The 144,179-nt window shown below is 45.1% G+C and overlaps 2 protein-coding genes and 1 pseudogene across 3 annotated transcripts; all 3 read right to left on the minus strand.

Moving 5' to 3' along the window:
- LOC124976289 (signal-regulatory protein beta-1-like) overlaps positions 1-12,806 on the minus strand; it is a 16,990-nt pseudogene extending 4,184 nt beyond the window's left edge.
- A 39,057-nt stretch (positions 12,807-51,863) lies between these two features.
- LOC124976991 (signal-regulatory protein beta-1-like) lies at positions 51,864-70,688 on the minus strand. The gene is made up of 4 exons (XM_047540147.1): positions 70,616-70,688; positions 58,290-58,643; positions 52,886-52,999; positions 51,864-52,282 (listed from the first exon to the last, which is right to left on the minus strand). Exons 1-4 carry the CDS (start codon positions 70,686-70,688, stop codon positions 52,179-52,181), a joined length of 645 nt encoding a protein of 214 aa, XP_047396103.1. The 3' UTR covers positions 51,864-52,178.
- Positions 70,689-84,964: 14,276 nt separating this feature from the next.
- Positions 84,965-100,683, minus strand: LOC124977184 (signal-regulatory protein beta-1-like). Of its 2 annotated transcripts, XM_047540537.1 has the most exons (7): positions 100,524-100,683; positions 99,831-100,142; positions 98,622-98,942; positions 95,263-95,577; positions 91,902-92,228; positions 90,743-90,852; positions 87,002-87,135 (listed from the first exon to the last, which is right to left on the minus strand). In XM_047540537.1, exons 1-6 carry the CDS (start codon positions 100,585-100,587, stop codon positions 90,746-90,748), a joined length of 1,446 nt encoding a protein of 481 aa, XP_047396493.1. In that variant the 5' UTR covers positions 100,588-100,683; the 3' UTR covers positions 87,002-87,135; positions 90,743-90,745. The 2 variants fall into 2 exon arrangements, with proteins under 2 accessions (XP_047396492.1, XP_047396493.1); XM_047540536.1 differs by lacking the exon at positions 90,743-90,852 and having other exon boundaries at positions 84,965-87,135.
- Positions 100,684-144,179: the final 43,496 nt, after the last annotated feature.

A 144,179-nucleotide genomic window follows, 5' to 3' on the forward strand; every position in this document is an offset into this window, starting at 1 on the left:
AGTTTAGATATTAAGGAAATAAACATTGTATTAACTCATCGACGTAGTTAGATATTCTTAAAATAATTGTGATTAGGTAGGGATAATCTGTAAGGTTACTGTTTTCTCATAATTTTTCTGTTCCTTGTTAAAAACAATTTCTGCCTATGCTTTGGAAACTTCTTTAATATTAACCACAAGACTGCCATTATAGCCTGAAGAAAATGTATATAAACCCAGCCTTCCCCAGAATAAAGTGGGATTGATTGCACCAGAACTAGAGTCTGTGTCTTTCAATCTCCATCCATCGCCGACGCTGTCTCCCCGCACCCCGTTTACCTGTGTGGAACCCATGGACTCCTGCTAGGGCTGGACCCCGGGAGCTGCACTAATTTGCAACCCCACCAGCAATGTATGAGTGTACCTTTTTCCCCACATCCTCGCCAACACCTATTGTTGCTTGTATTCTTGATAATCGCCATTCTAATTGGGGTGAGAAGGAAGCTTAGGGTAGTTTTGATTTGCATTTCTCTTATTACTAGAGATGTTGAACATTTTTCATGTCTGATGATTGCTTGTAGATCTTCCTCTGTGAAGGGTCTGTTCATTTCCTTAGCCCAATTGTTGATTGGATTATTTGTATTACTGGTGTAGAGTTTTTTGAGTTCTTTGTATATTCTGGAAATTAGTGCTTTATCTGAAGTATGCATGGCAAAGATTTTCTTCAACTCTGTAGGTTCTCTCTTCACATTGCTGATAGTTTCCTTTGTTGAGAAAAAATTTTTAGTTTGAATCTATCCCAGTTATTGATTCTTGCTTTTATTTCTTGTGCTATGGGAGTCCTGTTAAGGAAGTCTGATCCTAAGCTGACATGTTGAAGATTTGGACCTTCTTTTTCTTGTATACGATGAAGGGTCTCTGGTCTGATTTCAAGGTCCTTGATCCATTTTGAGTTGAGTTTTGTGCAGGGTGAGAGATAGGGGTTTAGTTTCATTCTGCTGCATATGGATTTCCAGTTTTCCCAGCACCATTTGTTGAAAAGGATATCTTTTCTCCATTGCATATTTTTGGCACCTTTGCCTAGTATGGGAAAATTGTATTTATTTGGGTTTGTGCCTGTGTCCTCTATTCTGTACCATTGATCTACCTGTCTATATTGGTACCAATACCATTCCATTTTTGTTACTATTACTTGTAGTATAGTTGAAGTTCTGGTATTGCAATACCCCCTGTTTCATTCTTCCTGCTAAGGATTGCTTTAGCTATTCTGGGTTTCCTATTCCTCCAGATGAATTTCATGATTGCTCTATTTCTGTACGGTACATCATTGGGATTTTTATTGGAATTGCATTGAATCTGTATAGCACTTTTGGTAGTATGGCCATTATGACAATATTAATTCTGCCTATCCAAGAACATGGGAGATCTTTCCATCTTCTAAGGTCTTCCTCAATTTCTTTCTTCAATGTTTTGTAGTTTTCATTGTACATATCTTTTACCTCTTTGGTTAGATTGATTCCCAAATATTTTTTTTTTGAGGCTATTGCAAATGGAGTTGTTTTCCTCATTTCCCTTTCAGATGTTTCATCGCTTATGTATAAAAATGTTTTAGATTTATGCATGTTGATTTTATAACCTGTTATTTTGCTGAATTCATTGATGAGGTCTAGAAGTTTTCTGGAGGAGTTTTTGGATCCTCTAAATATAGAATCATGTCATCTGCAAATAGTGACAGCTTAAGTTCCTCTTTTCCTATTCGTATCCCTTTAATTTCTTTGGTCTGCCTAATTGCTCGGCTAGAGTTTCGAGGACAATTTTGAATAGAAGTGGTGAAAGAGGACATCCCTGTCTTGTTCCTGTTTTTAAAGGGAATGGTTTCAGTTTTCCTCCATTAAGAATGATGTTTGCCATGGGCTTAGCATAAATAGCCTTTACAATGTTCAGGTATGTTCCTACTATCCCTATTTTTCTAGTGTTTTGAGCATGAAGCGGTGTTGTATTTTGTCAAACACTTTTTCCGCATCAATGGAAATAACCATATGATTCTTATCCTTAAGTCTATTGACATGATGGATTATGTTTATTGATTTATGGATTAAACCATCCTTGCATTCCAGGGATGAACCCCACTTGAATGTTGTGCACAATTTTCTTAATATGCTTTTGGATACGCTTTGCCAGTATTTTGTTAAGGATCTTTGCATCTATATTCATCAAGGATATTGGTCTAAAATTTCTTTCCTTGATGTGTCTTTGCCTGGTTTGGGTATGAGGGTGATATTAGCTTCATAGAATGAGTTTGGTAGGGTACCCTCCTTTTCTATTCCTGGAATACTTTGAGAAGTATTGGAATGAGTTCTTCTTTGAAGGTCTTATAGAACTTGGCTGAGAATCCGTCTGGTCCTGGGCTTTTCTTGGATGGTAGGATTTTAATGGCTTCTTCAATTTCATTGCTTGATATTGATCTGTTTAAATTGTGTATGTCCTCCTGGTTCAGCTTGGGAGGAGCATATGTCTCTAGAAATTTGTCAATGTCTTCGGTAGTTTCTATTTTGTTGGAATACAGATTTTCAAGTAGCGTCTCATTATGTTCTGTATCTCAGTGGTGTCTGTCGTGATATTTCCTTTTGCATCATGTATTTTAGTAATTTGAGTTTCTCTCTCCATCTCTTTGTTAGTGTGGCTAAGGGTTTGTCTATTTTGTGTACTTTCTCAAAGAACCAACTTTTTGTTTTGTCAATTTTTTGAATAGTTTCTTTTGTTTCCATTTCATTGATTTCAGCTCTGATTTTAATTATTTCCTGTCTTCTACTACTTTTGCTGTTATTCTGTTCTTCTTTTTCTAGGGCTTTGAGCTTAATGTTAGGTCATTTAGTTGTTGACTTTTCATTCTTTTCTTAAATGTGCTTCATGCAATGAATTTTCCTCTTGGTACTGCTGTCACAGTGTCCCAGAGATTTTGATATGTAGTATCATCGTTCTCATTGACCTCTAAGAATTTTTTTATCTCCTCCCTGATGTTTTTGTTATTCATGTTTCATTCAATAGCATATTATTTAGTCTCCAGGTGTTGGAGTAATTTTTGTTCTTTATTTTGTCATTGATTTCTACTCTCAGTCCATTATGATATGATAGAACACAAGGCAGTATCTCTATTTTTTGCATTTCCTAAGGGCTGCTTTGTGGCATAACATCTCGTTTATTTTTGAGAAGTTTCCATGTGCTGCTGAGAAGAAAGTGAATCCACTAATTGATGGATGGAATTCTATATATGTCTATTAAGTCTAGGTTATTGATTGTGTTATTGAGTTCTATGGTTTCTTTGTTTGGTTTTATTTGGAAGATCTATCCAGGGGTGACAGCAGTGTTAAAGTCACCCAGAATTATTGTGTTGTGGTCTATTTGATTCCTGAAATTGAGAAGGATTTGTTTGATGTACAGGGATGCACCATTGTTTGGGCATAAATATTTACTATTGTTATGTGTTCCTGATTTATGGTTCCCTTAAGCAGTATGAAATGTCCTTCTTTATCCCTTCTGACTAACATTGGCTTGAAGTCCACTTTATCTGATATAAGAATGGAAACCCCGCTATTTTCATGTGCGTGGTAGGTTTTTTCCCATCCTTTCACCTTTAGTCTGTGGATGTCTTTTTCTATGAGATGAGTGTCTTGCAGGCAGCATATGTTGGGTCTTTCTTTAATCCATTCTGCCAGTCTATGTCTTTTTGATTGATGAGTTTAGACCATTAACGATCAGAATTATTATTGAGTTAAGATTTTATTCCCAGTTATTTGGGCTTATTTTTGGTTTTTAACTTAGCTTGGTTTCTCCTTTGAGTGGATTTTTCTCTAATGTAGTTCCTCTCTTTGCTGACCTCCATTGTTGTTTTTCATTTCCTCCTCATGGAATATTTTCTTGAGAATATTCTGTAGTGCAGATTTTCTATTTGTAAATTCTTTTAATTTTTGTTTATCAGGGAAGGACTTTATTTCATCTTCAAATCTGAAGGTTAGTTTTGCTGGGTATAGGATTCTTGGATGGCAACCATGTTCTTTCAGTGCTTGAAATATGTTGTTCCAAGCCCTTCTAGCTTTTAGAGTCTGGGTTAAGAAGTCTGCCGCTATCTGTATTAGTTTCCCCCTATAGTAATCTGATGCTTTTCTCTTGCAGCCTTCAAAATCCTATCTTTATTTGAATGTTAGGCATTTTCATTATAATGTGCCTTGGTGTGGATCTGTTGTGATTTTGTGCATCTGGTGTTCTGTAAGCCTCTTGTATTTGATTTTCCATTTCATTCTTCAGATTTGGGAAATTTTCTGATATTATTTCATTGAATAGGTTGTTCATTCCTTTGGTTGGTATCTCTGTGCCTTCCTCAATCCCAGTAATTCTTAAATTTGGTCTTTTCATGATGTCCCATAGTTCTTGGAGATTCTGTTCATGATTTCTTACCATCTTCTCTGTTTGGTCAACTTTATTTCAAGATTAAATATTTTGTCCTCATTGTCTGAGGTTCTTTTCCAAGTGGTCTAGTCTTTTGGTGATGCTTACCATTGAGTTTTTTATTTGGTTTATTGTTTCCTTCATTTCAAGGATTTCCATTTGGTTTTTTTTTTTTTTTTTGATAATCTCTATCTCTTTGTTGAAATGATCTTTTGCTTCCTGCAGTTGCTCTTTCAACTGCTTATTGGTATTATCATTCATTGCCTGCATTTGCTCTCTTATCTCATCCTTTGCTTCGTGAATCATCTTAATCATGTATAATCCAAAGTCCTTTTCTGACATTTCCTCTACCATACTGTCATTGGATTGTATTAATATAGAATCTAGATTTGTTTGGATCATTTTCTTCCCTTGTTTTTTCATGTTGTTCATGTATCTTCCCCTGTAGCAGTGAAGATCTGGGGTATTGCAGATTCCCCCCTATAGGCTTATAGTGGCCCTATAGGTTTCCAAAACCCTTTCTTTAAGGGGAGATCAATATTAGCAGAGCCCAATTCAGACACTATGCAATCCTAGACCAAATAGCCTGTAGAGAACATTAACAATATTGTCATAATAAACAGAATGAGTTCAAACATTATCTTCAGTATAAAAAACAGATTTGCAATAACATTTGCAGTTTCTAATGGAAGACAAAGAGGATGTAGAGGGAAGTAGGATGTAGTTATTAGTGGGACAAAAAAAGAATATATAGAAGTTCTAGATAATAGAAAGTGTGAGAGTTAATTAAAAGAAATTGGAAGTTAGCATGCAAAAAGGGAGAAAGAGACTCTGAGGGAACAAGTAAACAAAAGGAAAAGAGAGCAGAAAAGTAAAGAAATAAAAATTAAAAATTTTCAATACAGAGAAAAAAGAAAATCTACACTATAAAATCATATAGTAATAAAAATCCCAGTCTTCAGTAGCCTGATGCATGAGAGGTACCTGACAATGAGCTCAGGTCTCCAGCAGGCGTCTCAGGATGGGATTTGCCAACCTAAAGATCAGAGCTACAGCTTCCAGGATTATCCAAGATGGCTGCTCTGGCTTCCAAATGTGTTGGCAAATGGAGAGCTGCAGCTCAGGGTGTGGACTTGTTCGGTTGGAGGTCCTGGCAGTGGGGTGTGGTTGGTCAGGCAGGGGTCCTAGGGATTGGGTGTGTTTTGTGTGTTTGCAGGATCCTGGAGGTCGGGTGCAATCTATTGTTCTAGGGTCCTGGTGATAGGGCGCAGTCAGTCGGTCTGGGGTCCTGAAGGGAGCAGTCAGTCAATGTGAGGGCCCCGAAGGCAGGGAGTGATCAGTTAGACTGGGATCCTGGAGACGGGGCTCAGTCAGTCGGGCCCGGGGTCCTATGGGGTCCAGCTGTTGTCTTAAAATGGTGGCAGCCACGTGTAACCAAACCTGCAGGTACTGTAACAGTGAACTTCTAGGCAACAGCAGGCAGTGGTTGCTCCACTGGTGGTCAGCGATCAGTTTGCTGACTGTTGTTGGACGATTGGGAGGTGAATCTCACGTGGTGGGTGATGGATAGGTGTAAGGCAGGCAATGGACAGGCAAGAGGCAGGCAAATGGCAGATGATAGGCGCCAGACAGTGAGCAATCTGCACTCAAAATAGCGTCAATATGCTGGCAGACTGCAGGTGGTCACAGTAGACAAATGGGGTAAACAGCGGGGATTGACAAGCAGCAAAAACTGCCTCACCAAGAAACATATCCTCTGCTTGAAACCAGAGTTACGGAGCGTCAAGGAACGCAGCCTCCCTCTAGTCCGCCATCTTGGATCTCCTCAGCTTTGTGTGTCTTGATGTGGAATCTTCCTATGGAAGGTGATTGTGGCTGACGTTTGAGAGAGGTTTTTCATTCACTAATGGGATTCAGGGTATGAATGTGATGGCTTCCTGAACTTGTGGGAGACAGATGAGGAGCAGACAACACTGGATTACTGCTCAGCAGTTCAGGCCAGGATCTTTACTGAGCACCTACTGTGCCCTGCCATTCTCAGGGCAGCAGGAGCCTGTGCTGGACTTGGTCTGGGCTCTGTTCCCCATGCTGGCAGTATGAGCTGTGTGCAAGAGGCCTGCCTGGTCCTCTGCTCCCCAGGGTCAATAGGGCTGGGCAGGTGTGAAGATGCACAGTGTGCTGAGGAACCTCAGCCCTCCTGGGCCGTAGGAAAGAGCATGCCGGCCTCATGAGGAAACACCATGAGCAACCCGTGCTTCCTGACCTGGAACCCTATGTCACCCACAGGGGAGTGCTCCAGGGTGAGTGACACAAGCTCTCACTCCTACCCCGCACTGCCCGTCGAGGGCTAGTTCCATGAGGACACAGGGGCATTTTCAGCAGGCCTAGGAGAAGAGTCCCAACACTCATGGCAGCCTGTCTACCAGGACCTCCAGCTCTCTACAGGAAGCGGAAGGTCCTCTCATACTCCGTCCAGCGTGCTTCTGGAGAACCTAGGGAGTGAGGGAAAGCATACCTGCCCCTCCGGCTCAGGAGCACCTGGTTGATTAGGGGCGGCCACAGGGACCATTATCTCTTGTTTTGGGAGATAGAACCTTAGCCTGCGGCCTGCCACCTGCTGATTTTCCAGAGTATCCAGAAGTGCCACGGTTGGAACTCAGTGTGGCCCCCAGTGCCTGTGACACAGGCGAGAAGAATACACACCGGGAGACGTGCTCTCTGAAGCAGCAGACTTAGTCTGGCTCTGTGATGGCAAGTCCCTCAAACCCTCAGAGCCCTCAGCTGTGGAGCCACAGGGCTGGGCCAGACTGGAAAGGTCAGAGCTGTGGAGCAGGCAGGTGAGGGGTGCAGACTGGCCCCCATTTACCAGCCGTGGAGCCTGGATGAAGGAGCATGGCCTCCAGTCCGGCCTCCCTGACCTGCAGAACGGGTGACAGCAGATCATGACAGGAGCACCCAGTGCAGGTCTTGCTACTTAGCGTGGCTCCCAGAATGGAAGATGTTACCCTGACCTCTTGTCTACATTCCTGGGATGAGGAGTCAGCTGTACTCACCTCGCACAGACAGCTCGGTGCCTGGTCCAGACTGAACCTCCTTGTTTTCATTGCTGGTTTTCTGGTAACTTCACACAGTAGTAGGTGCCGGCATCTGCTGGGGTGACGTTCCTGATGCGGATGGAAAAGTCCCTGTTGTCCCTCAGTGTGGTATCTGAGACGATCTGTGACTCGGGGGAAGTGGCCTTGTCTTGAACTTGTAGATTGTCTCCCGGTCTGGTCCTGACCCCTTAAACCACTCGATGGGCCCCACGGGGTAGCAGGGTGGTCACAGTGCAGTGCAGAGTGGCCGACTCTCCAGCAGCGACAGACACTGACGTCTCAGGCTGAATCACCTGCAGCTCTGGTTCAGCTGCTCCTGGAGGGAGACACAGGGTGGTCCCTGTTCATCCTGGTGGGAGCCTCTTGGTTTATCACGTGTCATCAGCAGTGCCTGTCACTGACAGTGCTCACAGAGTGGCCGTGGGCTCAGCACAGGGTGTTTCCTCACACTGAGCACCACCATGGCCTGCTACCTCCCACTGTGAAGCACCTGCTCCTGAGCCCAGAGCCCTGAGCAAGCTGGAGGGAGGGACTGAGGGCCTGAGCCTCCCCTGACCTCTCAGGTGTCTCCAACTATTTGTTCCTCTTCCCTTTCTGACCACAAGGTGTCTGGCTCTTCATGGACATGACATTGGAGGGTCATGTGGCTCTTGAGACTCCTGAGCTGTGGGGAGTGGTGGGGGAATGAGTGGGACACGCATTGGACTCTGAGTCTCTGGCTCAGCCTCCCTGTTCCACGAGATCCCAGCTCATGATGGGTTCCCTCCCTCAGCCTGGAGAGGTCATGGTGCACATGACAGTGAGCATGCAGCTCAGATAAGAAACGAAACATGCTGAGACTCCAGCAGTATTCCCACAGTATGATCACTTTGTTACAGTTTTCTAATGCTGCTGTGACAAATGACTGCAAGCCTAGTGCCCCAAAACACCAGAAATCCATCATGTTATGTTGGAACATCAGAAGCCCAATGTGCCGCACTGGCGTCCTCCTGGGGTCGTGGGAATGGTGCATGAGGAGGCTCTGTGCCTGGCTCTGCACATCCAGGGGATCCTAAGCTGCTTCCTATTGTTTCCTGTCCCCCTCTTACTCCTACCTCCTGCCTCCCCATCCCACGTCCTCCTGCCTCCTTCTCTTCAGGACCCTAATGATCTACTGGGTCCAACCTGACAAGAGACCAGCACTGTGAAGCAGCTGCCTCAACCACATGCCAGGATAATATGGTCAAGTAGCAAAGGAATATGGATATGTGGTCATCAAATTGAGAACATCAACAGAGAGAGAGAGAGAGAGAGAGAGCGAGAGGAGAGAGAGGAGAGAGAGAGAGAAGAAGGATATAAGGAACTAAAGAGGAATTTGTGTGTTGATAAGACTGTATTAATTCAGATGTACACTGTGGATTCCATGACGGTTTGGACAGACAGCTAAAAATATCACAAAATGTAGAGCAGGAACCGTTCCACATAGCTGAGTCTACAATTCAGAACAACAAAAAAAGAAAAAAATGATTCACATAGCTGAATCTACAATTCAGAACAACAAAAAACAAATGAAAAAAACAAAAGAAAAAATGATCTAAAAAGAACCTAAAGACCATTCAGAATACCAGCAAGTTCATTGACACATATATGAGAACCCCAGAAGAGGAGAAAGAAAAAGAAAGGCAAAAGTTTATTTGAACAAGAAATGTGCTCCACAATCCTGAATGTGATAGGCGTATGAATGTGTGAATTCAAGATGCTCAACACACTCCTGGTATCATCTACTGGAGCAGAGCCACCCTGAGCCACCTTGTACCAACCTGCCAAAGCTGAAGTAAGAGAGACAAAGCTGAAGCAGAAAGTGAGGCATGTTCAGCATATTCAGCAGATCCTCCTATAGGGTTTATCAAGTTCTTAATGATGGAAACCAGAGGCCGAATGATGATTTCTCTAAAGTGCTGAAAGGAGAAAAATAAAATCCAAGAATTCTATTCCTGGCACATCTGTCCTTCCAACCTGAATGAGAAATGAAGATTTTCCAAGATAATCAAAAACCAAGCAGGTCCCTCCTTGGACTTTGAAGTGCTGCTATCTTCAGCAGGCTAAGCATCTCTTCCTTACATTTAAATGTTCACAAATAAAGAATTTAAAAGACACAATTGAGACAACTACTGCTCCACTGCATGATGACCTCAGCCCCTCTCCATTAGTCAAGTTTGCATTGCTGTGATCAAAACACCTGACAAGAACAACTTAGAGGAGGAAAGCTTATTTCAGGCTCTCAGTTTCAAATGTCAGTCACTGTCAGCTGGCACCAAGGAGGGCTTCTGGTGGGCAGCTGCTCAGTCCATGGCAATCAGCACCAGGAACCAGAGAGATGGGGTAAGAGGGAGAGAGAGAAAGAGGGAGCAGTGGATGGAGGGTTAGGGAGAGAGAGAGAGGGAGAGAGAGAGGATGGGAGAGAGGTGGAGTTGGTGGGAAGAGCAAGAGCACATGAGGATCCAGGGACACAATGCTATCCTCAGGGACAGGCCAAGTGACCTGTTTCCTTCAACCTGTGCACACCTGCCTATAGTTACCAACACATTTGAACCCATCTCATTCCCATCTGAATAGAATAGGAATAGACGTTCCCTTGGATTTGACAAAGAGGAAGGGAGACTGACAGAATGAATCGGACATAACCCTCCAATATTCATATAAGAATACATGACCAGAGTAACTCCACAGCATGTACAACCACAAGAATGGGAAGTTATCCTCCATGCATGTATAACATGTCAAATACACTCTACTGTCATGTCTATCTAAAAAGAACAAATAAAAAAATTGAAAATTCCAAACAGACACCACTGATATTTCCTTCTACCAATAAAAACCAAATTCCTCATGGAGTGTCTAGACCACTCACAAAAACCATAAACTGTCCCATGGGTTCAGGCCAACATCTGCCCCTCATGGCCTGTCCACATGTAACAAAAGCAGCAGATGCCTGGCTGACCCCCTTGGCTCTCTAGGACTTAGATGCACTGTGGACACTGATCACCTCAATGGCTCTCCAAGCTACCACAGCATCATCAAGGACAGGACAGAGCACACCCAGACCCCTGGAGTGTCCCACCTGCAGGATGGCATGGCTTCCCCGTGCTTCACTCCTTAAATGAAGCCTGGGTATCCGAGGGGTCACCTCCCTCCTGGCTCCTTGACTGGCTGGAACCCTCAGCATTAACCTAGTGAGCAGTAATGGAGTCTGGGGACTGTAGGAAAGGCACAGCCACCCATCAGGCACCCTGGACTCCATGGGACCTGCCTGCCTTCCACCCTTAACCTGAATCTCCCTTTGAACCATGGGAACCAAGGAAAAACACCCCTTGCCAACGCCCAGGCAGTCTCCTGAGCCCAGGGCAGGTCACCTCTCTGTTCCAAGCCTGGGAGTGGCTCCATTTCCATCATAGTGAGAGGAACACCCTTAACCACAGCAGGGACAGCCACTGTCGTGGCCTTTGCACATGCAGAGTCCCTGTCCTGAAGTCCTTGCTGCCAGAGGACCTCATGGCTACTCCTGCACCTCCCCTTCATCTGTGCTCAGATCCCTTCTCAGGAGGCCCACCCAGACACCCCATTATCAGAACCTCTCTTCCCCAGGTTCTCCAGCTCCCTTATCCAGCTGATGGTTTCTGCTTCACACTGGTCACTGTTCAATGTGTAATATGACCTCTTTGGACTGGGTGTTGACCACCGTACTTGTCCCTAGAATGATCTTAGTTAAACAGAGTCGCTTCTTTTCCTCTTTTATACTCAAAGCACTGCAAGTTCCTGTGACAGTTCCTAGCACACAGTAGGTGTCCAGTAATGTGTGCCTAATGTGTGAATTGCTCAGTGCAAAACCCATTGTATACAGAAGTGTATTTGAAGTGGAGAAATTTGGCAAAAATTGTCACAAGTTGATTTCCCACAGAGAGTACTTTGCTGAACAAGAGCTATTTGCCAAATACAGGCAGGAAGCAGAAGCGCCCTGGAGAAGAACACCACACACCCTCTTCCCCTTCCTCCACCATTCTCTACACCCATTGGCAGAAGCTGCAGAAAGCTCATAAATCAGGCAACACATTCCTCATTTACTAATTTCACATACAAATGAGGACCAGGCGCAGTTTTATTACCTTCCCGAAGACATGAAAAAAAAAAAAAAGATGAAAATTGAAATCCTCTGGGAGTCTCTAGACCCTAATGATAATCATATGATCCTCCAGGGCTCTGAGGGGAAAAACCCGCCCCCCATGGTCTTGTGCTACACACCATTAAAACAGACGTCTCTTCAAAATAGAATCAGGGCCACAATTTCATGAGAAGAGTGGTTGAGCCAGAAGCTCCCATCAGACCCTCTGCATTTCTCCAGAGCCCTGGCACTGCCATTGGTCGACCCCGGGGCTCTTGGTACTTCTATTTTCTCATCTGTAACGTGGGATGGCCAGAGTGCTTTGGGCATCATGATCACATAACATGGGAGCTCTACAGTCTTTCAAGCAAGTCGAACCCCTGGTGAGTGTTCAAGAAATTCCAAGTTTTGCTCAGTATATTTCCTGAAGCCTGGAACCTTCCACTGGCATCTGTGATGGAGATGAGGGTGTGGTCATCATCAAAGCTTGTGTCAGTCATTTTTTCATTACTGCAAGAAATACCTGAGACAAATCCACTTATGAAGAGAAAAGGATGATGACAGCTCAGAGTTTTAGAGGTTTCAGTCCAGCATTGATTGGCCCCATGGTTATTGGGTCTGCGGAAGGCAGGAAATCATGGTGGGGAAGGCAAGATGGAACAAAGCCATGTACCTCAAGGCCAGAGTATGAGAGAAAGAAAGAGAAGGGGGAGTGGACAGAGAGAGAAGAGCTCCCTCCATGGCCCTGAGGAGAATGCCTCACTTCTTGGGTTCCCAGGATTTACCAGGATGTGAACACTGATCCTTTTAAAAAGATTTTTGTGCACTAAAATGTACAATATGCAACTAATTCTTCCTATCGTTTCAAGCCTCAGATGTGATGCCTCTGACCCCAGCTACAGGGGATGCATCCCAAAGACAGTGCCCAGGACCCTTGGCCTGGCATCCACATAATGGCCCTGTCCTGGCACTGCTGGCTGAGCCTGTGTGTGTCATCAGTCTCTGGGCATCCAAGGTCAGAGCTGACCCAGGAAGCAGGACAGAGGATTCTCCCAGACAGTGCTCACTCACCTGCGAGTCCCAGCAGGAGGGTCAGCAGCAGGACACAAGGATGCTGGGACCAGGAGGTAGAAACAGACATCATGGAGCCCAAAGACCTGCTCTGTCCGTGTCTGTGCCAGGGAGATGCCAGACTCTGTGGAGAGAACTGACACCCTGCCTCCCTTGTTGCAAGAGGAAGTGACTATGACGGAGTGACAAGCAATTTCCTTCAAGAGTGTGAAGCAGAAACCAGTGAGCACAGGCAGCAACGGTGAGGAGTTGCTCATGCTGCTCCTCAGGAGGAATTGGAGGAGACCTTGAGGAACAGGACAAGCCTCCTTCCCCTGGGTCTGTGGTGGTCCACTGGGCCCCTGGTGGTTTCCTGGGACTCAATGACTATGTATCTGGGAGTCCCAGGACAAGGAGGATGTTCCTGAGTCTCGTGACCCTGAGACCCATGTGTGGCTGGCTTTGGCCTCATCTGCAGCAGCACTCACGACAGAGCCACTCAGCAGAGGGAGAGGAGGGCTTCTGAGGCTGCTCAGTGTTGGGGGGGCTCTGGTCATTTCCTGCAAGAACCAGCATTACAAATCATTTTTTCCTTCAGAGGATTATAGTTAGTGATAATAGTTGGTTCATCCTGACAAAACCAGACATGCAAGGAATTTGGTTTCAGTTCTGGATCTCCCTTTCCTCACCCCGTACCTCCTACTTCTGCATCTCAACTAGATCTCCTTTTGCACATCTCTGTAATGATTTTTGATTTGGTTGTTTTGATTCATACATACATTTGACATTCCCTCTGCACTTAACAAGATTTTCTAAGAATTTCTTCTGCATTCCCTCCTCTATCCCTCCCCTCTCTGACTCTTGGTCTCCTGTCTATTCCACCAACCTTTCCTGTATCTCCATTATACACAGCCCTCCTCACCTTCTTTCCTGTATTTAACTCTAGGCCTCCACAGGTGAGAGAAAACATTCCAATTTTCACTTTTTGAGTCTGGCTTATTTCACTTAACATGATATTCTCCATTTCCATCCATTTACCAGCAGTTGCCATAACGTCATTCTTCTTGTGCATGAGGAGGATTCCTTCATTTGTAGAAAACAGTTTCTTAATCCATTCATCTATTGTCAGTCTCCTGGTTTGATTCCATAATCTAGATATTGTGCATTGTTCTGCTATAAAACTTTAGGGGCTGCATCTCTGTAGCATACTGATCTTAGATCTTTTGGAAAAATATCAAGGAGTGGGATAGTTGGGTCATGTGGTGGTTCCATTCCTGGTCTTTGTGGATTCTCCTGCTGCCTTCCAGAGTGGCTGACCTCATTTTGTAGTCCCAGCAAAAATATATGAGTGTACATTTCCCCACATGCTTACCAATGCTTATTATTTGTGATCTTGGCATTTTTCCTCTGATTCGAGTGAGATGAAATCTGGGGTGGTTTTGATTTGCATTTCCCTGAGTTTGAGGAGGATGACAATTTTTTCATAGACATATTGACCCTCTGTGTTCCTCTTTTGAGAATTTTCTGTTTCGTTTTCTTGCCCATTGTTAGTTGGGTTATTATTAGGTTATTTTTTGTTTGAGTTTATTAACTTCTTTGCATATACTGAGTACTAATCCCCTGTAGGAGTGACTGGCGATGATCTTGGCCCCCTTTTTTTAAGATCTGTCTTCATTCCTGTAATCATTTCCTTCCTGTGCACAGATTTTAGCTGCTGGCATCCTACTTATTTATTCTTGGTTTTCTCTCTTGCCCTTTGGAGGTTTTATTAGGGAAGTTGTCACCAGCATTTACATGATAGAGTGTTGGCCCTCTGTTTTCTTCTAGTGGTTGTAATCTTTTTGAATTAATTCTTGTGTCTTTGATCCATTTTGATTTGACTTTTGTGCAGGATGACAGATATGGATCTAGTTTCATTTTCCTACAGATAGCTAGCTGCCCAGTTTTCCCAGCACCATTTGGTGAAGAGGCTGTCTTTTTTCCAAAGTGTATTTTCAGCACTCTTGGTCAATATCAGGTAGCTGTGAGTATGTGGGTTTGTCCCATGTCTTCTGTCCTTTTCCATGGGTCTTCATGTCTTTTGTTGTCAATACCATCTTGTTTTCTTACTATAGATCTCTAGCATAATTTCAGATCATAGGATGTCCCCTGCATCATTTTCTCTTTCAGTACCGATTTATCTCTACTGGGATTTGATTCTTGCAAATGAATTTAAGAATTGCTATTAATTCTGTGAAGAATTCTATTGTCATTTGGATGGTGCGTGCATTGAATCTGCATATTGCTTTTGGTAGTATGACCTTTGGATAATGTTATTCTGCCTATGCAAGAACATGGATGTCATTCCCTCTTCTACCGTTTTCTTCCATTTTCCAGTGTCTTCTAGATTTTCAGTATTTTTTAATCAAAATTTGCAAGATAGATTCCAATGTTCCTCTGGATTTGGAAGAGTCTGCAGTAGTATTCCTTTTCATCGCTAATTTGATTGACTTGGTCTTCTCCTCTTTCTTTTGGTTATTTGACTGAGTGTTTTTAATCTTATTTATCTTTTTAAAAGAATTACCTCTTCCTTGCATTGATCCTCTATATCATTTCATTCTCAATTTCATTAATTTTCTACTCTGATCTTAGTTATTCCCTATATTCTACTGTTTTTGGAATTAGATTTTCTTAATTTTCCAAGTCCTTGAGGTGCAGCATAAACTTATTTCTTTGAGAGCTCTTCATTTTTTGAAGGTAGGCACTCGATGCTATAGAAGTTCCTTAGAACTGCTTTCATAGGTGTCCCAGAGATTTAGATATGTTGTATGTGTGCTCTCATTTGCTTGGAAGAGTTCTTGACTTCTACTCTACTCCTCTTTGATCTATTCCAATATTTTAAGAATAGGCCACAGGGATACGAGCTGTGAAGACAGGAGAGGGGACAATGCTGGAAGTGAGATCAGACTGGACACAAGTGGGTCAGAACAGAAGAAACTACCCATGGTTGTGTCATCATGGATCCCATGTGGGGACTTTTTTCTGGAAGACAGAGGAACCTGGTGAAAGAGAAATTACCACATACCCAAGGAGCCTGGTGGTGCCCCGTAGGGTGATGGTGTCAAAGGGGGCTGAGCTTCACCAAGGCAGAAAGGAGAGTTGTTCTGCATCTTCAGTTAATGTGAAGAAGTTCAACAGGATTCAGGCACCTCAGCGTAAGTTTTTACAAAGGAATAAAACACAAACCCTTGGTGTTTCTAATATTTCAAATCACTATGCACAAAGTACACATTTATTATTGTTTACATTCTTTAAATGTTCAAAATGACATTTAACTGATACATTGAGTGTTTTTAATATTTGACAGACACTGTAAAGGTGGAAGAATGATCATTATTTTTTCTTTTCTTTTTTTTTTCTTTCTTTTTATTGTAAACAAAGGGATGCATGTTGTTTCTCTGTTTGTACATGGCGTAAAGGCATACCATTTGTGTAATCATAAATTTACATAGGGTAATGTTGTTTGAATCATTCTGTTATTTTTTCCCTTCCCCCCACCCCTCCCACTCCTCTTTTCCTCTAAACAGTCCTTCCTTCCTCCATTCTGGCCCCCCTCCCTAACCCTAACTCTAACCTAATACTAACCTCCCCACCCCCATTATGTGTCATCATCCACTTATTAGCGATATCATTTGTCCTTTGGTTTTTTTTGAGATTGGCTTATCTCACTAGCTGATATTCTCCAGTTTCACTCATTTGCTGCAAATGCCATAATTTTATCATTCTTTATGGCTGAGTAATATTCCATTGTATATATATACCACATTTTCTTTATCCATTCATCAATTGAAGGACATCTAGGTTGGTTCCACAATCTGGCTATTGTGAACTGAGCAGCTATGAACATTGACGTGGCTGTATCTCTGTAGTATGCTGATTTAAGTCCTTTGGGTATAGGCCAAGGAGTGGGATAGCTGGGTCAAACGGTGGTTCCATTCCAAGTTTTCTAAGGAATCTCCACACTGCTTTTCAGAGTGGCTGCACTAATTTGCAGTCCCACCAGCAATGTATGAGTGTATCTTTTCCCGCACATCCCCTCCAACACCTGTTGTTGCTTGTATCTTGATAATCGCCATTCTTAATTGGGTGTGAGATGGAATCTTAGGGTGGTTTTGATTTGCATTTCTCTTATTACTAGAGATGTTGAACATTTTTCCATATGTTTGTTGATTGCTTGTATATCTTCTTCTGTGAAGTGTCTCTTCATTTCCTTAGCCCATTTGTCGATTGGATTATTTGCATTCTTGGTGTAGAGATTTTTGAGTTCTTTATAGACTCTGGAGATTAGTGCTCTATCTGAAGTATGATTGACAAAGATTTTCTCATACTCTGTAGGCTCTTTCTTCGCATTGCTGATAGTTTCTTTTGCTGAGAGAAAGCTATTATAGTTTGAATCTATCCCAGTTATTGATTCTTGCTTTTATTTCTTGTGCTATGGGAGTCCTGTTAAGGAAGTCTGGTCCTAAGCCGACATGTTGAAGATTTGGACCTTCTTTTTCTTCTATAAGATGAAGGGTCTCTGGGTCTGATTCCGAGGTCCTTAATCCATTTTGAGTTTAGTTTTCGTGCTGGTGAGAGATATGGGTTTAGTTTCATTCTGTTGCATATGGATTTCCAATTCTCCCAGCACCATTTGTTGAAGAGGCTATCTTTTCTCCATTGCATATTTTTGGCACCTTTGTCTAGTATGAGAAAATTGTATTTATTTGGTTTGTGTCCATTTCCTCTATTCTGTACCATTGATCTACCTGTCGATTTTGGTACCAATACCATTCCATTTTTGTTACAATTGCTTTGTAATATAGTTGAAGTTCTGGTATTGCGATACCCCTGCTTCACTCTTCCTGCTAAGGATTGCTTTAGTTATTCTGGGTTTCTTATTCTTCCAGATGAATTTCATGATTGCTTGCTCTTTTTCTGTAAGGTACGTCATTGGGATTTTAATTGGAATTGCATTGAATCTGTATAGCACTTTTTGTAGTATGGCCATTTTGACAATATTAATTCTTCCTATCCAAGAACATGGGAGATCTTTTCCATCTTCTAAGGTTTTCTTTAGTGTTCTGTAGTTCTCATTGTAGATGTCTTTCACCTCTTTTGTGAGATTGATTCCCAAGTATTTTATTTTTTCGAGGCTATTGTGAATGGGGTAGTTTTCTAATTATTCTTTCCAAAGATTCATCACTTATGTATAAAAATGCATTAGATTTATGTGCATTGATCTTATATTTCGCTACTTTTCTGAATTCACTTATGAGTTTCTAAAAGTTTTCTGGTGGAATTTCCTGGTTCCTCTAAGTATATAATCATATCATCAGCAAATAGGGATAGTTTGAGTTCTTCTTTTCCTATTGTATCCCTTTAATTTCTTGCTAGAGTTTCAAGGATGATATTGAATAGAAGTGGTGAAAGAGGGCACTCCCTGCCTTGTTCCAGTTTTTGGGGGGAATGCTTTCAGTTTTTCACCATTTAGAATGATATTAGCCATGGGCTTAGCGTAGATGGCCTTTATAATGTCATGGAATATTCCCAATATCTTCTATTTTTTCTAGTGTTTTGAGCATGAAGGGATGCTGTATTTTATCAAATGCTTTTTCTGCATCTATTGAAATAATCATGTGATTCTTGACTTTAAGCCTATTGATATGGTGATTTACATTTATTGATTTCCTGATGTTGAACCAACCTTGCACCTCTGGGATGAAACCCACTTGGTCGTGGTGCACTATCTTTTTAAAATATTTTTGTATGCGATTTGCTAAAATTTTGTTGAGAATTTTTGCGTCGATGTTCATTAAGGATATTGGTCTGAAATTTTCTTTCCTCGATGTGTCTCTGTCTGGTTTAGGTATCAGGGTGATATTGGCTTCATAGAATGAGTTTGGGAGGGTTCCCTCCTCTTCTATTTTATGGAATACTTTGAGAAGTATTGGAATGAGCTCTTCTTTAAAGGTTTTGTAGAACTCGGCTGAGAACCCATCTGGTCCGGGACTTTTCTTTGTTGGTAGGCTTTTGATGACTTCTTCTATTTCATTACTTGAAATTGGTCTATTTAAATGTGTATGTCCTCCTCGTTCAGTTAGGCAGTTCATATGGTCTCTAGAAACCTGTTGATGTCTTCGAAATTTTCTATTTTGTTGGAGTATAGATTTTCAAAATAGCTTCTAATTATGTTTTGTATTTCAATCATGTCTGCTGTGATATTTCCTTGTCATTCCGATTTTAGTGATTTGGGTTTTCTCTGGTCTTCTCTTTGTAAGTGGGCTAACGGTTTATCAATTTTGTTTATTTTTTCAAAGAACCAACTATTTATTTTGTCAATTTTTTGTATTGTTTCTTTTGTTTCAATTTCGTTGATTTCAGCTCTCAGTTTAACTATTTCCTGTCTTCTACTACTTTTGGTGTTCGTCTGTTCTTTTTCTAGGGCTTTGAGCTGTAGTGTTAGGTCATTTATTCGTTGAGTTTTACTTCTTTTATTGAATGTGCTCCATGAAATAAATCTTCCTCTAAGTACTGCTTTCATAGTGTCCCAGAGATTTTGATATGATGTTTCTTTGTTCTCATTTACCTCTAAGAATTTTTAAATTTCCTTCCTAATATCTTCTGTTATCCATTCATCATATAATAGCATACTTGTTTAATCTCCAGGTGTGGGAGTAATTTCTGTTTTTCACTCTTTCATTTATTTCTAACTTCAATCCATTATGATCTGATAGAATACAAGGTAGTGTCTCTATCTTCTTGTATTTGCTGACATTAGCTTTGTGGCATAATACTATGGTCTATTTTAGAGAAGGATCCATGTGCTGCTGAGAAGAAAGTGTATTCGCTCTTGGTTGGATGGTATATTCTATAAATGTCTGTTAAGTCTAAATTATTGATTGTGTTATTGAGATCTATGGTTTCTTTGTTCAATTTTTGTTTGGAAGATCTGTCCAGTGGTGAGAGAGGGGTGTTAAAGTCACCTAGTATTATTGTGTTATGGTCTATTTGGTTTCTGAAATTGAGAAGGATTTGTTTTACATACATGGATGAGCCACTGTTTGGGGCATAGATATTTATGATTGTTATGTCTTGCTGATTTATGGTTCCCTTAAGCAGTATGAAATGTCCTTCTTTATCCCTTCTGACTAACTTTGGCTTGAAGTCCACATTATCTGAAATGAGGATGGATACTCCGGCTTTTTTGCTGAGTCTATGTGCATGGTATGTTTTTCCCCATCCTTTCACGTTTAGTCTATGGGTATCTCTTTCTATGAGGTGAGTCTCTTGCAGGCAACATATTGTTGGATCTTTCTTTTTAATCCAATCTGCAAGTCTATGTCTTTTGATTGATGAATTCAGGCCATTAACATTCAGGGTTATTATTGAGATATGATTTGTATTCCCGCCATTTGGTTCATTTTTTAAATTTTATTTATTTATTTATTTTTTTTTGACACGACATGGTTCCTCCTTTATTTGACAATTCCTTTAGGATAATTCCTCCCTTTGCTGATTTGCTTCTTTGTTTTTCATCTCTTCCTCATGGAATATTTTGCTGAGAATGTTCTGTAATGCTGGCTTTCTTTTTGTACATTCTTTTTAGCTTTTGTTTATCATGGAATGATTTTATTTCATCGTCAAATTTGAAGGTAAGTTTTGCTGGGTATAAGATTCTTGGTTGGCATCCATTTCTTTCAGAGCTTGAAAAATGTTGTTCCAGGCCCTTCTAGTTTTTAGGGTCTGGATTGAAAATCTGCTGATATCATATTGGTTTCCCCCTGAATGTAATTTGGTTCTTTTCTCTCACAGCCTTTAAAATTCTGTCTTCATTTTGTATGTTAGGTATTTTCATTATAATGTGCCTTGGTGTGGGTCTGTTGTAATTTTGTGTATTTGGAGTCCTATAAGCCTCTTGAACTTGATTTTCCATTTCATTCTTCAGATTTGGGAAATTTTCTGTTATTATTTCATTGAATAGATTGTTCATTCCTTTGGTTTATTTCTCTAAGCCTTCCTCAATCCCAATAATTCTCAAATTTGGCCTTTTCATGATATCCCATAGTTCTTGGAGATTCTGTTCATGATTTCTTACCATCTTCTCTGTTTGTTCAACTTTGTTTTCAAGGATTAAATATTTTGTCTTCAATATCTGAGGTTCTGTCTTCCAGGTGTTCTATCCTATTGGTTATGCTTTCTATGGAGTTCTTAATTTGGTTTATTGTTTCCTTCATTTCAAGGATTTCTGTTTGATTTTCTTTCAATATCTCTAACTCTTTATTGAAATGATCTTTTGCTTTCCTGTATTTGCTCTTTTAACTGTCGATTGGTATGATCATTCAATGCCTGCCTCCTAGATCCTGGGACCCTGCTCTGCTACCTAATTGCCTGGCTATGCGGCCCCTCCTCTGAGCAGCCACCTGGAGCTCCGTACAGTCGCTCCGAGTCCCAGCGACCCGCCGCACGCCTCTTCCTCCGGACAGCCGCACGGTGTTCCGGTGCGGTCACTAGTAGTCCAAGCAACTCACTGTGCGCCTCCTCCTCCTGCCAACCGCCTGTAGCTCTGGGCAGTCACTCCGAGTCCAAGTGACCCACTCTGTTCCTCCTCCTCCTCTGGGCAGCCCCCTTGGGTGTTCAGGAGCAGTCGCTTTGAGTCCAAACAACTCACCACTCACCTCCTCTGATCAGCCGCCTGGAGCTCTGATGCAGTCACTCCGAGTCCAAGCGACCCGCCGCACTCCTCCTCCTCCTCTGGGCAGCCCCCCAGGTGTTCAGGAGCGCTTGCTCCAAGTCCAAACAGCTCGCTGTGCAGCTCCTCCTCTGGCAACCGCCTGTAGCTTTGGTGCAGTCACTCCGAGTCCAAGTGACCCGCCGTGCCCCTCCTCCTCCTCCGAGCAGGCCCCCAGTGTTCAGGAGTGGTCACTCTGAGTCCAAATAGCTCGCCCTGCAGCTCCTCCTCTGGGCAGCCGCACGGAGCCCCAGTGGTTACTCTGAGTCCAAGCGCTGTGCTGAGCAGCCTCCTCTACGATGCTTCCACTTGTCCAAGTTCACTGCTCCAGTGTGGGGAGGGGTGTCTCGTTGGGCAACTCTACTTCACAGAGTTACCTGCGTTCCGGGACTACTGCCCCATCTGGGATGCCTCCCCAATGGGAGAGACTCACCCGGCAGCTTTGAGTTGGTCCCAAGTCACTCAGTATCTCCTGTTTTGAATCCTGAGTCCTGGAGCAACATAAAATGCAGCCACCCTCTAGTCTGCCATCTTGAAAACCCCGATCATTGTTTTTCATAATCACTATGGAGATGGTATTTCAGGGTTTCAGTTTGGAGGGTCATTTTTACAATCTTGCTCTTCCATGGAGATGAATGGCTACCTATATCCAGGACAGTACTGATGTTAGTAAGTGCCAAGGAAGAATATCACTCATTTTTTTTGTCTACATTTGAGTCATAGAACACTTATGTAAAGAGAAATGAGAATAATTATTCTTATTAAACCAGATTGAGTTTCATTTGAGAACTTCAAGATGGCTGGGGAGGAGAGGTAGGCAAGAGAAAGAAGGCAGGATGACCCTTGAGAGTGAGGACATGGGGTGCTTGATGGCCACCCCAAGGCAGTGGAGGAGAGCCATCTTGACATGTTCAAAGGGGCTGGTCATCACATTCTGAGGGAGGGTCATGAGTTGCTGTCCAGAGGCAGGTCCTAGGGCCCCAGCCCAGAAAATGAGTACAGACTCAGTCTTGGGGCATCAAGGACTGGCCAGAGGAGCAGCAGGGACTTGTTGGCTGTGGGTGTCCAGGCAGGGAGGCATTTGGAAGCAGAGTCTACAGAGGCTTCTTGAAGGCTCTTTCTCTCAGGCTGAGCACCAAGGAGCAGGAAGAAGGTGGAAGAGACTGAGGGTCACAGGTAGCAGGGAGTGAGGAAGGATCTATGGGAAGCCTTTCCCCATGCAATAATCTGCTCAACATTCATGACACATTTCCTGAGAGCTATGATGTCCTGGTGTGGCCATCCTGGGGTGCCCATCATGAGTGGACCAACAAGCCCGAGACAGAGCACTGAGCTCAGCCTCTCCTGTATCCTGACTCCCCTTCCCTCTCCCTTCAGATTGGCCACACTGAGTGTCAGAGGGGAGCAGCCCTGAGAAGAATCAACCTAGAGCTTCTCAACATTGCTTGATACCATGGAATCTTGTGAACTGTGGAGGCCTAGCAGTGGACTAACCTGGAGACACACTCAATCTACTGCCCTTCATCACACCCCCTGGATCTGTCATCTCTGGAGCCCTTAGGCCTCAGTGCACACCCATTGCAAACCCTTGACCTACTCATCTCCTGCACACCCCACACACTTCCTAAGAACTGGGGACACCACAGAAGTTGCATGAGAACCTGAGGGTGCCGAGGATTGTGTGCCTGTTCTCCAGACTCTACTGACTCTGCTGCTGTGCCCAGGTGGGCTGGCCTCCCACTGACCCTGCCCCTCTGCAGCAGTCTGTGTCCCACCCTCCCTCCTCAGGACTTATGGTCAGGACTTCTGCTTCCTGTGAATGAGGATGGCAGAGACACTGACTGCCAGTAAAATCTTGGGGTCAAGGAACAGGGCTATGAGACACAACACAAGCGTAGACTTCACTGCTCCTGAGAATCAAGGGACAGGAGGAGCCATTAGAAGGGCTCCCTGGGACACACACCTTGTCCTGGCTGCCCTGGTCAAGTCTGAGGTAGAAGCCAGGGTCAAGAGATTCCATATTCCCACTCACCCAGCCTCAGTTCCCACGGTGTCCTCACTGGGGAACTTGAAAATGTGTGTCCATGCTGTTGTCTAGTCAGTCATGCTGGGTCCCTACTTGATCCTCACCATCCCATGTAGCGACATTATAATCATGTCCTCCTCAGGAAACAGATCTGAAGAATATAAGGGGGTCACAGCTTAGTGGAATCCTAACCCAGACAAGTTCCTCCCTGGAGTCCTATATGGTGATTCCTGAGACCACGGATTTGGACCAAGACAATGATCCAAGGATTCTATTCTTCCAACATGAATGAGAAATGAAGATATTCCCAGAAAAACAAAAAAACAAGCAGGTCACTACCTCTAGAAATGTTCTCCATGAAAGTCTAAAGGAGGCCATGAGGTTGAAATGAAAGGAGGATGTTAGATAATAAAGCCAAGGTGTACCAGGCAAAAAAGATCTATTGTGTCACAAGTGTTCCAAACTTCCTGAAGCCTCAATCCCCACAGCTTAGGTGAACACACCATTCAGTCAACAGGTGTCAATGCAATAGACTGCTCTTGGCCTCGTGTTATTCTGATTATTCTGGGCTCACAGTTTCAGAGGTCAGTCCACTGTCAACTGGCACCAAGGAGGGCTTGTGGTGGACAGCTGCTCAGTCCATCACAATCAGCACCAGGAACCAGAGAGAGAGGAAAAGAGGGAGAGAGAGAAAGAGGGAAGGAAGGGGAGACAGGGAGAAGGAGAGGGAGAGAAAGAGAGAATGGAAGACAGGCAGTTTTATTGGGAAGAGTGAGTGCACACAAGGATCCAGGGACACAATGCCATCCTCAGGGACGGGGCTCCGTGACCTGCTTCCCTCCTGCCTACAGTTTCCACCTAATTCTGATTCCATCTCACTTTCATCAGAATGGCAACCATCAAGAATGCAGACTCTATCTAAATGGTGATGAGGATGTGGGGAAAAGGGAACTCTCACTCACTGTTAGAGAAAATGTCCCTTAGGAAACCCACTATGGAAATCATGGTGGAGGTTCCTCAGGAAACTAAAAATAGAACTGCTGTGTGATCAATTCTACCACTGCTTGGCATTTATCTTAAAGAATTAAAGTCAAGTGTACAGTAGAGAACTGCAGAGGTACCTGCATACCTATTGTTATGGTTCAGACATGAGGTGTCCCTCACAAGCTCATGCAAGGAAGTTTATGGTAAATGATTGGGTGTGAGAGCCTTAGCCTAATCAGTGTCTTAATTCCCTAATAGGGATTAACTCAGTGGTGATGCTAGACAGGTTCGGTGTGGATGGAAGAGATGGGCCCGTGGGTGGAGGCGTGCCTTTGGGGTCTATATTTGTTCAGAGAAGGGAGCTTTCTCTCCCCTCCTCCCTTTCTCTCACTTTCTCTCTGCTTCCTGGTGACCATTTTCTGAGGGGCTTATTCTGCCCCACATTTCTGTTATGAGGAAGGGAGTCTGTGAACTGAGACCTCTGACACTGTGAGCCCTCCTAATTAATCTTTTCCTACTCTAATTACTTTTGTCATGATTTTAGGTCACAGCAGAAAAAAGATAACTAAAACACCCATGTTTATAACGGCACAATAACCAAGCTGTGGAATCACCTAACTGTCCCCCAACAGATGAACGAATAAGAAAATGTGCTCTGTGTACACAATGGAATTTTACTCCACCATAAAGAAAAAGGAAATGACAACATTTTCAGGCATATCATCGTATCAAGCAAATAGGACCAACTCAGAGAGACAAGCATAGTTTTCTTCTGTATGTGGAAGATAGAAGAGGAAACCCAGAGTATCATGAAAGCAGAAGGGAGGAAAGGGAACCAGGGAGGAGGGAAGGAGGGGCAGAGAGGCATGAGGGGACCAGGAAGGGAATTTGGTCATATTACGGTCTATGCATGTGCGACTAGGCCACAAGGAAATCCATTACTGTAAAACTCCTATGTCCTCCCACCACCATGAAAACAAAACAGTAAAGGAGAAAGAGGAAGGAAGCCCCCTGGCCTCGTCCAGGCTGCCTCCAGGCAGAGGAGGTGGGACTCCCTTTGCAGAGCAGTGGTGAGGGAAGGTCCAAGCTAGGTCAGCACCGTGGCCCCTGAAGAGCCTCACAGTCCACACAGGCTTGCAGCCAGTCAGGGAGCAGCCCGGAGTGTCCGCAGTAGCTGTGTCTTGGAAGAGGATCTCAGGTCACCTCCCCACCCACCCCAGAGCCCAGGCTGCTGGAGCTGGTGCCATCGTAAGAAGTGAGGTACCATCTGAGATTGTACTGCTCAAGGGATCAAAACCCACTGTCTGTCCCCACTCTCGTACCCCACAGTTGACAACGTAATACTGGAATGTAATTGGAAATCAATGTAAAATAAAATATAGAAGCTTCACTAACACCTGGAGAATAAATAATACATTATTGAATGACAAATGATATTTTAAAAATCATTTTTACAGACTGCATTTTGATTCATGGTACACAAATGGGATGCAACTGTTCATTTCTATTGTTGTGCACGATGTAGATTCACACCATTCATGTAGTCATACATGTACATAGGGTAATGATCTCTGTGTCAGTCCACTATCTTTATACCCCTGTCCTTTCCTCCCTCTCATTTCTCTCTACATAATCCAAAGTTCCTCCATTCTTCTCTTACCCCCCACACCCCCATTATGTATCATCATCCACTTATCAGGGGAAACATTTGGCCTTTGGTATTTTTGATTGGCTTATTTCACTTAGCATGATATTCTCCAATTCCATCCAATTATCTGCAAATGCCATAATATTATTCTCCTTTATGGCTAAAAAATATTCAATTGTGTATTTGTAGAAGAAATCAGGAATAAAATTTAAAAATACATAGGGGTAAATGAAAATAGTACTACAACATATTAAAATCTCTGGGACACTACAAAGCCGATTCTAAGAGGAACTTCATTGCATTGAGTTCATTGTTTTTTAATTTTTAATTTTATTTGTTTTAATTAATTGTACATGAAAGTAGAATGCATTATACAATTTGATAGCTCCTATATAAATAGAGTGTGATTCTGACTTGTGTGATTATACATATTGCAGGATCACATCAGTACTGCAGTCATACATGTACATGAGGTTGTAATGTTTAAAAGAAGGGAAAGTCACAGAAAATAACCTGATTACTCTCAAAGCCCTAGAAAAAGAAGAAGAAATCGACATCAAAAGCAGTAGGAGATAGCAAATATTTAATATCAGAACTGAGATCAATAAAATTGAAACAAACACACAAAAAAAAGTGAAGCACAAAGTTGGTTCTTTGAAAAAAAATAGAAATGAAATGGATAAACCACTATCCAAGCTAACAAAGACAAAGAGAGAGAGAACACTCGAATAACTAAAAATTGTGATGAAAGAAAATCATCACCATGGACACGATCAAAATACCAAAGATATTCAGAAACTATTTTTTTAATCTTTTTTTTTGTAAACAAATGGGATACATGTTGTTTATGTTGTTTCTCTGTTCGTACATGTCGTAAAGGCATACCATTTGTGTAATCATAAATTTACATAGGGTAATGTTGTTTGATTCATTCTGTTATTTTTTCCCTTCCCCCCACCCCTCCCACTCCTCTTTTCCCTCTATACAGTCCTTTCTTCCTCCATTCTTGCCTCCCTCCTTAACCCTAACACTAACTCTAACCCTAACACTAAGCCCTCCCAACCCCCATTATGTTCATCATCCACTTATTAGCGATATCATTCATCCTTTCGTTTTTTGAGATTGGTTTATCTCACTTAGCACAGAAACTATTTTGAAAATTTATATTCAAATAGAAAATCTTGAAGACAATGGCAAATTTCTAGAGACATATGACCTACTCAAGTTAATCATGAGGACATAGAAAATTTAAAAATATGTAGTTAAGCAAGGAAATTGAAGATGTCATCTAAAGCCTACCAAGAAAGGAAAGTCCAGGACCAGATGGATTTTCAGCCAAGATCTACCAGATCTTCAAAGAAAAACTAACACCAACCCTCCCAAAATTATTCCATGAAATAGAAAAAGAAGGAACCCTTCCAAATTCATTGCATGAAGCTACTACCACCCTGACACCAAAACCAGACAAAGGCACATCAAGGAAAGAAAACTTCAGCCCATATCCCTCAGCAACACAGGTGCAAAATACTTAATAAAATTCTGGTAAATCACATGCAAAAACATATGAAAAACATAGTGAACCACAGTCAAGTGGGGTTCATCTCAGCATTGCAAGTTGATTCAATATATGGAAATCAATATATGTAATTCATCACATCAGTAGACTTAAAGAAGAAACACAGAATTATCTCAATACATGCAGAAAAAGCCTTTGGGAAATTTTAGCATCCATCGATGCTCAAAACACTAGGAAAACTAGGGATAGTAAGAACATACCTCAACATTGCAAAAGCTATAGATGTTAAATCCCAGGGTAACATCATTCTATATAGAGAAAAATGGAGAGCTTTCCCTCTAAAAATGGGGCAAGACAGGGATGTTCTGTTTCACCACTTCTGTTCAACATAGTCCAGGAAATGCTTGCCATGGCAATTAGACAAAAGAAAGAAATTTAAAGGATAGGAATAAGAATAGAATAACTCAAACTATTCCAATTTGTTGATGACATGATTCTACATTCAGAAGACGCCAAAACTCCCCCAGAAAACATCTAGAACTCAAAAATGAATTCAGCAAAGAATAAAGATATAAAATCGACACCCAAAAACCAATTGCTTTCCTATACATCAGTGATGAATCAACTGAAAGAGAAATTAGGAAAACTATCCCATTCATGACAGTCTCAAAAAAGAAAATTGGGAATCAATCTAAAGAAGAGGTGGAAGACCTGTACAATGAAAACTACAGAACACTAAAGAAATAAATTCAACAAGACCCCAGAAAATGGAAAGATCTCTCATGTTCTTGGATAGGCAGAATTAATATTGTCAAAATGACCATACTACCAAAAGTACTATGCAGATTTAAAAAAATTATGAAACAATTCTAATGATGTTCTTCACAAAAATGGAAAAAGCAGTCATGGAATACATTTGGAAGAATAAGAGGCCCAGAATAGACAAAATAATCCAAGCATGAAAAGTGAAGCAGGAGGCATCACAATACCAGAACTTATATTATACTACAGAGCTATAGTAACAAGAAGAGCATGGTATTGGCACCAAAGGAGACAAGCAGACCAATGGTACAGAATAGAAGACACAGAGACAACCCACATAAATACAGATATCTCATACAGGACAAAGGCACCCTGAACATACATTCGAGAAAATATAGCCTCTTCAGCACATGCTGCTGGGAAAACTGGAAATCTACATGCAGGAAAATGAAATTAAGCACCTATTTCTCACACTGCCCAAACCACAACTCAAAGTGGACCAAGAACCTAGGCTTTACACTGGGGCCTTCTGCCTACTAGAAGAACATGTAGGCCCAACTCTCCATCATGTCAGCTTAGGAACCAACTTCCTTAATGACACTTCTAAAACTCAAGAAGTAAAATGAAGAATCAACAAGTGGGATGGTATCAAACTAACAAACTTCTTCACAGCAAGGAAAGGATCAAGAATGTGAACAGAGAGAGCCTATAGGAAGGGAGAAAATATTTGCCGCCTAAATCTCAGATAGAGCAATAATCTACAGGGTATAGAAATAATTCTAGAAATATTAACACCCTCCTATAAAACCCCTGAATAACCTAATAAAAGTGGTCAAAGAAACTGAACAGGCACATCACAGAAGAAAAAATATGAATGGTCATCAAATATAGGAAGAAATCTCCAACATCTCTAGCAATTAGAGAAGTGCAAATTAATGCTATACTCAGATTTCGTCTCACTCCAGTCAGAATAGCAATTATCAAGAATAGAACTAGCAATAAAATGTTGGCAAGGATGTGGGGAAATAGGATCACTCATACATTGCTGGTGGGACTGCAAATTGTTGCAACCACTCTGGAAAGCACTATGGAGATTCCTCAGAAAACTTGGAATGGAACCAGCCTTTGACCCAGCTCTTCGACTCTTTAGCATATACCTAAGGGGCTTAAAATCAGCATAGCACAGTGATGTGAACACATCAATGTTTATAGTAGCTCAATCCACAAAACGAACCAACTTCAGTGCCCTTCAAACATGAGTGAATAAAGAAAATGTGGTATACTGAGATACAGAACATAATGAGAAGCTACTTTGAAAATCTGTATTCCAACAAAATAGAAACTACCGAAGACATTAACAAATTTCTAGAGACATATGCTCCTCCCAAACTGAACCAGGAGGACATACACAATTTAAACAGATCAAGCAATGAAATAGAAGAAGCCATTAAAAATTTACCTTCCAAGAAAAGTCCAGGACCAGACAGATTGTCAGCCGAGTTCTACAAGACCTTCAAAGAAGAACTCATTCCAATACTTCTCAAAGTATTCCAGGAAATAGAAAGGGAGGGTACCCTACCAAACTCATTCTATGAAGTTAATATCACCCTCATACCCAAACCAGGAAAAGACACATCAAGGAAAGAAAATTTTAGACCAATACCCTTGATGAACGTAGATGCAAAGATCCTTAACAAAATATTGGCAAAGCGTATCCAAAAACACATTAAGAAAATTGTGCACCACAATCAAGAGGGGTTCATCCATGGAATGCAAGGATAGTTCAACATTCGTAAATCAATAAACGCAATCCATCATGTCAATAGACTTAAGGATAAGAATCATATGGTTATTTCAATTGACACAGAAAAAGCATTCAACAAAATACAACACCCCTTCATGCTCAAAACACTAGAAAAAATAAGGATAGTAGGAACATACCTGAATATTGTAAAGGCTATTTATACTAAGCCCATGGCCAACATCATTCTGAATGGAGAAAAACTGAAACCATTCCCTTTAAAAATGGGAACAAGACAGGGATGTCCTCTTTCACCAATTCTATTGAACATTGTCCTCGAAACTCTAGCCAGAGCAATTAGACAGACCAAAGAAATTAAAGGGATACAAATAGAAAAGAGGAACTTAAGCTGTCACTATTTGTTGATGACATGATTCTATATTTAGAGGATCCAAAAAACTCCTCCAGAAAACTTCTAGACCTCATAAATGAATTCAGCAAAATACCAGGCTATAAAATCAACACATATAAATCTAAAGCATTTTTATACACAAGCGACGAAACAGCTAAAAGGGAAATGAGGAAAACAACTCCATTTGCAATAGCCTCAAAAGAATAAAATTCTTGGGAATCAATCTAACCAAAGAGGTAAAAGATCTCTACAATGAAAACTACAAAACATTGAAGAAAGAAATTGAGGAAGACCTTAGAAGATGGAAAGATCTCCCATGTTCTTGGACAGGCAGAATTAATATTGTCATAATGGCCATACTACCAAAAGTGCTACACAGATTCAATGCAATTCCAATAAAAATCCCAATGATGTACCTTACAGAAATAGAGCAAGCAATCATGAAATTCATCTGGAAGAATAAGAAAGCCAGAATAGCAATAGCAATCCTTAGCAGGAAGAATGAAACAGGGAGTATTGCAATACCAGAACTTCAACTATACTACAAAGCAATAGTAACAAAAACGGCATGGTATTGGTACCAAAATAGACAGGTAGATCAATGGTACAGAATAGAGGATACAGACACAAACCCAAATAAATACAATTTTCTCATACTAGGCAAAGGTGCCAAAAATATACAATGGAGAAAAGATAGCCTCTTCAACAAATGGTGCTTGGAAAACTGGAAATCCATATGCAACAGGATGAAACTAAACCCCTATCTCTCACCCTGCACAAAAATCAACTAATGATGGATCAAGGACCTTGAAATCAGACCAGAGACCCTGCATCTTATAGAAGAAACAGTAGGTCCAAATCTTCAACTTGTTGGCTTAGGATCAGACTTCCTTAACAGGACTCCCATAGCACAAGAAATAAAAGCAGGAATCAATAACTGAGATAGATTCAAACTAAGTAGCTTTCTCGCAGCAAAGGAAACTATCAGCAATGTGAAGAGAGAACCTACAGAGTGGGAGAAAATCTTTGCCACTCATACTTCAGATAGAGCACTAATTTCCAGAATCTATAAAAAACTCAAAAAACTCTACATGAAGAATACAAATAACCCAATCAATAAATGGGCTAAGGATATGAACAGACGCTTCACAGAAGAAGATCTACAAGCAATCAACAAACATATGAAAAAACGTTCCCCATCTTTAGTAATAAGAGAAATGCAGAGGGGGCCAAGATGGTGGACTAGAGGGCGGCTGCATTTCACGTTGCTCCAGGACGCAAGATTCAAAAGAGGAGATAGTGAGAGACTTGGGACCAACTCAAAGCCGCCGGGTGAGTCTCTCCTGTTGGGGAGGCGTCCCGGATGGGGCGGTAGCCCCGGAACGTAGGGAACTTTGTGAGGTAGAGTTGCTCGGCGAGACGCCCCTCCCCCCGCTGGAGTGGTAAACACGGACAACTGGGATCATCATAGAGGAGGCAGCTCAGCACAGCGCTTGGACTCGGAGCAACCACTGGGGCTCTGGGAGGCTGCCTGAGGAGGGGCTGCGTGGTGAGCTGTTTGGACTCAGAACGACCGCTTCTGAACACCGGGGGGTTGCCCGGAGGAAGAGGAGGAGCACGGCGGGTCGCTTGGTCTGGGAGTTTCTGCATCAGAGCCGTGGGTGGTTGCCAGAGGAGGAGCTGCGTGGTGAGCTGTTTGAACTCAGAGCGAGCGCTCCTGAACACCGGGGGACTGCCCGGAGGAAGAGGAGGAGCGCGGCGGGACGCTTGGTCTAGGAGTGACTGCATCAGAGCCGTGGGTGGTTGCCAGAGGAGGAGCTGCGTGGCGAGCTGTTTGAACTCAGAACAACTGCTCCAGAACACTGGTGGCCTGCCTGGAGGAGGAGAGCGGTGGGACGCTTGGTCTGGGAGTGACTGCATCAGGGCAGCAGGTGGTTGCCAGAGGAGGAGGCGAGTGGTGAGTTGATTGGACTAGAGGCGACCGCTCCTGAACACCGGTGGCCTGCCTGGAGGAGGAGCGTGGTGAGTCGCTTGGTCTCGGAGCCACCGCTCCTGAACACCCGGGGGGCTACCCCGAGGAGGAGGAGGAGGAACGGGGCGGGTCACTTGGACTTGGAGTGACTGCCTAGGGCTACGGGTGGTTGGCGGGAGGAGGAGACCCGAAGTGAGTTGTTTGGACTCCTAGTGACTGCGTTGGAGACCGGGCGGCTGTCCGGAGGAGGAGGTGTGTGGCGGGTCTCTGGGTCTCAGAGCTATTGTGCAGGGCTCCAGGTGGTGGCTCAGGGGAGGGGCTGCATAGCCAGGCTATTGGTGCAGAGCAGGGTCCCAGGAGCTAGGTGGCTTCTTGCTGGAGGAGCCGCACAGAGACGCGCCTAAGGGCGGAGCAAAGTTTCCAGGGTGGCGGGCAGATTCTCTGGGAGAGGCAGCCTAAGGATACTCGCCTGCGAAGGGTGAGGCTCCCAGGCCCAGGACGTAGGTCCGGGCCCCTGGGATCGTTGCAGAGGAAGACAGCCCAGCCCAGGTGGTAGTTGTAGATTGAGGGGAACCTCTAGGAGGGCACCTGACCAGCGAGACGTCCCCACCGAGTGAGTCTTCCCGGCCGGGGGAGGTTTTCCCACAGGGACGGTAAAACCAGAGACACAGGCACAAACAAGCCTTGCCTCAGCCCGCAGTCTAGTTCCCCATTGGATGACCATTGGTCAACAAGTGGAGGCACCTCTACCCACTAGCAGGGAATATACGCCACCTGAGGATCACCACCCCTAGAGAGGCAGCTTCTTCATGGAGCTCTGCATTATCAACCTCCTCCAAGACTTCAGGCTACTGAAGGATAAGAGGGGATATACTAGCAATCTTCAGGGACATTATAAGTTGATAGAGGAAATCTGCAATATCTTAATGACCCACTGATTCCTGAACAATATGAGAAAACAAGGGAAGAAAATGCCCCAAACAAATCTAGATGTTACATCAATAAAATCCAACGACAGCATGGCAGAAGAAATGACAGAAAGGGAGTTCAGAATGTACATAATTAAAATGATTAGGGAAGCAAACGATGAGATGAAAGAGCAAATGCAGGCATTGAACGATCGCACCAATCGACAGTTAATAGAGCAAATTCAGGAAGCAAAAGATCATTTCAATAAAGAGTTAGAGATATTGAAAAAAAACCAAACAGAAATCCTTGAAATGAAGGAAACAATAAACCAAATTAAGAACTCCATAGAAAGCATAACCAATAGGATAGAACACCTGGAAGACAGAACTTCAGATATTGAAGACAAAATATTTAACCTCGAAAACAAAGTTGAACAAACAGAGAAGATGGTGAGAAATCATGAACAGAATCTCCAAGAACTATGGGATATCATGAAAAGGCCAAATTTGAGAATTATTGGGATTGAGGAAGGCTTAGAGAAACAAACCAAAGGAATGAACAATCTATTTGAAGAAATAATATCAGAAAATTTCCCAAATCTGAAGAATGAAATGGAAAATCAAGTCCAAGAGGCTTATAGGACTCCAAATACACAAAATTACAACAGACCCACACCAAGGCACATTATAATGAAAATACCTAACATACAAAATAAAGACAGAATTTTAAAGGCTGTGAGAGAAAAGAACCAAATTACATTCAGGGGGAAGCCAATACGGATATCAGCAGATTTTTCAATCCAGACCCTAAAAGCTAGAAGGGCCTGGAACAACATTTTTCAAGCTCTGAAAGAAAATGGATGCCAACCAAGAATCTTATACCCAGCAAAACTTACCTTCAAATTTGACGATGAAATAAAATCATTCCATGATAAACAAAAGCTAAAAGAATTTACAAAAAGAAAGCCAGCATTACAGAACATTCTCAGCAAAATATTTCATAAGGAAGAGACAAAAAACAAAGAAGCAAATCAGCAAAGGGAGGAATTATTCTAAAGGAACTGTCAAATAAAGGAGGAACCAAGATGTGTCAAAAATTTTAAATATGAACCAAATGACTGGGAATACAAATCATATCTCAATAATAACCCTGAATGTTAATGGCCTGAATTCATCAATCAAAAGACATAGACTGGCAGATTGGATTAAAAGGAAAGATCCAACAATATGTTGCCTGCAAGAGACTCACCTCATAGAAAGAGATACCCATAGACTAAAGGTGAAAGGATGGGGAAAAACATACCATGCACATGGACTCAGCAAAAAAGCTGGAGTATCCATCCTCATTTCAGATAATGTGGACTTCAAGCCAATGTTAGTCAGAAGGGATAAAGAAGGACATTTCATACTGCTTAAGGGAACCATAAATCAGCAAGATATAACAATCATAAACATCTATGCCCCAAACAGTGGCTCATCCATGTATGTTAAACAAATCCTTCTCAATTTTAGAAACCAAATAGACCATAACACAATAATACTAGGTGATTTTAACACGCCTCTTTCACCACTGGACAGATCTTCCAAACAAAAATTGAACAAAGAAACCATAGATCTCAATAACACAATCAATAATTTAGACTTAACAGACATTTATAGAATATACCATCCAACCAAGAGCGAACACACTTTCTTCTCAGCAGCACATGGATCCTTCTCTAAAATAGACCATGTATTATGCCACAAAGCTAATGTCAGCAAATACAAGAAGATAGAGACACTACCTTGTATTCTATCAGATCATAATGGATTGAAGTTACAAATTAATGAAAGAGTAAGAAACAGAAACTACTCCAACACCTGGAGATTAAACAATATGCTACTATATGATGAATGGATAACAGAAGATATTAGGAAGGAAATTTAAAAATTCTTAGAGGTAAATGAGAACAAAGAAACATCATATCAAAATCTCTGGGACACTATGAAAGCAGTACTTAGAGGAAGATTTATTTCATGGAGCGCATTTAATAAAAGAAGTAAAACTCAAAAAATAAATGACCTAACACTACAGCTCAAAGCCCTAGAAAAAGAAGAACAAACCAACACCAAAAGTAGTAGAAGACAGGAAATAGTTAAACTGAGAGCTGAAATCAACGAAATTGAAACCAAAGAAACAATACAAAAAATTGACAAAATAAATAGTTGGTTCTTCGAAAAAATAAACAAAATTGATAAACCTTTAGCCACACTAACAAAGAGAAGATGAGAGAAAACCCAAATCACTAAAATTCGGAATGAAGAAGGAAATATCACAACAGACCCGATTGAAATACAAAACATAATTAGAAGCTATTTTGAAAATCTATACTCCAACAAAATAGAAAATTTCGAAGACATCAACAGGTTTCTAGAGACATATGAATTGCCTAAACTGAACGAGGAGGACATACACAATTTAAATAGACCAATTTCAAGTAATGAAATAGAAGAAGTCATCAAAAGCCTACCAACAAAGAAAAGTCCGGGACCAGATGGGTTCTCAGCCGAGTTCTACAAAACTTTTAAAGAAGAGCTCATTCCAATACTTCTCAAAGTATTCCAGAAAATAGAAGAGGAGGGAACTCTCCCAAACTCATTCTATGAAGCCAATATTACCCTGATTCCTAAACCAGACAGAGACACATCGAGGAAAGAAAATTTCAGACCAATATCCTTAATGAACATCGACGCAAAAATTCTAAACAAAATTTTAGCAAATCACATACAAAAACATATTAAAAAGATAGTGCACCATGATCAAGTGGGTTTCATCCCAGGGATGCAAGGTTGGTTCAACATCAGGAAATCAATAAATGTCATTCACCATATCAATAGACTTAAAGTCAAGAATCACATGATTATTTCGATAGATGCAGAAAAAGCATTTGATAAAATACAGCACCCCTTCATGCTCAAAACACTAGAAAAAATAGGATAGTGGGAACATTCCTTAACATTGTAAAGGCCATCTACGCTAAACCCATGGCTAATATCATTCTAAATGGTGAAAAACTGAAAGCATTCCCTCTAAAAACTGGAACAAGGCAGGGATGCCCTCTTTCACCACTTCTATTCAATATCGTCCTTGAAACTCTAGCCAGAGCAATTAGACAGAACAAAGAAATTAAAGGGATACGAATAGGAAAAGAAGAACTCAAACTATCCCTATTTGCTGATGATATGATGGTATACTTAGAGGAACCAGGAAATTCCACCAGAAAACTTTTAGATCTCATAAGTGAGTTCAGTAAAGTAGCGGGATATAAGATCAATGCACATAAATCTAAGGCATTTTTATACATAAGCGATGAATCTTCAGAAAGAGAAATTAGGAAAACTACCCCATTCACAATAGCTTCGAAAAAAATAAAGTATTTGGGAATCAATCTCACAAAAGAGGTTAAAGACCTCTACAATGAGAACTACAGAATACTAAAGAAAGAAATTCAAGAAAACCTTAGAAGATGGAAAGATCTCCCATGTTCTTGGATAGGAAGAATTAATATTGTCAAAATGGCCATACTACCAAAAGTGCTATACAGATTCAATGCAATTCCAATTAAAATCCCAATGATGTACCTTACAGAAATAGAGCAAGAAATTATGAAATTCATCTGGAAGAATAAAAAACCCTGAATAGCTAAAGCAATCCTTGGCAGAAAGAGTGAAGCAGGGGGTATCGCAATACCAGATCGTCAACTCTACTACAAAGCAATAGTAACAAAAACGGAATGGTATTGGTACCAAAATAGAAAGGTGGATCAATGGTACAGAATAGAGGACACGGACACAAACCCAAATAAATACAATTTTCTCGTACTAGACAAAGGGGCCAAAAATATGCAATGGAGAAAAGATAGTCCTCTTCAACAAATGGTGCTGGGAGAATTGGAAATCCATATGCAACAGAATGAAACTAAACCCATATCTCTCACCATGCACGAAACTAAACTCAAAATGGATGAAAGGATCTCGGAATCAGACCAGAGACCTTGCATCTTATAGAAGAAAAAGTAGGTCCAGAGCTTCAACATGTCGGCTTAGGACCAGACTTCCTCAACAGGACTCCCATAGCACAAGAAATAAAAGCAAGAATTAATAACTGGGATAGATTCAAACTAAAAGCTTTCTCTCAGCAAAGGAAACTATCAGCAATGCGAAGAAAGAGCCTACAGAGTGGGAGAAAATCTTTGCCAATCATACTTCAGATACAGCGCTAATCTCCAGAGTCTATAAAGAACTCAAAAAACTCTACACCAAGAATGTAAATAATCCAATTGACAAATGGGCTAAAGAAATGAATAGACACTTCACAGAAGAAGATATACAAGCAATCAACAAACATATGGAAAAATGTTCAACATCTCTAGTAATAAGAGAAATGCAAATCAAAACCACCCTAAGATTCCATCTCACCCCAATTAGAATGGCGATTATCAAGAATACAAGCAACAACAGGTGTTGGCGAGGATGTGGGGAGAAAGGTACACTCTTACATTGCTGGTGGGGCTGCAAATTAGTGCAGCCACTCTGGAAAGCAGTGTGGAGATTCCTTAGAAAACTTGGAATGGAACCACCATTTGACCCAGCTATCCCACTCCTTGGCCTATACCCAAAGGACTTAAAATCAGCATATTACAGAGATACAGCCACATCAATGTTCATAGCTGCTCAGTTCACAATAGCCAGATTGTGGAAGCAACCTAGATGTCCTTCAATTGATGAATGGATAAAGAAACTGTGGTATATATATACAATGGAATATTACTCAGCCATAAAGAATGATAAAATTATGGCATTTGCAGGCAAATGGATGAAACTGGAGAATATCATGCTAAGTGAGATAAGCCAATCTCAAAAAACCAAAGGAAGAATGATATCGCTAATAAGTGGATGATGACACATAATGGGGGGTTGGAAGGGTTAGTGTTGGGGTTGGAGTTGGGTTTAGGGAGGGGGGCAGGAATGGAGGAAGGAAGGACTGTATAGATGGAGGGGAGGGGTGGGAGGGGAGGGGGGGAAGGGAAAAAATGGCAGAATGAATCAAACAACATTACCCTATGTAAATTTATGATTACACAAATGGTATGCCTTTATGCCATGTACAAACAGAGAAACAACATGTATCCCATTTTTTTACAATAAAAAAAAAAGAGAAATGCAAATCAAAACCACCTTAAGATTCCATCTCACCCCAATTAGAATGGCAATTATCAAGAATACAAGCAACAATAGGTGTTGGACAGGATGTGGGGGAAAATGTACACTCATACGTTGCTGGTGGGACTGTAAATTAGTGCAGCCACTCTGGAAAGCAGTGTGGAGATTCCTTAGAAAACTTGGAATGGACCTACCATTTGATCCAGCTATCCCACTCATTGGCCTATACCCAAAGGACTTAAAATCAGCATACTACAGAGATACAGCCACATCAATGTTCATAGCTGCTCAATTTTCAATAGCCAGACTGTGGAACCAACCTAGATGTCCTTCAATTGATGAATGGATAAAGAAACTGTGGTATATATATATATACAATGGAATATTACTCAGCTATAAATAATAATAAAATTATAGCATTTGCAGGCAAAAGGATGAAATTGGAGAATATCATGTTAAGTGAGATAAGCCAAACTTAAAAATCTAAAAGTCAATTGATCTCACTGATAAGTGGATGATGACTCATAATGGGGGTTGGGAGGGGGGTAATAATGGAGGAAGGAGGGACTCTATAGAGGGAAAAGAGAGGTTGGAGGGGTGGGGGGAAAGGAAAAAATAACGGAATGAATCAAACATCATTACCCTATGTAAATGTATGACTATGCAAATGGTATGCTGTTACTCCATGTACAAACAGAAACAACATGTATCCCATTTGTTTATAATAAAAATAAATTAAAAAAAAACCTAAAAAAAATGTGGTATGCATACACAAAGTACTGTTACTAAGCCATAAAGAGGAATGACATTATGACATTTGCCAGTAAAAGGATGGAACTAGAGACTATCATGCTTAAATCAAATGGGCCAATCCCAAAACCCAAGCACTGAATTTTCTCTCTGATATGTGGATGCTAACACACAATAAGGGAGGGTACGGAGGGATGAATAGAAGTTCATTGGATTAGACAAAGGGGAATGAAGGGAGGGGAGAGGGATGAGAATAGGAAAGACAGAATGAATCAGACATAACTTTCCCATGTTGATATATGAATACACAACCAGGGTAACTCCGTAGATGTACAAACACATGAATGGGAAGTTATCCTTCATGCATGTATAACATGTCAAATACACTCTACTGTCATGTCTATCTAAAAAGAACAAATAAAAAAATCAAAATCAAAACAGACACCACTGATATTTCCTTCTACCAATAAAAACCAAATTCCTCATGGAGTGTCTAGATCACTCACAAAATCCATAAACTGACCCGTGGGTTGAGGCCAACATCTGCCTCTCATGGCCTTGTCCACATGTCATGAAAGCAGCAGATGCCTGCTGACCCCTTGGCTCTCTAGGACTAAGATACTCCATGAACATTGATCACCTCAATGGCTCTCCAAGCTAACACAGCATCATCAGGACAGAACAGAGCACACCCAGACCCCTGGAGTGTCCCACCTGCAGGATGTCATGGCTTCCCCGTGCTTCACTCCTTAGACGAAGCTTGGGTATCTGAGGGGTCACCTCCCTCCTGGCCCCTTGACTGGCTGGAATGCTCAAGATTAACCTAGTGAGCAGTAATGGAGTCTGGGGACTGTAGGAAAGGCACAGCCACCCATCAGGCACCCTGGACTCCATGGGACCTGCCTGCCTTCCACCCCTTAACCTGAATCTCCCTTTGAACCATGGGAACCAAGGAAAACACCCCTTGCCAACGCCCAGGCAGTCTCCTGAGCCCAGGGCAGGTCACCTCTCTGTTCCAAGCCTGGGAGTGGCTCCATTTCCATCATAGTGAGAGGAACACCCTTAACACAGCAGGGACAGCCACTGTCGTGGCCTTTGCACATGCAGAGTCCCTGTCCTGAAGTCCTGCTGCCAGAGAACCTCATGGCTACTCCTGCACCTCCCCTTCATCTGTGCTCAGATCCCTTCTCAGGGAGGCCCACCCAGACACCCCATTATCAGAACCTCCCTCCTCAGGTTCTCCAGCTCCCTTATCCAGCTGATGGTTTCCACTTCACACTGGTCACTGTTCAATGTGTGATGTGATTCACCTCTTGGTTGTGCGTTGACCACCATCCTTGTCCCTAGAATGATCTTAGTTGATCAGGGTCACTTCTTTGCCTCTTTTATGCCCAAAGCACTGCAAGTTCCTGTGACAGTTCCTGGCACACAGTAGGTGTCCAGTAATGTGTGCCTAATGTGTGAATTGCTCAGTGCAAAACCCATTGTATTACAGAAGTGTATTTGAAGTGGAGAAATTTGGCAAAAATTGCCACGAGTTGATTTCCCACAGAGAGTACTTTGCTGAACAAGAGCTATTTGCCAAATACAGGCAGGAAGCAGAAGCGCCCTGGAGAAGAACACCACATACCCTCTTCCCCTTCCTCCACCATTCTCTACACCCATTGGCAGAAGCTGCAGAAAGCTCATAAATCGGGCAACACATTCCTCATTTACTAATTTCACATACCTCTTAAAACCAAAATGCACCCCTCTGACTACTTTCAAAAAAAAACACCAAGAAGGAGACAAAATAAATTTCCTCCTGGTGTCCCTAGACCACTCATGATGACCATAGATGCCCCAGGGCTTCAGAAGCAAAAATCTGCCACCTGCCCCATGGTTTGTACTACACACCAATAAAACAGATGCCTGGCCACATAAAGGATCAGGGCCACAATGTTTGAGGAGTGGTTGAACCAGGAGCTCCCATCTGACCACCTGCATTCAAACCATAGAACTAGCACTGCCATTAAACGACCCTGGTGCTCCTGCTGATTCTGTTTCCTCATCTGTAAGGTGGGGTGGCCAGAGTGTCTGCTTTGGGCATCATGGTCACATGACATAAGAGTTGTACAGTCTTCCAAGAGTGTCTGGTCCACGGTGAATGTTGAAGAAATTCTAAGTTTTACTCAGTATATTTCCTGAGGCCTGGAACCTTCCACTGGCATCTGTGATGGAGATGAGGGTGTGGTCATCATCAAAGCTTCTGTCAGTCAGATGTTCATTACTGTAAGAAATACCTGAGTCAAATCCACTTATGAAGAGAAAAGGATGCTGACAGCTCAGAGTTTTAGAGGTTTCAATCCAGCATTGGTTGGCCTCATGGGTATTGGGCCTGTGGGAGGCAGGAAGTCATGGTGGGGAAGGCAAGAAGGAACCAAGCCATGTACCTCAAGGACAGAGTATGAGAGAAAGAGAGGGAGGGAGAGAGAGAGAGAGAATGGAACTCACTCCCTACATGGACTTGATCAGGTGGACTTGCCTCTTTGGATGCAGGAATTATCAGGATATAAACATTGATCCTTCTGGAAAGGCATTTTGTGAGCTGAAATATTATAATAGGCAAGTATTTTTTGTCACTGATGTTTGAAGCATCAGCTGATGTGATGCCTCTGGTCCCAGCTGCAAGGGATGCATCCCAGACAATGCTCAGAACCCTTGGTCTGGGTTCCACATAATGCCCTGTGCTTGCCATTGCTGGCTGAGCCTGGGTTTCTCCTGAGCCCCTGGGAGTTCAAGGGCAGTGCTGTCTCAGGCCCAGGACAGAGGATTCCCCCCAGACAATGCTCATTCACCTGTGAGTCCCAGCAGGAGGGTCAGCAGCAGGACACAAGGATGCTGGGACCAGGAGACAGGAACAGACATCATGGAGCCCAAAGGACCTGCTCTGTCCCAGCGTCTGTGCCGGGGAGATGCCAGACTCTGCTCTGTGGAGAGAACTGACACCCTGCCCCCCTTGTTGCAAGAGGAAGTGACTGTGACCGAGTGACGAGCAATTTCCTTCAAGAGTGTGAAGCAGAAACCAGGGAGCACAGGCAGCGACGGTGAGGAGTTTCTCATGCTGCTCCTCAGGACGAACTGGACGGGCCTCCTTCTCCTGGGCCTGCTCTGGTCCACTGGAGCCTTTCCTTCTTTCCTTTGTTTATCTCTAATTTCAACAGATGGGAGAAAACATGTGACCTTTGATTCTCTGAGTGTGACTTATTTCACTTAGCATGATGTCCTCCATTTCCATCCATTTACCAGCAAATACCGTAAGTTCATTCTTCTTTGTGGTTGAGAACTACGTTGTCTACATAAACCACAGATTCTTATTCCATTCATCTATTGTCAATAGATGATTCCATAATTCAGCTATTGTGAATTGTGCTGCTATAAACATTTAGGTGGCTGTGTCACTGTGCTACGCTGATCTTACAACTTTTGGCAAAATACCAAGGAGTGGGATAGCTGCATCAGGTGGTGGTTCCTTTCCTGGTCCTTTGAGGATTCTCCATGGTGCTTTCCAGAGTGGTTGACCTCATTTGCAGTCCCACCAACAACATGTGAGTGCACATTTTCCCCTCATCCTCGCCAACACTTATTATTATTTGTTATCTTGGCATTTGTTGTCCGACTGGAGTTTGATGAAACCTTAGTGTAGTTTTGATTGGTCTTTCCATGATTATGAGGAATGTGGAAAAATTTTAAGTATACTTATTGGCCTTTTGTGTTTCTTCTTTGGAGAAGTTATTTTTCATTTTTTATTTTTTTGCTCATTTGTTGATTGGTTAATTCTTATTGGTTTTACATATTCTGAATATTTATTCCCTTTTGAAGGAGTGGCTGGCAATGCTCTCCCATTCTGTAGGTTCTTGCTTCATTTCCTTTGCCATGCACAAGATTTTAAATGATGGCATTCCACTTACTGATTCTTGGTTTTCTTTCTTGCCTTCGGGGGTTTCATTAAGGAAGTTGTTGCTAGCACCCACATGATAGAGTGTTGTCCCTCTGTTTCCTTCTAGTGATTGTAGGGTTTTTGGAGTAATTCCTACTTATTTCATCCATTTTTTTTCGAATTTTGTGCCAGGTGAGAGATATTGATCTAGTTTCAGTTCTCTGCGTATGGCTCTCCAGTTTTCCCAGTGCCATTTGTTAAAGAGGCTGTCTTTTGCCCCAAGTGTCTTTTTGGCTCCCTTGATGAATATCCGGTAGCTGTGAGTGTGTGGATTTGTCTCTGCTCCTTCTGTTCCTTTCCGTTGGGCTTCATGCCTATTTCGTTGCCAATACCACACTGCTTTTGCTCCTATAGCTCAAGTCAGGTATAGTGATGCCCCTGCACCACTTTTCTTGCTCAGTTTTGCTTTGCTTATTCTGTTTCTTATTTTGTTAAATGTATTTAAGAATTGCTTTATTCCAATTTTGTTGAGAATGTTATTGGCATTATGATGGGGATTGCTTTGAATCTGCATATTCCTTTTGGTAGTACGTCCTTTTGTGATATAATTCTGCCTATGCAAGAACATGGGATGTCATTCCATCTTCTACAGTTTTCTTCAATTTCTTTCTTCAGCATTCTATAAATTTCACCTCCTTGGTTAGATTACTTCCCACAATCTTTATTTTTTTTGAGATTTTTGTGAGTGGGATGGTTTGCTGATTTCTCCCTTGGCTGATTCCCTGTTGGAGTATAGGAAAGCAATTGATTTATGGGTGTAGACCTTGTGTCCTGCTCCTTTGCTGAAGTAATTTATAATTGCTAGAAATCTTCTCTTGGTGATTTTTTGGGTCTTCTAGTTATAGGATCACATCATTTGCAAGCAGATGATTTCTTCTGTTCCTGTTTGAATCCCTTGATTTCCATGTCTTGCCTGATTGTTCTGTCTAGTGTTTCAAGAACTATTGCATAGGAGTGGTGAAGGTGGACAACCTTGTTTTTACACTGAGAGAAAGTGCATTTGATTTTCCTCCACTCCGTATGATGTTACCTGTGGCTTTGTCATTCACAGTCTTTATAATGCTGAGGTCAAGTTCTTCCATGTGAAGTTTCTCCATTATTTTTAATGTGAATGGATGGTGGAATTTATGAAAGGCCTTTTCTGTACCTATTGAGATGGTACAGTGATTCCTGTCCTTAATTCTGTCTAAATGGTGAATACCATTTATTGCTTTGTGAATACTGAACCTAGCATCCTTGGGATAAAACCCACCTGATCATGTTGTATTATCACCTTGAAGTGTTTTTCATGCAGTTTGGTGATATTTCATTAAGTACTTTTGTACCTAAGTCCATCAGCGCTATTGACCTGAAGTTTCATTACTTTATGTGTCTTTGTCTGGTTTGGGCATAAGGATTATACTGGTTTCACAGAGTGTATTAGGGGATGTTCCCTCCCTTTCAATTTCATGGCATAACTAGAGAAAGACTGGTGATAGTTCTTCTGTAAAGTTGTGGTAGAACTCGGCTGAGAATCCATGTGGTCCTGGGTTTTCTTTGTTGAAAGACTTAATTGCTGTTTGAATTCCATTCCTTGATATTGGTCTGTTTAGGTTTTTTTTAAATTTATTTTTATTATAAACAAATGGGATACATGTTGTTTCTGTTTGTACATGAAGCAAAAGCATACCATTTGTGTAATCATACATTTACAAAGGGTAATGGTGTCTGATTCATTCTGTTATTTTCTCCTCCCCCCCACCCTCCCACCCCACTTTTCCCTCTATACAGTCCCTCCTTCCTCCTTTCTTCCCCCCTCTGACCCCCCATAATGTATCATCATCTGCTTATCAGTGAGATCATTCATCCTTTGGTTTTTTGAGATTAGCTTATCACACGTAGCATGATATTCTCCAATTTCATCCATTTGCCTGCAAATGCCATAATTTTATTATTCTTTATGGCTGAATAATATTCCATTGTATGTGTATATATATATACACATACAATGGATATATATATATATATATAATCACAGTTTCTTTATCCATTCATCAATTGAAGGACATCTAGGTTGGTTCCACAGTCTGGCTATTGAGAATTCAGCATCTATGAACATTGATGTGGCTGTATCTCTGTAGTATGCTGATTTTAAGTCCTTTGGGTATAGGCCGAGGAGTGGGATAGCTGGGTCAAATAGTGGGTCCATTCCAAGTTTTCTAAGGAATCTCCACACTGCTTTCTAGAGTGACTGCACTAATTTGCAGCCCCACCAGCAATGTATGAGTGTACCTTTTTCCCTACATCCTCTCCAACACCTATTGGTGCTTCTATTCCTGATAATCGCCTTTCTAATTGGGGTGAGAAGGAATCTTAGTGTAGTTTTGATTTGCATTTCTCTTATTACTAAAGATGGTGAACATTTTTTCATATGTTTGTTGATTGCTTGTAAATCTTCTGTGAAGTGTCTGTTCATATCCTTAGCCCATTTATTGATTGGGTTATTTGTATTCTTCATGTAGAGTTTTTTGAGTTCTTTATATATTCTGGAAATTAGTGCTCTATCTGAAGTATGAGTGGCAAAGATTTTCTCCCACTCTGTAGGCTCTCTCTTCTCATTGCTGTTAGTTTCCTTTGCTGAGAGAAAGCTATATAGTTTGAATCTATCCCAGTTAATGATTCTTGCTTTTATTTCTTGTGCTATGGGAGTCCTGTTAAGGAAGTCTGATCCTAAACTGACATGTTGAAGATTTAGACCTACTTTTTCTTCTATATGATGAAGGGTCTCTGGTCTAATTTCGAGGTTCTTGATCCATTGTTAGTTGATTTTTGTGCAGGGTGAGAGATAGGGGTTTAGTTTCATTCTGCTGCATATGGATTTCCAGTTTTCCCAGCACCATTTGTTGAAGAGGCTATCTTTTCTCCATTGCATATTTTTGGCCCCTTTGCCTAGTATGAGAAAATTGTATTTATTTGGGTTTGTGCCTGTGTCCTCTATTCTGTACCATTGATCAACCAGTCTATTTTGGTGCCAAAAACATTCCATTTGTGTTACTATTGCTTTGTAGTATAGTTGAAGTTCAGGTATTGCAATACCCCCTGTTTCATTCTTCCGGCTAACGATTGCTTTAGCTATTCTGGGTTTCTTATTCCTCCAGATGAATTTCATGATTGCTTGCTCTATTTCTGTAAGGTACATCATTGGGATTTTTATTGGAATTGCATTGAATCTGTATAGCACTTTTGGTAGTATGGCCATTATGACAATATTAATTCTGCCTATCCAAGAACATGGGAGATCTTTCCATCTTCTAAGATCTTCCTCAATTTCTTTCTTCAATGTTTTGTAGTTTTCATTGTAGAGATCTTTTACCTCTTTGGTTAGATTGATTCCCAAGAATTTTATTTTTTTGAGGCTATTGCAAATGGAGTTGTTTTCCTCATTTCCTTTTAGCTGTTTCATCGCTTGTGTACAAAAATGCTTTAGATTTATATGTGTTGATTTTATAGCCTGCTATTTTGCTGAATTCATTGATGAGGTCTAGAAGTTTTCTGGAGGAGTTTTTTGGATCCTCTAAATATAGAATCATGTCATCAACAAATAGTGACAGCTTAAGTTCCTCTTTTCCTATTCGTATCCCTTTAATTTCTTTGGTCTGCCTAATTGCTCTGGCTAGAGTTTCGAGAACAATTTTGAATAGAATTGGTGAAAGAGGACATCCCTGTCTTGTCCCGTTTTTAAAGGGAATGGTTTCAGTTTTTCTCCATTCAGAATGATGTTGGCCATGGGCTTAGCATAAATAGCCTTTACAATGTTCAGTTATGTTCCTACTATCCCTATTTTTTCTAGTGTTTTGAGCATGAAGGGTTGTTGTATTTTGTCAAACGCTTTTTCTGCATCAATTGAAATAACCATATGATTCTTATCCTTAAGTCTATTGACATGATGGATTATGTTTATTGATTTATGGATGTTAAACCTCCTTGCATTACAGGGATGAACCCCACTTGATTGTGGTGCATGATTTTCTTAATATGTTTTTGGATACGCTTTGCCAGTATTTTGTTAAGGATCTTTGCATCTATATTCATGAAGGATATTGGTCTAAAATTTGAGAAGTATTGGAATGAGATCTTCTTTGGAGGTCTTGTAGAAATCGGCTGACAATCTGTCTGGTCCTGGGCTTTTCTTGGATGGTAAGTTTTTAATGTTCTTCTATTTCATTGCTTGATATTGATCTGTTTAAATTGTGTATGTCCTCCTGGTTCAGTTTGGGAGGAGCATATGTCTCTAGAAATTTGTCAATGTGTTCGGTAGTTTCTATTTTGTTGGAATACAAATTTTCAAAGTAGCTTCTAATTATGTTATGTATGTCAGTGGTGCCTGTCATGATATTTCCTTTTTCATCATGAATTTTAGTAATTTGAGTTTTCTCTCTCCTTCTCTTTGTTAGTGTGGCTAAGGGTTTGTCTATTCTGTTTACTTTTTCAAAGAACCAACTTTTTGTTTTGTGAATTTTTTGAATAGTTTCTTTTGTTTCCATTTCATTGATTTCAGCTCTGTTTTAAATTATTTCCTGTCTTCTACTACTTTTGCTGTTATTCTGTTCTTCTTTTTCTAGGGCTTTGAGCTGTAATGTTAGGTCATTTAGTTGTTGACTTTTCATTCTTTCTTAAATGCGCTTCATGCTATGAATTTTCCTCTTGGTACCACTTTCACAGTGTCCCAGAGATTTTGATATGTAGTATCACCGTTCTCATTGATCTCTAAGAATTTTTTTTATCTCCTCCCTGATGTTTTCTGTTATTCATGTTTCATTCAATAGCATATTATTTAGTCTCCAGGTGTTGGAGTAATTTCTGTTTTTTATTTTGTCATTTCTATTCTCAGTCCATTATGATCTGATAGAACACAAGGCAGTATCTCTATTTTTTTGCATTTCCTAAGGGCTGCTTTGTGACATAACACATGGTCTATTTTCAAGAAGGTTCCATGTGCTGCCGAGAAAAAAGTGAATTCGCTCATTGATCGATGAAATATTCTATATATGTCTATTAAGTCTAGGTTATTGATTGTGTTATTGAGTTCTGTTTTCTTTGTTTGGTTTTTGTTTGGAAGATCTATCCAGTGGTGACAGCAGTGCATTAAAGTCACCCAGAATTATTGTGTTGTGGTCTATTTGATTCCTGAAATTGAGAAGGATTTCTTTGATGTACAGGGATGCACCGTTGTTTGGGGCATAAATATTTACTATCGTTAAGTCTTCCTGATTTATGGTTCCCTTAAGCCATATGAAATGTCCTTCTTTATCCCTTCTGACTAATGTTGGCTCAAAGTCCACTTTATCTGATATAAAGATGTAAACCCCCGCTTTTTTACTGAGTCCTTGTGCGTTGTAGGTTTTTTCCCATCCTTTCTCCTTTAGTCTGTGGATGTCTTTTTCTATGAGATGAGTGTCTTGCAGGCAGCATATTGTTGGGTCTTTCTTTTTAATCCATTCTGCCAATCTATGTCTTTTGATTGATGAGTTCAGGTCATTAATGTTCAGGGTTATTATTGAGATATGATTTGTATTCCCAGTCATTTGGCTTATTTTTGGTTTTTAAGTTGGCTTGGTTTCTCCTTTGAGTGGTTTTTCTCTAAGGTAGTTCCTCCCTTTGCTGACCTACATTGTTGTTTTTCATTTCCTCCTCATGGGATATTTTGTTGAGAATATTCTGTAATGCAGGCTTTCTATTTGTAAATTCTTTTAACTTTTGTTTATCATGGAAGGACTTTATTTCATCTTCCAATCTGAAGGTTAGTTTTGCTGGGTATAGGATTCTTGGATGGCAACCATGTTCTTTCAGAGCTTGAAATATGTTGTTCCAGGCCCTTCTAGCTTTTAGAGTCTGGGTTGAGAAGTCGGCTGCTATCCGTATTGGTATCCCCCTATATGTAATCTGATGCTTTTCTCTTGCAGCCTTCAAAATCCTATCTTTGTTTTGAATGTTAGGCATTTTCTTTATAATGTGCCTTGGTGTGGATCTGTTGTGATTTTGTGCATCTGGTGTTCTGTAAGCCTCTTGTATTTGATTTTCCATTTCATTCTTCAGGTTTGGGAAATTTTCTGATATTATTTCATTGAATAGGTTGTTCATTCCTTTGGTTGGTATCTCTGTGCCTTCCTCAATCCCAGTAATTCTTAAATTTGGTCTTTTCATGATGTCCCATAGTTCTTGGAGATTCTGTTCATGATTTCTTACCATCTTCTCTGTTTGGTCAACTTTATTTTCAAGATTAAATATTTTGTCTTCATTGTCTGAGGTTCTGTCTTCCAAGTGGTCTAGTCTTTTGGTGATGCTTACCATTGAGTTTTTTATTTGGTTTATTGTTTCCTTCATTTCAAGGATTTCCGTTTGCGTTTTTTTTTTTTTATAATCTCTATCATTTTGTTGAAATTATCTTTTGCTTCCTGCCCTTTCTCTTTCAACTGCTTATTGGTATGATCATTCATTGCCTGTATTTGGTCTCTTATCTCATCCTTTGCTTCATGAATCATCATAATCATGTATAATCTGAAGTCCTTTTCTGACATTTCTTCTACCATACTGTCATTGGATTCTTTTAATATAGACTTTAGATTTGTTTGGATCATTTTCTTCCCTTGGTTTTTCATGTTGTTCATGTATCTTCCCCTCTAGCAGTGCAGATCTGGGGTATTGCAGATTCCCCCCATAGGCTTAGGTGGTCCTATAGGTTTCCAAAACCTTTTCTTTAAGGGGAAGTCAATATTAGCAGTGCCCAATTCAGACACTATGCAATCCTAGACCAAATAACTCTTATGAGAACATTAATAATATTGTCATAATAAACAGAATGAGTTCAAATATTATCTTCAGTATAAAAAACAGATTTGCAATAAGGTCTGCAGTTTCTAATGGAGGACAAAGAGGATGCAGAGGGATGTAGGATGTAACTGTTAATGGGATAAGAAAAGAATATACAGAAGTTCTAGATAATAGAAAGTGTGGGGGTATAATCAAAAGAAATTGGATGTTAGCATGCAAAAAGGGAGAAAGAGACTCTGAGGGAACAGGTAAACAAAAGGAAAAGAGAGCAAGAAAAGTAAAGAAATAAAAACTTAAAATTGTTCAATAAGGAGAAAAAAGAAAATCTACAGTATAACAGTCATATAGTATTCAAACCTCACAGTCTTCAGTAGCCTCTGTTTAGGTTTTCTTTATCTTTTGGATTCAATGCTGGCAGGTCATGTTTGTCCAGGAATTTGCCAGTGTCTTCTGGCTTTTCCAGTATTTTTCAGTCAAAATTTGCAATATAGATTCTAGTGTTCCTCTGGATTTCAAAAGTGTCTGCAGTGATATTTCTTTTTCATCACTAATTTTATTGATATGGGTCTTCTCTTTCTTTTGGTTATTTGACTGAGTTTTTTCAATCTTATTTATCTTTTAAAAGAACACTTCTCTGCATTGATCCTCGGTGTCATTTTTATTCTCAATTTCATTAAATCAGCTCTGATCTTAGTTATTTCCTATCTTCTACTATTTTTTGAATTAGTTTGTTCTTAATTTTCTAAGAACAATGGTTCTTACACTACTTATTTCTTTGAGATCTCTTTATTTTTTAAAGGTAGGCATCCAATGCTATGGATGTTCCTCTTAGAACTGCTTTCACAGTGTCCCAGAGAGTTAGATATGTTGTATGTGTGTTCTCATTTGCTTGGAAGAGTTTCTTGATTTCTACTCTAATCCTCCTTACTCCATTCCGTATTTTAAGAATAGGTCACAGAGATGAGAACTCAGTGAGGATAGGATAGGGGACAATGCTGGATGTGAGATTAAACTGGACAGAAGTGGGACAGAAGAGAAGAAGCTGATCTGGTCTGTGGACACGGATCCCACAAGGGGACTGCCCTTGGCAGACAGAGGAACCTCATGATGGTGACATTACCCACAAACCTGAGGGACTTGGCGGTGCCCAAAGGGTGAGGGTGTGAAAGGAGGCTGAGCTTCACCAAGGTAGAGAGGAGACTTGCTCCACATCTTCAGTTAATACAAACAAGGTCGGTAGGGTTCAGACTCCTCTGGGTAAGTTTTTTCAAAGCAATAAAACGCTAACACTCAGTGTCTCTAATGGTTCAAACCACTGTGCACTAAGCACTCCTGTTATTATTGTTTACGTTTTCTTATATGTTTAAACCTACATTTAACTCATGAGATTTTTAATATTTCCACAGACACTGTAGAGGTGGAGGAACGGTCGTTACTTTTCATGATCACTGTGTAGATGGTGTCCCAGGGATTCAGTTTGCAATCCTGCTCTTCCATGGAGATGGATGGCTGCCTTTATCCAGGAAAGTACTGATGTTAGTAGGTGCTAAGGAACAAAATCATTCAGGTTCAGGAGAAACTTTTTGAGTGTGTGTGTGTTTTTTTTTTTTTTTCTTTTTCTTTTCTGGGCTTGAGGCATCAGACACTTAGGTAAAGAGGAAGAAGAATAATTATTTTTATTAAACCAAGGTGATTTTTCATTGAGAACCTGAGGAAGGCTGGGGAGAAGGAGTATGCAGGAGAAAGAAGGCAGTATGATTCTTGAGAGTGAGGACATGGGGTGCTTGAAGGTCACCCCAAGGCAGTGGAGGAGAGCCATCCTGACGTGTTCAATGGGACTGGTCATCACATTCTGAGGAGGGGTCAGGAGCTGCTGCCCAGAGGCAGGTCCCAGGGCTCCTGCCTAGGAAGTGAGTGCAGACTCAGTCTTGGGGCATCAAGGACTGGCCAGAGGAGCAACAGGGGCCTGTGGGCTGTGGGTGTCCAGGGAGGGAGGCATTTGGAGCAGAGTCTACAGAGGCTTGTCCACAACTTCTTCTCTCAGGCTGAGCACCATGGAGCAGGAAGAAGGTGGCAGAGACTGAGGGTCACAGGTAGCAGGGAGAGCTGAAGGATCTGTGGGAAACACGTCCTCCTTCAATTATCTGCTCTCCATTCATGACACGTCTCCTCAGAGCTATGAGGCACTGGTGTGGCCATCCTGGGGTGCCGTCGTGAGTGGACCAACATCCCCAAGCCAGGGCTCTGAGCTCAGCCTCTCCTGTGTCCTGACTCCCCTTCCCTCTCCCTTCAGCTTGTCCACACTGAGGGTCAGAGTGGAGCAGCCCTAAGAGCAACCCACCTAGCCCTTCTCAACATTGCTGGACACTATGGAATCTTCTGGACTATGGAGGCCTAACAGTGGACTAATATAGAGGTGGCCTCCAAGGGAACACCCAATCTGCTGTCCCTCATGACTCCCTGGGCCATCATCTCTGGAGCCCCTAGGACTCATGGACACCCATTACCAACACTGACCTGCTCATCTCCTGCACACCCCACACAATTCATGGCAGCTGGGGACCCCACAGAAGTTGCATGAGATCCTGAGGGTGCTGAGGAATATGTACCTGTTCTCTAGACCCCACTGACTCTGCTGCTGTGCCCAGGTGGCTGGCCCCCCACTGGCCCAGCCCCTCTGCAGCAGCCTGCTGCCCACCCTCCCTCCTCAGGACTTACAGTCAGACTTCTGCTTCCTGTGGATGTAGATGGCAGAGACACCGACTGCCAGTAGGATCTTGGGGCCCAGGAACAGGGCTATGAGATATGAAGCAAGTGTAGACTTCACTGTTCCTGAGAATCAAGGGACAGGAGGAGATATTAGAGGGACTCCTAAGAGTCCACTTCCAGCAGGCTGCACTTGCCCCATCTGAGGCTACCTGGGCCCACCAAGTTATGAAGCTTTAGTACACACACTCTGTCCTGGCTGCCCTGGTCGAGTGCTGACTCCTGAGTCAAGAGATCCCTTATTCCCAGTCACCCAGCCTCAGGCCCCAACATGTCCTCGCTGAGGGAAGGTGAAACGTGTGCTGCGTGCACACTGCCCACCCAACCATGGTGGTTCCCTGGGAGGAGCTGACTTCAGGATGCTGTGCTGCAGGCCTCTGGAGTGCCCCGAGAAGGAGGGGTCACTGCTGTTAACATCACAACAGAGAAAAAACCAAGATCAAGTTCAAAAGCACTCGGTCAGCCAGGGTGGAGGCCTCACCAGAGGGGGCGTGGTCCAGGCCATGCTCCTTGGAGCCTGCAGAGACCTGCAGGGTGCAGTTTCTGGTGGTGGCCGGCTGCCCATCATGCTCCACCCGGCAGGTGAAGGTCACGTCCTCCCTGTGCACAGACGGGTTCACCAGCAGCCAGCTGGTCAGGTTGTAGGTCCCGTCCTTGTTCTCTGAGAGGGTCGAGGCAGTTTCTGTCCGGGACACGTTTCCATTCTCCACCCAGGTCAGCTGTAGGCTCCGGGGGTAGAACTTCTTCACCTGGCAGGTGACGTTCACCTGATTCCCTGCCATTGTGGTCAGTGGGGTGACCTCCACAGTGGGCGGAACTGAGACAGCACAGGCAGAAGCTGTGACCTTATGGCACAGAGAGCTGAGCTCCTGCCAGCTCAGCAAGGGCCTCCCTCAGGACAGGGCCAGGCATGCAGCAGGTGCTCAAACATTGAGGGTTCACAGAGCCTGCCACACCCTAGGGGCCAGTGACCAGTGACTCCCCTTGGGGTAAAAGTGAGTGAACTGACCAGTCCAACCCCTGGCCTGCAGAAAGTTTAGCAAAGTACCTGGACCCACCCCGCTACCCTGGCACGCTGATGCTTGGCTCTGGTAGGAGCTCAGCAGGGGTAGTTGCTGCTGGCCAATGAAGTGAAGCCATAGCACATACTGGCCACAGGGCAGGAGTCCCCATGTGCATGGCAGGTGGGCAGCCCTGCTGGGAAGTAGAGCCCAGGTCAGTGAGGTCCTGAGCAAAGGCCCCTGGGGAGCAGGCTGGGTGGCCAGCTGTGGGCTGGGGCGGGGATCAGGGTCCTGTACCTCGGATGGTGTCAGACAAGTTGGCAGTCCCACGAAGAGGAGGCCCCCCCTGAAGGGTGACGTGGGCCACCTCGCAGATGACCTGAGAGTGGACGTCCCCGGGGGCCAGGGTCACCTGGGCTGTGCTGGACACCCTGTAGGACACGCTTTCTCCTGCGGGGTCCACGCTGGTCTGGATGTGGGAGAGCTCGTTCCCATTTTTGAACCAGATCAGGGTGATGCTGCGGGGGGAGAAGCCGTGGGACTCGCAGGTGAAGCTCACTGTCTGCCCAGGTGTGGCCCTGGTCGCAGGACCCGACACCTCGGGGGGAGAAGGTCTGGCTGTGAAGGAGCATGACAATCAGGTGATGGAGCCCACCTCCGACCATGCCCAGTGACACTGAAGATCCGTCCTAAAGGTTGTTGTTCTTGCTGTCATTTTTGTTTGTTGTTCTGGGGAACAACTCCAGGTGCAAGCCAAGCACTTGCTCTGTCACTGGGCTACACCCAAATCCATGGCAAGACTTTATTTATCCAATCCTCCTAATGAAGCTCTCTGGGTGCTGTGCTTATCCCGGCGTGGCTTCCCTACCCTCCTGTCTCTAGGTGAGCCCAGTTGTCCAGCCAGACAGTAGGACCTGCAGCCCAGGTACTGCTCCAGGCCTGAGGGTCACGCCTTCCTCCCTACCCCAGGGCATTGCTACCAACCTGGGCTAATGGAGGAACTCAGGCCGTGTCTCACTCTTTGTTATCAACTGTGTCCTCCTGGTCAACCTGGAAACCTTGACACCAGGGTAGCCAGTTATTGAAGCAAATACAGGGACAAATGGCAACTGGGCACCACCATGAACATGGCAACCAGGCTCACCCGCTGAGACACGGCCCAGCACCACATCTGTGCGGTAGGGTGGTTGGTGCGTCTTTCCCAGGCCACACTGAGCACAGGAGGCTTTGGATCACACAGAGCTGCATCTGGAAACCCAGCAAGATGGTAGGGCCTGTTGGTCTTCATGTGTCATCCCAGGGACTGGGGAGGCTAAGGCAGAGGGGTCACAAGTTCAAGGTCAACCTGGAAAAATACCCTGAGCTCCTGCCTCAAAATAAAAAGTCAAAAAGGCTGGGGATGTATCTCAGTGGTAAAGAGCCCTAGGTCAATCCCTAGTACCCAAAACAAACTAATCAAACCTGGGAAACCAGATCCATCCTCCCGGAATACCCTGTGCATGGTCGACCACAGATGGTTATAAATTCACCCCCATTTTTCTTCTTTCCAAAAATATGCCACAGTTCTGACCTGGGCCATGTCCCTACTGTAAAAGAGACAGGATGAGGGGCACTTTTCTGAATCTGGGCTTCCCTGGTCACTTTTGCATTGGAGTCACAGGTCACTGAGTGCTGAGGAAGTCACAATTTAGTTCATAACTGATGGTTAATTCCAAGAGATGCAGACCCAGGTCCCTGAGCTGGCACTGAGGGCACAGAGGTAACAGCTCAAGAGGCTGTTTACCTGTGGACAGGTCCTCAGAGGGGTCCTTTGAAGTCACTAGATTGCTCCTCAGGACTCAGCACCTACTACATGAGTCACCAGGCAGCAAATTCCAAGAGTGTTTGTATGACCTCACTGCCTGACCCAGGTCCAATACTCAGAGGCCACAAGATGGAGGGTGTCACTGAAGAAGTGGAGTCACCCAGACCCCAGCAGCCTGGAAGTCCCTACAGGAGTTAGGGTCTTTGATCAGTGGTCACTTGTCAAGAGCTGCTCAGCATCTTGACACTGGTCTGACCCTCAGAGACCTCCAGCTCTTGAATCCCCACCTGCCCCATGAGGGGGTCCTAGTGAGAGCCCCTTGTGGGATAAGGGTCAGAGAGGGGCGTGGCCGGGCAAGGGGAGAGGGGAGGAGAGCAGGTCCTCTCATCCACACAGGACCATTAATGTTACCCCTGCTCCTTCTCTGGTGAGCCTCAGTGTCCCCTTCTGTAGAGAGTGATTGAGATCACCACCCTGCAGGATGAGGGGGAGGGCAAGGCACAGGCTGGCATGCAGTAGGAGCCTAATAAATGACTCCTGTTCCTGCTATGCTCACTCCTTCTGAAATCACACATTCATTCTTTAGTAGCCAGAAGGAGCAACAAATGCAGTGGGGACCCAGGAACAGCCTCCCTCCTGCTCCTGCAGCTGCCAGGAGATCCCCAGTGAGAGGAGGAGCAGAAGCCCGCAGATGAGGCTCCGCCTGTTTCCTGCCCCAGCCAGGTAGGGAGAGTCTCACCCAGGGCCTGAGGCAGCTGGGCAGGCGTCAGTCACTGAACTGAACCCCGCCTTCCCTCTGTTTTCTTAATAATCCCCACTGCAAGCAAGGTGGGCCAGAGCTCTCACACCACAAAGGCTTCACAGGGGTTTCCTCCAGAGAAGCAGGTTCTAGAAAATGGGGCTCTGTGAAGGGACAGGGGACAGATTCCTGAGTGACATTTTGTGTCTTCAAGGCAGAGGGAGTCTGTGTGCCCAAGAACCAGTTCTGGCTGGCTCCTGCTCCTGTTCAGAGGCTGACACGTATCAGATGGGGTTCTGGGGCTTTTGCTGGATCTGAGCAGCTCCGTTAGCAGAGCCCTGCCGTGAGACCAGAGAGCTGAGCCCAGCACAGGCTGTTCTGAAGTGTCCACACCCTGAAGGGCTCCCGTGTCTCCTCCACGGGGACCAGCTTTGTCAGAGAAAGAACCTTCCACTTTTCTCCTGTCACTTCAGGACATCGACTGAGGGGTCATCAGCCCTGGCTGTGCAATAGAAACTTCTGGAGTTCCTAAAATCTGCATTTTAAACAAAACGTCGGTAGAGTCTGCATCTGTAAGTTGAAGTCTTCAGGTTCCCGCGTGATTCCTACGCACAGCCAGTGGGGAGCCCCCGACCCGCCCACCACAGTAAGAACAACCATAACATTTTCACAGGAAGAAGGATTTTGCCCTCGTTCAAACAATGGAGCAGCTCCGTGTGTCTTGCTATATTATCTCCCTATGGAAGGAGATCATGGACATTTGGGAGAAGTTTTCCAGTCACTGTGGGATGCAGGGTATGAATGTGATGGTGTCCTGAGCCTGAGGGAGACAGATGAGGAGCAGAAACACTGGATCCCTGCTCAGGGGTTCAGGCCAGAATCTTTATTGAGCACCTACTTTGCCTTGGCTCCGCTGTGGAGATGGGGTCCATTCCCAGGCATCAAGGAGCCTGGGCTGGACTTGGATCTGGGCCCTGTTCCCCAAGCTGGCATTAATGAGCTGTGTGCAAGAGGCCTGCCTGGTCCTCTGCTCCCCAGGGTCAACAGGGCCAGGCAGGTGTGAGGATCCACAGTGTGCTGAGGACCTCAGACTCGTGCCTTAGTAAGAGCATGCAGGCCTCGTGAGGAAACACCATGAGCACCTGCGCTTCCTGACCTGGGAATTTGTGGGTCACATACATGGGAAATGTCCCTGGTGAAGTGACCCAGCTCTTTCGAAACTGCAGTGCTTGTGAGGGCTAGTCCCTGAGACACAGGGATTTCCAAACAGTCCCAGGGCAAAGGCCCTACCTCTTGGCAACTCCTCTACCAGGGCCTCAAGGACTATAGGGTGCACTGCCGCCTCCCTGCTCTGGAGGCCTGGAAGAAGAACTTGGCCCTACTGATTCCATAGAATTCAGAGCACAGTTTGGCACACAGGAGGCCCTGGGGTCTGTGGCAAAAAGAGACGACTCACCACAGGGGGACGTGCTCTCTGAAGCCAGCAGACTTGGTCTGGCTCTGTGACTGGCAAGTCCCTCAAACCCTCAGAGCCCTCAGCTGTGGAGCCACAGGGTGGGCCAGACTGGAAAGGTCAGAGCTGTGGAGCAGGCAGGTGAGGGGTGCAGATGGCCCCCATTTACCAGCCGTGGAGCCTGGATGAAGGAGCGTGGCCTCCACAGGCCTCGGCCTCCCTGACCTGCAGAACAGGTGACAGCAGATCATGACAGGAGCACCCAGTGCAGGTCTTGCTACTTAGTGTGGCTCCCAGAATGGAAGGTGTTACCCTGACCTCTTGTCACACTCCAGGGACGAGGAGTCAGCTGTACTCACCTTGCACAGACAGCTCGGTGCCTGGTCCAGACTGAACCTCCTTGTTTTCATTGCTGGTTTTCTGGAACTTCACACAGTAGTAGGTGCCGGCATCTGCTGGGGTGACGTTCCTGATGCGGATGGAAAAGTCCCTGTTGTCCCTCCGTGTGGTATCTGAGACATTTGTGACTCGGGGGAAGTGGCCTTCTTTGAACTTGTAGATTGTCTCCCGGTCTGGTCCTGACCCCTTAAACCACTCGAGGGGTCCCACGGGGAGTATGGAGGTCACAGTGCAGTGCAGCGTGGCCGACTCTCCAGCAGCGACAGACACTGACGTCTCAGGCTGAATCACCTGCAGCTCCGGTTCAGCTGCTCCTGGAGGGAGACACAGGGTGGTCCCTGTTCATCCTGGTGGGAGCCTCTTGGTTTATCACGTGTCATCAGCAGTGCCTGTCACTGACAGTGCTCACAGAGTGGCCGTGGGCTCAGCACAGGCGTGTATCCTCACACTGAGCAGCACCATGGCCTGCTCCTCCCACTGTGAAGCACCTGCTCCTGAGCCCAGAGCCCTGAGCAAGCTGGAGGGAGGGACTGAGGGCCTGAGCCTCCCCTGACTCTCAGGTGTCTCCAACTATTTGTTCCTCTTCCCTTTCTGACCACAAGGTGTCTGGCTCTTCATGGACATGACATTGGGAGGGTCATGTGGCTCTCGAGACTCCTGAGCTGTGGGGAGTGGTGGGCGCAGTTAGTGGGACACGCATTGGACTCTGAGTCTCTGGCTCAGCCTCCCTGTTCCACGAGACCCCAGCTCACGATGGTTTCCCTCCCTCAGCCTGGAGAGGTCATGGTGCACACGACAGTGAGCGTGCAGCTCAGATAAGAAACGAAACATGCTGAGGCCCCTCGCTTTCCTCACAGTGTGATCACGTTGTGTCAGTTTTCTAATGCTGCTGTGACAAATGACCACAAACCCAGTGTCCAAATCAAAAATTGATCACGTAATGGTGTGAACGTCACAAGCCCAATGTGCCGTCACTGGCGTCCTCCTGGGGTCGTGGGAGCTGGTGCAAGAGGAGGCTCTGTGCCTGGCTCTGCACATCCAGGTCTCCTGAGCTGCTTCCCCTTGTTACCCGTCCCCTCTTACTCTACCCTCCTGCCTCCCCATCCCATGAGAAGGAGGCAGGAGGGAAGCACAGGGCCTTGGGCAGGCAAGATGGTGGAGTCCTGAGGGTAATTCTCACTCTCCCGCTGGGCGAGCCTGTCCACAGGGTCCAGCATGTAGTGCAGTGGCATTTGTGAGGAAGGTAATGTGTTCTATTCCCTCTTGACACCACGTGGTCCCCCCACAAAGACACTCCTCTATGACACCCTCTAGATGTCCATGCTGCATGTCCTGCTGCCCCTTCTCTGCTGTGTCCTCGCTTCTGTTGATGTCCATCTCCATCCCCATCCATGGCTGCTATTCCTGGTGATGGCTGGCTCCTTGGGCAAGGAGAACAGCGAAGGAGCAATGTGAGCCCTCTCTCCTTAAGATGCCCAGGCCCGGCACAGTGGTGCACGCCTGTAATCCCAGCAGCTCAGGAGGCTGAGGCAGGAGGATGGGGAGTTCAAAGCCAGCCTCAGCAACAGTGAGATGCTAAACAACTCAGTGAGACTCTGTCTCTAAATAAAATGCAAAATCAGGCTGGGAATGTGGCTCAGGGGTTGAATGACCCTGAGTTCAATCTCTGGTACCAAAAAAAAAAAAAAAAAAAGTAACTTCAGGTTATGAATCTCCCCGGGGCAATGTGCTTGGTCTTTGGAGTACTGTTACCATTGACAGGCTAAGAGTCCTTCCCTTAAAATTAAATAGTCACAAAATAAAAAGACTTAAAAACACAGTTGAGACCACTACTGCTCCTCTGAAAGATGACTCCAGCCTCTCTATTAGTCAACTTTGTGTAGATGCAACAAAAACACCTGATGAGAACATCTTAGAGGAGGAAAAGTTAATTTGGGCTCCCGGTTTCAGAGGTGAGTGCACTGTCAAATGGCACCAAGGTAGCCAGTGCAGGGCCAGTGGTCATGTGGTGGACAGCTGCTCAGCTCACGGCAGCCCTGGGGGAACCAGGAGGAAGGAGCACACATGAGCATCCAGGGACAACATATCATCCCTAAGGACATGTCCCCAGTGACCTACTTCCCCAGCAAGTCCCACCTGCCTATGGATGCCAGCCAGTAGTCCCTTCAAATTAAAATCCAATGAATGGATTAGTACATGGATCAGGTTGCAGTTCCATAATTTAATCATTTCCCTCTGACCGTGCCACATTGTCTAGCACGCGAGGTTTTCAGGGAACCCCTCACATGCAAACCGCAACATCTCCGAGTTTGATTGGTACACCTGACAGAGGGAGCTCGTGCCCACAACGCGGCCTCTCCAGACAACCAGGAACTTGTCAGGTAAACATTCAAAGAGAAAGGGGCAAATTTAACCAGCAGCCAGTATCAGGCATGTGCAAGATTTTGCTTAAGAGGAATAATAATGGATGAAGGGAACGGTTATCCTTTGGTGGCTCTCCCTAGGGAGAGGCCCTTCCTGGAGACACCAAACCGTACTCTTTCTTCTTAGCAACCAGCGGCAGGAACTGAACGCCGCTGCTCAGGTAGTTAAAAGCATAACATGGGGAAAAAGGGAGGGGAAAAGCGGCCACTTTAGATACCTACCAAGTCAAAAGAGTAAACAGGAACTTTAAGCCTCTTTGCTAGATCTGCTCTTGGCTCATGGCAGATCAAGCAACCCTGATGGCTGCCTTAGGCTACTTTTCAAGTTAAAAATAAGATATAGAGGAGGAAAAAAAAAAAAAAAACCGGAATAAAGAGCACAGGTAACATTTTAGTGTATTTATGTAATAAACACAGGGATGCATACTATGTAACTAAGTGAACTCCAGCATTCATAATTTGGCTTGATTGAAAACCCTAAATTCATAGATTACATTTTTATAGCAAACATTGATATCGCAAACCACATGAGAAGATGGAAAGGGTGAGGATTGTGTTTTGTGTGACTATGACATACTGGGAACTAGCATAACTGTGCCAATTCTTGAAATTGTGTCTACTTCAGCAGTAAGAAGAATTAAGTTATAGTTATTGGTGGAAATCTAACTAAATTTAAATGCCACATCCCCTATAGTCCTCAGAAGGCAACTGAATATAAAACAGGAAAGATGGGCATGTCCCATTCTATTGGGAGTTTTGCCTGCATTTCCAATAGAGTTGTAGCACCATTGCCTTATAATATTCCATAGTAGGCAAGGTGCTCTAACATTAAGAATGATAAATGAAAACAAAAAATTACTTTTGGTACATAAAAGTCAGCTGGAAGAACAAACCCTATAAGCTGCAGTTAAAACAGTTCGTATGGCCAAGCAGAGGGGCCCAGTGCTCACTCCTCACAGAGAAGAACCAACCCACAGGTGGGCAACCCTATTGGAGGTGAAGGATGTGGGAGATGCTGGGTCTCAGCAGGGAGAGACTGGGCCACAGAGACTCGGAGATCCCCAAAAAGACCACAGAAAGAAGGACAAGAAGGTGCCAAAACCACACACAGCAGTCACAGGGCCTCCTTAACACCTGGTGCTCGAAAACCTGGACATCCATGTACGGAGGAATGGAACGGGGTCCCTCTCTCTCACCCTGCACAAAAGTCGACTCAAAGTGGATCAGCGACCTAGGAATAAGACTAGATGCTGGGAAACTGCTAGAAGAAAATGTAGGCCCAACACTCCAATATATTGGCCCAGTGATTTACTTCCTTAAGAGATTCCTAAAGCACAAGAAATAAACCAAAAATCAATAAATGGGATGCAGATTAAAAGATCTCTGCACAGCAAAAGAAACAATTAATTGCATGCAGAGAAAGCCTACAGAATAGGGGATCTTTGCCACCTGCTCCTCATATAGGGAGGTAATATCCAGAATATATAAAAACGCTTAACACCAAAAAAAAAAAAAAAAAACCACAAATAACTCAATTAATAAATGGCAGAAGAACTCAACAGACACTTCTCAAAAGAAAACTACAAATTGGTCAATAAATACGTGAAAAAGTGTTCAACATCTCTGGCAATCAAGGAAATGCAAATCAAAACTGCTGTGGCTCAGTGGTGGAGCACTTGCCTAGCACGTGTGAGGCGCTGGGTTCGATTCTCAGCATCACATATAAATAAAATAAATAAAAGAAAAATATTGTATTCATCTACAACTAAAAATTAGAAAAAGACTACACTGTGATTTCATCTCACTTCAGTCAGAGTGCCAATCACCAAACATACTAATCAAAATGTGGGGAAAAGGTTCACTCATACATTATTGGTGGGACTACAAGTGAGGACAACTACTGTGGAGAGCAGTGTGGAAAGTCCTCAAAACAAGGGAGAATGAAGGGAAGGGAGGGGTTGGGAATGGGAAAGACAGTGGAATGAATTGGACATAACTTTCCTATGTTCATATATGAACACACCACCTGTGTAACTCCACAACATGTACAGTCACAAGAATGGGAGGTTATACTCCATGGATGCATAACATATCAAAATACTTTCTACCGTCATGTATAACTAAAAAAGAACACATTATTTTTCTTTAAAAAAAAAAAATCTAGGAATGGAACCATCATATGACCCAGCTATCCCACTCCTTGGGTATATTCGAAAATCTAAAACCAACATTCTATAAGGATGCAGCCTCATCACAATAGCCAAGCTATAGAGCCAACCTAGGTGCTCGTGAACAGATGAATGGATAAAGAAAATATAGTATATATATATATATAGATAGATAGATAGATAGATATACACATATATACACAACAGAGTAATACTGGACCTCAAAAAAAGAATGAAATGATGGCATTTGCCAGTAAATGGATGGAACTAAAGACCATCATGCAAGATGAAATAAGCCAGATTCAGAAAGTCACAAATGTTTCCTCTGATATGTGGAAACAAGTCCGAAACAAAAGAGAAGAGAAGAATTCTTCTGGAAAAATTCCATCAAAATAGAAGGATAAGTAGAGCTTGAGGGTGAGGGAGGAGGGACTTAATAAGGGAAGAGCAGTAAAATGAATCTGAACTAACTGTCCTGTGCACATGTGAAGATACCACAGTGAACCTCAGCTTTATGTACACCCACAAAGCACCAATTTGTAAAAACTGCTAAAAAAAAAAATCCTTTCTCTGCATGTACACACACACACACACACACACGGACACACGCACACACTGAAACATATATAGAAGCATACTGCCATCATAGTACATAAGGTTATTTATTTATTTATCTTTTTGAGTACCAGGGATTGAACTCAGGGGCACTGACCACTGAGCCACATCCCCAGTCCTAGTTTGTATTTTATTTAGAGACAGAGTCTCACTGAGTTGCTAAGGGCCTCACTGTTGCTGAGACTGGTTTTGAGCTCGAGATCCTCCTGCCTCAGCCTCCCGAGTCCCTGGGATTACAGGCGTGCGCCACCACACCTGGCATATGTCATTTTGAGGATCAAATTTAGTTATATACATGTGGAAGCTCAGGATAATATCTGGCAGGTGCAGTACATCCAGCACTTCATTGGTGAACACTGAGTATGGCCAGAGATCTAACTCCTGCTATCTGAGTGGTGTAGCAGGTGATAATTCTTTCTCTATTGGTGACTGTGTTTTCAATCTGTTTTCTGCAATTAGCCTCCTCTGAGAAGCACAGTAGTGCAACGTTGTTAAAAGAAAGCAGTCTGGGGGCGTGGGAATAGAGCTTACTGGTAAATCATGTGCTTAGCATGCACAGGGCCCAATCTCAGAAAACAAGAAAGAAAGAACAAAGACACTTGGAACTGACTGGCCTGGATTTGCATCCCAGCTACTGCACTGCCTGGGGAAGGGAACAGTGGGCAAGTCCCAGTCTCTGCCTGTTTCCCATCTGCGGGGGAAATGATGCACCCAGCAAGTTCAAGGCGTCAGCAACTTAGGGAGATGCTCTCTCCCATTAAGAATAAGAAGGGTTGGAGGGTATTTCAGTGACAGAGCACCCCTGAGTTCCATTCCTAATGCTGAAAGAGGGAGGCGGGGGGTGGGGACAGAGAGAGAAGATAAAGAAAGCGAGGAGAAGGAGGAGCACCAGGGGAGTCTGAGGCCTGAATTGTGTCCATATGTCGAAGCTGCACCCACTTTACCTCAGGATGCTCCTGTTTGGGGACAGGGTCTGTTGAGAGGTCACTAAGGTTAATGAGGTCATTGGGATGGGCTGCCATCCAACATGACTGATGCTGTTCCAAGAGGAGAAGATGCCCAGAGACTCATAGGGAAAGACCCTCAGTTCACGTGCAGAGGAGATGCCAGGTACCACCACTGAGAGGCCTCAGTAAACAAACCGCCAAGGCCTAGACCTTGCACCTCCAGACTTCCGAACTGTGAGGAAATAAATACCGATTATGTTAGCCACCCAGCCTGTGGCACTTCCTTGCGACAGCCTTAGCAAAGGAACACAAGTCTCATGAAGCAGACGCAAACATCTAGAGTAAAGCAACTTGGGAGACTGAGGCAGGAAGATCAAAAGTTTGAGGTCAGTCTCAGCAACTTAGCAAGACCCTGTCTCAAAATTAAAAATTTAAATTAAAATAAAAAGGGTCTTTACCATCTGCACCTAATACGGCATTAATCTCCAGTATATATAAAGGACTCAAAACACTTAACACCAAAAAAAAAAAAAAACAACAATTAATAAATTGACAAAGGAACCGAACAGACATTTCACAAAAGAAGAAATACAATCAGTCAACCAATATATGAAAAATATTCAACATCTCTAACAATTAGAGAAATGCACATCAAAACTACTCTAAAATTTCACCTCACTCCAGTCAGAATGGCAATTATCAAGAATACAAGCAACAATAAATGTTGGTGAAGATGTAAGGGAAAAAGCTACGTTCATACAATGCTGGTGGGACTGCAAAATGGAGCAGCCACTCTGGAAAGCAGTGTGGAGATTCCTTAGAAAGCTTGGAGTGGAACCACCATTTGACCCAGTTATCCCACTTCTGGATATGTATCCAAAGGACTTACAATCAGCATACTGAAGTGACGCAGCCACATCAATGTTTATAGTAGCTCAATTCATAATAGCTAAGTTAGGGAACAGCCTAGCTGCCCTTCAGCAGATGAATAGATAATGAAAATGTGGTACATATACACAATGGAATGTTACTCAGCCATAAAGAAGAATGAAATTTTGGCATTTGCCAGTAAATGGATGAAACCGGAGACTATTATGCTCAGTGAAATAAGCCAGTCCCAAAACACCAAAGTCCAAATGTTCCCTCTGATATGTGGATGCTAACACACAACAAGGGTGGGTGGGGAGGGAAGAAGAGAATGCAAAACCAGCATTAGCTCCACATCACCTACAACCACAAGATTGGGAAGTTATACTCCATGTACGTATAACATGTCAAAATACATTCTGCTGTCATGTATTGTCGCTCCCGCCAGCAAGAACGACCCGGAGACGTGATGGGTGGCAAACTTCCCTATTAACAGCTGATTCTTCTTTTTATTTTTTCTTCCCTTTCTGGGAAGTTATTGTCACTTATATAGGTTATATCAACTAATTAGAATATTCACGATATGTGGGGAAAAGATAGACGTATATGGGTATAACTTGAAGCACCTAAGAATCACGCAAGAATCATGCAGAGGCCTTGACCAATTACTGAGACTTCCTCAAGGTGAAGTTAGTTGTATACGTGCAGAATAGCAGTTTTTCAACTGCACTGGCAGCTTGCCAGGCGCCATCTTGGCCAGGCTCCACCTAGGGCCAGGGGTCCGTACGCAACCCCGACAGTTCCCCCTTTTTTCTTTTAAAAGAAAAGCTCGGGACCAAGCCTGTCTTAGGCGGAGTGGTCAACTACCGTCCTTACCCGTCATCGGATAACTGCAGAGCATGCTACAGCTCCTGTCTTAGGTTGGTACGGCGTTACCTACTACCTTACCCGTCTGGTCAATGGTCCAGCCTCGCGAGCCACACTTGTGGGGAGCTGCCGGCCTCTAGGGCAGCCATGGCCTGATGGAAGATGATACGATCTCTCGCTTGACTCTGGCGCACACGCATGATAGTGCGTGAGAGGAAGATAACAGCAATGATCATAAGCATGCATAATGCTCCCATACCAGCCCACTGCTTAATAAAACTGAAAGAGGAGGATAACCAATTTAGCACTTCAGACATTGGAGCTACATCAACTCTAGTAGCATTAAGGCTAACAATTTGAGATCTAAGAATAACTGTAAGATTATCAAATTCATAAGACCAGTTGGAACGTAGCTGAACAGACAAGATTCTAGACAAATTTGCTGCATAGCTGAAGTTATGATAAGCTATGGGTGTAACACAAAGTCCTCTTAGGTGATAAATGCATCCTACGCTTAACAGTTCCTGCAAAATGTCCATTTGTTCTTGAAGTAAGTCCACTCGCTGGTTCATAAGGAGTATGCCTGCTGTTAGATGTTGGTTTAGGGTCTCTTTAGTCTGTAAGGCTGCAGCTATATTTTCGGCCAAGTGATTGACTGCTGTTGCTGTAGGTATGGCAGTTGCTAGTGCTGCTGTTGCAGAAACCACTATTGCAGTGACCATAGCCGCTGTGATGTCAAATTCTCTCCTGTTTCTTGATAGTAACACTGGCAATTTTGCATCTGTAACAGAGACTGGGACTGGTAGGAAGGTAGGAACACACATTAAGTCTGCCAGCAGGAACCTAGAAGCATTTTAGCACAAATCTAAAGTACAATTGAAAGAAGCAGTTGTTTTGTTACATAGTTGAACTGTTCCTCCTAAGAGACTAAAAAGAGGTAGTAAGTTAGTTTATTCCGTGGAAACACACAAACTGAGCCGCAGCTCCAGTAAAGCACCGGGTTACCCTTATTACCCAGAGTTAAAAAAAACCCCAAACAAAGAGACAAAGAGAAAGTTTATCTTTAGGGGACCTGAAGGTCTCCTCTATTCCCCCTTTTTGTTTATAAAGAACATTTTTGAGGGTGAGATGTGTATGTTCAACAATACCTTGTTTTTGTGGGTTATAAGGTACATCTGTGGTTAGAGTTATTTTAATTTTAGTGAGGAATTGGTTCTTACCAATTTTAGTTTTTAAAGAAAAATTTAGACTTTATAATGTAGTACAATCTTTAACAGTTGTTTAACCATAATTGTATAAACCCCTATTTTTAAGACAATTGTTTTAAAGAATAAAACTTAAGAGACACAAAGTTAAGAGTAAATTAGTGTTTCTAAGAAATCCTTGTCATTTTACCATGTCATTTTACCATATAGATTAAACTTTGGCTTATATCAGAACATTAGTATTTCACCTTAGGAAAAACCTTAAATAGCTTTAGCTGTTTTACATACACACAACCAACTTAGTTACACACAGACTTGTTGAAACTTGCCCTTTGTTACACACAGACTTTTTTATCCAGAAACATTTTCTTTTCTTTTTTATTAAATACATTTTTAAACCCAGAACCTTTTATTTTCTCTTCCCTATTTGTTGACCCCTTTTTGTTCACATTCTGAAACAACTCTTATGAAATTTCTGAATTTAGATAAATCACCCTATTTTAATAAGATTAAATATTTTGTTGTTTATAGTACCCTTAATTGAAACACAGTTGAAACTTTTGGGACCCTTTATATATAGAATTCCACTTGTTAGGACATAACTTTTAGTAACCTTGTTTTTAGTTTAGTGATGGCACAAAGCAAGTTTAAACCCTTTTATTTACCAACCTATGAAAACACCAATAATGTTTAAGTATGATACCCCATGGAATTTGAGGAGTTAAAAGTACTTGATGTTATTTAACAATTAGCATTTTAACTTTGTAAATTAACCAGACGTCTCTACAAACACATTTGAGTAATCCCATACATGTTAACTCCAATTTATTTATTTTATAAAAACCAAGATATCAGACAAGTGTCCTGAACAGGATCTGCTGCCTCTTTCCTGTTGAAGAAAAGTCCTAGAAGCAATTGATATTAGACATTGTTTAACATTAACATTTCATTAGTTTGACCACCTGGAAACTTGCAAGTTATTTTTAAAAATATTTTACTTTTATTAGTTTACCCAATTTAAATTGAACCTTTTTAAATCATGTGAATAAAAGTATTTGGATCCATTTTTAAATTTTAATTTTAAGAGCTCTCAGTTTTGATGCAGATAAGACATAACACCAGACAGTACGACATACAAATAACACAAAATCAAAGGCCTTGTAATTTATAGGTAAATGTTCATTGCAATGAAACAGCTGTTTAAAAAACTTCAGTTGAATAAAAAATAGAACTGATCAAAAATAAAATCATTAACCTAGGTATGTAGGATCAAAATTATGAGCTCAAAAATACAGCATTAAAGAAAAAACAAAACAAGAATCCTGAAGAATAAGTTAGTTTTTTGTAGCGGCCCAGGAGTTAAAACGGACACTTTTTTTTTTTTTTTCTTCTTTTCTTCTTATCTTTAGGTTACCCCCCTTTTCTCCTTGAGACGCTGTAGTTACATTCCAATGTGGCAGGGGGAGGGAGGATCACCCAGAACTTTTTAACCCCTTTTTTGCCTGGTTGAGAAATCAGGTTAGGTTTGAATGCAGAAAATCAGAAAACATTATTTTTTACTACTTTTAAGGAATGGAGCTGCTGAGCTCTCTGCCTAGGGGGACCCTCCCCTAAACTGATTTTTCTCTTTGTGCTCTGTTTGTGGTTTTATTTGTACTTTCTCCCTTTTTTTTTTTTTTTTTTTTTTTTTTTTTTTGTAACGCCTTTTTTTTGTCTTCTAGCTGCTGCCCTATGCCCCCCAATTCCCTTAATGCCTGTTGACTAATTGAACCAGCTTGAGAACACTTTGTTTCTTTACTAATTTTATTTAACTCCATCTCTGAGAGTCCCTCTTCGCTCTCATCAGAATCTGACTGAGCGCTAACAGAGCCCTTTTGTGACTCTTCTTTTACCTTTTCTAACACTTCCTCTCCCTGCGCAACTGCCTTTTGTAAAGCCTCCCGAGGGGAACGCAAACAAGTTCTGACTAATGACCAAACTGCTAACGTCCCTGGGAGCGTTACCGGACAGCGCTTTAAATCTTCCCCCGGGTGTTCCCACTGTGGGATAATTAACAATCCTTCTTCCAGAAACCAAGGTGAAATCTCCTCTACCTGCTTTAAAAATGCCCAAGCAGTTTGTCTTTAAGGAAGTGCCGTTAGCTTTAAGAATTTCTTTCAAGGGACCTTCCATTCTACATCTAGCAACCTCGTTCCCCATTTTTTGAGGAAACTTTCACCTCTCGTTCCTAGGAACTTTATCACAATCACAATATTATCGTCTCTAGGAAACCTCCCTGTCCACTGACAGATCTGGGTGCACACTTTCACCGATCCGTTGCTCACCTCACTCACCTCTCCGCAGCACGTAAGATTCCCGGGGCTTCAGCACCACTTGTCGCTCCCGCCAGCAAGAACGACCCGGAGACGTGATGGGTGGCAAACTTCCCTATTAACAGCTGATTCTTCTTTTTATTTTTTCTTCCCTTTCTGGGAAGTTATTGTCACTTATATAGGTTATATCAACTAATTAGAATATTCACGATATGTGGGGAAAAGATAGACGTATATGGGTATAACTTGAAGCACCTAAGAATCACGCAAGAATCATGCAGAGGCCTTGACCAATTACTGAGACTTCCTCAAGGTGAAGTTAGTTGTATACGTGCAGAATAGCAGTTTTTCAACTGCACTGGCAGCTTGCCAGGCGCCATCTTGGCCAGGCTCCACCTAGGGCCAGGGGTCCGTACGCAACCCCGACAATGTATAACTAAAAAGAGTAAATAAAAAAATTTTAAAGGGGGAAAAAACTAAAACAAAAGTAAAAAAGTTGGGGGATATAGCTCAATGGTAGAGTGTAACTGTGGGTTCAAGTCCCAGTACCAAAAAAAAAAAAAAAAAAAAAAAAAGAAAGAAAAGAAAAAGGAGAAAGAGAAAGAGAACTGTCTGCAGACTCAGCTAACAGAGGAAGAAGGATCTGGGGACAGAGGGCAAGTGAGGCACTCCTCTGAGGAAGGATGGTGGCTGAGCTTCTGCAGCCTCCACATCAACTGCAGACCCTCACTTCACAGGATGGGGAGCAGACAGTACTGGGCTGAGAACCAGGCAGAGGACAGCTGCCTCTGAGCTCCTTCCATTGCCTTGGGGAGGTCGCCTCACCTCTTGGAGTCTCAGGAGTTATCAGGATTTAAACACTGATGATTCCTGCCCACTCACCTGGGAGTCCCAGCAGGAGGGTCAGCAGCAGGACAGGACAGGGATGCTGGGACCAGGAGGCAGGAACAGACATCATGGAACTCTAAGGACCTGCTGTGTCCCCGTGTCTGTGCCGGGGAGATGCCAGACTCTGCTCTGTGGAGAGAACTGACACCCTGCCTCCCTTGTTAGAAGAGGAAGTGACTGTGACGGAGTGACGAGCAATTTCCTTCAAGAGTGTGAAGCAGAAACCAGGGAGCACAGGCAGCGACGGTGAGGAGTTTCTCACGCTGTGTTTTCAGGAGGAACTGGACAGGCCTCCTTCCCCCTGGGTCTTCACTGGTCCACTGGGCTCCTGCTTGTTTCCTGGGTCCTTAGTGATAGTCTATTTGGGAGTCAAAGGACAGAGAGGACATGCCCCAAACTCCTGACCCTGAGACCCACGTGTGGCTGGCTTTGGCCTCGCTCTCCAGCAGCCTAAGAGCTGCTCAGCAGAGGGCTCCTGAGGCCTGCTCAGTGTTGGGGAAGAGGTGAACCTTTGACACAAGGGCCAACCATGGCAAACCTTTTATCATATACCTGCCCAAATGCAGCCCAAATGCAGTGCAATGTGCACCTTAGGATTTCACACCTGCACCCAGCAAAAGAATCATTTCTAGACTTTTTTTAGGAAACCATGTAGGTTTAGGTTAATAAATACCTCTTTGTTGGGCAAGGTGAGATTATGGGTCCTGGGGTCGGATAGGGTCATGATGGAAGGGAATGTGGTGGGCAGGGTTCTGGGGCAGGAGGAGGGGCAGTCACCTGGCTCCCCACGCTCTCTGTTGTCCACACAGAGCACCTATTCCATGCACCATTCTGCCGGTGGCGTTGGGGATGGAGGAGTGTTGAATGATCAACCCACCAAGAGGGTGTGCTGCGGAGCTGGGCAAGTCACTCAAGCCCCTGAGCTTCAGTTTTGCCATCGCTCTGCTGGGGATGAGACATCCTTCTCTGCAGTGTTTAGGGGACATTAAAGGAGACAATGACTATAACATGCCCGAAACCCAATGGGTCACTGTGGATACTCCTAGCTCAGCAGAAGAAAGGAGACCTCAAGTTACTGCTTCTGAATGGGCCCTGCCTCACAGTGCCAGGTGCTCACCAGTGGCTTCCGCCTGGCTGCCTGGGACCTCCTTGGAACCAGCTCATGTGTCCCCCTCCCTGAACTGTCCCCACCATGCTAAGATCAGTGCCCACCCCCCTGGTTCCCTAGTGGTTTGTGGAGGTGGCAGCTGCTTCACCTTTTCTGTGGCCTGCTTTACACTTGGAAGGATCACTTGGGTCCCCTCCAGGGTTAAGGTACAGACGCTTGGGACGCTTTTCTACATACCCACATCTGCCGATGTCCAGGCAGGTGTGGGGCAGAGTGCGAGAGGCAGAAGATGCAGCACCCCTGTCGAGACCCGAAACAGAGTGGGGTCCAAAGCCTGAGCCCACTTATCTCAAAAATTCCCCATCTTTCTGTTGCCTGCCTCTACTCAGTTCTGTCTGGGAAATTGCTTTCAGAGAATCCCTAATTACTAGATCCAATAAGAATCAGAAAGATCTATGTTCTTGTCGTCCTACGAATCTCAGCTGTATGACTTCCCATAGGACACTTGACTTTTCTGAGCCTGTTTGATGACATGTGAATGGAGAGTACAACGTGACCCTGGTTGGGCTATGATAGCAATGACACAAAATAATCCAGACAACAACCTTTCCCAACATTCATTAGAGCCAACAAATATGGTCAAAATGATTCTTGATGTACAGAGATCACTGTTATATCTCCAGTGTGGTCCTGCCTTAGAAATGCCACCTTGTGAGGAGAAATAGTTCCTCCTCTGGCATCTGTGACTGACACAGGTATGACTGGAACACTCTGTTCCTGCTGAGGTTCACGCCCACCATAGGTCACATGTAACTGTCCAGTGAAACTGTAAAAGTTTTCATGTTCCCATTTCAGTTTGGCAGATGGGCATATGGTAAAATTTTAAAAAATTTTTTCATTTGTTCTAATGAGTCGTACATGACAGTAGAATGCATTTGTACATTTTGATAGATCTTACATAAATGGAGTGTAATCTCTCATTTTTCTGATTGTACATATTGCAGAATCACATTGGTCATGCAGTCATACATGCACATGAGGTAGTGATGTCTGTTTCACTCTACTATCCTTCCTTCCCCCACACCCCTTCTCCTCCCTTCACTCCCTCTACCTTATATAAAGTAACTCTATTCTTCCATTCCCGCACCCATTGTGAATTAGCATCCACATACCAGAGAAAATAGTTGGCCTTTGGTTTTTTGGGGAGTTGGCTTATTTCACTTACCATGATATTCTCTAACTCCATCATCCATTTACCAGCAAATGCCAGAATTTCATTCTTCTTTCAAGCTGAGTAATATTCCATCCTATAGATATATATCACATTTTCTCAATTCACAATAACTAAACTATGGAACCAACCTAGATGCCCTTCAACAGATGAATGGTAAAATTTTTTAAAAGTTCAAAGAGCATAACCCTGGCTCTGGCAATTGGTCCACTTGATCACATCTCATTGTGGTGGATGACACCACACTGCAGGAGCATGTCTGAGAGGGAGAGATCACAGGGCAAGTCAGGAAACCAAGCGAGGTGGAGGGGACAGTCATGTGACCTTCCCCAAGATCCCTCCTCTTAAAAGTGCCACCACCTTTCCCACTGCCACCTTGGGAATCAAATTCCCAACAAATGGACCTTGGAGGGCACACTCAAACCGTATTCAAAGGACAGCAGTGGCCATGTGAGAGAAATTGCCCAGGGCACAACACAGACCCACCAAAAGGTGATATAAAGTAAGGGAAAACCAACATACAGCATCCAAAATGCCCCCAAACCAGTTTGGCATTACCAAATCTGAGAAAATTTATTTTAGAAAGCACAAAGAGGTGGAGGAGAAACGTTTCCTTTTACAAAAGGCACAATTAACCTAGTAAGTGTGACTCATGCACATTTAAACATCCAATAAACTTAATTAGGGATATGACTTACAAGTTGATCAAACAGGAAGGAAGGGAGCAGAGTCTGGAAGGTTCCTCCCTGTGAACGCCAATCCTTCCATAAAGACCTAAACTCACAGATGCTGATTTGAATGAAAAGTTTGTGGAAACCAGGTGAGGAACAGGGTTCCATGTTGAGGCTGGCTTGGTGCGGCGTAGACAGGCTGAAGGTGTGAGAAGCAGGAGCCTGAAGGTCCCCAGAATCAAAATCCTTCTGCCACCATCTTCCCCTCCTGCTAGTGACTGATGCTGCAGGTAAGTAGGAAAGGCTTGGGGACACCTGGGCAACTGGGGTCAGTGCATGTTTGAGAAGAGGAAAGGTCAAACTTGTGGACTTGGACCTCAGAACTTCCAGCTTCCAGCTGTCAGTTTCTTCATCACCTAATGTGGAATCCATGGGGCAAAACGAAAACATGGGGACATCACCACCATGTCACTGTTTGTGTTCTGAGGTTCCAGACCGTCTGCCCTTTCTCTCCACCTTCTCAGAGTCTTCTGTCTGTTGTTGGTATAATGACCAAGGTTTTCAGCTGTCTATAGTTGGAAGAATAGTAAAAAGTTTGTCTGCTCCATCTTTCAGGAAGGAAAAGACCCCCCTATGTTTTCTTGGTACTTCCCATTACCAACCAAATTTTAGAAATGTTTCAGCCTTTGAAACACTACTAGGTATTAATCTTAATGTCTAACAAGGGCAGTAGATGTTAAAAAAGATGAGCCCTCCAGATTTTGCATAAATATCACCTGAAAATATTTAACCAAAACATCCAGCTATAGGATATTTTAGCAAATTGCAATTTGCAAATGCCCAGCAGGAGGTTTTCATGAATACAGCTGAATATCGAATGCACAAGACCATCAAAAAATATGCTTGACACTATCTACTTAGAAGGATAATGTAGTGTAAAATCTTGAAACAGTAGTGATCTCAGTGGCAACTAAAGAGAGATGGTGAACATGGCAAATATACTTAGGTTTCAATACTCTTTGTAGGGGGAAAAACCAACAGACTGGTCAGAAACTTAATCGAGGAATCAGGAAAATAAGGCAGCCAATGTGGACCTTGATGAGATCTCAGTTTTCCCTGGTGGACTGTAAGGCTGTGCGCAGGCACAAGTCTGCATCCACACTCAGGAAAAGTTGGAGTGATTCTAGTGAATCACTCACTCCCAGTTTAACAGGATGGTCCTGTGCAAGAATAAAAGTAAGGCCAGGCAGACTTGCACAAATGCCTTGACAGTGACAGTGTTCCTCAAGTTTCATTTGGGCTTTGCCCTGAGCCTTTGTTGTCCAATGCAATGTCAATACATGTAGCACCAGGAGGGATTTGAAATTTAGCCTGAGAGTTGACCTTGACCATCTGTGCTTCTGCCTTTCATCATAAGAAGAATATGTGCTGGTCACATGGACAGACATGCAGAGCAAACCTGACCCCAGCTTTAAACCATAGCTAATTGACCTGACATTAATCAACCAAATTCTAACCAACCTCTAAACATGTGGGTAACAAGAAAATGCCTCTGACTATATGCCACTGAGGTATTTCTCATCGTTCATTATGCAGGGATAATTTACAAATGCGGTGGTTCACACATATTGAGCTACTGTCAAAATAAAAATTTGAAAAGGACCATAGTGACATTGGGACTAGTTTATAGATAGCAAATAAACGATTATAGAAAACCAGCAAGATGGACTGCAGTGGCAAGACATTTGGTAAAACTGTCCCCTGTGATCATCTGGAAAACAGAACTGGTACTTGAAACTTTCAAGTGGAATACTTATGTTTGTTATGTGGATGATGTGTGACAAAGGATGGGCTACAGCAAGGTAGCTTCATCTTTAGTACATATTCACTCCCTCTCTCTGACTCCATGGCAAAGTGTCCTGCCTCGTTTTTGTAGGGTTCAACCATGAGACTAGCTGTGGTCAAAGGAAGGCTAATGGATGTGCCTAAGCAGATCCTGGGGAATATGACACAAAGGAATGGCCCTAAGGGACTCAGAGGCACACGAAATCAACCAGAACTCACCAGGAGCTTAGAGGCAAGCTCAACCAATCCTTGCCCCATTCAGTTGGATTCCGGCCAAGATGCAGATCCATGATGAGTCGTAAATGCTTATTGTTGCGTGTCGTTGGAATTTTGTGGTCATTTGTTACAATGCAACAACTAAATAACACACTATACTATTGATACTGAGGAAGGCTAGACTCAGACCTTCGTCTTCTGTCTGTAGGTCTTCACTTCCTTCATTAGCAATCACTGCTCACCAATGCCTCCCAGATTTACATCTCCAAGTCAAGGTTTCCCCCCCAACCTCCAGATGTATATCTCAGTTCCCACTCAATATCTCCACTCTGGGAGGTGTTGGAAAGTCACTTCAAACTTGACAGTTCTAAAACACAATCTCCTCCATCCAAAGGTGCTCCGGGTACAGCTTTTTCAAACTCACTTGATGGCAATTTATTATTCTGATCACTCAGGCTGGAAATCTTAGAGACATTCATGACTTCTCACTTGCTCTCTTTCACTCTACCCAACAACAGATCCTATGGAGTCTATTTTCAAAACATATCCCGGTAAATCTAGTTTCTGCTGAGAAGGAATGAAGCCTGACAGAATGTCGCTTCTGTACTTACAACAAAACCTTAAAGTTTTATAGTCTTCAAAGTGAAATCTTTTCCTGAATCCCTAAGGGAGCTGAAGTTACTGTCAGTCAATTTTTCTGAAATCAAAGGAAAAATAGATGCCATGAGCATGGACCCACTGGGACAGATGCCATAAACCATATAAGCTGGTGAGAATAGTTCAGCTGGGACTTTTACTAAATCCCTGAAGTGTAATGTGAGTTTACATGAGAATATAGAACCCCTGGGAGCCACAGACACAGAAGGAATTCACACTCACTTGCAGGTTCTTCTCCACAAACCTTGCTGGATGCTTGAGTTCAGAGAAAGTTTCCCTCTGGTGCAGGCCTAGGGAAGGGGAGTAACAGCCACTGTGGGAAAGGACAAAGCCACACCCTGATCCACCACACCGATCTCCCATATGGAACAAAACCTTAAGCAGCTGGGAAGGTGTTTTAGTCAGTTTTTTCACTGCTGTGACCAAATGATCTGACCAGCACGATTATAGAAGAGGAAAGGTTTATTTAAGGGTTCATGGTTTCAGATGTCTTAGTCCATAGAAGGCCAGCTCCATTCCTCAGGGCTCCAGGTAAGGCAGGATGTCCTGGTGGAAGAGCGTGGCAGAGGGAAGCAGCTCGTATCATCAGGAAGCAGAGAGAGACTCCACTCGCCAGATGCAAATATATGTACCCCAAAGCCATGCTCCAATTCCCACCTCCTCCAGCCACACCCGACCTGCCTCAAGTTATTGCCCAGTTAATCTCATCAGGGATTAATTCACTGATTGTGTTAAGACTCTCAAAACCCAATCATCTCTCCTCTGAACCTTCTTATCTTGTCTCACACGTGAACTTCTGGGGGACACCTCACATCCAAACCATAATACCAGAGGAGCAAATGTACTTGTCCGTTTGTAATGGACCAAAAAAGTTCTGTTCTATCACTGGGGAAAGGGTAAGAAAATGTCATGGCCTTAGATCATTAGAGATCCCCTACTGAGATAACGAGGGAGAGGTCAGTATCATAGAGAAGACTTCATCTCTGGGACCTAGGGTCGGAGTACCTGCCTAAGCCTAAGCCACAATGATAGGGTAGAACCCCTATCCCACATCACCAGGTGAACATCAGCTCACGATGGGGGAGCTGCAAGAGCACAGAGAGAGACCCACTCTTTGGCCCAGGTGCAAAGAAAACACCTGAAATACGGGGTAAAACAGACATTGAGCAGGATCCCCTACAAATAGCCTATTCAACATGCGATTAGAGGAATTAAAAGCCTGGGTGTCTTGAGGGTAAATATAGGATCAACAACACCAAAATTTATTTTATCTAGTGACTACATTACCTCAACCTCACACAAAAAACTCTGCCTACCAAAAGAAAAATACCTAACCATTTCCAGGTTTTATTATGATTTTTATCAGTCTCTACTCCACTACAAAGTTTTCTAGCTTTCTACCAAAAATTACAAGACAAAAATGCAAGTGTATTAGGGTAGGTAGAATAGACTTCACTAAAACAGTTGAGTTGGACAATAAATCTCTAAACAAGCAAAGGACACCCGTCCTCAGAGACCAGAGACAGCAGTACCAAGAGATTCTAAAACACATTGTCTAAAATGTCTAATTTCAAACAAACACAACAAAATCTAAGACAATGTGAAGTACTAGGAAAGTATGAACATTACATTAGAAAAAAACAAACAACTAATAGTCTGTGAGAGCAGTAAGATGGCATATTTAACAAAGGTTTCAAAACAGACTTTGTAAATATGTATTCAAAGAACCAAGGAAATCAAATGTCACATCAAATAGAGAATCATCTACAGAGCTGTAGAAAATACTGAAAAAGAATCAAATGGAAATTCCACACTCAAAAAGTATAATAACTTGAATTGAGAGAGGCTTAACAGATTTCAACTGTAAATCTGAAAGTTCTTAGAAAACTTGGACATAGATAAGTTGATAGATATTCTGCATATGAAAGAGAGAGAAAGAGTATGAAGAAAAATGAACATTATCTCAGAGACGTGGGGGCCATCATTAAGCACTCCAGTTTATGTATGAAGGGAGCGCCAGAAGGATGAGAGCAGAGAGAAAGGAGCAGAAAACAAGTTCCAGGAAATAATGGTGGGCAACTTTCAATTTTCTTGAAAAGTATGAACTACACATCTAGGAATGTCAACTAACTCAAGGTTAGATAACTACAAAGAGACCAACAAGCAGACACATCATTGTGTAAATTCTGAGAGTCAAAAATGGAGAAAATGGGGCTGGGGAGATAGCTCAGCTGGTAGAGTGCTTGCCTTGCAAGCACAAGGCCCTGAGTTCAATCTCCAGTACCGCAAAAACAAAACAAAACAAAACAAAACAAAAAAAAAACGGAGAAAATTTTGAAAGCCACAGGGGAAAAAATGACATGTATCTTACAAGGAAACCACAGAAGTATATATCTTACCACTCAATAATTAAAAAAAAAAACCTCAATTTTTAAAAAGGCAAAGTAGCTGAATAGATATTTCTCTAAAGATACACAGATGGGTAATAAGCACATAGAAAAATCTTCCACATAATTAATAATCAGGAAAATGCACATAAAACCTTGTGAGAAGCCCTTATATGCTAAGGGGAATGCACTGTTACCTTGGGAAACATTCTCCCTGTTCCTCAAGAGTTAAATGTAGAATTACCATATGCCCAGGAATTCCACTCCTAGTAATAAAAACATGTTCACACTAATACTGTACATGCCTGTTTACAGAAACACTATACACAATGACCTAAATGAGAAATGAATTTTCCTCTTGGAACTTCCTTCGTGGTGATTCAGATTTTGATATGTTGTATCGCTATTCTCTTTTATCTCTAAGTTTTTTACATTTCCATCCCTGATTTCTTCTGCTATCCATTGGTCATCCAATAGCTTATTATATTGTCTCCAGGTGTTAGAGTAGCTTTTATTTTTTATTTTATCACTGATTTCTAATTTCATTTCATTATGATCTGATAGAATGCAAGATATTATCTCCATTTTTTTAATTTGCTAAGAGTTACTTTGTGGCCTAAGATATGGTCTATTTTAGAGAAGGATCCATATTGCTGCTGAGAAGAAAGTATATTCAGTCATTGATGGATGAAATATTCTATATATGTCTGTTAAGTCTAAATTGTTCATTGTATATTTTAGTTACTTAGTTGCTCTTTGAAGGATCTATCTAGTGGTGAGAGAGGTTTATTAAAATCACTCAGTATTATTGTGTTGTGGCCTATTTGGTTCTTGAAATTGAGAAGGGTTTGTTTGATGTACATAGATGCTCCATTGTTCTGGGCATAAGTATTTAAAGTTGTTATGTCTTATTGATGTATAAGTCCTTTAAGCAGTATGAAATGTCCTTCTTTGTCCCTTCTGATTAACTTTGGCTTGAAGTATAATTTATCTGAAAGGATAGAAATCCCTGCTTATTTATGTGTTTATGAGATCCATGTGAATGATATGATTTTTCTTATCCTTTCACCTTCAGTCCATGAATGTTTTTGTCTATGAGGTCAGTCTCTTGGAGACAGCATATTGTTGGGTCTTGTTTTTTAATCCAATCTATCAGTTTCTGTCTTTTGATTATTGAGTTTAGGCCATTTACAGTCAATGTTATTACTGAGAAATGATTTTTATTCCCTGTCATTTTGATTTATTTCTGGTTTTGAATTTAAATTAATCTCTCCTTTGATTTACTATTCTTCTAGTTTATTTCCTCCCTTTGTAGGTTTTCACTTTTTTTTTTTTCCATTTCTTCTTCATTAAATGTTGTATGGAGTATGTTTTGTAGTGTGGGCTATCTAGTTGTGAATTCTTTTAGCTTTTGTTTATCAAGGAAGGCTTTTATTTCATCATCAATTTTGAAGTTTAATTTTGCTGGGTATAGTATTTTAGCTGGCATTTATTTTCTTTCAGAACTTTGTATATATTATTCCAAGACTACCTGGATTTGAAGGTGTGGGTTGAGAAATCAGCTGAGATTTGGGTTGGTTTCCTTCTAAATATGACCTGTCATTTTTCTCTGACAGCCTTTGAAAGTCTATCCTTATTCTGTATGTTAGGCATTTTCATAATAATATGCCTTGTTGTGGGTCTGTTGTATTTTTGTATCTTTGAGGTCATGTGAACCTCCTGTATTGATTTGTCATTTCTTTCTTTAGGATTGGGAAATTTTCTGATATTATTTCATTGAAAAGATTATGCATTCCTTTAATTTTTATTTCAGTGCCTTCATCTATCCCAGCAAATCTTAAATTTGGTTTTCATGTTATCCTATATTTCTTGGAAGTTCTTTTCATGGTTTCTCAACATCTTTCCTCCATGGTCAACTTTATTTTCAAGATTATGTATTTGTCTTCATTGCCTGAAACTGTCTTCCAAGTGGTCAGGTCTGTTGATGATGCTTTCTATTGAATTTTCAATTTGGCTTATTGAATCCTTCATGTTGAGGATTTCTGTTTAATTTTTTCAGAATCTCTCTCTCTTTATTGTAGTGATCTTTCACTTTCTCTTCTTTCTCTCTGATTTCACTCCTTACATTGAAGATTAGTTTAACCATGTACATTCTAAACTCCTTCTCTGACATTTCTTCCACTGTGTTGTCAATAGATTCTGCTACTGAGTTATCTTGTTTGTTTGGGGAGATTTGTTGTGTTGCTTTTTCTTCTTGTTTGTTTGTCTATCCATCTAACAGGGTATGGATTTCAGGCAGTAGAGTTTCTACCCTGTGGACTTATGGTGTCCCCAAAGTTTCCAGTATTCACTCTTTAGGGGAAAACAAGTAATAACAACTACCAGTGCAAAGAATATACATCATTAAGCCAAATAGTTCCTGCGATGACATCTACAATGTTGTCATAATAAGTAGAAATGATACAATCAGTTATTGCCTACAATAAATACAGTAAGTTTGTGAAGAGTTTTACAATTTTGATTGGTGGACAGGAGGAGAATAGAAGTGATGTAGGATGTGATGATTATGAAGGAGGAGGAGAGAAAATAGAGGTAAAAAATTAAAGGAAGCATGAAAGAGAAAAATAGAGATTGGTTGTTTGCAGAAGAAAAGAGAAAGAGTCAAGGGAAACAAAAAAGTGAGAGAAAAATATATAAAGTAAATATTTTTAAATTAAAAAAAATGACTTTTTAGAAAAAGATCTTTTCTCTCTCTCACCACTCTTATTCAGTATAGTACTGGAAGTCATTGCCAGAGCAATAAGATAAGAAAAGGAAATAAATGGCATAGGGTTCAGAAAGAAAGAACTCTATATGCAGATGACATAATAGTTTTTTTAGAAAATTCCAAGGAATACACATCAAAAGAATCTCTTAAAACTAATAAGTGAATTCAGAGTGGTTGCAGGACAGATGGTAAACATATAACAATCAATTGTGTTTCCTGTACTTGAAACAAACCTGTGAAAAGTTAAATTAAAAATACAATACCATTTGCATGGCTCAAAATATGAAATACTTGGGTATAAATCTAACAAGAAATGCATAGGACTGTGTGCTGTACTTGTATGCTGTATGGGAGGGTGCAGTAGTCAGAGTTCTCTTTAGAAACAGAACCAATAGGAATCCATCTGGATGGACAGATAGGTAGGTAGGAGAGGACAGGATTTATTATGGGCTGAGACATTAATGATGTGTCTCTGCAAGTTGGAGACCCAGGGAAGCTCATGCTGTAACTCTCAGTTAGAGACCAATGGTCTGAGAATCAGACAGGCAGCAGGGAGGAATTGGGGTCCCTGGTGCAAGCTGTAGAACCCAAAGGCAGGAGCACCTGAAGTTCTAATGGATGTCCATCTCCAGAAAAGAAAGCAAACCTACTGTTCCTTTGCCTTTGTGTTCTCTCCAACTCTCAGCTGATAAAATGTTGCCTGCCCATGTAGGGTGAGGGCAGATCTTCCTTATTTAGTCCACTGAGTCCAATGCCAATCTCTTCTGGAAACACACTCACAAACAGATCCACAAGTAATGCTTTACCAGCTCTCTTGACCCTTAACTGGGTCAAGTTGACACCTAAATTAACCATCACAGGGATGCATACTGTGTTCAGGTACTGGAAGACTCAACATAATAAAAATGTCAATTCTGCCAAATCTAACATGTAAGTTTAACAGACTTCTTATCAAAACTTCTAGATAAATTGAATTAAATATTAAATATATTAAGTTAATAATTAAGAAATATTAAATATTTAAAGTTATAGTAATATACATATATTAACTACAAAATATTTTGGACACATATAAGACTATTCTAAAATTTATGTACACAAAAGAGAGGGAACCAGAGGAGTCAAAAACATTTTTTGAAAAAAGAAAAAAGTGGGAGGATATTCATTTTTAAGACTTCTCACATATATGCGGTAATCAAAACTTTGTGAAATTGTCAGAGGGATAAACACATAGATTGGTGGAACAGAAGAGGTAACCCAGAAACAGCCCCACACAAGTACAGACAACTTAGTTTTTCAAGAACAAAATCAATTCAATGGCAGAAGGATTCATTTCTCAAAGGAGGACATCTTTTAAACCAGAGGTGCTGGATATTCATAAACAATAAAATGAACCTCACCAAGCACAGTGGCACATGCCTGTAACCCCAACAACTTGGGAGACTGAGGCAGGAGGATCATGAACTCAAAGCCAGCCTCAGCAACTTAGTGAGGCCCTAAGCAACTTAGTGAGATTCTGTCTCTAAATAAAACATAAAAAGGGCTGGATGGGACTGGGGCTGTAGCTCATTTGGCAGAGTGCTTGCCTTACATGCACAAGACCCTGGATTCAATCCCCAGTACCACAAAAAAAAAGGGGGGCTGGGGATTTGACTCAGTGGTTAAGTGCCCCTGGGTTCAATCCCTGGTACCAAAATAAATAAATAAATAAAACCCAAAAAAACAAAAATGAAAACCTCTATCTAAACCTCACACCTTGTACAAGAATTTTCTCAAACTGAATCATTGGTTCAAATGTAAAAGTGTCTAACTATAAGATGTTTAGCAGAAAATACATGAAAAGTTTCAGAAATCTAGGCCTTGGTGAAGGGTTGTTAGACATGATATCAACAGCACTATCAGTTTTTAAAAAGCAATTATGTTGGACTTCATCAAAATTAAGATTATTTTCTCCAAAACACCATGTCAGAGTATGGAAAGAAGGCTGCCAATGTTTCAAAATATGTGAAAACCAACATCTGACAAAGACCTCAAATCTAGAACCCTTCTCCCAAAACTCAACAGTAAAAAACAACAAAATAAAGCAAAGTCGTCTTTTTTTACTTTTTAAATTTAAATTTATTTTATTTATTTTTAAATTTTTTAATTTGTTTTAATTAGTTACACCTAACATTAGAATGCACTTTGATACATCATATATAATGGAGTATAATTTCTCATTCTTCTGGTTCTACATGATATAGCATCTCACCGGTCATATAGTTATATAAGTACATAGAGTAATAATGTCTGATTCATTCTACCACTATTTCTGATCAATGGGCAAAAGACGTAAAGAGACATTTCACTAATGAGGATAGACAGAAAAGAAATACATGAAAATATGTTCAACATCACCAATCATCCAGGAAAATGCAGATTAAGACCACGATGAGGTATTACTACATACCCAACAGGAGAGTTATAATGAAACAGAGTGACAGGGCCACGAGCCATCCAGGATATGGAGAAACTGCATCTCTCACATGCTGCTGGTGGGAATGGAAAACAGTACTGCCAACTCTAAGAGTCTGGCAGTTTCTAAAAAAGAACTAAATGCAAACTTAAAATACAATCCAGCAATTGCACTGCCATGCATTCATCCCAGAAAAACGAAAGCTTAGGTATCCTCGAAAATCTGGGCCTGAGTATTTACAGCAGATTTCTTTGTAATAGTGAAACCCTGGAAACAACCAAAATGTCTTACAAGTATATGGTGAAGCAGGCTGTATGCACCCACATGTTGAAATACTATTCAGCAATAAAAAGGAATGATGTATTTACATTGCAAACTCTTGTAAGGATCTCAAAGACCTTACAAGTGAAGAAAATCAGACTGAAAATTTCACATAGAGTAGGAGACATTTATACAACATTGTCAAAATCATGGAGACACAGAAGACATTTGCATTTGGCAGAGATCTGGTAGAGTGGAGCGGGTACCACCACCAAGGGGCAGCACAAAGGAGGCCTGTATTGTCATGGAATTGTTCTGTGTCTTGAGTACAGCAGTGGTCACACAGGCATGCTTATAAGACAAAGCGGCAGGGATTACCACACTTGGTTATAAATAACGTCCACGCAGTCACCATAGTGCATGTTGTCTCAAATCCAAATACAACTGTATTCAGGTGATGGCAGGAGGTCAGCAGGGACAGAATGTTGTGCCCATGTCTTGGGTCACAGGAGGTCATTAAATAATGCCTAGGAGGGTGTATTTGTCAGGGTTCTCTAGAGGAACAGAATCAACAGGAATTATAAAAAGGGGATTTATTAGATTGGCTTACACCACCTGAAGCTGGATAGTCCACAGTGGCCGTCTGCAGCTGGAGAACTGGAAGAACCAGCAGCTGTGCAGTCCAAGACGCAGAAGCCCCAGAACAAAGGGATCAACAGTGCTACCCTAGTCTGAGACCAAGGCTTCTGGAAGCTCCCTGGAGAATCACTGGCAGAGTCCACTTTGGAAGAGTGAAGAAGTGAGAGTCAGATATCCTCAGATGATGGAAGCAGCAATCAAGAACCCGTTCAAGAAGAGCCCAGCTTGCATCTCCATCCGCTTCCTTGTTCTTCCAGCTTTTATTCCATCCTATTGGGCGGGGCTTAGGGAGGGGCTCACTTCAGTTCCTATCCCACATGCCAATCATTCCTAGACATGCCCTCATTGACAACCCAGAGGTCTCTTAATCATCGGCATCTCTTAATCCAATCAAGTTGACAATTCAAGTTAACCTTTACAGAGGGAAAAATCAAGTATCCATAGAAGCATGTGACATGAGATATAAAAGTAAAATCTAAAATAAAAGAGCTGAAGAGTGTGCTTCTGGGAGGTGGGAAATGGTGGGTGGTTAGGGAGACTCTGGTTTTCAAATGTAGAATTTATAGGACGATTTGACTCAAACTACGTGTACATGTAACTTTGATAAAGGTAAAAACTGACTTTAGATCATTAATGTTATAAGAGTAACACATCAAAAGAGAAAATACATATTAGTAGCATTAGAAAGAGAATTTTGTAATCTTACTGGATGTAAGACTGATGTTCAAAACTCAATTGCAATCAGATTCAGTAGTTAAAACCCACTGAGAAAAGTAACAATAATTTTTTTAAGATTTCATAAACCAGAAAGTATTAAAGAGAGCACTAATTAAAGATGCAAAAGACCATTATGGGTGAAAAAATGAAAAAAAAAAAGTAAATTGAAAGACATATAAAACTCTATTTGATATATGTATAATTACATATAATACTATATATCATTGATATATATAGATATATATTAACTTGCCCAAATTAGTATAGAAATTCAATGTAATCAAATCATAATTCTAAAAGGGTTTTTCATGAACCCTGACAAAATTATTCTAAAACGCTTCTGGCCTAAGGATAGCCATTACAAATTTGAACAAGAAAAAGTAGAATGGATTCCCCAACAGAGTGATAGAGATGGACAAGGAGATTAATGGAACTGAGTGCTCATCAAAAGAACCTCAGAGTTATAGAAAATTAGTATATGGCAAAGGTTGTAGTGATATTAGTGAGAACTGGAACATTCATTATTACAGGAAAAAAGTAAGATCCTTACTGCCTATCACACACACACACACACACACACACACACACACACACACCAGAAAAAAAAACCAGCTAGATTAAAGACAAAACAAAAGGAGCATAACTTGAGCAAAAATTGTATACTAAAAAACTTTCAAATGTTACCAATATTGCAATTTTGTGCACCATGCTAGAGGAACAAGAAGGACTTTCCTACATGTGTCCAAGGAAACAAACATAAGAATTTTTGTCACAAAATTATACTAGAGAAACCATTGACTAAAGCTTCAATATCCATTATAAAAGAATAATTAGAGAATTGTGCCTTTTCTGACAACAGAAGAACATAGATCAGTGGAAATGAATAATACAGAGTTACATAAATCCACATAACAAATCCACAAACTGTGTTAAGCTTAAAAATGCTGCGTGTGATATAATAGCATCTGTGTCAAATTAAAACATGCAAAATAACACAACATATTGCTTAAGGATTTATATGTATGTTGTAAAAAGTATAAAATCACACTTGAGAATGAACACCAAATTTGGGATAGTTTTTCTTCATAAAAACTAAACAACATAATGGAAAAATGTTACTATTTTGCAAAGATAATATGGTAGAGCCAGGGATATTCCAAATGTCATTTTTTATATATTTGAGAACCAAAAAATGCTTATTCAACACACAGTAATTTCAAAATCTGTACGTGTTAACATCATGCTTGCAGAAGCCCTGGGTAAAGGCAAAACGTCCTCTGAATATTAAGGGCTGCTCACGATCAAGGACAGGTGGACACCTGTTTTCTTCATCCATTTGATCCTCTTGGATGGAAGCAGAGTCAATATGAAGTCCAGCTCATCAGTTCTGAGACTCCCATGTCCTCTGACCCAAGTCCCTCCCTGCCCAGCTCCAAAGTGCAGAGGGAAGGAACATCAGAAGGGGTGCAAGGGGAGCAATCTGTGGTGGAGGTGGCAGAGTGAAGAGCAGGGGCCTGGGGTCACCTCCGGGTCCTCGGAGCTTCTTCTCTCCACTTGGGCCTGTCAGAGAGAGTAGAAGGCACGGGTCAAAGGGAACGCAGGAGCTGTCGGGAGAATCATTCACTCATGCATTTGTTTGTTCATTCATGTGTTGAGTCCACACATATTTAATGAGGACCTACTATGTGGTGGGTACTCTGCTTGGCCTGAGTTCAGGAGCAGATCAGGAATAAAGTCCCAACTAACCGCATCCCAGCCCCTCTCCGGGTCCTGAGCTCTCTCCCACGCCCCCCTCATCTCCGCCACCAGTCAGAACCTTCATGTCTGTAGGGTATGTGCTATTCATTGATGTGTTGTCCTTGGAGAAAAGGACAGTAAAACACCATGTCCGTGCGATGACTCTCTCATCCCCAAAGGGCCTAAGGGCCACGCTAAGGGAACAATGAGGGAGAGTCTGCTCTGGAACATCCAGATAAACATTATCTAGAGGGACACTGGCCCTCTCTGGTGGACGCTGGGGATCAGGGCAAGTTAGTGCTGTCTACAGAAAGCTGCTTTCTCACACACTGACCACACAGGGAACAACAACAAAGCCAACAGGTGACATTACTGCCACTGTAAAACCCCACTCCAAAAACCCCACTCCAAAAACCCCACTCCTAAAACCCCACTCCTAAAACCCCCTCCTAAGACACCCCTCCTAAAACCCCCCTCCTAAGACCCCCTCCTAAGACCCCCCTCCTAAGACCCCACTCCTAAAACCCCACTCCTAAAACCCCCATCCTAAGACCCCACTCCTAAAACCCCCATCCTAAGACCCCACTCCTAAAACCCCCATCCTAAGACCCCCCTCCTAAGACCCCCCTCCTAAGACCCCACTCCTAAAACCCCACTCCTAAAACCCCCATCCTAAGACCCCACTCCTAAAACCCCCATCCTAAAACCCCCCTCCTAAGACCCCCCTCCTAAGACCCCACTCCTAAAACCCCCCTCCTAAGACCCCCCTCCTAAAACCCCACTCCTAAAACCCCCCTCCTAAGACCCCACTCCTAAAACCCCACTCCTAAAACCCCCTCCTAAAACCCCACTCCTAAAACCCCCTCCTAAAACCCTACTCCTAAGACCCCCCTCCTAAGACCCCACTCCTAAAACCCCCCTCCTAAGACCCCACTCCTAAAACCCCCTCCTAAGACCCCACTCCTAAGACCCCCCTCCTAAGACCCCACTCCTAAAACCCCCTCCTAAAACCCCACTCCTAAGAACCCCCTCCTAAGACCCCACTCCTAAGACCCCACTCCTAAGACCCCCCTCCTAAAACCCCACTCCTAAAACCCCCCTCCTAAGACCCCCTCCTAAGACCCCACTCCTAAAACCCCACTCCTAAAACCCCCCTCCTAAGACCCCACTCCTAACATCCCCTCCTAGGACCCCACTCCTAAAACCCCCCTCCTAAGATCCCCCTTCTAAGACCCCCCTCCTAAAACCCCCCTCCTAAGACCCCCCTCCTAAGACCCCCTCCTAAGACCCCACTCCTAAGACCCCCCTCCTAAGACCCCCCTCCTAAGACCCCCCTCCTAAGACCCCACTCCTAAAACCCCCCTCCTAAGACCCCCCTCCTAAGACCCCCCTCCTAAAACCCCACTCCTAAGACCCCCCTCCTAAGACCCCACTCCTAAGACCCCCCTCCTAAGACCCCACTCCTAAAACCCCCATCCTAAGACCCCACTCCTAACACCCCCTCCTAGGACCCCACTCCTAAAACTCCACTCCTAAGACCCCCTCCTAAAACCCCCCTCCTAAAGTCCCTGTCACTGTGGTAACGGGCAGAATCGAGGGCACTGCTGAGAGTAAGTACTCCTTGTCCCGATGGCTCTTGACAAGGTGCCGTGAGAGACAGGGGTGTTCTTTCCTTCTCTCCTTTTTGGGGTATGGGGGGTTGAACTCAGGGGTGCTCTGCCACCAAGCCACATCCCCAGCTCTCTTTATTTTTTTATTTTGAGACAGGGTCTTGCTAAGTTCCTGAGGCTGGCCTCAAACTTGTGAGCCTCTTGCCTCAGCCTCCTGGTAGCAGAGGTGACAGGTGTATGCCACCATGTCTGATGGAGGCACTATTTCTGGTGACACACCTGTGGGACAGAGATGATGTGTGTCCAGCCTGTGGTCACTGCATGTTCTGGAGTAGCGTCATGAGGGACAGAGGAGCTACTTGGCAAAGCACTGTAAGGGACGGGGTGCCATCTGTCCAGCCCATGGCCCCTGGACCTTCTGCACAGCACTTTTTTTCATTGTTTTTTTCTATTTAGTTATACGTAACAGCAGAATGCATTTGGATTCGTTGTACACAAATGGAGTCCACCTTTTCATTTCTCTGGTTGTATGTGATGTAGAGTCACACCATTCGTGTAATCATAAATATGCATAGGACAATGATGTCTACCTCATTTCACCACCTTTCCTTCCCCTGCCCCCACCCCTCCCCTCATTTCCCTCTACACAATCCAATGTTCCTCCATTTTCCCTTACCCACCCCCCGATTATGTATCAGCATCCATTTATCCGAGAGAACATTCGGCCTTGGGTTTTTTTGGGATTGGCTTATTTCACTTAGCATGATATTCTCCAACTCCATCCATTTACCTGCAAATGCCATAATTTTATTTTTCTTTATGGCTGAGTAATATTCCACTGTGTGTATATATACCACAATTTCTTTATCCATTCATCAACTGAAGGGCATTTATGTTGGTTCCACAATCTAGCTATTGTGAATTGAGCTGCTATGAACATTGATGTGGCTGCATCACTGTACTATGCTGATTTTAAGCATTTTTCCATAAACCTTCTGTCTCCCATGCCTTCTCTGGGTGTTTTCTTTGGTCTCTCAGCAACCTCCCCACGGCCCTAGCATCACTGGGCCATGGCCAGCAGAATTGGTTGTAGCACTATCTGCCTCATTCATTTCAAAGCTATGTCACATGAAAACTGAAATACATCACAGAGTTAGGGGACTCTTTGGGGTCTGGGTCTTGACATTCATTGTACTCCTACACTTGGACTCCCACTTACGTGGTCCAGGAACATAACTTGAAAATCTTCCAACTCCAAGGGACTGTACCATACCTGAGTGACTCGTATGGCTTAGATGTGAGGAGTTGCCCAAATGCTCACGGGAGACAGTGCAGGAAGGGTTAGAGGTGAGCAACTGGGGAAGGATAGCCTTCATCTAATTAGAGCATTAATTCACTTGAATGGATTATCTGGGTGATGTCCGTAGGTAAGAAGGGTGTGGCTGCAGGAGACGGGTCGCTGGGGGACAAGCCTTTGGTGTATGTAGTTTGTCCCTGGTGAGCTGAGCTTAGTCTCTCTCTGCTTCTTGATTATCAAGTCCTGAGCTACTCTCCTCCTCCACATCTTTCTGCATGATGTTTGGCCTCACCTTAGGCTCAGAGTGATGGAGTCAGCCATCTACAGACTGAGACCTCTGAAACCATGAGTCCCAAATACACCCTTCCTCCTCTAAAATTGTTCCTGTCAAGTCTTTTGGTCACAGCTGTGAAAAAACTGGCTGAAACAGTGCCTTTGTGCCCTTGCCCTGAATTTCTCTTGCTAGCCCAAAACTGTGACCCTGACCTCTTTCCCTAAGTACTGAGGCCAACCCCGAACTCACCTGTCACAGTCTCCATGACCTGCAGATGTAGGTGACTGTGAAACTCACCAGCAGCATCACCTTCATGCCCAAGAGGAAAGCCACAAAGGTGAGGGTAGATGTCTCTGGACCTAAATGCCACAAAGCAGAAGAAGCCACCAAATGGGGCGCTGAGAGGGTGAACATCTTCTCCGAGGTCAGGCAGCCAGGAAGTTTCAGAGCCAGCAAGTCGTACCCAATTCTTAGTCCAAACCTGAGCTCTTTTCTCTACACTTTGCTCTCTCGGACATGAAAGGTGATTTTGACCTATGAGGCTCACCTTGAATCTGGCCCAGTAAATGCTGATTTGAGAATCTGACATCCACCAGTCAATGTGCCAGGCTCTTGAGATACAAATCTGAATACAACCTGCGCCATGTCTCAAGGCCCTGTGGTCATTTATCATGACATTTGCTATAATCGTAGGAAGTTGGTACCATTAGCAACATTTCATAAATGAGTGAACTGAGTCTCTGAGAGATCCTTGACTCATGTGCTAAGTTTGCACGGCTATAATTCCTGGAAACAATTTAAAAATAATTCTACCTGAATTCAAGTAATAGGAAGAGTAGCTGGCTTTATTGCAGACATGCATGTAGGCTATACCCATATTCATGCATTTAATCCTTACAAGGATGCTATGAATTAGGAAGTTTCCTTAGACCCTATCCGCAGATGAGCAAACTGAGCACCGAGGATATATGTGCAATAATTAACTGCAAGAGCCGGATCTATCATGGGAGCAGACATCTGCGGCCCCCAGGTGAGGTTGTTTAAGCAAGTCTTACTGAGCAATGTACAGCAAGCTCACTCCATGTGATTCAAACAGACTGTTCAACAAGAGTCTTGCCGACAACCAACCTGAGTCACCAGTAAAAGAGCCCTAAGTTACCCTCTCTCCAGGGTACTTTCGAGGAGGTCACGCTGGGAGACCACTCTGCACAGAAATGAAGACCCTGGCAGGATGACCACATCTAAAGGAAGCCACTGGCCAGAAATCATTCTGACTATTCTAGAAGTCAGACTCCTAATCTGGCAAGACCTCAATGATCACCAAGCTCCCTTTCCTTCCAGCACCTTCTGGAATCCACTCAGGAGACAGAGATGACCCAGGTGCCCGTGAGAGAAGAGGTGTACTGACCTGGGCTCCCAAAGGGCTGGTGGGCAGGATGGGGCGCTGTGGACAGTACCAGGCTGGCCTGGATGGGAGGCTGCTCCTGGTGCTGCACCCTGCAGGTGACCAGCCGCTCGGACCTCTGCCCGGACACGTTCACCAGGTGCAGGCTTCCCGAGGTGTAGGAACCATCCTCGTTCTGCTTGGACTTGGGTTGAGCGGTCCCTTTGAGCACATGACAGTCTTCCAGCCAGGTGAGATACATATTCTGGGGATAGAATTTCTGCACGTGGCAGGTAACAGCCACCAAGCCGGAGGCAGTTGAAGACTGGGACACTGTCACTGTAGGGGGAACTGACGAAACCAGGAGAAAGCAGACAATTACTGTGAGAATTCCTCTGAGAGTTCCCTGGAGGTGGGGTCATCTGCCCAGACCTGGCCCCAGGCTTTCCACAGAGAAGGGTCTGGGTGTTGGTAAATGGGTGGGTACGTGCACGAAGAAATGCATGATGGAATGAGTGTCTGAATGAGTGAGGGAACGCACGTTTGGATGGATGGATGGATGGATGGATGGATGGGTGGATGGATAAATGGCATTGGTGAAAGCCATTCCAATCTTTCTTTTCCACGTTGGTCATTAAAGATGGAAAGTTGAGGTATGAATGTCATTTAAGAAGCTACAAATCAGTCAGCTTAGTCTATGACTAGATAATTCTAAGATCTGAAGGTTCATAGGCACTAGACGTCTTTAAGTCCAAGACACTAAGATTTTAAAAGGAAGGGACTTCATTGCAGAGAAGTAACTTGCTCCGGTTCTAGTTGGCAAAGCTGGAATTACACCAGAGAAAGAACATTTTACCATTGTAAAACTGATACCCCAACTATAAGGCACTTATATTCTAGGCTTCTGATATGAGGGTCTAATGGCTTCTAGAATTTTTTTCGACCAGATTTTCAGCTATGCAATGGAATGTATTCACAACAGGGAACCTTAGGCTATTCTCAAATCCAATAAAATATGACACATTTCCATAGATTTTGCATGATCACAAGGCATGATCTCAGCTGTGTGACAGGCTGGTGTTCTGGATTCTGGACCTGGACCTGCCACCACAGCAAGACATCACCTTGTGCAATTCACCTTCCGTGTGTGTCCAAGCCTGAAGTTATGAAGTTTCTAACATCGCGTTAGCACTCATGGGTCTATTGAAGATGGACGTCAGCTCTGGTCTAGAGTCTGGGGACGAAGTCCTTGGCGGGTACAATTTGAAGGAGCTGAGAGTGACTGATCCCAAAATATTGTTTCCCAGCCTCCAAGACCTCTCAAGTTCTCTCGGTGATGCTGCTAAGGATCCAGACAGCCGAGGCAAGACCCCGTCCTGAGGCTTACTATCTGCTCAGTGTCCCCATTGGTGCTCAGGCCCAGCGCAGGGACTTTCACCAAGCAAAGAGCAAGACCTGGAAGGGAGGACCCAGGAGGTGAAGGCGTGGTCGTGTGGGTGGTGCCCTCAGGGAAGAGGCTAGGGTGTGGTGTCACCAAGCAACCCATCTCTTCTGGTGGCATGGTGTCCAGGGCATTTGGGGGAGGACAGAGGCCTGGACACAGCTGAGGGCACTGATCCCATGAACCAAATGGCATTTGTTGGAGTGGGTGTTCTTATGTAGTCCTCGCAAATTCAAATGTGGACACAGAGAGCTGCTTGGTGTCGTGAAGAAAGAAAAAGAAAATACTTAGCAGGAAGCTGTACAAAATCAGGCTCCAATTTCACAGAAGTGGTCAAAGAGGAACTGGCTAAACTTCATCTTGAAAACCACTTCAGTTATAAAAATAATTTATGTTTTAAGTAAATAGAGAACATTACGGCAACTATGCATCCACTCCTGGAAGGAAAAGGAAAGCTGGCGTAATTTTCTTTATCCCAAACTTCAACTCGATACCCACAAATCCTTCATTTCAAATTCACATTCACAGCAACCATCATTAAAAGGCGATTTTGGAAAATTACTTGAAATGATTTGAGGCTTCCACCGCTTTGCGCAGGGGACTCTTTTAATCAAAGCGCTCTCTTCTGAACAGCCCACAGTATCATGATCATCAGAGACTTTTTTTTTCTTCTTCTTCTTTCATTTCTAACTGCCTATGATCCCGGCTCTTCTCCAGGATTATCTGCATCTACTTCTTGAAATACCACTTTTGCAGGATCTCCTAATTCGCTTTACCCTGGAAGTCGATTCTCTTTGCCTGGTACAGTCTGATGTGGCCACACATCCATCAAGGCAGGGTGGACCCCTGCAGTAGGGGCTTTCTGGGCTCCACACCCCCCCATGAGCTGGTGGCCTCTGGGGAGCCACGCCAGGCAGCACCACACGCGGGGAGTCCTAACTCAAGCTCCAGAAACGCCTTTCCATGCCTCTGCCTGGGATTTCTCTTTAACCAAGAAAAGCCATTCGGTCCACAGAGGTACATCCCAGACTCCTCTCGGGTCCCGGTGGCACTGAGCTTCAGGGACCCAGGGGTACCTAGCCCGGTAACTAACCATTTCTTGCCTATTCTCCCTAACCCATTTCAATCTCCCACTCTCAGAATCACCTCCCAGTCCTCTGTCCCCAAATCCTGGGATTCAGGCTCTGCTTTCAGGGAAACCCAAATAAAGACAGTCACAAAGATGCTTCCATGAAACCCAGCCCAAGAGGCGTGCGGGGTGCAGCCACAGCTAATTTTAGAGGAATAATTCACTCGTGGACATTTGTATTTTCTATGACTTTTGCTTCTCTTTACAATTGCCCTAGCTCCAGGGAATTATATAATAAATACTCAGATAAGAGGATCTTCTAAACGAGCATTTCCTATTAGACAGTCAAAGACAGCGAAGCTGAGAGAACATGGGAACTTCAGGCAAACCCACAGCTGGTAAGGACCACAGAGCTGGAAGCCTGTATTCAGGCCGAAGGCTTCTCACTCAGCAGCCTGACAGCTTTGGGGAACCCTCGCTTCTTTGATCCAGCCCAGGAAAATAAAAGAAAATGAGATAAAAAAATTTTAGAGTTAGTCCCCTAAAGACATCCTATTCTAACATCCTATTCTAATCCCTTCAAATCTTCTTCCCTGTAAAGTAATAATAATGGAAATTAAATCCTCAGAAGATAAAGAGATGCTCAGGCTCCATTCTACACATGGGCGAAGCGAGTCCTGAGGGTACCGTGAATAATAATAATTAACAGCAACAAGTAACCCTTCTGAGAGGTTCATATGAACAAAGCACCCTGTGTCATGGAATTTCTGCCATAACCAAGCGAGGCCATTTCTCAAAGAAGAAACTGACGCTCAGAGAAGTCCACAGCCCACCTCTGCCCTGACTCAGCCGCCCAGCAGAGAGAAAGGTCTTACCGCGGAGGAACTGGTTCAGGCTGATGGGTTTCTGGAAAATCGATGACGACCTGTGTTTGACCTGGCAGAGGACCAGGGAGAGCAGGTCCTCATACTCCAGAGGGACCAGCACTCTGCTGGTCACATTGTAGGTGTCTCCACTGGACAGGATGTCGGTCTTGGATGTGGGGAGCTTGTGGTTGTTTTTGAGCCAGGTCACATTGAGCTGACGTGTGTGGAGTCCGGAGGACGTGTAAGTCAGCTGGATGCTCGTGCCCGGCTCTGAACGCTGCCGGGGGCCTTCCACATTGTGAGAGGTGGGGGTCATGATCCTTCCTGCAAGAAGAGACTCTCCCGTGAGGGGATGCTGGGGCGCCCGAATCCCAGAGTGAACGAGCCTTCAGCAGCTCCGTGGAGAGACCAGAGGCCGGTGCGTCCTCTTCCATGGGACTTAAACGTTGCCTTTTAATAGAAGCTAGCCTCAGAGGCTGAGAGTAGAGGCCAGGCGAGAACTCCACAAGGGATCACGGCAGGTAGAGGAGGCCAAGGCTGCACAGCAAACACCCATGTCCCACCCTGCTTACGAGCCCCTCCAACTCACCGAGTCCCCGCAGCAACCCAGCAGAGACAGCTGTCACCATTCCCATTACACAGATGAGGAAACTGAGGCCCAGACAAGCTCGTCAACTTGTTCAAGATCCGCAGCTCATCAGTGACAGAGCCAGGGGTTCTGAGCTAGCTAGTCTGGTCCCAGGGTCTGTGTTCCTGAACACCACTCAGTCCCTAAAAAGGTGAGACTCCCCTCACGGCTCCTGGACAGGTTGCAGGGAGAGGTCAGGAGCACAGACTTTGGGTGCCTCAACGGCATTTGCATTCCCAACTCCTCCACAGGGTGAGTCTGAGCAACTTCATGCTCCAGGCCTCAGTTTCCTCATCTGTAAAATGGGAGCGATTCTTAATTCTCAGTTAATCAATAAAGCAAGTAAAGGAGCTAGTATAGAATACATGCATAGTAGTCACTTTATAAAGGGAAACTATCAGTATCATGTACTCTTAAATGCACATCTGAGGAACTGCTATTAATAATCACATTTTTAATGTGAACAGAGAAAGAAAAGGTTCAAAGAAGGTCCTGACTCACCCAAGGGCTTCGCAGCAAACAGAACTGACGTTGCAACCCAGAAGTTCTGACCCCAAGCCTAGGGTTTTTTTTCCTATTACAGCTGTGTCTACTTCACCCTTTAATATTGCCCTGGGCACTACCAAGCCTGCAAACATCCTGACTATGGATCACATGGTCCAGATGCCACACAGGAGTCAAGGAAAGGAATCCTCAGCAGGCGCCCACCGGGCGGAACAGCAATTGTTACTGCACAACGAGGAACAGCTTTGCCTGAGACCACAGGAATGGCGGTGGCAGCCCTGCAGGGTGACACTGATCTGTTTGACTCCAAAGTTCTGCAGTTTCCAAAACCAAGACCCATTCCCTACTCTCAGGATGCTGGGAGGTGCTGATGGAAGAGAGGCTGAACCAGATGGAACCCAAGCTAGGGGCTTCTAGAAGCCCCAGAGTTTAAGTATCCATTGTGGGAACAGAAGGGTACAGACAGATGTGACAGTTCAGAAGAAGTGAACATCAGAAACAGTATTTTAAACAGAGTTTTGGAAAGAGGTTTGAGACAACACTGAAGTTTGCATCCTCAGCCAGGATAGAGGAAAAAGGTACAGGAAAATAGCATTTATGAACAGACTAACCCAAGCCAGCATGACAGTCTCCTCCCAGATCTCCGTCCCTTGACAGCCAGTCAAGAATGAGCTATCCTAATGAGGCTCCTGGAATACTGTAAATGCTCTACCAGTGTTAACCAAGGAGGAACGCTGACAGCGTGGGAGTGTGCTAGGTACCGTGTTGAAAGAGCTCTGGGGGAGGTTTGCAGGAAGTATTGCCTTCAAGGTGTGTTCAGACCATAGAGAGAGGCTGTCCTTCCCCCTGCAGACCCTGGGGGGCCACCCAGCTGCACAAGACAGGGGTGTGAGCCAAGCGATGGTCTCAGGTGGACTGGTATACTGTACACAGGTGAAGGAGGAAAATTAGGAAAAAAACTCAGTAAGTCAATAAAAAATAATAATAATGCATCAAAAAGGACCATTTTGGAATGTTTCACCCAGACCTGTGCATTACTAGTGGGTGAACCTTTCCCTTATTTCTGCACAGCAACAAAAAAGTGGGACGAGGCACAGAAATTTAAAGGTGGGCTCATTGCCCCCAGGATTCTTGCCAATCCTGCCGAGGAGAGACAGAGGCAGGGTGGACGCCTCGCCGTGAAGAGGGGCTGTTTTTGCCGCGCAGCATCCCTGCGCCCTCTCCAGCCTGCGCTGCGGGACAACACACCGAATACCCCCGCACAGCTGCAGGGACGTCTTTACCCACTCCGCGTGGGTCTGGAGAGCGGTCAGCCCTGTCTAGGGCTTACCCGGTCTGTCAATCTCCACACCACCACCACCACGCTGCGCGCCGCCCGGCCCACTCCAGGCCAGTCATTGACTCTCCCAAGCCAGTTCAAGCTGGACCAAGGAAACCGCGCTCGCCCCGCTCAGCCTCTGAACTGAGTGGGCAGCGACCCCTGGTGGACGAGATGGTGTGAAGCCGCAAGGAGTGAAATAAACAGGGAGTGGAAAGGAGGGTTAGGTATGGAAGAGACAGGAGAGGAGAGAAGGAAGGAAGAGGGGGATTCATACCCACTCCATGTGAGGACCCGAGGGTCCCTCTTTCCCAGCGAAGGGAGTCAATTCCTAGCCTCTTTAAAGTTGACTTCCAGAAATTTCCAACGGAATCAGTCTTGATTAATAGCATTCCTAGAAGGGATCTGGACCCTGAGCTCGGCCATCTCTGCCATTTCTTTTCTTTTCTTTTCTTTCTTTCTTTCTTTTTTCTTTTTTCTTTTTCTTCTTTTTTTTTTTTTTTGGTACTGGGGATTGAACCCAAGGGCACTTTACCACTCATCTACAACCCCAGCCCTTTTTATTTTTTATTTTGAGACAGAGTCTCACTAAGTTGCTTAAGGCCTTGCTAAATTGCTGAGGCTGGTCTTGAACTTGTGATCCTCCGGCCTCGGCCTCCTGAGCCACTGGGATTACAGGTGTGTGCTACCATGCCTGGACATCTCTGCCATTTCTTACAGTCAAGTGTTAAGGTGGAGAATTTTGGATAGAAAGAGAGCATGAAACGGGGAGGGGACATCCCTTCTTTTCCTTCGTGGGGTGCTGGGCAGGGAGGGAGGTGTGCGGTTAGGGCATCCTCCCTCCCTCCACCTTCACCCGGGGCTGCCCTGAGTTCCCAACCCTCCGACCACGTTGCTCCCAGGGACTGAGTCACCCACCTTTTCCCCTGTTGGGGGCCTGCGCTCGCAGGGTGATGTTGGTCAGGATGGGGGGCTGCTCGTCCTGGACCACCCAGCAGGAAAACTCACTCCCGTTCAGTGTGGCCTCTGCCTGCAGCGTGTGCTCCAGAGAGTATGTCCCGTCTGGGTTTCTCATGACCTGGGGTTGCTCCACAGTGGGGATCGTGTGCCTGTTCTCCATCCAGGTGAGCTGCAGGTAGGAGGGGTAGAAGCCACTCACCAGGCAGGTGAGGTTCACTCTCTGTTGCGCAAGGACTCGGGCTCCGATGTGCTCCATTCTGATCTTTAGCGTGGGGATGACTGGAGACGGCAACGGAAGGAGAACCACGGGAAGAGCGAGCTGGTCAAAGAAGCCCCTGCCTGCTTGTCCCCTCCAGGTCTCCCCTTCCCAGGCGCCAGCCTCAAGACTCGCACTCTCTTTTTAAAGGAATAATTTTTCTTGTATGCTTAATACAAGGTAAATAGGTCTATATGGTATTATTAATATGGGTGGAGGGTTGTGGCTATCTGCATATATTTTCCAGTATGTTTGAAATAATTCATATCATGAAATAGAATTGTAAGAATACTAAAATACAATACCCAGGAGGACAGGCACTTGTTCATGGCTCTGTCCCAGCACTTTTAACAGTGACTGGCATACAGGGGCTATTATTTATTGAATGAATAATATGTAAAATTAAAAACAGTAATGAAATTAATAGAACAAAGATGTTCGGAATGGGAAGTTAGGTTCAGGCAATTGCAAACAAAATCAGGCAGTTGTAAACCACTTACAATGTGCCAGATATTGTTCTAGATATTTTTATAAGGAATAACTCATTTAATCTTAAGAGGAAGTCTACAAAGCAGGTCTTAATTTTATTTCCATTTTATGAGGAAACCGAAGTATGCCCAAGATCATACAACTTGTAAAGTGGTCGAGCTACGGCAAAAACCCAGACAGCTGATATGTATTTAATTTGTATTGGTTGATTGATTGATTGGCAGCACTGGGAATGGAACCCAGGGCCTCTTGCAAGCTAGGCAAGTACTGGACCACTGAGCCACATTCCCAGCCCTGGGGACCTAGCCTTCTCCTGTCGTCAGGGATGGGAATGGAGAATCTTGGGTTCCCATCTGTGAAATGGGCATTCAGGCAAAAACACCCAAAGCCCACGCTGCCCCATCACACTACCACCTGCTCACCTTGGAGCACTTGGGAGAGATTCAAGGTCATTTGCAGGGGCTCAGCGAGGTCCCTGTGGGCAACTTGGCAGGTGATCCGAGACAGGACTTCTTTTCTGGTCAGTGGCACCCATGCCTTGCTGGTTACAAAGTACCTGCCTGTGTCATTGGCCATCTGAAACTGGGTTGTGGCTGGATGTTCATCACTGTCCTTCAACCAGGTGACATTGAAGTCCTTGGAGCTGAAAGGGCCAGCAGTGCAGTTGAAAGGCACTGAATTTCCCGGGGTGGTCCTCTGAGAGGGACCCGTCAGCGAGATGACCGGCTGCCCAGCTGCAAAAGAGAGGGACAAATCCGTGCTGAGAGTGGGGCAAACCGTGCCCTGCTGACTTCTCTCTCCCTCTTTCTTTCCTGGCTTCCCATCCTCTCTGGCCCAGAGCTGGCATCAGGGACCCTGCGCTCCTTTCCTGCCCCCAGGCCAGCCTCTCATCCGGTGTCACATGTCTCTCCCTTGATTCCCAAGCTCCCACCATCGCCCTTTCCCACAAGTTCCACACCGAGAGAAAGATGCCAAGCATCCCCTGAGGGAGGGAAACAGCTCAGCTGGTCCTCCCCGCCTCAGCCTCCTCCCTGGAACACAAGCCTGGATGTGGTAATCCCTGGGGGCCTCCCTGCCTGCTCTGAGGGCCTCTGTGGGCAGGACGCAGGACTCACCTGTGAGTCTCAGCAGGAGGGTGAGCAGGAGGGTGATCTGGACCTGCCCAGGTGAGGCAGACATGGCCAGGTACGTGGCGTCCCTGATCTGTGCTGGGTGGCAGCCCTGGAGGAGGCTCTGCAGGGCCCAGAGCCACTGCCTGGTCTCCTGGCAGCCTGGGGCTACGTTATACCTCCCAGTGCCCACTCCCCAGCCAGACCTGGGGAAGTGGTCACTGTGGCAAAGGTCTCCATCCACACCCCAAACCCACAGCTGTGGAGGTGTCTGCTGCCTCTGGCTGGGTGCTGGCTCTCTCTGGTGCCCCATGAGCCAGACTGGGGTGGGCTGAGCTCCATCTTGAGCTTCCAGGCCAGCTCTGTGGCCCCTCTCCCGGAGGCTTCTCCCTGGTGCTATCACAGAGAGCCTTCTCTGTCCCAGGAACAGCTTCTGGAAATACAGAATGGATCGAATGTGATCCCAGACGGGTCGGTGACATGAGCCTGGGCAAATACAACCCAGTGCAATGAGGACAGAGCAGGAACTGTGTAACCTGCCCTCTGGCCTCTACTTCACTGGAGCCTCACAACATCAGATGGGCATTTCCTCTTGCCTGGAATTGTCTAGTGGATTCCAAGCTGGGGGGAAATGAACTGGAACCCAGCCAGAAATGTCCCCACCCTGCCTGTGAAAACATCTCTCCCATTGGTCTCTCTCCATCCCTTTCAACTCTATCTGGTTTCCCACTGGCTCATCCTGGAATTGGATTTTACCTGTTTTCCCCATGAAAAATTTTGCCGGGAAGATGATGCCTTTGGTTCCCCGCTGGCCAGCAGCCAGCCCACAAAGAATCAACTCCAAAATAATGAAGGGATCTTCAGGGCCAGGACCACCCAGGGCTGACAGGAAGCAGCCAGGCCCAGCCTGCTCCCTGTCCTGCCTGGTGGCGTGGTGTGCACACTCAGCGAAGGCCAAGGAGAGGCTGAGAGGAGCCATCATCCCGGAAGCTCTCTGGAAGCTCTCCCGCCTTCACTGCCTAGCCAAGCAGGGCACCCCAGGCAGAGGGGGGTGCCTGCTGGCGGAGGCGCCTCTCTCCCCAGGTGTCTCCTGCGGCAGACAGTGGGCTTGTTGATCTACCTTCATGGCTGCCTGAGCAGGAGAAAAGGGGAAGTGAAAAGAGACAGCCAGGCAGAGACAGGGTGGCAGGGAACACTCTGAACTTCCTCCGTGCAGAGGGGAGAGACGTGCACAGCCATGCACACACAGGGCCCTCCCGAGCACCTGGGCCCATGCGCCAGGAGGCAGCTGGCTTCTAGAACAGTGAACAGGGCGCTGCTGAGAGAGAGGCTCAGCTTTCCCCGACTCTCCTCGCAGAGTCCAGAACACCAGAGGGCAGAGGGAACCCACTCAGGAAAGGCAGGAGGAACCCAAGGACACCTCACCCGCACCCCGCCCAGGTCCCTGACCATGTCACAGGGGTGTGACGTGGGGCAGGAGCTCGGTGCAGTTTAAACTGGACCAGTTAGGACTAGGCCTTCAACAGGCCTGACCAGAGTAGCTGTTTCCTAGTTGGATGAAACCACTCATCCATTATCATCCGTCGGTTTGACTTTGCAGGGCACATTTCTGCAAGTATCCAGTCATGGTGGGGTGTGTCCAAGGGACCAGAGAGGGGGAGGAAGGAGGAATCCGACAGAGCTGGGTTGAGAGCAGGGCTCAGAGGTGGATGAGACCAGTGCAGGCGGGCGTCCAGCAAAGTGCGCCTGTTCAGAGGGGTCGCTCCTGACCTTTCTAAGCCTCAGTTGCTGCGTCTGTAACAAGAGACTAATGAGCTCTGCCTGATGCTCTTTGAGTCTTCAGCATGTAAAGTCTCCAGCTCCGTGTATACCATAGGAGCTTAATAAATGTGAATTTCCCTCCTAAAAAATGTGACCAACCCCAAATCTGTCACGTCTCCTTTCCCTGGTTCATTTCTTCTCTATGTCCTGTTGTTAGCTCAGCTCTGCCCATAGAAATAGAGTGTTTCAGATTTTTCTAGTACTCACATTTAAAAAGTAAAAAAAAAAAGAAAGAAAGAAAGAAAGAAAGATAAAATTAATTTTAACTAATTTGGTTAAATTAGTTAACTAAATTTAGTCAAATTAAATTAGTTAAAATTAATTTTACCTAATATAACTCATATAACATTTGATCCAATAGACATGCAAACAATATTTTAAAATTCTGATAATTTACCTCCTTTTTTCTTTAGTCTGAATTTCCTACAAAGTGAAATGTAGTCCTACCAAATCAATAAAGTTGTGTTGAATGAACAGCAGCAAAGAGTTGATACTGCTTTAGTTTTTCAATTTCAATTCCAATTAACTAAAATTAAATAACATTTGCAATTCATTTGCTCAGTAGGACTAACCAGATTTCAAATACTCAGTGGCCATACGTGGCTTTGGCTACCATATTGGAAAGACAGTTCTTGGTGACCTTCTTCAGAAAAGCCTACCCCGACACCCCGAATGGGTCCAGGTATTTCTCTTGCATAGCATTTATCACAGTTGTATTAATTTTTTAATTAGTTGCATAATGACTCTTTCCCTTAACAGATTCTAAGCCCTGGAAGGCAGGGACTATTTCTTAACTCACTTATTCACTTATTGTGAATAAGTGGCAGGAATATAGAAATTCTTCCATGAGTGTTTGTTGGATGGACAGATGAATCCATGGAGAGATTGTCATAGCCACGAATGGATGGATGATGGATGGATGGATGGATGGATGGACCCATGAAGAGATGGCTGTGTCCATAGATGGATGGATGGGTAAATAGATGGATGGATGGTGGATGGATGGATGGATGGATGGACTCATGGATGGATGGATAGACCCATAGGTATATAAAGTAAAAGGAGGACTTGTGTTGTGGAGTAAGGGAAAGGAGGACACGCTTCCAGTGAGAAAGCAAAGACGGCTTCTTGGAGGAAGAGGTTGGCCTTCAAGGGCTCCTGCATCTGCTCTTCAGCGTCAATCACACCATCTGCATAAGAGGAGGCTGGTCATGCCAAGACTTGGCTACAGAGGGTAGGAGCTGTGGGTGGCCAGCCATGTGAAGCTGGGAGGCATGAGGAGAAGTGGGGAGCTCAGAGTCTTCTTGCGGGTGACCTGGGATAAGCCAAGGTACCCACAGGGCTCCCCTGTCTGGGCCACAGGGCATACTCGGTTTCTCTGAGGCAGCCCTGCCAGTCTTCTTCCTGGTTCCAACAACGGCACAAACTGGATCTCACCCACTTGGTGCTTGTGGAAGCTGGGACCCTGGGACAACTTGTTATGAATATGTGCCCCTATACTGGCCTAAGGGAACAAGGGACCAGAGGGCACCAGAGAAGAAAGGTTGATCCTCATTTGAAAAGGTTCATCAGCAGTCCTTAAAATCCAATTCCTTGCTACAGGGACCCATGGAGATTCTTAATCCTCATCCCGACTTAGATGGGGCTCAGATTTGGCCTCAAGTTAAGGACTCATGCCACTCGGAGGCTCCTGCAAACAAAATACCCATCTCTTCCCAAGAGAGTGGTCAGACCCTTTGAGGGCAAGGTCCCTTCCTCGTTCACTCGCTCCCTGCCTGAGCTCTCGGTGCTTAGCACAGCTCCACGTGCCAAAGGAATTCATTTCCTTGTCTACATGCTCTTTCCTACGACTCTTAACAGAGCATCAGTTTTGTACCAGGTACCATTCAAGGGACTGAGCAGGTGAGCTGTGAACAAGACAGGGCTACAGGGCTATGTTCAAAGGGGAGGGTGGACATCGAGGAAGGGATGAGCAATAGAATTCTGGGGAAGGAAAATAAAGAAGGCAGGGGATACAGAGTGATGGAGTGTGTTTCCAACAGGGTACCCAGGAATCTGTCTCTGGGGCAGGGGGAGGCATGTGAGCTAGGACCTGCATGAAGGGAGCCAGGGTGAGTTCTCGGGCCCACTTCTGAGAAAACCCATGGAAAGCTGGCTCCCGAGTCCGCATTCCCTGGAGAAAATTCAGACTAAGAGGTGAAGGTCTAACGCGCTCCTTCCCTGCCTGCTTGTGATTCCTGATTTGTTGTTTCCTTAACCCAACGACCTGGTTGGGAAAATTCCAGCCGTTGAGGAGAGGAAACAGGGAAAAGAGAACTGGGGCCAAAGGAAGCCTCTTTTGATAATTCACACAGTCCCAGCACATTCCCTATCCCAGGAGCTGAAGATGTCGGCCACCACCCATGCCTGTGAGAGGTGACGGTCACCTGAGAGTGCCCTTCGTGGTGGACTTCAGACTGTGCACTTAGGTGGGCGCGTGTGGAACAGGGTGAAGGGAAACCCAGGGAGCTGGGGCTTTGATTGACAGCACACAGCAGCAGCGGGAGCAGCCGGCTGGATGGGGAAGTGCAGGAGGCTCGGTTCAGCTTCTGAGGGAAGAACTTTCTAGCAATCAATGCTGTCCAACAACGAAACCTCTCAACTGCTGAGGGCAGAACTTCCCTTCCCTGGGGGGCAGGGGTGGGACATGTGAGCGTGGCCGGCTCCTCAGGGAGGAAAACTCTGGCTGAGCGGCTGGAGCAGAGACGCTTCTCAAAGCACAGGCTTCAGGGGGCAGGAATCAGGGCGGCGATGGAACTCAGCTTATTGTTCTTAATAGAAAAGAGAGGAGAGAGGAAAAGGAGAGGGGAAGAGAATCAGGAAGGAGGGGAGAGAAGAGGAAATGTTGGAATTTATCTCCTGCAGTCAGGGCAAAACCCCATGTGTGTGCGTGCGTGTGTGCGTGCGTGTGCATGTGTGTGTGCAGGTGTGTGTGTGCAGGTGTGTGTGTGCGTGTATGCACACGCGTGCGTGTGTATGTGTGTGTGTGCAGGCGTGTGCATGTGTGTGTGCGTGTGTGCGTGTGTGAGCGTGTGTGCGCACACGCGTGTGTGCAGGTGTGTGTGCAGGTGTGTGCGTGTGTGAGCATGTGTGTGCGTGTGTGCGTGTGTGTGCGTGTGCATGTGTGTGCATGTGTGAGCATGTGTGTGCGTGTGTGTGCATGTGTGAGCATGTGTGAGTGTGTGTGTGCATGTGTGTGTGTGTGAGCATGTGTATGCGTGTGTGTGTGCGCACACGCACGTGTGCAGGTGCATGAGTGTCGTCTGTGGCAGTGTCTTACTGACGTCAGTGCCTTATGGTGGGCGATGTGGATGAAGTCGAAAGGCCCAGGGCGTTGGTCTCTAGACCCTTCCACTTTACAGTGGTGTGACTTGGGCTCCTAGATATTATGTGTGAAATCGGAGAACAGGATTCTAAGATTCACTGATTCCCTGTTCCTTCATTAACCCCACGTTGATTTCATGCCCATTCTAAGCCACGCTGGGTGCCAGGGGTAAAGAGATACCTGGGAATCCGTCCCTGCCCTCATGTCAAGTGACAGAGGTGGACTTTTAAACATACCATCATAATGCATCCTGGTTACCACTCAGCTGGCCCGGGCTGAGATGTGCTCAAAGGTCACTCAGCCCTGGGAGGGAGCCGACTTTCCCGGAACTTGTTTCTAGATGAGAAAAAATGAGGCTCAAATGGTCACTGAAAGGGTTCATTAGGGCCACCCGCGGGTTGAGCCCAAGACCCTTAAGCACAGAGCCTGTGCGCTTAACCACTGGGCTCCATGGCTATGCGCTGAGCAGCTGGGGTTGTGGGGGAGAGATCAGAGAAGGCATCACCAGCAAAGAGACCCTGAGCTGCATCTTGAGAGATAAGGAAGTAGACAACTTGACAAGGGGCAAAGACAGTCCCTTCCTCAAGAGATGACCCAGAAGTCATGCTGAGAATAGCAAAGAGTATGGGATTTACAGGAAGCAAAACTGGTTTGAACTTTAGTCCCCAATTTTAATAGCTGTTTGACCATGAATGAGTGGTCTAACCTCTCTGTGCCTTTATTTCTTCACATAGTCAAGGGAAGGGAGGTTATCATGAAATCAGAGATTATACACGTGATGTACCTGGTACCAGGACAGTGCCTGGCAGACACTAGGAGTTTTATCCTAATTAGAATTCATTTATGAGAGTTTCCCAAGTTGGAATCGCAGCTCTGCCATTTTACCAGCTGAGCAAGTTGCTATCTTCTCTGTGCCTCAGTCTCCTTGTCTTTAAAATGGGAACGACAAGAGCACCATAACCATATAAGGTTATGGAAAAAAATTAATACATGGGAAATGCTTAGAAGAATATCAGGTGCAGTTCAGCTGATAAGTCGGCTCCACTTTAATACTTCCACATGCTTCATACAAACCTGAGAGTATTTCGATTTTATTCATTAATTAGATTAAGAAATGATTGTTGATGATTATCTATATTCAGGGTAATAGTCAAGGTGCGTCATGAAATTTCTAGTGTTTTCAGGCATGGCTGGAACCTCCATACAAAATGGGTTTGCTTTTGACAAGGATCCTGGGGAGAAGGGGTTGGGGTGGGAGGAAGGTGGAGACTTGAGGCAGAGGGAGAGAACCGGCCAATGAAGAACCCACGTACATTTTGCCATCTCATAAGCAGTGGTGAGACCGTGGAGATTTCCAATCTAGGAAATTTTTATTCTTAGAATTTATGATTCCCCAGTTGTAAAAACTCTATGAGTCTATGTGCCAAGATTATAGTCCTACGATTTTGTGACTCTTAGTATTGCTCACTTGCTGTAGTAGATGGGTTTAAAAATGGCCACAAAATGGCTTCAGGTTTCCCCTCCGACATGTCAAGCGTCTAGAAGTCATTACTCCTGTTTTTAGAAAAGAAAAAGCTGAACAAGCTGAGAATAAATGACTTTTCTTGAAACCACCAGAAAACTGAGGTTGCAGGGCAAAGCCCACCCCGGATACCTAGGAATGAGGGGCGTGCAGAGAAAGCCACTGGAGCCACTGGCCAGGAGCAATGCCCGAGGCGGGGGGAGCAGTCCAGCTCAGACGGCCCCAGCCGTGGGGAGGGGGGAAGACTTTTCTTCAGGGAAACTCGTTATGTTCCCACAGGGAGAATCAGAGAAAGTGCCCCTCCCTGGAGGCCCTGGCAGGAAGAGGCCAAGAGCAGCCATGGCGAAGCCCTCGGCCCTCATCTCCAGAGGGAAGCATTTTGCCAGAAACTTCATCCCAACCAGGCAGGAGGAAGTCAGCCCCCTCCAGTCATCTCCCTACTTCCTGTTTCACCTCAGAGGGGAAAGAAGTGGGGAGAGATGGGGGAGAGGCTTCCCTTTAAGGAGGAAGAGGAACGCTTCAGCAGGCCGCCCATCTGTGGTATGAGGCCCCCCAAAAGACTACGGCTAAGAATCCCCGTGTGGGTCCTTAACACTTGTGTGGTGCCTCGGGGCTCATTTTACACACAGGCTGGACTCCCCTGGTGAAGAAGCGGGTTGCAGTCAGTCACCCTTGACATTTTCTAGTTCCACCTCCTTCCTAGTTCCTCCTTGTGGTCGATCTAGATCTCTCTACCTAATTCAACTTCTTCCTGGTGACCACCTCCCTGTGGGCCAGCCAGATGCAGCCTACTCGACAGCCTCTCCGACCCTCGGGCCCCACATGGACTGTAGACACGCCACAGCGTCATGTCTGACCTCCGGGGACTCGTACCTGCTTGCTTTAAACCGGTAATTCAAACTCCCCACAGGAAACCTATTTGGATCATGCTCTGGATCCAATAAGGACACCAGCACCTGGGTCTCCCCAGTCTCTCTTGTGCTCCCTGACCTCTGTGCATGTGGCCTCTGGATGTACCATGTACCCCACTCCAGGACCTGTGAGTAATAAAGTCTTTACTTCCATCTTGTGTCTCCCCTGATTGTTGGTGAGCTAGGCTCCATTTTAAAGATTCTAAATTGAAACTCTCCCTGACATTTCACCACCACATCCATGAGGATCCAGTATAGCATGATGAATCACAGCTGCAAGACCAGACTCTGCCAGGAACAGTACAACAGGAAAGCTCCACGGCCGAGACAAGAGAAAAGAAGACAATACAGAACCTAGACCCCCCATTCGTGCCCACCGAGCATTAACCATGTCCTAGTCAGATTAACATCAATCCTCCCTCTGAAGGTTCATTTTCTTTGGAATCTACTATCCCATATGACATGTCCAACTTTTGACAAAAACTTACAGGGCATACTTGTATTAATTTCCCAAGGCTGCTATAACAAATTACCGTGAGCTTGGTGACTGAAACCAACCAGGATTTATGGGTTTACAGTTCTGAAGGCCAGAAATCCAAAATCAGTATCACTGAACTGAAATTGGGGGATCAGGAGGGCTGTGCTCCCTCTGAAAGACCAAGGGAGAGTCTTTTCCTACCTCTTTCAGGTTCTGGTGACTTCTGCCTTTCTTTGACTTGGACGAAATCACCCCAATCTCTGCCTCTGAGGTCAGATCACTTTTTCCTCTTCTGTGTATCAAATCTCACTCTGCGTCTGTCTTTTTAGGGGTTATGTGATTATGTTGAGGGTCCACTAGAAGGACCCAGGATAATCCCCCATCTCAAGATTCATCATTCAACCTACCATATGTGCCAAAAGGCCAGAAAAAGAAAACATTGAAGAGTCACACAATCATCAGAAGCAGACTAAGAGATAACACAGATGTTGGAGTTATCAGATGGGTAGTTTAAAATAACTATAATCAGTATGTTCAAGGTTGTAATGGAAAAACATTTTCCAGAAAAGGTCATTTGTTAAGAAACAAAACAAATCTTATCGAATTTAAAAAGACTAAAATAATATTGTTTCTTTTTTGCTACCATGAAATGAACCTAGAAATCAATAATAGAAGGAAAACTGGAAAATTTATAAATAAATGGAAATTGAACCAACATACTGTTAACAACTGGTGAGTTAAAGAATAAATCACGAGGGAAATTAGAAAAGACCTTGAGACAAATAAAAATAAAAAAACAAAAACTCAGGAATGTATCAGTGCTGGTGCCTAAAGGGACATTCATAGCTATAAACATCCACATTAAGAGAGAAAAAAAGACATAAAATCAATCACTTAATTTTATATCTTAAGGAACTAGAAGAAGAAGATCAAACTAAGCTCAAAGCTGGCAGAAAAAAGAAATAGAAAAGATGAGATCAGAAATAAAGAAAATAGAGAATAGAAAACCATTATAGAGGACTAATGAAATATAAAGTTGATTCTTCAAAAAAAGATACAACTTCTAGTTAGATGAACTAAGATTAAAAAAAAGAAGAAGACTCAAATTACTAAAGTCAGAGTTGGAAATAGGGGCCTACTATCAATTTTAGAGAAATAAAAATGATTATAAGAGAGTCCTATGAACGAGAGTATGCTAACAAATTTGATAACCAGGTAAAAGGGATAAATTCGTAGAAATACACAAATTTCTTAGCAGATTTGGGAAGTAATAGAAAATCTCAAAAGACTTATAATCAGTAAAAAGATTTAATTAGTAATAGTAACAACATTAGTAAAATCTTCTCAACAAAGAAAATCTCATGACTTCATGGCTTCATTTGTTAATTCTACCAAATAGTTCATGAAAAATTAACACCTGCCCCTCTAAAATTCTTCAAAAAAATAAAAATAAGGGAAAACTTCCTTACTCATTCTATGAGGCATGACATGACCTGACTCTAATGCCAGATAAAGATATCACATGAAAAAGAAAATTATAGACCAATATGCCTTAAGAATAGAGCTGTAAAAATTCTCAATAAAATGCTGGAAAACTGAATTCAGGGATTTTTTAAAGGATTATATATCATGACCAAGGGCATTTACCCAAAAAATTTAAAGGTGCTTGCATATAAAAAAAATAGTGTGATACCTCACATTAATAAAACTAAGGTAGAGGGAGGAGGTGGAAACCCACCTATTTGTCCACTGTCTCAATTGATGCAGAAAGAGCATTTGACAAAATCTAAACCCCTCATGATAAAAACAGTAAGGTAGGAATAGATGGAAATAGCTTCAACATAATTAAGAGCAATTATGAAAAAAATCAAAGCTAGACTGTATTCAATGGTGAAGGATCAAAATCTTTTCCCCAAAGATCAAAAACAAAGCAAAGATGCATTGTACTAGAAGTTCTTGCCACAGTAATTAGACAAGAAAAATAAATAAAAGTCATCCAAATTAGAAAAGGAAGAAGTAAAATTATCTCTTCTCACAAATGATATGCTCCTATTTATAGAGTTTCCAAGAATTCACAAGGAAACTATAGGAGTTCAAAAATGAATTCAGCAAAGTTATTGGGAACAAAATCAACTTCCAAAAATCAGCCATATTTTTATATAGCAGCAATGAATAATCTGGAAAAGAAAGAAAGTAATTCCATTTAAAATGGTATCTAAAAGAATCAAACACCTGGGGATAAATTTTACCAGAAAGTGATAGACTTATACACTGAAAACTACAGAACATTGCTGGAAGAAATTAAAGACATGAATGGAAAGATATCCCATTCATGGGTAGACAGACTTATGTTTTTAAAATGTCAATACCACCCAAAGCAAGCCATAGATTCAACACAATTCCTATCCAAATTCAGACAGACTTTCTTGCAGAAATGGAAATCCAATATTTAAATTCATATGTAATCACAAGGAGTCTCAAGTATTCCAAATAATCTTGAAAAAGAAAGACAGAGGTGGAAGACTTGCTCCTTACTTACTTACTATAACACTATTATAATTAAAATGTTGTGATACTGGCATAAGGATAAACATATGGATGAATGAAATAAAGTTCAAAGTCCAAAAATAAACTCCTATACCCATGGTCACCTGATTTTTGATGAAGATGCTAAGTCAGTCAACCAGTAAGACAGTGTCCTCAACAGATTGTGCTGGGAAAACTGGATTTCCATAAACAAGAGAATGAAGTTGAATCTCTACCTCATATTTCAAATAAAATTTAACTCACAGTGGATCAAAGCCTTGATACAAAAGCTAAAATCATAAAAGTTTTAGAAGAAAACATGGAGGGAAATCTTCATAATCTTCACAGCCTGGGATTTGGCAGTGGTAACCAAAGAATGAGCAACAAAAGAAAACATAGATAAATTAAAATTAAAAATTTGTGCAGCAAATAATATTACAAGAGAGTGGAAAGTCAACCTATGTAATGAGAGAAAATATTTGAAAAGTATATATCTAATAGGGGTTAATATTCAGAATATATCAAGAGTTCCTACAACTTAACAACCAAAGATGAAAAGAACCCAATTAACAAAACAGGTGAAGGACTTGAATGAAAGTTGCTCCAAAGAAGATATACAATTGGCCAAGAAGCACATGAAAAGGTACTCAATATCATTAGTCATTAGGGAAATGCAAAAATCAAAACACTTCATACCTACCAGGATGGCTATACAAATATTTTTACAGAAAATAACAAGTGTTGGTGAGGATATGAAGAAATTGGAAACTTTGTACATTGATGGTAAGAATAAAAAACAGCGAAGACAGGATAGAAAGTTTGCCAGTTCCTCAAAATGCTGAACATAGACATTCCATATGACATAGCAATTCCACGCCTAGTTTTATGCCCCAAAGAATTGAAAATAATGCCTCAATTAGACAAATATTATATGATTCCACTTATATGAAATACCTAGAACAGGTAAATTCATAAAGACAAAGAATAAGTTGGAGGTTATCAGGGGCTGGGGGAAGGAGAGAATTGGGAGCTACTCCTTAATAGCTGCAGAGTTTCCGTATAGGTTTAAAAAAATGGAAATAGATAGTGATAATAATTGCACATCATTATGAATGTAATCAATGCCACTGAATTATGCATTTGTAATTATTAAAATGGTGAATTTTATGTCATATTATATATCTTTTTTAACCAAGATAAGAATACCTCTCTCTCTCTCTCTCTCTCTCTCTCTCTCTCTCTCTCTCACACACACACACACACACATACACACACACACAAGATGTAGAATAACAAGTGCTAGTAAAGATGCAGAGAAAATGGAACCTTCTTATATTGCTAGTGGGTTGTAAAATAGTGCTTCTGCTTGGGTAAGCATTTTAGTGTTTCCTTAAAATGTTAAATATAGAGTTGCCATGTAACTCATCAATTCAACTCTGACATATATACCTAAGGGATTTGAAAACATAGCCACACAAAAATGAATGTGCCAATATTCATAGCAGCCTCATTCATGAGAGCCAAAAAATGGAAACAAAGCAAATGTCCATCAATTGATCACAGAGTAAACAAAATGGAATGGTGTAATGGAATAGTATGTCATAAAATGGAATATTATTCATCCATAAAAAGGAATGGATGCACAATAATGTGCTACAACACGGGTAAAATTTTAAAATGCGCTAAGTGCAAGAAGGCAGACAAGATGAAATCCCACTGTATGATTCCATTTCTAAGAATAGGTAGAACATGGAGACAGAAAGTAGATCAGTGGTTGGCTGGGCTGTGGGTAGGGGAATGGAAAGTGATTACTTACAGGGATGGTATTTCTTCTTGATGTTTGAAAGGCTCTAAAATTAGGTAGTGGCAATGGTTGTACATTTTTAAATATACTAATAAACAGACTTGTAGACTCTAAAAAGGTCAACTTTATGGTATGTGAATTCAATCCCTATTTTTTTTTTCAGAATCAAAAGCATGCTTGCTAGAAGAGCCATGTTCATGTCAGACAAAGTAGGCTTTAGAATGGGGAAGAGAACAGGGATAAACAAGGACTTTCCATAACAAATGACTCAAACATCCAAGAGGTGATAATGATCTTGAGCTCCAAACACTGAAGTACCAAAATTCACAAGACAAAACTAATAGCACTGAAAAGAGAGATAGACATATCTGCTATTATGGTTGGAGACTTCAAAACCCTCTCTCAGTAATTAAAAGATTAAGCAGACAGAAAAATCAGTAAGTCTATAAATAAACTGAACAGCATCGTCAATGAACTTGATTTCATTAACAAACTTGATCTCATTAACATTTACAGAAGATTCCACCCAATGTACAGGTACTGCTCAAGTGCACAGGGACCAATCAAAAGAAAGACCACATTCTGGACCCCAATACACATCTCACCATTTAAAAGATTAGAAATCATAAAATTATGTCATAAGGCCACAACAGAGTTAAATTATAAATCAATCACAAAAAGATAGTTGAATGGATTTGAAAATGAAACGACATTTCCACATAAACCATGAGTCAAAACAGAAGTCTCAAGAGAAATCAGAAAATATTTTGAGCAAAGTGAAAATACAAACTGTCAGAATTAGCAGGATGCAGTGACTGCAGGGTTTGGAAGGAAATGTATAGCATTAAATGTGTACATTAGAAAAGAGGAAAGTTCTAAAATCAATAGCCTAGACTTCTACCTTAGAAAAATAAAGAACAAGAAACTAAATCCAAGTTAATGGAAGGAAGAAAATAATACAAATTAGCATACCAATCAATGAAATTGAAAAGAGTAGAGAAAAATGATGAAACCAATGCTGGTTCATTATAAAGATTAATAAAACCGAGATGCCTCTAGCCAGACTAAGCAAGAAAGAAAGAGAGAGAAGACACAAACTTCCAACTTTAAAAACAAAAGAGGAGCCACTATGGCAGACTCCAAGGACACTGAAGGGATTATGTGAGTGTTAATGAGTTTGGATAGAAATGGAATCCTTGCATTCTGTTGTAGAAATGCAGACGATGCAATCGTGGCCACTATGAAAAATATATGAAGTTTCCTTTAAAACTTAGAAATAGAACTACCATATGACCCAGCCATCCCCAGCAGGTTGAAGAGCATTGACAGCCCCGTTTTTATTGCAACTTATTCAAAATAGCCAAGATAGGGAATAAGTGTCCATCAACACATGGATAAAGAAAATACGGTGCATAAATACCTAAAATGGCATACTGTTCCGCACTAATAAAGATGGAAACCCTCTCATTGGCCACAGCATGGATGAACCTAGAGGACATTGCGTTAAGTGAAATAAGCCAGACACAGAAAGACAAATAGCACATGATCTCACTTCCATGTGGAATGGAAGAGAGTTGGACTCTTAGAAGCAGAGAGAAGAACATTGGTTATCAAGGGCTTAGGGGTGGGCTGGGATGGGTTGGAGAATAAAAAGAAAAAATAAAATAATATGCAAAGATTTTGTATTCATGGCCTGGACCCTCAATGTTGTTAAGACATCAATCCTTCCCAATTTGATCTATAGACACATAGCTTTCGGTGGATATTATACACTGATTCTAAGTTTTACATGGAAAAATTCCTAGAATAGCCAACAAAATTCTGAGAAAGAGCAAAAGTAGAGGATTCACACTGCCCAATTTCAAGACTTACTCTAAAGCTAAATAATCGAGACCCTGTGGTCAAAAGAGCAGACACATGGATCAAAGAAACAGAATAGACAGCTCAGAAGAATACACAAATAGTGTCAGTCAACTGAGTTTGATACTTGGCATGACTGGTCAACTGAAAAATGCAAATTAAAATAAAATGCAAACTAAAACAACTACCACAACCTCTGTTAAAATGACTGTATTTTTTAAAAAAAAGGCCAAACCAAGTCCTGACAAAGATACTTGTTTATCACTGGTGGGAATGAAAAATGATACAGTCACTTTGGAAGACAGGCAGTTTCTTAGCAAGTTAACAGATGTAACATACGACCCAGCAATTATGCTCCAAGGTATTTACCCAACTGATTAGAAATCTTATGTCCACACAAAAGCCTGCACACAAGCGTTTACAGCTTTATTCATAATGAAGCTGGCAGCAACTAATATGTCTTTTAATAGATGATTACATAAACAAACAACGATACATTCATACTATCAAAAGGAGAAAACTATTAATCCACCTAACGATATGGATGAATTGTAAATGCATACTGCTAAATGATAAAAACCTTTATGACTTCATTCCAAAGGCAAAATGGTGGAAATGGAAAAGAGATCGGTGGTCGAAAGAGGTTTGGAAAAAGGGAGACAGTTGACCAGGGGGGAAGCCCAGTGGATACTTTATTGGTTTGGGTTTGTTCTGTCATTTGGGGTGCTGAGGTTTTAAGCCAGGGCCTCATCCATGCTAGGCAAGCACCCTACCACCCTTACAGGGGATATTTCAGAGCCATGAAACTATTCTGCATGGTACCCTGGTGACAGACTGATATTTCTGATAAGGATTTAATATTCAGAAGGTACGAAGAACTTTATACGATCCCTTTGTTGTTACCCACGTGTCCAAAGTCACAAACATAATTGCATTACACATTCGATTGCCCATAATGTGTAATATAAATTATGAATTGATAATACAAATTCGATCATCTCACTGAAGGGCACAGGAAATAGAGGTGCTAACTTCAGAAATGACAGTAAACTAAAAGACTTAGATGTGTTCATAGCATTGTGCTCTAGTTGGTAAAGTTATTTCTCACGGGGATACAGGTTGACAACTCTGAAACCCAAGTACTTGTGTACTGGAATGGAAGGATTAAGAAAATGAATGGCAGGTGGCGGGGGCCAGACTTGTCACTGTTGAGGTTGAGAACAACCAAGGGGAAAAGGATGAAAAGAGATGTGTGCATGGGTTATAACTGGACACAGGGGCATAAGCTCATGTCCAGCTTAATATAAATATGGAAATAATGTGTCATGTGCATACGTGAGCTAGTATACATACATACCTACATACATATGTTTCCTAGTGCAGCCCAATGAGAGTGGGTCCCTAGTAGCAAGGAGCACACTCGGCTTCCAGATCTTAGTTTTGAGTCCCATTCTCCAATTAAAGGAATCAGGGCTGCTTGAACAAATGGTGGATTCTAGAACCGGGATGAATATATACAAGATGAACCTGGAGCATCTTTGAGTGCTCAAAAAAAAAAAAAAAAAAACCAAACCAAAACAACAGAGGTATGTCAAAGAGACACAGGGACCAACAGAAAGAGCTCTCGGTAGTCAAAACTGGAACAATTGGAAGGGCAGAATAAATGACAGTGTTAGACTATGAGTCAAAGCGTGCCATACATATCCATGAGTGCACATCGATGGAATAAATTATGGAATAAATAACAGAAGAATTCCAAATAACCTATGTAGATACTTCCCCCTCTGGGAGGTAGAGCGTAATTCTCCATCCTTGCAGGGAGGCTACCCATGGCAACTTCCTAACACAAGTGTCATTTGGGAAGGGAGTGGGGGTTCAGTTACAGTGGTGAGACCTGCGAACCCTGCCCCAGCGGGTGAGGACTTAGCATTAGTGGTAAGTGACGCTGACGGCACGTTCTCTTGACAGGTTGTGTTGACAAGGACCCATGACCTCTGTGGTCTTCAGCCCCAAAGCCCATACCCCAGTCTGATCACCGGAAATACATCTGACAATCCCAAATTGTAGGGCATCTACAGAATGCCTGACCAGTTCTCCCCAAAACTGTCAAGGTCATCAAAAACAAGAAAAGTCTGAGAGGCACCTATGGAGATATGAAGGCTGAATGCGATGTGGTGTCCTGTGTGGGAGCCTGGTAAAGAAGAGGCGCGGAGGAAAAACCAGTAAAACCTGAATAAAGTATGGCCTTTAGCTAATGCAATAATGAACCAGTATTGGTTCTTGAGTTGTGGTAAATGCACCAGAATAATATGTCAACAATAGGGGAAACTGGGTGAGGGATTATAGAAACTCTGTAATATTTTTTTGCAGAATTTCTATAGACCTAAAATTAAAATCCTAAAAGAAAAATTCATCCTAAAATAAAAATTGTTCTTAAATGTATTTTTGGTGGAGGGTGATGGTAGGGAGAGTCATCTTATACTCAGATACAGTCCCTTCTGCCATTTTTAATGTTTTTATCAATGCACATTTTTAACGTTTAAAAATGTGGGGCCCATCCTGACATAATCACATGTGCACAGAATAAAATGTGTTCCGCTGCAGGTCCAGGGGCTCCTCTCTCCCTCCCCCTTGCCCCCACCCGGTTTCCCCTCCTCCACTCCACTGGCCATCTATTGCTATTTGTGTAAATTGGTACTTTGCAGACTTGCGTAAAGGTGGATGCCACCATGGCACATTCACACACGCACATGGCGTAATTTGATGCATCCTTAGTGGCCACTGCATAGCGCCCTTGGCAATTGACTTTGCCCGTTCCTCCCTGGGAAGAGTGGTTTCTGTTTCCCCACCTCTTGGCTCTGGCCTTGAGGCTTGCTTGCAATAAGATGCTATGGAAGTAAACTCACCTCGGAGTCTCAGGAGGCCTTGGTATGTTGCTGGATGTGGGGGACCCGGGACCCACGCACCCCTCATAGCACAGCCCAGAACTAGCCCATTGCCAGACATGCAACTGAGACCACCTGAGACCACCTAGCCTCTCCCTGCACCTCCCTGGCTGATCCCAAACAAGGAGCTAAGGCAAAATTAGCCAAGTTTGGCCCAGATCAGCAGTGCTACCCAGCTGACTCTTAAAAGCAATAACAAGAGTTTTCTGTTCAAAGTCATTGAGTTTGGGAGTAGTTTGTTACATAGCAATACCTGTAATTCACTGGAACCTGGGTATTACAATAGACAAAATTATTTGTTGTGGCATTGTGATTATAAACGATTAGGAGCATCCTTCAGGTTCATCAACAGAAGACTGATGGAATAATGTTAGGAGCTCCGCAGAATGGAATATTACATAACCATTCAACAGAATGAGGCCACTTATGGGAACCAATACAGAACAAATTCCATGGTACGTTTTTACGTGAAGCTGAATGCAGAAAAGTACGTCATGCAGAGGAAGTTCCTGGTCCTGTGAAATGTCTGCGCATCCTCCCCAACTCCGGGAGGACACACAGACACAGAACAATGGCTGCATCTAGGAAGAGGAACCGGTGGCTGATGAAAGAGTCCAAGGGAGACTTCCCTTTCCCTCTTTTTTTTTTTTTTTTTTTTTTTGAATCATGTAAATGTGTTATCTATTCAAAAATAAATAAAAGCAAAATGTAGAACCTCCGGTGCCTTTCAAACTCAAGAGTTTATTATTCTGTTTCCAAGATTCCCAAGATCCGCGGGGACCACAAATAGCAACACAGGACGAGTCCCGTTTCCCCCTCGCTCCGTGCCTCCCTCTCCCTCTCTCCCCGCCCCTCCTCCCTGGCAAACAGCTCCCACCTCGTGCCCAGTGCAGCAGGCTTCCTTGTTTTGAAGCTTCACGGGGCCAGCACAACCTCGTCTGCCACTGGAGGGCAGCGCGGGGCTTCCTTCCCAGGGAGGGACTGTGGGTCTGTGCCCAGAACGGCAGGCTGGCTCTTTGAGAAGAGGTTTGGCCTTTACGGCAAAGAAGGAAAACAAAAAAAAGGTCTCAAAGCTCAGCGTGGGTTTAAACCCCACCCGCAGAACCTCAATCCGGGACAGTCATTACTCTTCCAGTCCCAGGCCAGGCAGAGCGATGGAGATCTAGATGACCCACTGCTCCGTGTCCCTCCCCTCCTCTCCTCAGCTCTGTAAAACCATTTGTGAACTTGCCCTTCAGGCTGCTGAAAATTAGCAATCTCTACAATCAGGCCCCCTGCAGGGTTCCATCACTCCCTGCGTGATCTTGAGAAAGCCCTCTTCCTACCCCGAGCGACTCCACATCTGTAAACTGGGAATGGTGGTTTAAAGAAAGAATTAAGGACTTGACTTGGGACTTTGCACTAAGCACCTTACAGACTGTGTTATGCCCCATTTTACAGAAAAGGAAGCTGAGGCCTCTGAGAGGTAGAGGCACTTGCTCCTGGTTACACGCTGGTAAGTGGCTAGCAGAATTTGAATCCAGATTTCTCCAGCTCCTAACCCCCTGCTCAGACCACGTAACTTATCTCGCCCCCAAGAGCTGCCTGGAGGGTTTTCAAACGGGAGGTAGATGAGAAAAAGCTTTGGAACGCGGCAATGGAGCCCATATTAACGAGCCCTCTGCGTGCCAGGCACGGAAAAGCCTGTTTTTCCTGGAGATAGGTGTTGTGGCATTCCTGGGCCAGGTGGGCCAGGCCGGGAGACCGGGGCTTAGAGAGCCCCGTGGTTGTGGGTGGAGTGGGCCGGATAGTAAGACCTGGGGTTGCCACCGGCTGGGCCCCTACGGCCCCGCTCCTCTGCGCTCCCAGGGACGGGTTCCGGGGGCCACCGCGCCGAGGCACTGCGCCCTGCTCTCGCGCCTCCTTAAATAGTCCCGAGGACTCTGCGGAAGCGCGCTCGCCACCAGCCGGGGAGGAGGCGGGGTGCGGGGCTACTCAGACCGTAGCGCCCGCCTCCGGTCCGCGGAGCCAGGTTTCGGACCAGTTCCCCGCCCCACTCCTTCCCCGCCCCGGAGAGGCGCACAGCTGTGGGGCGCTGGAGCGCCAGACGCACCCTCCAATTCGTCCTTTTTGCAAACTGAGTTCCTGTTTTCATGCAAATGCCTTTGTTCCCGCTCCGGGGACTGGAGGACCAAACCGCAGCTGACGAGGGCTGGGCGTCGCTTTTCCGCCTCGCTTCTATTTGGCCTGAAAGACTTAAACGCTCCGGGAACAAAAAGGCCGGTGCGCTGCAGCGGCGCACCAACACCGCTTCTCTAGCGGCTGCCGGAGGCGGCGGCGCGGCTGGTCCCCGCAGGCCCTCTCTTCGCATCACCCAGGACGAGGGGCCTCCCACCCCTGTCTCGGTTTCCCCGGATGCACTGGGAGATGTTGTGCATAAGGGCTCAACCCCATGCCAGCTCCTTGCTGGAATTCCTTTATCCAGGCTCTGTGGGAGGCGGCGGTGCAGCCGAGGAGACTGCTGGGAGGGAAGTCGCCTTTCAGAGAGGGAAGGAAGACAGACAGACACCGATCCTTGGAATAGCAACAAGTGTTCCTATCAGAGCAAACAAATGCAGCGCTTGTGCCATCCTCTGTTCTAAATATTACGTACACGTTCCCGCGTGGAATCGCCTCGCCATAAACCTATGAGATTAATTCTCACCTCTTTTTACAGAGAGGAACTTGGACGTTGAATCTTCTATTCCAAGGAAATAGGAAGCTGAGCAATATACTCAGGGGAAAATCGATCCAACCACATACTGAGGTGCCAGCAGATGGTGGAGCCTGGGTTTGGACCCAGACAGTTCAGCTCCAGGTGGAGCCCTTGGATCACTCCATTGTGCACTTGTGGCTGTGCCAGGAAGAAGGGCGAAGGCTGACAGGTCACCATGCTCCAGAGAGCTGGGGCTGGAGGAGAGCTCCTTCCCCACGGGTGCCAGCCAACATCTCTACGCATGGGGCCACTTTGTTGAGGCCTGAACAGCGACAGGATCCAGGCAGACAAAGAGTTGGCACTCTGGGCAGAGGGCACAGTGAGGGCAAAGGCCTCGAGGTGGAGGGATGGACTGAGCATTTCATGAACACAAGGGTGGTCCAGGGGGACCTGCCTGCCCTTGAGGCCAGTTAGGGAGAGCTGCAGAAGACAATGACCGAGGGTTGGACATGGTCAGAAACCGGGTGGGCAGGCTTGGAAGACCCAGCAGGGAGCTGGGGGGAGCTGCACTGTGCCCAGTGGTGCTCTGGTGTGGATGGGTAGAGGGGTCCCTCCCTGCTGTGCCCACTAGACTTGGAGAAGGCCTTAAATACCCGCCTCGCATCTGGCCTTCTGGCTTCCAGGAGGTTGGCATTGACATTCACCACATCCCCAGCCTTGTCTCCAACACAGACTTGGAAATGTCAGATCAACTAAGCCCTGGGTCTTAGCAGGGCTGAGACTGAGGCTTACACTGCAGAGGTGGCTTCCCACCTTCTGGGGGCAGGGATGGCATCTGCCTGATCTACTCATGGATACCCAGCACTTGGGCAAGGGGCACCCTGCTCAATAGACCTCTAGCCATCTTCCAACAGCACACACCCCACAGTGCCGGGTGGGGAGGGGACACACCTGCCCGAGCCTATGTCCTCTTTCTAGACTATTCCAGGTTCCTGGGATCTTTGAGTTCCCTGCCCCAAGGTCCCAGGCCAGCTGCTGGGCCTCTTCCTGGTTTGCTTTCTGGCCTCTGGTGTGGCCATGGGTCACTATGCAGTGTGGGATGTGGGTGGAGCTGGGGGGGGGACACAGGGCGGGACCAGCTCTCCATACCCACCTCCGCGCAGCCTCTGACAAGCCTGAGGCGTCTAAATTGAACCTGGCCTTCCAGGCAGTTATACAGTTCCACTTACCCAGCAGAAGGACAGAACATTTTTTCTAAGCACAGCATTAGCTTGATTTATAACTTATAAATATTTAGATTTAGGGGTGAGTGGGCACCAGCCTCACCAGGATTAGGAGTGGGTGTGGCCCAGCGCGTAGGAGATCTTCAATCCTTATCAAATAGATGGATTAATCTCATTTAATTTAATCCTCACACAGACTCTGTGGGGGAAATCACAACGTCTGTGTTTTATTGATGAGGAAACTAAGTCTTGGAGAGATTTAGTGACTGGCCCAATTCGTCAAGTTAGAAAGTAACAGGGCTGAGCCGATGGCCCCAACGTGTCTGGTTCCAAAATCGATTGCAGTCGGTTCATGACAAGCTTGCACCCATTATGATGTGTTAAGTGGATTATAAATGTTTGCACACGTCATTAATTGGTCTTCAGAGACATAAGCACTGTTTACAGTACATCTGCCCCTCTCAATACAGGCTCACCTCCTCAGGTACCTTCTGGAGGCCAGAAGGAGAAGATAAATGCTCCATTTTACATCAGTGGGTAAACTGAGGCCCCAACAATAACCGAAGTGTCGTCAAGGCTCAGACAAGGTTTATTTGTCTCGTGCAACAAGCAGGGTGGAGAGAGCCAGGCCAGGGCTGGATTATTGCTGTCAGCAGATAACTTCCACCTACTGGTCTGGGTTCATTGTGTATTGCCACCTTACAAACTGTCCCCAAACTACAACCATTTTATTTTTCACCACTTCGTGAGTCAGAAACGTGGACAGGGCTCAGTCGAATGATCTGTCAAGGATCCATGGAGTCGGAATGACAAGAGTCACTCAGTCACATTTGACCAAGGCTTGAGCCCATCTGGAGGATCCAGATGGTTCTGTTTGGTTCCCTGGTGATTTATTGGGGTACAGGAATGCTGAGGTCAGCTGAGTCCCTCTTCATGTAGACTCGGGGTCTCTCCAGGGAGCCACTCCAGCAGGGTAGCTGACCTTGTCCATGGCAGCTCATGGCTTCAAGAGGGCCATGGCAGAAGGGGCCAGTCCCTTTAAGGTTAGGCCTAGAAGTGCCCTAGCATCATTTTCACCATACTCTATTGGTCAAAGTAATCACAGTCCAGCCCAGATTCAAATGCAGGGAAAATAGACTCTTCCTCTGCAGGCATTTTTAATGCACCACATGGCCCAAGATGGCTGCTGAGAGGTAGCCATCACATCTCATATTCTGGCTAACAAGAAGAAAGAGAGGCACAAGGTGTTTACCCTCTATTTAAAGACATATTCTAGAATTTACTTACAACATTGCCCACTCTTTGGAACTCACATGGCCATACCTAGTTCAAGCTTCAAGGGAAGCCAGCAACTAGTGTCTACTCCAGGATGACATGTGCTCAGCTTAAAATTAGGGATTCCATTGACTAAGGAAGAAGAGGAGTGTGGGCACTGAGAAAGAACTAGAAATTTGTTCCACCATGGAATTATTATTACTATTTTTTTTGCTACCAACAGCCAAACACATTCCCAGCAGATATGTGTCACTATCTCTGTCCCTCCTACTACATCCCCCACACTGTCATCAAAATCATCTTGCCTTTATTATTATGTCTTGTGTTCCTAAAAGGCAAATCTTCTGATCATTCCCATGCCAACAGCAAGGATCTGAAGTTTTTCTTGTGAGGACCATGAGATTGTCATTCTTGAAATGGCATTAATGGCACTCACCACACAGCTGGCAACGCACCAAGCTCCCTACCCACGCATCTCACTCAGTTGGCACCCTAACCCTTGGAGGAAGGATCACAGGTGAGGAAACAGAGAGGTCAGCCACCTTGACCCAGGTCACGCAGGGAGAAGGTGAAGACCGAGATGTGTCGGACTCGAGCTGCATGCTGACCTGCCTGCTCCTGGAAGCCAGCACCTGCTGATGGAAGACATCCGTGGAGAACCGGCGGGGCCAGGCTTGGTGTGTGTTCTGGTGGACACACAGGTGAGTCAAGAGCCTTGGGTGGAAAAGCCTGAATCCAGACCAATGGACTGAGTCTCCTTCCACCTCCAGCTCCAAAGTACTCTTCTGACTGCAGTTTTTACCTTTGTTCAAGAACCCACAGCAAAGCCCTGAACTTCTCAAGTTCAATTTTGCCCCTACAGAGAGGAAGGGGGAGGAGAAAGAGAGAGACAAACCTAGGTTCAAATCCTGGTTCGCTCCTTTTATTGAGTCTCAGTTTCTGCATCTGTCAAATGGGGGGAATAGTCTCTGCTCTGTTAGCCAATCAAAATGCTGAGGACCACATAGGAGGAGGGCTGAGGCAGCCTCCCCTGGACCCTCAGGGGGCTGCAGCCCCCACTTCAATAGCATCATCTCCTGGAGGGCCAGGAGATCTGGGGTTTGCAGCAAGGTCAAGACTAGCACAGTACCATCTGCGGGGCTCCTGCTCATAGCCTCACTGAGGAAGTGGCCCGGGGCCAGCATTTCACACGGGTGCCCTGTTGGGGATGGGGTGACCAAGACCACTGGTTCTGGAGTCAGACAAACCAGTGTTTGAACCAGCTCCAGTCTTTACTGGCTGAAGGGCCTTTGGAAAGGCCACGGAATTTCTCCGTACCTCCGTTCTCACATCTACAAGGTAGGACTGACAAGAGGCCCTATCTCTTTAGGATTCTGTTAGGGATCAAGGGAGAATGTGCCTTGAAAGTACCCAACTGAATGCAGATGAACCGATCGACCAGTGGTCATAACAACACCGACTGGCATTTTTTGGGTCCTCATTAAATTCTGTGCTATGAACAGTTCATCGATTAGCTTGTGTATTCCTTACCACAACCCTAAGATGTTAAGTAACATTATTATTTCCTCCTGATTGATGTAAAGATGGGCACACAGTGAGGTCCAACAAGATGCCTGGGCCCACACGGTGGGAAACGGTGGAGGCCGAACCTGAACCGGATCCCAGGCGGTCTGATCCAGAGTCCATCTCCATCCATAGGCCATGCCAATAGGATGACCGCCATCCTTCCCCTTGCTGACTCAGGGCGCACCCGCTGTCGCCACGACCACCCCAACACTGATTGGAGCAGGAGGCGTCACCTGACCCAAAGGCTGCCCGCCAAGTTGCCTGGTTTGCAGCGCCATCCCGCCAGGCGGCTCAGACCCTGAAGCCCAAGCCGTGCTGCTGAGTGACCGTGAATGAACTCGGCGCCTGCGCATTGGGTCCTGCAGGCTTTTCCAGGGCTCAACTCTGTTCTCTGGAGTCTGGCCGAAAGGCCGCCCGTTTTCGCAACCATTCCTGTGTCTCCGGGTCTGCCCTCTGCATAGCCTGCAGGCGAGGAGGCCCCAGAGACCTGCTCCGTCCACAGTGATGCCCTTCGTGGTCACTGCCCTGCGGGTGACTCCAGGCCAGTCCTGTCCCTGGCACTGCAGAATCACGTCCAGCTACCGACTTGATATCCCCTTTCGAGTCACAGGCACGCCACGTGAGACCTGGCTGAGACACACACCCGATGTGCCAGTAGGTACGTGGGACCACTTTTCTGTAGTTTGAAAACTTCCTTAAAAAATAAAAAAGAAGAAGAAGAAAGAGGGAAGAAAGGAAGGAAGGAGGGAGGGAGGAAGAAAGCGGGGTGCAGTGGCGCATGCCTGAAATCCCAGCGGCTCAGGAGGCTGAGGCAGGAGGATCGTGAGTTCAAAGCCAGCCTCAGCCAAAGTGAGTTGCTAAGCAACTCAGTGAGACCCTGTCTCTAAATAAAATACTAAATAGGGCTGGGGAGGTGGCTCAGTGGTCAAGTGCCCCAGAGTTCAATACCTGGTACCTGCCCCCAGCAAAAAAAAAAAAAAAAAAAAAAAAAAGAGATTGTTTTTCCCCCAAGTCCTTTCTAACCCTGGCACATCCCAAGAGGACTTCCTGTCGCCCCTCTTCCCCACCGTCACCCACCCCAGAACTTCTTTGTTCCCCCTCACCTCAGGTTTGAGAAGACAGCAGCTCAGCTCTGCTCACCGCTGCCTGTTAGCATACTGGAGTCATCTGGGGACACCGAAACCTTTGATACCCAGGTGCCCACCCACCCCACCACCCCACCCACACACGCTAACTCAGATTGGGGTCCAGATTGCTCTGGTGGCGGGTGCTGGGTATGGATTGTCACAGAATGCTCCCCAGATGGTCCTGGCCTTAGCCAGAGTTCAACAAGCACTGTGACAACCCGGACTCACCCTGATCCCTCAGGGCCCTCAGGGGCCACTTGTTAACCAGGCCCAGCCTCCTCAGAAGGCAGTGTAGCAACTCTGTTTTTTGGGGAGGGGGACGGACTGGGGATTGAACCAGGGGTGCTTTGCCACTGAGCTATATCCCCGACCCTTTTTATTTTTGAGACAAGGTCTCCTTTAGTTGTTGAGGCTGTTCTGGAACCTGCGATCCTCCTACCTCAGCCTCCAGAGGTGCTGGGATGGCAGGCGTGCCCCACGTGCTCTGTTTAGCCACATCTTTTGTTTCCTGACCACATCCCTGGGGCTCCACCACAACTGGCTAAAGGACTGGAAGAAACATTTCCTCCCAACCCAGACAATGAACTCCATTCACCACCAGGACTCCTGGAGGAGGACATTTCCCTTACCTTATGCAACGCGGGTTCACCGTTGCCATTTGGGGAGCGCAGAGAAGCACACGGGAGCCGGCCACAGCCTCGCTTAGGACCCAGGAATCCGTGCGCAGAAAGGAGCCATTGTCCCCTCGTCACTTTAAGGGAACAGCTAAAAAACACATTCAAAGGGTCCTGATGATAATGAATATGCTAATGTGATTTCCATCGGGCACTGCCGCTACCTCCTAAAACGGTTTCTGACCTTCCTCATGGATTCAAAGCTTCCATTGAAGTCGACGGGGGATTTGGGTGAAAATAACATGAAAGTTTTCACTTGAATGGACAGAACTGGGGAGTAGTGAATTAAAGGTGCGTTTCACATTGGCCCTAACAGCACCGACCTTGGGGGGAGGCGCTGGCTCCAGGAGGTTCTGCGTGGACCTTCTGGCCAGGTAGCTCTTGCCTTCTGGTGGGTGGAGCCAGCGAGCTTTAACCCTCTTGGATGAAAAATAAGCTCTGGAGACCTGGGCTCCACTCATTGGCTGGGTGACCTTGGGCAGGGCAAATCACCTCTCTGATTAAACTCAACTTCCCCTTCTGTAAAATGGCATGACACAAGCTTTCTTAGAATTTTGGCTTCCCAGATGACATGAGAAGCCAGTATGTGGGAGGGATTAGGGAAGTACCTTGCCTCTCCTCACCCTCCCACCCAGTCGGGGCCACAGCAAGGGTGTGGAGACCCCAGGTCCTTCCTTCCTTCATCCAGCCTCTGTTTGTGAGGCATTTCCTGGGTGTCAGGCTCCATTTGGGTGCTGGGGATTCAGCTGTGAACAAAACAGACAACTCAGCTCTGAATGGGGCCGCCACTCTAGAGGGAGAGATGGCAGGGAGCATGGGAACAGAGGAAGACTACGCTGGTGCCCTTGAGAAGGAAAGGAGGCAGAGTTTTAGAATCAGACGAACCCGAATCGGAATCCAGCCTGCCCTGGCCGGCCGTGTGATCCTAAGGAAGGTGCTTTTCCCTCCCGCACTCTTCTCCTGTGTGAAGATCCATCCATCATTCCTCCATCCACTAAACCAATATTTAGAAAACTCCGTCTTGTGTCAAGCACTGCTTTGAGGGCTGGGGGGGCCAGGATGAATGGAGCAGACGAAAATTCCTGTCCTTGGAGACTTAAAATCTGGAAAGAGAAACAGACACTCAACAAACATATAGTCATTCCGCAGTATCCCAGAGGGACGGCTTCCAGGACCCCCGTGGATACCAAAGTCCACAGATGCTCAGTCGTTTCTATGAAATGGTGGGGTATTTGTACCCCTGCATACTTTAAGTCATTTCTGGATTAATTATAAGCCCAAATTAAATAATTAGAATAATTATAAGTAGCTGTCATGCTGTATTGTTTAGGTAATGACAAGAAAGATCTTATTTTAAACAATTTCAATCTGCAGTTGGTGGAATCTGTGACTGTGGAACCCATAGATACAAGAGGCCAGCTGTACACCTTTTAAAAAAATACTAAAGCTAGGGCAGGAGGTTGAGAATGGCGGAGAAGGGTGTTATTTTACCTCCTTGGAGGTGACATTTCAACTGGGACCAGAAGAACATAGGGGAGTTAGCTGCCTGGGAGGAAGAACATTTCCAGCCTGAGAGTTGGCAAGGGCAAAGACCCTGGGGCAGGACCATGCTTGGCTATTGCAAGAATCAGAGACTCAGTATAGCACTTGTTCAATAGAGAGCATATATTATTTGTACCCCTTTCAAGAAAGTTGGGGTGAAGCTAGCTTCCACCATCATAAAAGGTCTTGGAGGCTCTGGAGGTTGGCGCCTTTTTAGTTCCTGTTCTCTCTTGTTTTTCTGAGTGATGACAAGCCTGCCCAGCCCCCAGTCCTCCTGCTAGCGGGCCTCTCTGCCTCCAATCCAAAGGGAAGCCACAGGAATGTGTGACGTGGAGGTGCCGGGGTGGGGGAACGGCGTGAATGATGGCCATTAAAGACAATGGCAGCCACTCGAATTCCTTCCCCTCCACAGCCTTGAGATTAGAAGCCCAGGAAATGCGGTACCTCGCCAAGATGCACCTCCATCTGGGGTAGAAGGAGACATCTGCTAAACAGCTGCATGTTGTTTGAGAGCTGGCACTTAATTAAATTACTCAGCTCTGGCTTGGGCGGGCGGAGCTGAGCGGAAGGGGCCGACCACCCCTTCCCCCAGGGGCCCAGACTCCTCTCCCCATTATCCCTCCAGCCACCCCCGCCAGCCATGGGTCCCAGGCAGTCCACACTCACTGGTGCGTCCTCCTCATCTTCACCTAGCTCCTCCAAGAGTCCCAACTCAAATCTCAGCATCTCCTCCAAGACGTCTCCACTCACCTCCCAGGGACGGGCAACGACCTCCCGTGAGCTCTTGCGAGCTTTGGGCATTCCTGGACCGGAGCTCTGGACCACGGCCTCGCACCTTGTTGTACCCTGCTGTCTCCGGAGGTCCTCACAGTTGGGCACCGCTTTGACTCCATCCTTGTAATCTCGGCATGTCACCTGACTCCCCTCAATGAATGGATGGAGGAAGAGATTGGAGGAGGGAGAGATGGAAACCTAGGAGGGAAGAGAGAGGGCTGGATGAAGAGATGGACCCTTGCCACCATCATTTTCCACTGGAAAACCACATGGTGGTCTTCCACTGGTCCAGCTTCCACTCTTGTCCCCGGTCATCCACTTTACTCAGAGAACTTGGGAATCTTTTAAGTATAGAATGACATCATGTCATTTCCCTGTTTAGAACCTTCCAGTAGTCCCCACATTCCCAACCCTGATCTCCAAATCCCTATGGAATACGACGGCCCCTTCCTCCCCCTTGGATCACATCTCCTCACTGTCTTATGCTCCAACTACCCAGGAAACCTGCCCGGCTCTCTCTAGCCCCAGGATCTTTGAACCTGCTATTCCCCGTGCCTGGGACTTGCCTTCCCAGCAATCTGCCCACCCGGCATCCTCTGCAGTCTTCAGGTTCGGCTCTGGTGTCAACTTTCCTTACTCGCCTATTAACATCTCTGCCATCTTGGTTCCCAGTGGCTAAAGGGCCTGACTCAGTCAACCAGGGTTTTCATTACCCAAAGTCAACCTGCTCCCCAGAGCACAGCCTTAGGTGTGGCAGGGGCACAGACCTCCCCCAGGGCCAGCCACAAGCCACCCCCTGTCCCTGTCCTCACTCCTCCCCTCCATCAACTGAAGATCCTTCATGAATGGGCTTGTCTGGAGCTGCAGCAATTAAACTGCCCGAGCAACATTGGACCATTTGTTTACTATGGCACTCAGAGCCGGAATGGCTTCTTGTTTTCACTGTTTCTATTTTCAGCTCCGTATCCTAGGGGTGGTGAGGAGAGGGTAGGCAATGAATCCTGGTCTATTCAGGCAAAACGATGCTTCAGTGAATCCTAGAATTTCAGAGTCACGGAATAGTAAAAGCATTGTCAGGGAATCTAAGAGCAGTGAGCATCTATAATTTGGATTATAGGTTCCTAGATTCCTGGGATTCTGGACTCTTACTCAACAAAAAAAGTAATAAAATCTTGCACTCAGACCAACTGGGACTCAAAATCTGGAGGGATGGGATCCCAGGAGACCCTCACTTTGTTGGGTTCTGGACTCCCATGTCCCCTCCTCCAAAGCCTTTCCTGAGCATGTCATCCACAGGGTCCCCCGCCCCTCCCTCCACACGGGCCCTGTCACTTCCTATTGCTTCTCTCTTGTTCATTTTTCTTCATAGCACTGATCACCACCTGCCATGAAATATATCTCTCTGCTTATTTGTTTACTGCCCGGCTCCCCCACACACATTAGATTGAGGTCAGGAACTTGATTTTGTTCACTTTTAGAAACAGTACTTAGAAGAGTGCCTGGCATGTAGTGAAGGCTAAAAAAAGAAGGGGAAAAAATGGTCCATTCACCAAGTATTTATTGCATGTCCACTTCCTGTCGGGGCCTTAGAGGTGATCTTGCCTCGGCTCCGGGGGTGGGTTCACTGGGCAGGCCAGATGTGACTGGGAGTAGTCACCCAGAGCCGGGGCTGTAGGGGATGCTCGGGCCCATCCAAGGGGCATGGGGAAAGGTCATGGGTTGACCGTGTCTGCAATGGACTCAGCAATGGAGCCATCAGCCACGTCTGCTGCGGCCCCTAAGCTTAACACTGAAAAAAAAAAAAAAAAAAAAAACGAGGTCCAGAAGGCAGGGGTGCACCAGGCTTGGCCAGCCAGCTTGGGGGTGCTGCTGCCAGGGTGGGAACCCCCATTGTTCTGTCTGGGTCTTTCATTCTTGCCTCACAGCACGGGTCCCCGAGCCTGGGGCTTCAGGGAGGGCACCCGCGTGGGCCCCCCTCCCCCATGAGTCTCAGGCCCTCCCTCCTCCCAGGCCGTTGGGGGTTAAGGGGCTGCGGGAGTCCCTGGCCCTGAACCCCAGCCTGGGAACCCAATTCTGGAATACTGCCTGGACGCACAAGCCAGTTATTTTTAAAAATCCAAAAAGAAAAAGAAGAAAGAGAAAACTCACTGCTTCGGTCCCTGTACCAGCCCTGGCTGAGAGAATAGAGACTTGAAAGGAACAAAGGGTTTCCTCAAACACGGCAGATCAAGGGCTTGGCTTATGTGGTAACCGGTAACCCACCGCCGCGCTTTGTGACAGATCCTTCTGAGCCCGCGGCCTCTGTTCCCGCCGCAGACTTGGCAGGAGGGTGGGGGGAGTTCGGGACACCCTCCTGCCCCCCTCTGAGGTCGGGCTGCTTACAATCGTAGACTTTGAGAACCCCTGAACGTTGGGGACTCAAAGGCCCTCACGGAGCATGGAGTGCGACCCCCCCACTCAGGCAGCCGGGCAGGCAGGAGCCCTGGAGGGGCTCAAGGTCACACCTCAGGGAGGGCAGACCAGTGAAGTCACCAGTCCCTCCACTGCCTCCCGCACCCACCGTGGCTGCCTGAGAAAGCCGTCTCAGGAACCCTCCCACCCACGACGACCTCCCACTCCTCTCTCCTCTGACTGTTCCCTTTCGAGGTGCCTGTGAGGTACCTGACTTTACCCCAGCTCCCCAGGGTCAGTGCTGGTCAACTGAGCGCTCACGCGAGGCTGATAGCTGAGCATGACGTCAATGGCTCTACGGTGGGCACCTGCTGTCCCCAGAAGATGCTTCCTATGGGCACTATGGCGCCCGAGGACAGAAGTATTGGTGCCCCCGTTTTTCAAATGAGAATGTCAAGGCTCCAGAAGACTGAAGCAGGTGCCCAAGGTGACACCTCAGTGACCAGCAGAACTGAGACTCAGGCCGCCCGCCTGCCAAGCCTGGGCAACGCTGGCCTCTGAGCTCTGCCCGTCCCTCTGGGATCAGCCACCGTGGAGGCCTAGCTAGAGGTGCCGGACTGAGGGGCACACGGGAGGGAGGGGCAGGCTGGGAATGGGGGGCCCCCTCCCTCCGATGCTGCCATGCGTGGGATCCAGGCTCCACCCACCAAAGCCTGAGTGTGCAAGGCCCCTGGGCCCCTGCCCGCCCTCCTGCAGGACCCTGCTCAGGGGGTCTCGCTCTCCTGCCTCCGTCTCGGACCTACAGTCTCTGGCTCCTTTCTACCCCATCTGTCCATCTGCATCATCTCCATCTGTGAGTCTCTCTGTCTCTCTCCGGCTCTGTCTCTGTGACTTACTTTCTGCCTCTGTCTCTTCCCCTAACCTCCCAGTGTCTCTATTCCTGTTCCCCTTTCTGTTTCTGCATCTGTGTGCTACTTTCTCCCTCCCTCCCTCCCTCTCTCCACCCCTTTTTCTCCCCGCACCCCCCACCCTATTCCGTCTCCCTGGCTCCCTGGGTGCCTCCCGTTCCCTCTCCCTCTTCTCCGGTCTCCTGCCTGTCCACCTCTCTCTGTCCACCTCCCTCCTCTTGCTCTTTCCAAGCTTCCTGGGCCCTGCTCAGGCCCTGCTGTCCCACACTCCCACATGGACACACAGCATTCCAGCAAGTCCTGGGGCCCGACTTAGCTGAGGGGGGACGAGGACAGGCTGGTCAGAGCCACCCCAAAAGGCGACTTTTGGGGTGGGGTGCAGTATCGCGTTACAGGGAACCGAGCCAGCCTCCTCTTTTTCTTCTCAGAAACGACTGGTTGCTTTCCTAGGAGGCAGAAGAGAAAGTCTCTGAATAGGGATTTAAAGCACTAAGCTCTGATTCCTTCTTTTTAATATTTATAAAGAGAGAAAGGGGATAATTTCAGGAAGATCATTTCAAGGCGAAAACCCACATATTTTCAATAGAATTATTCCAAAAAACCCCTTTCCGGCTCATTGGAGTGTATAATTTTGTAAGTTTAAGACACGAGGCCTGGTTTCCAAGTTCCCTAAAATGACGCAGCTAACGAAGGCCAGAAAGGAAGTCAGAGGAGAGGAAGTGGGGGGTGGTCAGGGAGGACAGGGACAAGCCTGGGGGGCACACATGGGCCAGAGGGACAGCAGCGGCCTGTGTCCTACCATGTCCCCTCTCCTCCATCTGTCTCCCTCAACAAGCCAGCCAAACTTGGGACTATGACCATCATCAAACACCCAGGCCCGATCCTGAGACCTTCCTCCAAGTCCATGTGCCACAGATGCCTGCCAACTTCTCCAGTGAGGTGTATCCAGGGCAGCCCCTGCCCCTGCCATCTTCCTCCATGTGACAGTTTGAATCTGAAATGTCCTGCAGAGGCTCCCGGGTTGAAGCCATGTCTGGAGGTAGGGATTTGGTTCATGAGGGTGCTGACATCATGGATGGATTGATCCACTCACGGGTTCCCAGTTTGGCTCTGCTATGATGTTGTGCCTCACTTCCAGTCCCCCGCAACGGAGCCAGCTGATTATGGACTGACACCCTGAGCCAAAAGAAATCTTTCCTTTTCTAAGTTGATTTCCTCAAGTATTTTGTCACAGCAATGAAACTCTGGCTGACATTCTCCCCAAGCCTCTTTCCACCTGGGTCTTATCTCAACCATTCAGATGCTCAAGCGGGAAATCTGGGAGTCAGGCTTGGGTCCCCTGTCTCCCCTGCCTCTTCAAGTTCGTTGCCAAGACTCATTGATTCTATTGCCTTCAACCCCCAGAATCTTGCCCTCAGCAGCACCCCCGTCCCAGGTGATCCTCAGAATCCCTGGCCTGGATCCCTATCATGGCTCCAGGCAGCTCTCTGGACCTCTTGCCTCTTGTATTCAGGTGGACAGAGTGATCTTCCTGGGTCTCAGCTCTGGGGGTGACTCTCCCTTCCTCAAAAACAATCACAGCTCCCTCCTCACCAGCTCCAAGGTGCAGATCCAATCCCCCTCCCACCCCCGGCATCAAGATCCTGCCACAACCTGACACCTTTATTTCCTTGTATCCACCCTCCAGTCTCAAGTTCTTCACTACAGCGAAAGTGAGTCATTCTTTTCTGCCTAGAAGTACAAAGAAACACCTTTCTACCTCTGAACCTTGGCAGAGGCTCCTGCGTTCCTCTGGAGTGCCATCTCGGCCCGTGTGGCTCCAACCACCCTGCAGGCCCACTCAAATGCCACCTGTCCATCAAGCACGGTGACCTCTCCACGGTCCTCCCTGTTGCGGGGGATCTTTCCTTCCTTTCCTTTCACCCCTGACATTTTTTCACCTTGAACTTCAGACAGCCTGCAGGGCCTGAGAACAGACAGAGCTCTGTGTCTGGGACAGAAGGAACAGGAGAGGTGGACCATTCTGACAGTCCCTGATGTTGGACCAAGCCTGATTCTGTGGTTCTGCTGGATGCCTAAAATTATAAGCAGGATCCCCTGATAATAATTAACTGCCCTGGCAATTAGCAATGTTATCGCAAAGGTCAATGACTGAACCCTGATAATGAGCCAGGAGCCTTACCAAGTGCTTTCTGTGTGCTCTCTCACATAGTTCCCATTAACCAGTGTTCTGGGGACCTTTGGCACCTCAGTGAGATGGATGAAGAGACCGAGGCTCAGAGAGGCACAGAGGCCTGCTCCGCATCACACCGAGAAAGAATTGGGGCAGGACTCTGGCCAGCCCAGCCCAACTCCGAATCCTTGTGTTTTGCCTCAGACACGCTGCAAACGCTGACACTGCATTATCAGTGGGAACTGAGTAACATGATCCCTGAGTCGTCCTCACCTAGGGGGACCACGTCAGTGTGGCCAAGGCCACATTTCTCCCTGGGCCCCAGCTTCCCTATCCTCTTGGCAGTTCAGTTCCCATTTGAAAAACACCAACAATTCAGATGCCAGCTTGGCAAACCCCAGAGGCGTGGGTCGCCTTCCTATCCCCCATCTGGGGGAGGTGGAGCCCCAAAGAGCAACAGAAGCCCTGGGTGCCCCTGCCCTAGACTGGGTTTAACTTGACCCTGGCTGTTCCCTGGTCACCTCTGGAAACCCTCAGGGATGCTATACCAGGCGGTTCTCACTGAACTCACCACCCGCTCTGTCCCCTGCCAAGGGCTGCCCGGAATTCCCAGGCCGGTTCCATCTCCCCCAGGAGGCTGCCCGGGCTGCTGGCTGGTCTCCCTGCGTCTGCTCTGGGCCTTATCTACACAGCATGCTTGTTTTGAAACAAAACCCACAAGAGCGCCTTAGTTCTTAAAGCCCTCCGCGTGTTCCCATCCCAGGGAGAACAGGTCCCCAAGTGCATGGCAGGGTCCCAGCCTCCCGCGCGCTGAGCCCCAGGCCGCCCAGGCTCCGCCCGCGCTATCCCTTCACCCGGGTCCAGGATAAGCCAGGTTCTCCACCTCAGGGCCTTAGCTCTTGTTCTCCCCTCCGCTCTTGTTCTCCTCTCCTGGCTGCTTCTTCCTGTCTTTGAGCTCAGAAGTCCTCCATTCCCCAAGGCCATTTCAGAGCCCAATGGCCCATGACATGTCCCTGCCCGCGTGTCCATACGGCGGTGCTGTTCATTCCCCGCAGCCTGTGGTTGGACATTTGAGCCCTTCCAATGTATCGTCCGCACGAGGAGTGACAGAAACCAAGCTGCAAACTAAGAAGCTCCAAGCTCTGGCTCCTCCGGGGAAGCAGCACGCAGACCACCAGAGACTGGCTGAAGCCATAGAGCGGCAGCTCTGGAAATCAGCCAAGGGTTAGAGCAACCAAGTGAGCATCGGGTTAAGGAAAAGCCACTCCAGAACAGTAGGAACAGTTCCGCAGCTTTAGTCCTCACTGGAACCCCCCTCTGTCCCTGGCACAGATGGTGGGGAGGAGGCCCCTCCCTTGAGCCAGAGAGAGCAAGCAGACTTTGCTTAGGACATCCTGGCCTGTGGCAGGGCTGCCTGGACTGCTCGCTGCTTACCCCACTCTGACCTCAGGCTCTTCTTTCTTACACCCTCTCCAGCCTAGGTAGGGAGCATTGGTGTTGCCTGTTCATGAAAGCTGCCAAGAGACCCTGGGAAAGTCAGGCACTCAAAAGCAGCTGTGTATGTGAAGAATCCAGAAAGTCACACGCAGATTCAGGGAAGATTCGAGCTCAGAAAAGACCTGAGCAGTCCCTGAGCTTCCACCTTGCTGAAGGGTCCCTCCTTAACCAGTCTGCAAAGGAGGAAGAGCTGGTATTTTTTCCAGTGCTCCAACTTCCAACAACAACAACAAAATTACAACAAAGAAACAGAAAACAGGGCTCATGTGAAGGAACAAAATAAAGCGACAGTAACTATCCCTGAGGAAGCCCAGATATTGGACTTACTAGAAAGTGACCTTACAAAAGTATCTTAAATATGCTCAAAGAGCTGGGGGGAAACAGAGAGCAAGAACTGATCAAGAAAATGACGTATTGACAAAATGATAAGGTTGACAAAGAAAGAATAAATAATAGTACAAAAATAATTATGAATCTATGTTAGCAAGTGCACAACATATAAAGATATAATTTTGGAGAGGGCAGAGCTGGGCAGGGTGGACTTTTTGTTTGCAATTGAACTTCAGTTGGTATCAATTCAAATAAGATGGTTATGAATACAGAATGATATGTTATCCCATGTTAGCTTTATGTTAGAAATATTTATGTTTTAATATATATTTTTAAGTATCAGTAGACTATTTCTCTTACCTCTAGAACATATCTTAAGTATCTATAGCATATACACAAAGGGCAATGAGAAGAAGATAAAAACACACCACTACAAAAATCAACTAGACACGATAAAAGATGGCCATGGAGGAAATAAGGGACCAAAAAAGCTATGAAGTGCAGAAAGCAAAAACAATAAAATGTATCAGTAATTAGTTTGAATGTAAATGGATCAAACTTTTCTATCAAAAGGCATAAATTAATGAATGAATTAAAAAGAAAAAATCCATCTATATGCTATCTACAAAAGACTCATTTTAGATCTAAAGATTCAAATAGAGCAAATGTCAAAGGATGGAAAAAGTGAATCCATGCAAATCATAAGCAAAAGGGACCCGGGTGGAGACAGAAGATCTTACAATGGAAACTCTGAGTCAAACACGATCGTGAGAGCCCAAGAAGGGAGCCCCACTGTGGGTCCTCCAGTCCAAAGAGCTTGAATTACTTGAGGACACTGAGGACCAGAGAGGGCCATGGATCAGTTGAAGGTCACACAGCAAGCTACTGGTACAGCTGGCATCCAGACTTAAGTCTACTTCCTACCTGCCACAGGCTATTTCTCTATGGGGACTGCCTAGACACACAATTCCTCTAGGTCATCCCCTTCCCTTCTATTTTCCTATGACACTCTCTGCCTCTTTGAGCATATTTAAGATATTTTTGTAAGGTCACTTTCTAGTAAGTCCAATATCTCCTATGGACTTTTCTGGATTTATCAACTAGACCATCTCATATAACTCCCACAATGGAACTTTTTTAAAAAAGTAACTTTCAGGTCCCATTTTACAGATAACTGAGACTTGAGACAGAAGATCAGCTAGCAAAGCAATGTGGGTCTCTCCCCTCCCAGGTCCAGGTCTCAAGGCTGTGTCTGCCTTCAAAAGTACCAAGAGACATGTTTCAGCAAAAACCAGGCCCGCGCCCAGCTTCTCCAGAAAACCTTCTCCCCAGCCACAGAGACTCCTGGCTTTGGTTCTCTTGCGGATTTCTCCTTCATCTTAGGATGGCCATGAAGAGTGGATGTTACTCTCCTAGCTGGAGTATGCTGGCGGCACCTGGGCCCAGACCCCAAGCAGGGGTGTGCACAGAGCTGGACCACCTCAACTCGACAAGCTCAGGGTACTCATCAGCAAAGCTAAATGCCTAACAGGTGTTATGTCAAGTTCACGTCCATCATGCACAATATGTCAAAACCCTCACCTCACTTTGCAGAAGACAGCTTCGGAGTGGGAAACAGCTATGGACTGTTTGTTCCCATCAAATTTCATGCAATAATATTGTGAGGTGGTGCAGCCTGCCAGAGGTGTTTGGGTCACAGGGGCTGAACCTCGCCAAGGCGTTGGCCGGAGCTCCCAGAGAGAGGGTTAGTTATCCTAGGAGCAGGTCGTTACAAAGCACGTGGTCCCCTCTGACTCTGCCTCTTTTCTGCATGCACCCAAATCCCTTCCTTTCCTCCTCTATGCCCGAAGCAGCATAAAGGTCTCACAGGAAGCACAGCAGATGCCAGTGCCATGCTCCTGCCATGCTCCTGCCTCCAGAACCCTGGGCTAAATAAACCTGTTATCTTTATAAACTGCTCCGTCTGGGGTATTCTGTTATAACAGAAAACCAACTAAGACAAGCACTCATGCTCATTAGCTGGTGTGCTGGGTCGTACTCTTAGCCTCTTTGCTGCCTTGGATCACGGGCCACTGGGCTGGCAGGCTGGGGGTGCATAGGGTCCCTGGGGATGTGTGGCACAGCCGGAGCGTGTGAGAGTGTGAAGATTTTTCCAGGTCGCTTTGGAATCACTGCTTTTTCCTCCGGGTAGTAAGGCTTGGAGAGATTTGGGGTGGGAAGGCCCAGGATAGTTTTGCTCAAACCACCTGTTGGAAGCCCACTTCTGAAGGGACTAGAGGCACCCAGAGAAGGGGCAGAAGCGAGAGCTGGCCGCGGTCTGCTGAGATCTGGGTGAGGGCGGGGCTCAGAACTCCGCTGTTCTTCCCACCAATCAGCGCAGCCCAGGACTGCGGGCTAGGGCTCGCGGGGCGGGGCCGGGGCGGGGCCGGGGCGGGGCCGGGGCGGGGCCGGGGCGGGGCCGGGGCAGGGCCGTTCCTGGGCAGCCTGGGCCCTCTGTCCTAGGGAGCATTAGTCAGCTTGGCTGGAAGCCCCACACTCCTGCCACCCTGGTCCTCTTTCTTTCCTGTCAGTGAGGAAGCTGTTTACTCCCAGAAAGTCATTCATTCCCTGATAAGATCAACCTCATTGTTAATGGAAATCGCACTTCCTGAGCGGGAGGAGGCCAAGGGTGAGCAGCCAGCACTCAGAGCCCCATCAACAGCCCGCAGACAGAGGCCCTGAGACTGTACTGTCCACCAGTCCCTGTGGCCAAAGGGAGGAAACTGAGGTCCAGAGAAAGGGAGTACCTTGGAGGAGTCAGCACCAGGGCTGAGCCCATCCCACCCCCGACTCCCAGACACCCTGTCTCAGCAACCCCCACCCCGACAATCCCACCAGCCACCTCTGGATTTTCAGATTCAACACCCCATCCTAAGAACACATGCTAATAAAACATTCCAACACAATGTCCTATTTTAATGTAATGCTCTAATGTTCTATTATAAAGTTGCACTCAAATATAATGTGCTAACATGGATTAATATTCCAATTCAACACCTGAGCACGATCCAAACCACCATTCTAAGCTAACACTGAAGCACATGCCATCCAACACACAGCATTATGTAACATCCTGCTACCATAATATAAGACATTGCAGCACAACGGTCTCATCCAGGCTAATCGCACAATGGGACATTTCTGCAATATTTGAACACAGTTCTAAAACGACACTTTGAAACAACTTTCTAAATTATTACTTTAATATCCAGGACTCTGGGATTTTAAGCCTCTGGAATTTCCACTGGACAAGGTGAGGCAGACCAGTAGTTATGCCGATCAGAAATCTCAGCCTAGTACAGAACTGGCCACTACCACGTGCAGCCTGCTCCTGAGACCAGAGCAGTTGCCGGTCCTGGGGCCCCAGACCAGGCCGGGCCGAACCAACTGCTCAGCCAGAGGGCATGTCCTTCCCAGGACAGAACGGAGTCCTGCCTGTGTTAGACCTCTAATGACTACCCTCACCCAGGCTGATCAGACAGACTCCATTTTACCCTGAGACTCCATGTCATGTAAGAAATGTTCCTTCCACGGGAACACCAGGCCTCTGTACCCATCCACGGTTGCTTAGCATAACATGGCTGGCAACACAAAACGGCACTTCTTATACAATGTAACATTGTCCTCTTTTTGATTCCCATTTTTCTTGGACAATGCACTCTGTCAGAGAATGATCGTCTAGACATTAGTAACCATTCCTTAACTTGTACCCAGCTAGGGTGGATTTGACCCACTTCCCCTTCTGCTTGTGATTTTAGATCTTGTGATGTTTGTTTATGGTTTTGAATCATAGGATCGGCCACTTAGGATGAATGCAGTTTTGGACTATAAAGGTGGACTCTAGCCCTGGGAGGGGGTCGAGGACTGTAGACTTGCAGTCTGCCCTTGAGCTGCCGGCTGGGGTCCCGCCGGCTGGTGGATGAAGGTGGTTCCGTCTCCTGCTCTAAGATTGACTCAGTGATCTACTGCAATCCTGCCACATAACAGCCCCATGTTTCTGAGGTCTGGGTGGGGGTCATGGGTGGGGAGGGAGGAGGAACTGGCTGGTACAGACACTACTTAGAGCACATAGGGACAGACTTTCCTTGCCACCCCAATTACTAGGTAAAAGGAAGACAGGACCCTGAAGAGGCATTAACTCCTTTAGGCTTGAGGACATGGGAGCCACAGAATGCCTCTCAACCTCCTGCCTACCTGCAGCCTTCCAGCCCCTTCGAGGCTGCCAGCCACCGTGCTTTTCTGCACACTCACCATTTGCCTTTGCTGGCCCTTGGTATTGCTGTCCCTGTACCTGGACCTGTTCCCCCTAAGTTTCCCACGATTCGTCCCTCACTTTCTCTGGGTCCCTCCTGCTGTGCTACAGCAGTAGGCAAGTCCCCCTACCTCTTCCAGGGGCCCGTAGGGCTGGCCTGTCTTAAACAGCAACCCTGTCTGCTGGATCCTCTTCCTGTGCCCATTTCCTTCATAGAAACCATTGCTGCCTGGTGTATTTTGGTGATTTGCTCATTTCTTTCCTTCCCCTCAAACCATGGCTCTTCACTCAGCTGGACCCTGGGATCACCTGAAGAGCTATTTAACATCCCAATGCCCCGTTGCAGACCAAATGAATCAGGATCGCTGGAGTGAAGCCCAGAAATCAAGAATTTTTGAAGTCCCTAAGTAGTTCAGATGCATGGAGCTAAGGCTGAGAGCCCCTGAACTGATTGTCAGCTCCCAGGGGACCAGAACTTCTTCTATCTTGTTTCACAGTGTCTGGCCAAAGTGTCTGATAGACAGTGCTCAATAAATATCTGTTGAATGAATAAACCATTTGACAAAACATTTCCCTTTAAAAATTTTCGGCATAGCAAAATTTATTAACAACACAAAAGGAAAATAAATTTCCTCCTTCCCTAGGTTCAGTTGTCTTAAATGGCAAGGCTGCCTTACCTGGTGGGGGACAGGAAAGAGAAGAACATTCCCTGCAATGGTCACAGCATGTGCAAAGGCCCGGAGGTACATCCAGCACTCCTCTCTGATTCTCTCAACTATGTTCACTTGGAGATTCTCTTAGCATCTCCCTCAGGCTCTGTCAGCCGGGCCACTCATAAACTAGCTGGGTGTCCCTGTAGAAGATATCCACTTTCCAGAAGTTCAGATTTTCTAAATCAGTGGGTACAATGATCCTGTCTGGGGTGGGGGTAGTAGCCTAAGCATCTAATGAGATAATAAAGTGCGACGTACACCAAGAGCTGTGTGTCATAATGTCTGAGCGCCCCCTCTGTGCCAGACGAGTGCCTCGTCACTAGGGATGGCCTTTGGGTGAACCTGTTCAGCAGCTGGAGGTGAACCATTCATGAGCTCTTTTGCAGATGGGTACACAGAGGCTTGAAGGGGTAGGGTGACTTGCCCAAGGTCCCCTAGCCTGGAACCAGACCCAAGTCTTTCCATCTCCGAAGGCCAAGGAAGCAGTTGATTCAAGGGCTCTCAGCCACGTGAGCGCCGGGCTGTGGGCTTCGAGGGCTCCCAGCCCCCCGAGTACCAGGTGGCCACGGCCGGGCAGGCAGTCTGGTTTCGTGGCTTGTCTGGCTCCACCTGATTGTTCGCCAAAGGGAGGGGCGGGGCGGGGTGGCGGGAGCCGGGCCTGCGGTCACGGGGTGGACTTGAGCGCCTGCCAGCCAATCCAGGCGGCCGAGCTGGCACTGGAAAGGCCCCGGCCCATCTTGCCAGGACACTCCATCTTTGTCCCAGGACACAAAAGGGGCCTTGTCCTGGCTCTGCAGTGCCGACTCCACATGCTCCCGACTGCCCCAGCCCCTCTGCCTCGAGAAAGGCCCACTTTGTCGAGTCAAAAGACTAACTTGTTTCTTTTTCATCAAAACGTGTTGACTGACCTGGTCGATTTATCTTGGGAAAGTGGAGGGTGAGGGAGGGGAGCGAGGTGACAGAGACGGGCGCCGTTCGGAAGGCCCTACGGCCCAGCCTGAGTTGGGAGTGGACGCTCAGCTTTCACCCAGGCAGAGGGATAGCTTCGGGCTGAGCGCCATCTCAGGGGCTCAGGACAGTACTCTGACCTCACTAGGGCAGAGCGTCCACCATGAGCTATTCACTTCTTTGGTTTTAACCTTCGAAGGTCACTAATCCTCCGAGCAGGAGGCCTTGCTGTCCACCCGAATGTGAATTAGCTTTCTGGGAGAACAGAGGTGAGTGAGTAGCAGGAGGCCGCAAGTGGCAGGAGCAGAGTCACCCACAGCCAGCAGAAGGAAGGAGAGAGGAAGAGGGTCCTGTTCAGAGAGGAAATGAGCCCCCGCAAGGCAGTGGAAGCAGACTGGGGGGCGGCCATGGCTGAGCAGGACTACAAATGGGTCACCTGGGCAATACCAGTGGACACCGTGCAGAGAGGGCCCGGTGTCTGGGCAGAGTGGCAGGTGACTGGATGGGCTGCCGGGTCAGGTCGCCTGGGCGGAGGGTATCTGTGTAGAGACAGGCAGGACGGAGGGAGCCCGCCCGAGGGGCAGGGAACGGCATGCTCCAGGGCGCAGGCGTGGCCACGATGGGGTCTTCCAGAGACACCCGGGAGGCCCATGTGACTGGTTTCCTGCGCGAGGGTGGGAAGAGGAAGGGCCCAGAGTGACCGGTGCCAGGTCTGTGGGGCTGGTGGCTCCTGCTGGCATCCTCAGATTCTCATTCCGGTGGCATGGGGACCCCCTCGGGGAGGGGACGATGGGGTGACATGGTCTTTTATTTTTTTACAAAAGCCCCCCTGGCTGCTGTCTGAAGGTGGATTGAACAGAGGCTGCTGCAGCCACAGCTGGCGGAGGCCGGCCCGGGGGCAGAATGGAGGGAGAGGGTCTCAGAGCTGGGACCCCGACGTGGGAGCCAGGAGATTCACATCCCGCTCCTGTGACCCCGGAAAGTCCCGTCCCCTGCTCTGAGCCTCGGTTTCCCCATGCGTGGAATAAGGTCCTGGGAGGCAGGAAGAGCTGACACCAGTCTCCTGCAGCAGAGTCGGCCAGCCGGAGCCCACGGTCAGGGTGGGGGCCGTGATCCAGTTGCTAATCCAGGCCAGCCCAAGGCAGCTGCAGAACCCCGGGCAGAGCCGTGACTCACACGCAGTCCCTCTCCTGACGCAGAAACTGGGGCAGCCACGGGCCCAAGATGCGCCCGCAGGTTACCAGTGAAAGGCTGGCGAGAAGCCTCTGTGTGCAGGGGGAGGAGAGCAGGCTGCCAGCACCGGACTTCCTAAGCCCCTGGGGGACCCAAGTTCCTGCCATCGCAGCCACCATCCTGTCCCCGTGGGGCCGTGTGCCCAGCTTCTGTGGGTGACCAGGAGGCACTGGCAGGAGAAGGGGTCCTGAAGTGTGCCCATTCAGCCTTGGCTCTGCTGGGCTCCTGATGTGGGTGGACGTTACTGCCCCATTTTATTGATGAGGAAACTGAGACCCAGAAAGCTGTGGGTGGGAGAGCCAGGACTAAGTCTGGGTTTAACTCGTTCTTTCCCTCACTCTGCTCATTCTTCCCAAGTATGCAGCAGATGGGTGTGAAACAGAAGGGAAGAGACACCAAATATGCTTTAATAAATACAGAAATTCACACCTCGGGTTGTGCCAAGGCTGAGACCTTCCAGACAAAAGCCGCTCCACTCCTGTGGCCGCAGGCAGCCTTTCCCACAGTGGATAAGCCACTGGCCACTGTTGACTGCTCTTCTGCAGCTCACAGATGCTCGAGCAAGGGCAGAGGCCCGTAGCCCCGGTCGGCACACGCCAGCGACTGCGTGAGGCTGCGAGGAGCGTTGGCGGGCCTGTGGTGTGAAGCTGGTAAGAAAGAGATGAAGAAAAACTTCTGGAGGCGCTCGTCATTCTCTAGTTGTGCTTTGAGTAAGTTCCTTCCTCTCTGAGCTTTGGTTTCCTCGTTGTACAATGGGGTGGTTGGGGTTCCCCGCTCCCGAGGTCAAGGTCACGGTTAGATAAGATATTGCAGGGCCCACAATAGGTGCTCATTAAACACCAGCTCATTAAAGACCATTGCTGTGGTCCGTGATGGTGGGCACACAAACTCAAGAGCCCAGCAGCAGGTGTCGGGGAGAGGGAGGAGCAGGGTGATGGGGCGGGAGGAATCCCGGATGCAGCCCAATGCCGAGGGCCCACCATGCTGACGGGGAGTCCTTGAACCAAAGCCGCTTACTTCAGGGCTGCAGGACGGGCCGGCTTGGTACCTGCACCACGCTCGGGCTTTGGCTGAGAGCAGCCCACAGGACAC

The sequence above is a fragment of the Sciurus carolinensis genome, chromosome 2 (assembly GCF_902686445.1).
Source record: "Sciurus carolinensis chromosome 2, mSciCar1.2, whole genome shotgun sequence".
Taxonomy (NCBI): domain Eukaryota; kingdom Metazoa; phylum Chordata; class Mammalia; order Rodentia; family Sciuridae; genus Sciurus; species Sciurus carolinensis.

Coding starts and splice junctions, on each gene's coding strand:
- LOC124976991 (XM_047540147.1), bottom strand. CDS start 70,688: ATGTCTGTTCCTGCCTCCTGGTCCCAGCATCCCTGTCCTGTCCTGCTG. Junction 58,644..70,615: donor CCTCCTGCTGGGACTCCCAG/GTGAGTGGGCAG, acceptor GTCTCCCTCCAG/GAGCAGCTGAACCGGAGCTG. Junction 53,000..58,289: donor CACCGAGCTGTCTGTGCAAG/GTGAGTACAGCT, acceptor CTTGATTCTCAG/GAACAGTGAAGTCTACACTT.
- LOC124977184 (XM_047540536.1), bottom strand. CDS start 100,587: ATGTCTGCCTCACCTGGGCAGGTCCAGATCACCCTCCTGCTCACCCTC. Junction 100,143..100,523: donor CCTCCTGCTGAGACTCACAG/GTGAGTCCTGCG, acceptor TCTCTTTTGCAG/CTGGGCAGCCGGTCATCTCG. Junction 92,229..95,262: donor CCTGAACCAGTTCCTCCGCG/GTAAGACCTTTC, acceptor TGGTTTCGTCAG/TTCCCCCTACAGTGACAGTG.